Raw genomic sequence first — 104,334 nt, 5'->3', positions numbered from 1 at the left:
ATTCAGTGAGGGCAGCATAAAGGGAGCCAGATATAGCATAAAGCAAAACTTTCTAGTAATTGGACGTGTGTGACAGCGGTTGGTGCTTTATGAAGTACGGGCCTTCTTGCCATTGGGAAAATTCAAGTGGGGGATGGACAGAAATAAGCAAAAGGTACAAAACCAAGCTCCTGCAGAGGATAGAGGTGGATTTTCATGGCTTTTTCCTCTTGTAAGTTTCTAAGGCCTCTTTGGCTGCTGTCCTGTGGATGGGTCATTAAAGCCACCTATACTAAATATCATGAGCTTAGATCGAGGCCAAGGCTGAGATAGCTTTTTATATGTGCTATGCATGCAGTTCTGGAGGCCATGAACAAACCACACCGTTGCACAGAAAGGCCAGGCAGGCACTCAGCCAGCGGACACCAAACAACAGAAAGCAAGGAGGCTTAAGATTCCCTCCCAGGTCCAAGGCCACCTCTGCAGTTAGGGCAGTTACCAGGAGAAGCTTACTGGGACACTGCTCCAGGGTTCCGGGGTCTGGGTGGTGGGTGGTCAAGGTTGTGTTGATGCTGTTCCTTGCTTCTGGAAGAAAAGATAGAAGATGGTCTCAGGTGGTAGGAAAAGTCATTCCCAGGTATAGAGTTTGAAATCTGTTTTGTGAATCAGTAGTGATACTATGAGATTATTATACATGTTCCACTCTAGGTACGTTACGACTTCATGCAACAAAGCCAACTCTCTGTTATGGACTGAACTGTCTCCTCTCCCATGAAGTTCATTGAAGTCCTAACCCACAGGAGTGACTGTATTTGAAAAAAGCGCCTTTAAAGAGGCAGTCAAGGTTAAACAGAGTCATATGGGTGGGTCCTCATCCAATATGACTGGTGTCCTTGTGGGAAGAGGAGGACACATCAGGGAGGCACCTGCACAGAGAAAAGACCTAGTGAGGTCACAGGAGATGGTCATCTGCAAACCAAGGAGAGGGGACCCAGGAGCAAACAAACCTGGTGGTGACACCTGAAGTCTTCAGAACTGTCAGAGAATAGATTTCACTTGTGGAAGCCACCCAGTCTGTGGTATGTTGTTATGACAGCAAATGAATACACTCCCCTTTTCCTTTCACCGTTATCATTCAGAGATGCTTTATCTGCATATCTCATTGACTCATTCCTTCACACCTCATATCCTCCAAATCTCATCTCTTCAGTGGCCAAGGGCCTGTTGTATACAGCTTTCCAAACACTGTTTTAGCTGCTTTCTATACAAAGAGCTACATCCATAAGTGGTTTTTCTAGTATATATTAAAACAATCACTTAAAAATCTAGAATGTCTTTCCATAATTCTTCAATTCCCTTTAAAAACTTGAGCAAATAAATGTTGAAACCTGACTTTGATTCTGTACTTCTGATGATTATGTTGGTATTACTCAGGCAGATGGTTATCACAAAAATGAAACCCTGTACAAACAAGTCCACAGGTTGCTAGAATATGCAGCCTTTAGAATTGGCTCTCAAGGAGCACAAAGATAAAACGAGCTCTAGCAGGAATTCCCAAAGTTCTATCATTTTGGGGGTGAGGTGGGGCTATGGACATGAACATAAAGATCCCAAGCCAGAGAAGCCATTGTCCATGTTCCCTCTCAAACTGACAATGAGCAGATGGCTGATCTAAGTCCATTTTGTCCAATATGGCAGTGACTTGTGGCTATAAAAAATTCAGCTTCCTGGTCATATTGGCCACATTTAAAGTGCTCAATTACCACAATGGATCACCACATTCCAACATACTACCATATTGGAAGCACAGCCTGGATCTGGAACATTTCTGTAGAGGCCACTTTTAGGCAATGGGCTTGAGCCCTGGAAACTTGAGGACGACAAAAGGGCCCACAGTGACCGCGGAGCTGAATGCCAACAGGCTGATCAAGTGACCCACCTTGAAATAGCTATAGGCCCCAACTGACCAATTATAACCAGGCACAGTTCCTAAGATTACCAAAAAAGAGGAAAAATTCCATACATTCCCCACACTCCTCCGTTCCGCCCTGTAACTACAGCCCCTCACCACCACCGTGTGGCAGACAGTATCTCCTTTGCTGTCCTGCCTGCTGCTCCCTTGCAAAACTTCTATCTCATTTGTTCCGCCTTGGGTGAATTCTTTCACTGCCTGTACTGCTGGCCCCCACCCAGCAACTTGCATCATCAAGAAAATGTTTATTAGATAGTGTTAATCTAGGTAGATCAAAACCAAAGATCAATTTTAAAGATTTTTTTCTGGACGTTATGTGGATGTTCTGCTTCCTTGAGGATGCCAAAAACAAAAAGCAAAAACACAAAAAAACGTGTGGCTTGGAAACTTTCAAGGCCCCACTGACTCCAGGTCAGCGTGTCCTTCAAAGAAGCTTGTTGTCACGTAGCAGGACAAGTCAGGAGGAAACTTCTTGTTTAGCCAAAGCCATGAAATTGCTGCCCACTAATTTTATGCCACCCACCCACCCAGGCCACTCCAATGTCCTGCCTAAAGTCTAGTAATTACTTTGATGCAATCTGATTGTTACTGTAAATTATTTACAACTAAATGACTTAGAACTCAGTCTTTATTTGTTTTGGAGAGATTGATTCAACATTTAATTTCCCTTTTAACCCAGATGACTTCCTTGGCCTTGACTTTCATCTCCCCTCCGCCCTAGAATGGAAGTGGTCTACATCTAGAGCAAGTGAGTGGAAAAAACCTACTTAATCAGATGCTGGTATTAGGTTAAACCATTTGAAATTGCCATTTCAATAAGTCAAAAAATTGCTCAATATCAGTAATTTTATATGGTTCAAACTGAATAGCTTAGTTATTAATTTCTAACAATTTAAATCTCATCCTTCTCCCTTATAAGCACAGCTGGTCAGGGACTGGTCCTAGTTGGGGTCACTTCCAAAGTACAGGGTGCTGGGAGGACCCAACAATTCAGTGTAGTTAGTTTTGGCAAGTTTCTTGAGAGCCTATCATAAGCAAGTCTCTGTGAAGGTAAATAAAAGGAGTAAAACAGTCTTACTTGGGGAGGGGTATTGGAAAATAAAACAAATATGCTAACAGTCATTGAATGTTTACCATGTGCTAATTTATTGAAAGTTCTTTACTTGCAGTACTCTCATTTCATCTTTATGACAACCCTATATATAAGCACTGCAATTATCCCCATGGTATAAGAGAGAGAACTGGGGCACAGAGAGGTTATGTAATTTGCTAAAGTTCACACAGCTGGTAAGTTGTGGAAGCCAGAATTAACTTGAGGTTGAGTGGCTAGAGCTCACACTCCGAACCTTCAAAGAAGAGGTGGTGAGGCTGAGAGAGACAGATACTGCCCTGAGGGGGACGTTGATGGGTTGGCTTTGGGAGGGGAAAATCTCAAGGAGCTGTGGAGCAAGATCAAAGCTGGAGGGCAAAGCCAGGAGCTTAAGAGTGTAAGGGAGGTCTCTCTGCGTGAGTTGCAGAGCCCAGCCTGAGAAAGCAAGACAGGGGCTGCCACTCAACCCCTCCAGCCTCTGTGAGAAGACAAGACAATAACTCAACATCTCCCACGCCCGGAGAAGGTAGGAGAATGGTAGGCAGGCTTTGGCAGCTTTCATACCTTAAGGTTTTGTGAAAGTTGCAGAGGAAGTGCAGGATCAAGGGAAGGAGGGAGGACCTTAGGTGAGGATCAGGAGTACAAAGAGGGGATTGCAAACCACAATAGCCAGGGGCACTGAGAAGGAGCCATTGAGAAACAGCAACCAAAAAAATTTTAGGACAGTTTGGTCCCTTGCTGGGAGAGACTGTCAGTACATTGCTTTCTCCTCTTTGTGGCAAAGGCCAATTGAGATGGTTGCTCCTGTCCTAGCTAAGGAGTTGATTATTTGATCATGGTCTTAGGTAAACGTAAGATACCCCCACCCCAACCCACCACCTCCTGCCTAATCCTTTAGATGAAAAAGAACTGTTTGCTCTTTCCTTTGTGCAGGACCAACCCTAGCCAAGGAATCCTCCTCCCTCCTTCTCTCCCTTCCACCCTCCCTCCTTCCTTCCCTCCCTTCTTCCCTCCTCTCCCTCCCCCTTCCCAGGGTGGCCAAGAATAAAGTTCACAGTTCTACCTGCCAAGCAAGCCAAGTGGAAGGAGGCAAAGACCAGGCTGAGGGCCAGAGTGGCCCGGGGTGCAGGGGTGAGGTGCTTCATGCTGAGAGGAAGACGTCTGTCTGCACTATCTCCACAGAGGAGTGCTGCGTGCCATGGGTCCTGTATGCACCGTGTCCGCAGGAGCTTGAAAGCAGTGTTGTCAGAGGTGAATTTCTGCTCTGTGTTTGGGGGAAAAGAGAGGGGGTGGAGCAAAAGAAACCAGCTGTCACTCCTTGCTCTTACCTCTCTAGAAGGGAAGCTGAACTGTGTTGGCTGGGGAGGGGTGGGGGTAAGGTGGGGGGAGGAAGGGAGGGGCGATTTATGCAATTCTTCCTTGAGTTCACATTTTATCCCTGCTGATAAAAAAGAGGACAGGAGGGAAGTTTTGTGCTCTCCTGGTTCCTTGAAATTGAGCTGGCTGCCTCTTCCATTTGAGGTGGAGCACTGGGTTCCTTCTTCTCTTTAGTCCAGTTTTTACTGAAACCTACTGTGTGCACCACACTATGCTAAAGTCTGGGACACCTGCCCTCAAAGTGCTTTTATTACAAACACACCTCTTTGAAACACAGTAATGTTTCAGGAATGACTCCAGAAGGACAAAGTACTTTGGTTCTTAGCAACAAGAAGCCACATTTACTGATAGGATGCTTCATGAAAAACATGGCATTGGCATTGGGCCTTAAAGGATGAGTGGAATTTTGACAGGCAAAGAGAAGAGGAGGGCACTGTAGGCAGGAGGAACAGAGGAGTAAAGGTCCAGAGAGAAGGGGTGCTCGAGAGTCCACTGTGGCTAGAGTGCAGATAGGGGAGGAGACCAGAGGAAGGTGATATGGGTATGTGAATGGATAGCCATGAGGCTAGCAGATTGGAGTGCCAGGCTGGGGAGTTTGAAAGAATCAGGAGGCAAAAAAAGGCTTTGTAAAGATTTTGAACCAAGTAATAACATTGATTGAATACCCACCATTTATATGAAAGGCATCATTCTAGGTATTTGGGATTCAATACCTTGAATTCAATGATGCCTGACATGATCCTACTCTTGATCCTACTCATGGGCCAGCAGTGAGACCAAGTAGTAAAGAAAGACTTGTGATGCTGTATGGTAAGACTCCAATATAGTATCCTCGGCAGTTGTGGAAATACACAAGAGAGAGTGGTTAAATCTGCCTGAGAGGTATGGGGGAAGCATTCACAGGGGAGGTGACATTTGGGCTGGGTATTAAAGTCTGTATACACAGATGGGAGTGGATGGCCTTTCAAATAAAAGGAATAGGATGCACAAGGGCAAGAGAATTGTCTGTGTGCATGCAGGCCTGCCATGTATAGATATATGCACTGTTTTCTTGTACAAAAATTTGTTCAGTCAAGAGAGTGAGAGAGAAAGTCTAGCTCATTCAAAGCTATGCGGAAGGACATGTAAGCCATGTGTAAGCTCAGAGGAAAGGTGTCTTTGTATTGGACTGTGTATTGGAATACATCAGCTCAGAGCAGGCATTGTTTTCTAATTTGCCCTAAGGTACAAACTTTAGTGGTGGCCCTGTGTTCTTGGGCTTGAGAGCTGGGGGCGGAAGTGCTTTAAGAAGGCTAATCTGCAGGTACACAAATCTAATTTAGACCTACCACTTGGTTGAACATTCAGTTATTGAGTAGTAGCCACTATGTGCTGGGCCTTTGGTGTGGCAGAGGGATCTGAAGTGGGTAAGGCAACACAGCTCCTGTCTTCAAGGAGTTCAGGGTCCAGTAAGGGAGATGGACAAACAAATGATGACAACACAATGAAATAAGTATGGTGAGGAAGTCTCTACAAAGAATGGGAAAATCGTGGAGGAGAGTTGGGGATTAGGGGACTCAGTGAACATTTCACAATAAAGATGGCGTGCTGACCTGAAACTTGAAAGCTGTATAGTCCACTAGGTACAGGAGAAGGGAACAGTGTGTGCAGGACCTCCGAGACATGAACGAACGTATGCCCCTTGTCCGGGGAGTAATTACCATCTTGGAAGCACGGAGCGGGGTCACAATGTGTTTGGTTTGACTAAGTACACACTAAATGGTCTTGAATGCCAGACGAAGCAAACTGGACTCTGTCTTACAACTGGGGCACCTTGTAAGGAACTTGTACATGTGGATACCATTATATTTCAGAAACATGGAGGACAATCCACCGAGGGCAGGCCTGGATTCAGAAGATCCTCTCAGAAGCTGTTGCAAAAATCCCAGCCAGATGGGGTGTCTGGCTGGCTCAGTTGGTAAAGCATGGAGCTCGTGATCTCGGCATCTTGAGTTTCAGCCCCGTGTTGAGTGTAGAGCTTACTTAAAAAAAAAAAAAAAAAAAATCCCAGCCAGAGATGGAAAGAGCCCTGAATTTAAAAGTTGGACTAAGGATAGAGAAGAGGGGAACAGAGTCAAGAGGCATCTAGCTGGCTAATTCAACAGAAGGGAACCCGGGGAGTGGCATCTTGAGTGAAGACACGGTTTCCAGCTGGGGTTCCTGGGTGGCCATGAGGCCAGCCTCGGGTGGAATTCTAGCCTGGCTCTTCTTGACCAAGTGGCCCTGGCAAGTTACTTTATACATCCAAACCTCAGGTTCTTTATCTGAGAAGGAAGAGGGTCTATCTCATGACTTGCTTTGATGACTTAATGAAGTAATCCATGTGAAGTGCTTCACACAGTGCTCCTGGCCGACGGTAGTAAGTACTCAGTGAATGTTAACTACCCTTTTGACGGAAGGGTCCTTGCACTTAGAAAATATGGGACAAAGGCAGTTTTAGGGGAAAAAAGAATGTTATTTACGTATTGGCTTATTTATATCCTGCCTTGGTCTAAAAAGGGCTTAAGGAAGCTTACATAGGATTAATTAAACTAGATAAAATGAATTTGAAATGAGTGGGAAGAAATGAGGCGAAGAGAAAGTTAGGGTAGGAAATATATAAATGAGTTTAGAGCACAAAATGGCATGCATGTTTTCTAAGCTTTGCGGCAGTCAGTGGGAAGAGGGTAACATGGTCACGTGCATGATTCATGGGCTCACAAGATGAAAAAAAAAAAAAACCAAAACAGCGTGAATACAACAGTTCCTGATACCAGACTAGAGAGACATTTTCTCCTCGGGTTCTCACAGAGGTGACATTCCTTAATGGGACGGACACTCTTCTCGACATTTTCCTCACGGTAAACCCCACACTAAGCTTCATAGACGAGGGCTGATTTATCCAGTGGGCCCTAGAGATGACAGTGTGTGGGGTCAACGAGACTTTCAAGGATCTCAAAAATGTTGGAGACCTTCACGAAAGGAGGTTCTCAGCCAAAATATGAACAACAACAACAGCAGCCTGTGCATTCGAGAAGAAAAGATTTGTTTCTCAAAAGCAAATTTTATATAATTCATTTTAAATATGGAAACAGAAACAATTGAGTGTAGGAGGTTGGGTGCATGTTCATATGTTTGATGTGAGCGGGGCGTGTCCCTCCAAAATGATGACAGCCTGGGACATGGAAAGGTTTGAAACAGCCCGGCCTAGGGTGGTAGTGACAGTGGTTTGAGTGACACCCCTGATCTAAGCTGACGGCATCGTATCAATTGTGCCAATGAAAATAATTCTGGATCTAGTAGATGGAGAGGGCAAGAACAGTAATCTGTCCCCTCTCTCCTTTTTAACCCACTGTTGTTTGACTGGGACTGTTTTAGATGTTTCGAGCCAATTGAAAGAGAAACATTCTCTTAGCAGATGAAAGGATTTTATTATCCTAAAATAGGAAGGGCTTGACTGGTGTCTGCTAACTCATTAATTCCCAAAGGAAGGGCTGCATAGCAACTATTTTCAGAAATGTCACCACTATTAGCTGTTTTTTGTTTTTTTTTTTTTAAACAGATCTGTAATAACTCCATGCAGCTGGTTGCCTCACCTAGCAACTTCTCCCATACATTTTATATCAGGTTTGCTTTGGAGAGCGTATGGGGAAGTTGATTGCTTAAAGCTAGACGTTCTGCAGGAACTTCAAGATTTTTTTTTTTTAAATAGTTAAGATAGGTGTTTGGTTACACACACTTTTAAAAAAGTCCAGGCTAAAATATTTGTGGCCAGGCTCCATGGTGGTGATTGGGATGGAATTGGCCAGAGGGGTGGGGATTCCATGGCCCTCAGTGCCTCCGATTTTATCTGCTTTCCCTGATAACATTGCATGTAAAAAAAGAGAAGAAGGGGGCACAGTGTTCCCTGTGCCAAAAGACTGAAACCCAGCATTCTGTGGCCTGAAGTGGCCTCCTATGGGTAGAATATTTTATGTTAAGGAAGCTTCCCTTGTGATTCTGATAGGCCCCTTTCCCATCCCTTCCATCTCTGGGAAGAGACTACTGTCTTTGAATTTGGGGCTTTGAACTGAGCCTGGGTGGCTCAGTTGGTTGGGTGTTGGGCGTCCGACTTCGGCTCAGATCATGATCTCACGGTTTGTGGGTTCAAGCCCCTAGTCGGGCTCCGTGCTGACAGCTTGGAGCCTGCTTGAGATTCTGTGTCTCCCTCTCTCTCTGTCCCTCCCCTGCTTGCACACTGTCTCTCTCTCTCTCTCTCTCTCTCTCAAAAATAAATAAACGTTAAAAAAATTTAAATGAACTTGGGGCTTTCGTTTCCAATTAACCTGTCCTAAAGAGAATCTTGGCCCCAAATACAACTATGCCTGCTATATTCTAACTTGTGACCAGAGATAGGTCCATAGCTCTTCCTGCAGAGGGCTTTGTCAGAATGTGTTTTCACAAAATAATTGCCAATCTCCAGCTGCTCACAGGACTGAAACATGTAGTTTCACCTGAGCAGGATCTAGTTAACCACACTCACTGCTGTTCCATTATGGCTCTATAATTTGGAGAGATTGAGGAGTACACTTTTAAGAAAAATGAAGTCCAATCTGGAGATCATGCCATAGAGTTGATCAAAGTAACAAGGTAAACAAGGTCTAGAGCCCTCCATTTGGAACCATTTCTGAACAGTTCCCAGGATAATTCATTCATCTGCACTAATGCTTCTGTTTGTACCAGACAGAAGTGGGGTTAACAGAAGGATGGGATTTCCTCTTGGCTAAAGCCATCTTCCATGTGGGTCCTGGATCTCATCCCCTCCCTGCCCCCATTTTCTTGGATTGCCCTGCAATCTGTGAACATACTTTGATGATTTCTATGTTTTGCTATTCATTAACAACCATCGTATGGCCATTTTTTTGGTAAATATTTGGCAGTGATTGAAAAGAATGTGTCATGTAGTTGTGGGGTTCAGTGTTCCGTTTAAGTCCATCAGATCAGGAGTGCTAATTGTGTGGTTCACATCTCCTGTATTTTTCCTGTTTTTAAAAGTCTGGTCTGCTTATTCAGTTGAGTACTGAGACAGATGATTGTGGGTTTGTCTCTTTGCTTTGTAGTTTTGTCTGTTTTTGTACTAAATATTGGAGGCTGTAATTAGGCCTCATGCAAATATAGAATTGACACCCCAGTGAACTGAACCTTCCTTAAAAAGTCATTTTGAAATACCCCTCTCTATCCCTAGTAATACTTTGTGCCATCAAGTTTACTTTGTCTGATGTTACTATACCACCTTTCTTTTGCTTAGTTTTGCATGCTGAATCTTTTCCCATCATGTCTTTGAATTTTTGCAAATTCTTATTATGTTTTAGGAGTATACCTTATAAAAACATAGTGTAGGACTTAAAAAAAAAACAACAACAACCCAGTCTTACAATCTTCGTCTTTAATTTGGCCGCATAATCTGTTTACCTTGGCATGTGTTTACTGATCAGTTTAGATTTGAAGTTCTGTCTTACAAGTGCTCTTTGGTTTTCCCATCTGTTTTATATCTCTTTTCTCTTTTTGCTCACCACTTTTGGGTTGAGTCTTTTATTCCCTTTTTTTAGAGATTACTACATGTTTTCTTGTCTTTATCAAAGTCTAATATTAATTGATACTTTTACCATCTTCCCAAATAATGGGAAGAGCTTGGAACTTTAATTCTACCTGTCCATTCCTGATTGTTCTATCATTACAGTCATGTATTTTAACTATATACATATCTTTTTAACTTGGTAACTCATTATTACTTTTTTTTTTTTTTACATTTATTTATTTTTGAGAGACAGAGACAGAGCACAAGTTGGGGAGAGACAGGGAGAGAAGGAGACACAGAATCCTAAGGAGACTCTAGGCTCTGAGCCATCAGCACAGAGCCTGACGCGGGGCCTGAACTCACAAACTGTGAGATCATGACCTAAGCTGAAGCTTAACCCCTGAGCCACCCAGGCGCCCCTCATTATTACTTTTTTATTCAGTGAATGTTTACTTAAATTTATCCACATATTTACCAATTTATTGTTCCTTGAGTCATTTCTGCATGTCTGGTCTTCCATTTATGATGCTTCTTCTTAAGTATTCCCTCAGTGGAGTGAGTAATGCTGTCAGTTTTTGTTCGTCACGATATGTTCTCGTCTTCCTTTATTCTTGAAAGTTATTTTCACTGAGTGTAGAATTCTAGGTTGACAGATATTTTCTTTCAGTGCTTTAAAAATATGATTCTATTTCTTTTGACTCCCACTGTTTATGTTGAGAACTGTTCATCTAACTGCCCTCCCTTATAAGTAATTTGTCTCTTTTATCTTTGGTTATTTGTAAAATTCTTGTGTTGTCTTTGGTTTTCAGAAATTTTATTACAGTGTGTTCAAGCATGGATTTCTTTTTAATTGTCTTGCTTGAGGTTTGTAGACAAGTGAATATGGAGCTTGAGGTTTTTCATCAGTACTGAGACATTGTCGGCCATCAAATACTACCGTCCCATTCTTTTCTCTCCACTGCAGACTCTAATTCTCTTACTATTTCCTTTATTCTCTATCCTTTTGTTTTCATGGGCTTTATTCTGAATATTTTCTTCAGCCCTGTATATTTAAAAAAATTTTTAACGTATTCATGTTTGACAGAGACAGAGTGGGAGCAGGGAGGGGCAGAGAGAGAGACACAGAATCCAAAGCAGGCTCCAGGCTCTGAGCTGTCAACACAGAGCCCAACGTGGGGCTCGAGCCCATGAACTGTGAGATTGTGACCTGAGCCAAAGTTGGATGCTCAACCAACTGAGCCACCTATCTTTTATTAGAACTCTTATCATCTGTGTCTAATTTATTTTTATAACTACCCATTGGGTTCTTAATTTCAGTTATGTTAGTTTTAGAATTTCCATTTTGTCCACTATGAAATAACTTTTTGTTATACAGTCTCATTTTTCATATTTGTGAACAGAGTAACCATAATTTTTAAAAATCTGTTTTATAACTTTAATATTTGTTCACCCCCATTGATCTGTTTCTTTTGTCTATTATTTCTGCTGGTTTTCATCCATGTTGCTGTGTTTCCTTATGTACCTGGTTATTTTTATTGTGTGCATAATTGCAATTACACATATTGTAAAAATAAGTAGGATGAGTCATGGGGTTTTTTGTTTGTTGTTTTTTGTTGTTTTTTTGTTTTTTGTTTTTGTTTTGGTTGGGTTGCCTTAGTCAGGTACTTGGGGCCAACAACATTGTGTTACCATATGTCTAGTCTCCGATATTGGCCTATTTGTAGCTAAGTTGTAGACTTTGTAAGGGTCAATTTATTTTAGTCACCTTTCTTTCTATGTGAGGCTCATTGGAAATTTTTTTTCCCCAGGGAAATAGAGATGAGCATAAAAACGTATATCCAAGATTCTCTACCTCAACATTATAATATTTGTGAAAATGAAAGCCTAGAAGCACCTTATAGCGGAATAAAAGATAGATTCTATCTGTTAAAAAAATTTTTTTTAACATTTATTTATTTTTGAGAGGCAGAGTGTGAGCAAGTGAGGGGAAGAGAGAGGGAGACACAGGATCCGAAGCAGGCTTCAGGCTCTGAGCTGTCAGCCCAGAGCCTGACACAGAGCTTGAACCCATGAACCATGAGATCATGACCTGAGCCAAAGTCAGATGCTTGACCGACTGAGCCACCCAGGTACCCAAAGAGAGCTTTTAAAATGATGTTTTAGAATGATATATTTTTTTCCTTTGATATTTAATGATTTGGAAAAACACTTGCTATGTAATACAAAGCAGAAAGAGCAGGATGTGAAACTATATATTCAGTGGGATTCCAGCTATTTATTACACATGCATAGGCAAAGAAAAAGCTTGGGAAGCATCCTATCAAGATGTCAGCAGTAGCCATATCTAGAATTAACACTTTGAGACAATTTTTATTTTCTTCTTTACACTTTTATGTGTCTTTCAAATTTTCTGCAGTGAACACATATTACTCTTATAATCAGGCAATAAAATCAAATTAATACATTTTATTTAATTATTCATTTATTTTAAAGATTTTATTTTTAAGTAATCTCTACCACCTATGTGGGGGCTTGAACTCACAACCTTAAGATCGAGAGTTGCATGCTCTACCGACTGAGCCAGTCAGGTGCCCCTCAAATTAATATATTTTAAAAAAGGATATTTCACAGGAAAGCAATACAGTCACAACAGAGCAGATAGACTACATTTAACAGTACCTATCTGGTTGTGTGGGAAAATTTTCAATGTCAGGAAATCCTTGGTTGCATTAAAGAAAAATCTTAATCAAATTTCAAGTTGTATTGGGGCACCTGGGTGGCTCAGTCCATTAAGTGTCCGACTTCAGCTCAGGTCATGATCTCAGTCTGTGAGTTTGAGCCCCATATCGGGCTCTGTGCTGACAGCTCAGAGCCTGGAGTCTGCTTTGGATTCTGTGTCCCCCTCTTTCTCTCTGCCCCTCCCTTGCTCATGCTCTGTCTCTCTCTCTGTCAAAAATAAGTAAACATTAAAAAAAAAAATTAAAAAAAACCCCATAGACTCTCAATGTTGGAAAGGGATCTAGAAGCCGTCTGGCCCAATCCTTAACCTAGTAAGGATCCTCTCCTGCAATGAAAGGAGAAGTTAGAGAGTTTGGTATGGCTGCATTTGACTTCTCCTGGCTCTCAAGGTTGTGACTTGGACTTCTGCTAAAATGCCTCAAGTAGCAGGCTTCTTACCAATTGTTAAGGCAGCCAGTTCCACTGTGGGATAGCTCTACCTGTTAGAAAAGTTAGTGAGTTACTAGCATCAAACAGGTAAGGGCATTTTAAGGTGAAGTTAATAAACAGTAGGAGGGCAGATCCTGTTCAGCTCTGCAGCCCTATGAGTGGCTATTTCTGGCTCCTTCATTCCCAGCCTTACCATTTGTACAAAATATTTCTGTTGGCACAACACTGCGTGTGGTCAGATTCATTTTGTGTTTAATAAACAGAGATGCGTGTTCTCAAAGAGTAATTTTAAGCTAAGGTTTTGGGGAAATAAACTACACGTTTGTGGTAAACACTCAGCCAGTTTTTCTTTTCCAGTTTGTCCATGTGAAAAGTAAAAAGGACCAGAGAGCCGAGTCAGAGATTGTTGGCCTTCCTTCCTGGCATCCACCTTCTTCTCTCCGGCCATGTCTTCTGGTCTCTTCTGTAACCTTCCTTCACCATCTGTCTCTTGTCCAGGCTGCCTGTGGCTTGGACAACCAGCCCTGAGTCAGGAGTCCTGGGTTCCCTTTTCACGTTGTCACCCTCTGTGTGACCTTGGGGGAAGTCATGTAACCTTGGTGATGATGCTTCCCAAGAGATGTGGTGGGGGTTCTCTGGGAGGGAGTCACTTGGGGAAAAATCCAGGGAAATGTTGCCTTCAATCCTCGGTGAGAAAATCTTTGTCTGGGATCCCCAGGACTCTCCAGAGGGGACAAACTGGTTCTGCTACATATAGTACCTGATACAAAGGGATGTTATGTCCTTTGAGAAACAAACAGGAAAGCTATGAAGAGAGCATGAGAATCAGGGGCACATATTCTGCGTCAGGCTCTGCCACTAATTTGCTGCAGGACTAGGCACATCCCTTCACCCCCTGGGGTCGTTTACTCATCCCTAAAGCAAGGGGATTGGACTAGAGGATCTCAAAGTTTTCCTCCAGGGGTACAATTCTGTGACCCTGCTCAACACAGTATATTAAATGGAGAAGAAACTAGAGGTGGGAATTGTGCTGAAAAGAGCCTCACCAGTGGATTTGGGGGAAAGTATTATTACAGAAAAATAACTGGGGAGGCTCCCGAGTGACAAATTTGGAGATCTGATGGGTAAAACGCATCCATGACAAACGTTGAGGCATTCTCTTCTCTTCATGATGAAATTTTACTTTCCTATATCTCACTTCCAGTCAGTCTATGACTTGGCAAGTGAAGACAGGAATGAAAGGGGTGTAAAGTGGGTTTGCTTGCTCTGGAGAGGAGAGGCAGAGAGACCAGGTCAGGAAACGTGGAGGTGGAGAAAAAGGATGCGGGAGGGTTCCATGATGGAGGGTCTTCTCCTAAGGAATGAGACTCAGCCTTGTACTGAGGGGAAGGAGGTGAGATGAGATGGAGGGGAGAAGAGAGTGTGCCAGTCAGTGAGAGACGTTGGAGGGCTCTTTCTTTTTTAGGGCATGATCTGGGGGACAGAAAGGTGTAGAACATCCGTGAGGACCCACCTGATGTTGGATGTGCGCCATTGTTCCCTCTGACACTCACTGGAGGGAGTCCACGGCCAGGAGGGAAAGGGAATGTACGCGGCAGGAGATGATTCTGGTTTCAGCACAGAGAACACTGACTTCAGTGTGCTGATGACGTGAATCTTGGACATTACTGTCAACAAATTGCATTTGTGTGTGTGTGTGTGTGTGTGTGTGTGTGTGTGTGTGTGTGAGTTGAATGTCATTCCCTCTCTTTTTAGCAACCTCAAGCCATTCTCTGTCTCTAGTACTTTGTCTCCATTAACGCATATTGTGAAGGTTTGTGGATGTTGGGGTCAGTGCCTGGCCAGTGATGGGAACTGCTAGGTAAGTGGATGTTAAAATCAATTACGTGAAGGAAGGTCATCTGGCCGGAATTCAGTTCAGAAAAATCAGACACTGTTTGTGGAGAATCAGGTTGTTACTTCTGCAGCTACAATTTTATTTTTGGATTAAATTCCTTGCAAGCATTTTAGCTTGCTCTCCACTTACCCCTTTTCATTTTTTAAATTATAATGATCTCCTGAAAGTTGATCCTGTACCGCTGAACATGTGGTCGTACACAGTATCTTCCTAATCCCCGGTAGAGGGATACAGGAACAAAGGGGGCCCTTTGTTTAAAGGAATGTCCACTTTGAAGAGATGTACGGGGAGTGCTCGCCTCTCTAGCTGGTCAAGAGCCACCTTATAGAATGTCCTCGGGCACAAAAGTGCCTCGCCTGAGACCTGCCCAGACAAGTGTAAAGTGGCCCAAACTGGCATTGTGCCCCAGACTTGCCTAAAGAACAGGAGTAGTGGTACGAAACCACTAAATGTCCAAAACAGTACTCTTACAGGTGGCCTTAGGGGATTGATTCTGTTCTAAGGGGGTTGTTTCCCTCAAGACCTCGTGCCAACTGTAAGTGTCACTTTCCTTTAAAGCATTGGGTTGAGAGGTGCCTGGGTTCCTCAGTTGGTTAAGTATCCTATTCTTGATCAGGGCTGAAGTCATGATCTCACGGTTCGTGAGTTTCAGCCCTGTGTGGGGATCTGCACTTGGAGTGCGGAGGCTGCTTGGGATTCTCTCTCTCCCTCTCTCTCCGCGCCTCCCCTGCTGGCCCTCTCTCTCAAAGTAAATAAATAAACTTAAAAAAGAAAATAAAATCTTTAAATGAATAAATAAGGAAGGATGCTTTCAGGCCAGTGAGTGGTCAGGACTCAGTCTTTGGCTCTTTTCTGCCCATCGCCGGAAACCCTCTTGAGGCTCATCACTGTGAAGGGCTCTCCTCTCCCCTTTTCTCTCCTTCCTCCACTGTTGAGATCACAGGAGAGAATCTGGGAAGTTTACTTTGGTCCTAGACCACCTGGACTGTGGGTGCTCGCACTTGAATCGTTCCGACCTTGCGTGAGTCAGCGATGCTATGAAATGCTGCGTGTAAGATACCGAGCTCAGTCGGGACACTTGCAGAGAGATGTAAAAGATACCTTTATGGGATTCAAGGTGATTGTGCCACAAGCACCTAAAAGATCAGGAAAAGTAGAAGTTGCCAGTTTCTACACGTGCTGGGCCCCTAGAGCTCACAGAATTGTCTTGGATTATTAACTGTCTCTTCCTTGAAAAAAATAGAGGAAATCTTCCCACAAGGCTAATTTTCTCCTCAGTTCCTTCCCTGCTCCCTCCTTCCTTTTCACAGCCTGGTATTTTGGAAGAGTTGTTGGTATTGTCTTTCTTCACCGGCCAGTGACTTCCCAGTTCCCCAGTCTCTGAATTCTGCCTCCTTCATGCCCCTGAAGGAGGTCCATAAGTGTCACCAGGCACCTCCAGATGCTTCTCAGCTCTCCTGTTGTGTGAGCCCTCCACGATTCTTGAGACACTTCTCTCGAATTCTCTTTCTTCTGACTGTTCTCCTCGATCTCCATTCCTGGTCCGTCTCCTCTGTCCTGCCTTGGAACCTTTCAGGTCTCCCACACTCAGCCCTGATTTCACTGCTTCCCCCTTGTCACAGACCGAATTGTGTCCTCCACCCCCCCCCCCCCCATTCATATGTCGAAGTCCTAACCCCGCACCTGAGAATGTGACCTTATTTGGAAATAGGGTCTTTGTAGAGGTAATTAGTTAAGATGAAGTCATACTCTTACTGGAGTAGTCTGGTCCCCTGCCCCCAACCAACATGTCCTTATTAAAAGGGGAGATTTGGACACAGACACACACACATGTGAAGATGAAGTCAGATCCCAGAGGCTTCTGTAGCTAAGGAACCCCAGAGATGGCCAGCGAATCACCAGCAGCCAGGTCAGAGGCATAGAACAGATTCGTCCCCATAGTCTCAGAAGGAATCATAACGCCCCACCCCCATCACCTTGATCTTAGACGTCCACCTCCAGGACTCCTAGACGATGAGTTCTGTTGTTTACGCTACCCAGTTTGTGGTGTCCCCTGTCGAGGCAGTTCTAGTGAGCTGATAAACCCCAGGCCAGTGGCGGACCAATGTGTTGGTCTAGAAGCCTCTTCACTGTTAAACATTATTGAGAACCCCAAAGAGCTTTGGCTTATGTGGATCCTATCTACTAATATTTCCCACACTAGGAATTAAAACTGAGAAATTTAAAAATGCTTGTGTATGAACTCATTTAAATTCATATGAACCTGTTTATTATGTTAGTATAAACACCTCTTTTTATGAAAGTACTGTATTTTCCAAAACAGTTTCGTGAAGAGTAGCACTGATTGCTTTCTTTTGCAAATCTCTTTAATGTGTGACCAATAGAAGACAGCTGGGTGTCTTTTGCATATCTATTTTTACATTCAGCTCATTGCTCTATGTTATTTTTTTTTGAAATATACAATGAAAATCTGGTCTCACGTAACTAAGTAGTTTTTGGAAAGGGAAAAAAAATTTTTTTTTAATTTTATTTAAATTCAAGTTAGTTACCATATAGTGTAATAACTAACACTACTACAGTAGTAGAATTCACTACTAATTCTAGAGTAGAATTTAGTGATTCATCCCAGGAAAAATGTTTTACTAGACTTTTCAGTAGTTGTGGACATTTTTCTTTGATACTATAGGCCTTTTAAAAAAATTTTTGTTAATGTTTATTTTTGAGAGAGAGAGACAGAGTGTGAGCCAGGGGAAGGTAGAGAGCGAGAGAGGGAGATACAGAATCCGAAGCAGGCTCCAGGCTCTGAGCTGTCAGCACAGAGCCCCACGCAGGTCTGGAACCCAGGAACTGTGAGATCATGACCTGAGCAGAAGTCAGACGCTTAACTGACTGAGCCACCCACGTGCCCCAACAAGTAGTACTTTTTAAAAGCTTAGTTGCAGTGTGGACTCTGAAACCAAATCAATGACCTTTTCATTAAAATCCCTTGGTTAAGCATGTACTTTTCAATGGATCGTTTGCCCAAGCATGACTTTATAACATCATGCACTGGGCATTTGGGAAATAATGGTTCATTGAGTTTTGCAGATCTCCCAAATGCTGTGCCGTTTCATTATACAATAACTTTTAAAACTCACATTTATAAATATCCCCACAGAAATATCCTCATCAGAAAAGTTGTTTGCATTGAGAAGCTGTCACGTTCATGTGGGCGCATAAAAGTTTTCCAAAATGTTAATTGTTGTTTGAGAGTTAGAATTTCATCACTGGCAACAAACAATGTCAGTTGTTTGCCTTTGAAGTGACAGAATCATTTGGATCATTTCTGAGAAAATGCCTGCCAAATGCCTATGTCTGAATAACCACAGTGTGTCAGCTGTTCTTTTCAAGTAAGAATGGTGTTCTGTCAAAATAGCTAATTCAGCTGGCAAGTCAAACCATCACTCTTCTTACTTCGTTATGCCACAAAAGGGCTTTATGTGTGCTTTCCATTTTGTCACACGGGATATTAACGATGAAACAATATTTCGTCTTTTGCCTGGGCCACAGTGCTGGTCTCAGAACTGCTCTGTCTGCTGCGGGGATTGCCTCTCCTTGCGTCCACTCTGCAGTTAGTAACGTGTTTTCTGGGGCGCCTGGGTGGCTCAGTCAGTTAAGCATCAGACTCTTGATTTCAGCTCGGGTCGTGATCTCCTGGATTGTGGGTTCGAGCCCCTTGTCAGGCTCTGCAGGCAGCTCAGAGTCTGCTTGGGATTCTCTCTCTCCCTCTGCCCCTTCTTCACTCTCTCAAGATAAATAACGTTAAAAAAAATAAATATGTTTTCCAAGTTGTGCCATTTACTCCTACCCTACCTGCTTCAGAGCCGTCAAGGGCCCCAGATGCTCTTGTGATAAAGGCACAGTCCTTAATACAGCCTGCAGATCATGTCCTCATCCTGCCCGCTTTGTCCCCACCCCCTCATTCTCTCTGCCCTGTGTATACTGCCTTCTTTCCCCAAGAAGGAGTCAAGTTACACGACTTAAAGAGCTGTGTTCTCTCCTTCAGTGTACCCATCTTCATTCTGACACATTTGTCCCCGTGGTTATTTAATAATTTGATTACTGAGACTAGACTATCTCAGCTCTGGGGCCACACTACCTGGGTTCAAGTCCCCTCTCTACCACTTGCTAGTGAGCAACCTTGAATGTGTTACCCATCTCGGATTGCTAATCTGCAAACCAGACAAACAATAACAACGAGGGTTTTAATAATACCTATCTCTTAGGGTTTTGTCTTAAATTTGCCCGTAGTGGGCATCATCTGTTTGCCATTGATATTAGGATTATTACTTTTGCCTGCCCTGCTAGAGTTTACCACAACAGGCACTGTTTTGCCCAATTCGTACCTTAAGTGCCTAGTGCCTTGCCTGGCACTTCATAGTTGCTCAGTCAATATTTTTGAGATTATTTTATTTTATTGTCGTTTTAATTAAATGTTTGATTTTCTTCAAATTAGCTGATAGATACAAACTGTAAAAATCAAGTCGTACAAAGGGTTTGAAAGAGCAATGCTCAAATCTCCTCCCTCTCCATTCCATCTGCAGCCTTGTTCTTACTCTTGACTAATTTTTTCCTTTTGTGGTTACTTTCAAAATCTCCAGGGACGCCTGGGTGGCTCAGTCGGTTGAGCGACCGCCTTCGGCTCAGGTCATGATCTCACGGTTCATGGGTTCGAGGGTTTGAGCCCCACATCAGGTTCTGTCTGTGCTGTTAGATCAGAGCCTGGAGCCTGCTTCGGATTCTGTGTCTCCCTCTCTCTCTGCACCTCCCCTGCTCATGCTCTGTCTCTCTGTGTCTCAAAAATAATATAAACATTAAAAAAAATTTTTTTTTTAATCTCCAGATAATATGCTCACGCTGCTCTTCTCAGTTTATCGGCGTTTGACATTATCTTTTGAATTGAATACTTGTTTCTTTTTGGTCTCTCCCATCTCCACTAAAACATAAGCTCCATAAAAGCTGTGACTTTGGGGCGCTTGGGTGGCTCAGTCAGTTGAGTGTCCGAATTCAGCTCAGGTCATGATCTCACAGCTCGTGGCTTCAAGCCCCGCTTTGGGCTCTGTGCTGACAGCTAGGAGCCTGGAGCCTGCTTCGGATTCTGTGCCTCCCTCTCTGCCCCAACCCGCTCGCATTCTGTCTCTGTCTCTCTCAGAAATACATAAACATTAAAAATAAATAAATAAATAAAAAAAGCAGCGACTTGGTTGTATTTCCTGCTGTGTCTGCAGAGCCTAAAACAGGGCCTGCCGCACTGGGGGTGCCCCATAAATAAGCCCTGGATGAGTAAGCATCAAGACATGCTTCATGAGCATCTGTAGATGCTTAGCGTTGTGCTGGCCTCTGAGAGGCACTCAGCGAGCACCAGTAATGCTCCATGGAAATGAAATCGGTGCCGTTTCTATCCTTACTCTCGTACAACTGTTACCTTCCCTCTCTTCTTTTGTCTGATCAGTCTCTAGGTCCAGGTCCATTTTATTACTTATACAGCTGTGAATATGAGGCCCGCTCAAGTTGACATTTTGTTTTGTAACATTGCATCACCAAGGGCTTAAAGTTTCCCCTCAAAGCAGTTTCTTGTACTGTTTTTGTCTTTATGGTCCATAATCTGTGATCTGCTCTCCAGAAATCCATAAAGCTCTGAAAACAAAGATGTTTTTATGCACGTGGCAGCACAGTCTGACCTGATTTAACGTGAGGCATGTGTAATTTTTATTGATTCTTCATAGTGAGGATGTATATATTTAAGTACAGAAGGATTAACATGCTTTGATTACAGCGTGCTGCCCCCAGGGCCCATGTGGTGTTATATAACATATAGTATATACCTGGCTTAACTTTCTAAAATAGACGACATTCTGAAATCCAAAAGCCTTCTGGCCCCAAAGTTGAAGACCTGTAATATACGAGCTTTATGTGTTTGTTACAGAAATATCAGGGAATAAAGAAAAGGACAAAACACATAAATCTAAATCCAAATCCTATCCACCACGATGATTTCAGTATAGTTCCTTCCACATCTTTCCTGTATTGATTATACATGTTGAAGAAAGTTCAATGATACTGTTTCATAAAATACTGTTTATCAACAGCGTTCCAAGAACCTGCTTCCTTGTCTATAGAATGCTTTTCATGCTATTTTAATAGCTGCACTATATTCTATCACAGAGATGTGTCAGAGTTCGCTTAACCGTCTTGATCTTTTACTTCTTCCTCAAAGCGGCCCCTGAAGAGGGTTCTGCAAAATCTCCAGGGTTCTGTGCACCAGTTTGAAAACCACCAATCTGGCTTAGGATCCTTTTCCAGTGAAGGAACTGAGTCTCCTGATGGGTAGCTGCCTTCCCTGGGGCCACTCAAACCTCCCGGGCTACTTTGATTTAGAACACACATCTCCAGAGATTTGTCTCTGTCCTCTCTCCACTGTATAACGCCAGCTAAGCACAATTCTTCTTTGCTCTTTCTGAAATCTTTTTTTTTTAACCTTTTATTTTGAAATAATTACAGATTTTACAGAAAGCTGCAAATAGTACAGGGAGGTCTTGTGTGCCTTTCAAGCAGTTTTCCCCATTGGTTATTTACGTGGGGAAACTGACAATGATAGAAAGCTTGTATATGGTTCTGTGTCATTTTATCACGTGTATAGATTCACATCTCCGGCACCGTAGTCAAGCTATAGAACTGTTCTGTCACCATGAAGATTTTCCTCATGTTGCTCCCTCATAGACACACACATACACCACCACCATGACCATTCCTAATGCCTAACAACCAGTAATTTCTTCTCCATCTCTATAATTTTTGTCATTTAGAGAATGTTGTCTAACTGGAATCATATACTGCATGACTTTTTCAGATTGGTTTTTTTTTTTTTTTTCACTTAATCACCTTGAGATCTATCCAGGTTGTTGTGTTTATCAATAGTTATTGCTTTTAGTGCTGAGTGGTGTTCTCAGGTATGAATATACCATAAGCAGGATATTTTGGTTGTTTCCAGTTCTGGGCTATTACGAATGAAACTGCTATGATTGATGTATAGATTTTTTAGGGGTGAACATAAGTTCCATTCTCTGGGATAAATAGCATGAGTGTGATTGCTGGGTCCTAAGGAGAGTGCATATTTAGTTTTTTTTAAAAAGCTGCCAAACAGGGGCTCCTGGGTGGCTCAGTCGGTTAAGCATCTGACTTTGGCTCAGGTCATGATCTTGTGGCTTGTGGGTTTGAGCCCCGCGTCGGGCTCTGTGCTGGCAGCTCGGAGCCTGGAGCCTGCTTCAGATTGTGTCTCCCTCTCCCTCTCCTGATCTCACACTCTGTCTCAGTCTCGCAAAAATAAATAAACATTAAAAACAAATATTTTTTTTAAAAACTGCCAAACAGTTTCTCAGAGTGTACCATTTTACATTTCCACTGGCAACGCATGACACATCCAGTCTGTCCACATTTTTGCCAGTGTTTGGAATTGTCACTATTTATTATTTGTCATTGTTCTGATAGGTATATATTGATATTTCATCGTGGTTTTAATTTGTATTTCCCTAATGGCTAATAATGTTGAACGTCTCTTCCTGTGCTTAGTGGCCATCTGTACATCTTTTTAGGTAAAATGTCGTATGGCTTTGGCCCATTTTTCCAGTTGGATTGCTTGATATTTTGTTGAAGTTTGAAAACTTGATAAATTCTAGGTATGAGTCCTTTATCAGATACGTGACTTGCGTATATTTTCTTCCAGTCTTGAGCTTGTCTTTTTATCCTTTTTTCTAGAATCTTTTGCACAGCAAATTTTTGAATTAATTTTTTTTTATTTCTCTTGTGGATAGCAATTTATGTGTCTTGTTATAGGAACTCTTCACCAAACCCTCGGTTCTGAAAATGCTCTACTATGTTTCTGCTCAAAATTTTATAGTTTTACATTTGAAATTTATCCCTGATCCATTTTGAGTTAATTTTTGTCAAGGGTGTGAGGGTTGTTAGGTCTTTGTTCCATTTTTGGCCTGTGGATGTCCGTTTGCTCTAGCACCATTTGCTGAGAAGGTGATCTTTCCTCTACTGAAATGCTTTCCACTTGTGTCAAAAATCAGTTGGCCTGACTTGTGTTGGTCTGTTTCTGGGTTCTCTATTTTCCTGCATTCACCTGTTTGTCTGTCTTTCCCCCAGCACCACAATCTTGATTACTGTAGCTGTATGGTAAGTCTTGAAATTAACTAGAGTGGTTTCTCCTACTTTATTTTTCTATTCATTATACCTGTGCTGATAAGACCCTGGCTAGGAGGAGAGGAGTGCCTGGTTACTGCTCCCCACATGACCTCAATGAGGGGGTGGCCTCATTGCCAGTGGCAATCGGGAAAGTTCCCATTAGATCTCCTCTGACATCACCCAGTGAGGTTAACAAAGGGTGTCTTATTACCACAGGGTGGGTCTGGGAGTTCAGACTCCGCACTTGGCCTTCTCTGACACGATACTGGAAGGTGTTGCTTTGGTGCACGTGGGGGAGGGTAGAAGACTGGGCTCTCCCCACTTGGGCTTTGCTGACATGGGTGGGCATAGAATCACAGTTTTTTCTGTGGTGTTTGGCTGGATTAGAGTGATTACTATCTGAAAGTCTTCTTTCTTACTAGGCTGCCTCTTTCCTGATGCCTTGGGTAGAGAGAGCAGGCTGTATTGGGGATTTTTTTTCTATCTGCCTATCTTGCTGGCTTCTGCAGCACCATGCCTAGAACACAACAGGCAAAAGAAACCCCAGAGAACTTGCCTCTGTCATTCCTTACACCCTCAGGTTCCTAGAAGGTCTGTCTTCTCTCTACCTTTCAGAGTCTTCTAATATTTCTTGTACGTATAATGTTCCGGGTTTTCAGTTTTAGTTATTGGGAAGAAAAAGTGTTTCCACTCCATCTTTCCAGAAGCAGAATCAAAGTAATTTTTCAAAAATGTCAATCAGTTGGGGCGCCTGGGTAGCTCCGTTGGTTAAATGGCTGACTTGATTTCGGCCGAGGTCACGATTTTACAGTTCATGAGTTTGAGCCCACATTGGGCTGTATGCTCACATACAGATCCTCTGTCTCCCTCTCTCTGCCCCTCCCACGTGCATGCACTTGCACGTGCGCTCTCTCTCTCTTGCACTCTGTCTCTCAAAAAGAAATAAATGTTAAAAAAAAAAAATTTTTTTTAATGTGAATCAGTTAAGTAATGTCATTTCTCTGCTTCACAATTTCCAAGGGCTTCCTGGTATGATTATAAAAAATAAAATATATATAAATCATAATCAAAATATATAAAATCAAAATTTCCTAATCATAATCAAAATATATAAAATCAAAATTTCCTAAAAAAAGTGAAAGGACAAAATCCAAATTTCCTATCGGCCCATCAGAACTTCCGTGGCTCCCTGTTTCCACTCTGACGTGCTTTATACTCCCTCTCCCCACCCCTCTCATGCCCCAGCCACATTGGCCTCCTTTCTGTTTCTTGAACGTGTTGCGCCTTCTTGGACTATGAAACAATATCACGCATAGTTGTAAACAGGGACTCTGGTGTTAGATGACCTGTCCGGAGTGACTGTGTGATCTTGGGCCACTTTCTCGGCCTTTTTGCGCCTCTATTTCCTCATATGTGACTTGAGAATAAGAATACTGTCCGCCTCCTAGGGTTATTGAAACGATTAAATGGATTGGCCCATGTGATGTAATTTGAGGAACTCTAAAGTGCAGGAACGATACCCAGCGCAGAGGAAGCATTCAACAGATAAATCAGCTGTGGGGATGAAGTTACTTACACCTCCCTGCTCTTGAATGGCTGTTTCTGTTGCCTGGAATACCTCCTGCCACCCCCTGACTCCCATGCCCCCCAACCCCACTTTTTTTTTTGCAAGACTGACTCATTTAAATCTTCCACACCTCAGCCTAAATGGCCTTCTCTGCTTATGTAAAGTAGTCTCTCTTCCTTTCTCTAAAGCCTATCTTTCTATAATAGCACTTTTTATAATCTGTGATATCTGGCTAACTTATTACTCGTTTACTGTTTGTCTCTTGCCCCGTGGACAAGAAGCTTCATGAGGGCAGGCACTCTTGTCTCTTACTCACTGCCCTACCCCCGCCCCGCCCCCCCCCCCCAGCCCCTAACAGAAGGAGCCACATAGTAGACTCTTAATAAAGATTTATTGAATGGATGAAAGAATTCAGGTCATTTATGGTTACACACCTATTACACATAATGCTGCAATAGACATTATTGTGGTTACATTTCCGTATACAACTTCCAAATTTTTTCGTAGGATGAACTTCCTAGAGTGGGGTTGCTGGGTCAAAGGATATACACGTGGCCTTTCAGACAGATTGTATTAATTTACTGTCCTGCCAGTGTCCTGTGAGTGTGTTGTCCTTCTGCATTTTCCACTCAGGGCTTTAGGAGGGAAAAAAAGAAGCAAACCTTGAAATGCATTCTCCCTCCTCTCCTTCTCCATTCAAAATAATTAATATTCTGTTATACTTTGCAGATGAGGATACTGGGAACCTGGGGTTAAATAAGCTTCCCCAGGGTCAATGGCAGAGCTGGGATCGTGGCTCGGGTCGTTTGGTTGTAAACTCTGGTCTTAACCATCGAGGTGTGCTTTTTGTCTATATTCTTCCTCAGTGATTCCTGGGCACCGGGACATTTGAGGACGTCTGCACCACCCACTGACCGGGGGACCCAGCAAACCCCAGGGGGGCTGAAGAGCAGAATGAGAGGTAGGCAGCGGAAGGGACATGAGGAGGGAGGCACCAGTCGAGGCAGGGGCTCCTCTTGCCTCGAGTTCGTCTGGCAAGAGAGACGGAATCAGTGTCGGGCATTCTCTTTGCAGTTGCCAGTTCGAATCCTTCTGCTCTGCGCTGTGGGTCCTGAGTTCAGCCTTCAGAAGTCTGACCAGGTGAGGCTGGACTCGAGTGATTCCGCCACGTTGGGGTGGGCGGCTCTGGCCAACCTCTGTGTCTGAAGCAACCCGAGCATTGCTTTTCCTACAGGCCACCTGCTCCCCCCAGGGGCCCTGGCCTCCGCTCCCCCAGGTTCAAGCTGCCCCTTCTCAGCTGATCTTCCCAAACTGCCTGCATTCACCCTGCTGCCTCCCAAGGTAAAGTTAGATTGTCCACCCTGTGCTCTCAAAAGCAGTAGTTCTAATTTGATGACGCACAAGCATCACCTGAGGCGCTTACTAAAAAGACCTCAGACAACCTGGGCCATTTGAATATTGACGGGATATTTGATTACTGTTGAATTACTGTTGAATTTTAAGTGTGACCATGGTATTACATATGTGTGTATTATATATGTAATATATATGAATATGTATCTTTTAGGTTACATATATATTATATATATTATATGAAATGTATCTTTTAGGTTACATATGTATTATGTATATTATATAATATATATATTATAATATATAATATAATATATGTATATGAAAATGTATCTTTTAGGTTACATATGTATTATGCATATTATATAATATATAATATATATAATATAATATAATATATGTATATGAAAATGTATCTTTTAGAGATACATACTGAAATATTTTGAAAGAAGAAATATGTGTGTGATTAGCTTCAACGTAGCCTGGGGTGGGTGGGAGAAGTGGGTAAAAGAACTGATGATACAAAATTCACCAGTTGACGCTAAGCGGTGTGAATATGGGGGTGCCTTATATTGGTCTCTGTACTTTTGCGGTTGCTTTAATTTTTCCACTCTAAAAAGTAACAACAACAACAAAACACCCTTCTTGTTCTAGGGTACATGTGCCACTCACCCCAGGTGGGTGCATGAAGGGATCTGCACCCCCCCACCCCCTTGAGGAAAGCTGCTTTGCCAAGCTCATTAGTGTGAACGAAGGTGGCCACTGCAGAGGACCCCCAACCAGGAGACACGGTGTAATTGCTTTACTCCTCTGTTCCTCGCCCCTCTCCACCAAATAAGTTGATCAGGGCAGTAATTCTCGGTCAAAGGGTAAATAGTCATGTCTGGCCCTGTCTCTTTTTTTTTTTTTTTTAATTTTTTTTTTTCAACGTTTATTTATTTTTGGGACAGAGAGAGACAGAGCATGAACGGGGGAGGGACAGAGAGAGAGGGAGACACAGAATCGGAAACAGGCTCCAGGCTCTGAGCCATCAGCCCAGAGCCTGACGCGGGGCTCGAACTCACGGACCGCGAGATCGTGACCTGGCTGAAGTCGGACGCTTAACCGACTGCGCCACCCAGGCGCCCCTGGCCCTGTCTCTTTACCTGGGCCACATTGGAAGCTGAATCGTAGCTATTGAGTGTTTATCTGTCTGTTTTGTGTTGCCAGTGAAGTGTTTTTGAAGATAGTTGTTGATAAGATAGTGGGCATGATTTGTTTTTCATGTCCCAAACGATTTCATTTTACAGTGACAAGAAGGAGTGTTTGATGTGCTTAGTAGATGCACTGGAAGGTTGTCTCTAGGGCCCTTCTAAGTCCTCTAGAAACCTTTCCCAAAACTGCTCACCGAGGGGTGAGTTACTTTTCTTACAGGAGAAATTCACTGCTTCCTGGTGGGGCTCCAAGGTCGTGGCCCTGGGCTCAGGTGGCTGGGGGAGGGAGGGGGTTTGAGCAGGGCTGGCCGGTGAGGCAGGTTCTCCTCACTCCCAGGCAGGTGTTGATACAACAGAGCTGCCTCTGGGCTCTGTAGGCACCTAGGGAGGAGAAGCACCGGGAGGGGCTCTTTGCCTTAGGGAAGCCACCCGAGGAATCCTGGTCCCAGGCCTGCCACTCACAGGCCCTGACCAAACACAGCTGCCTCTGGGGGCTCCCTGCTAGGGGGGTTGGGCCGAGGGAGTACCAGAGAGCTGCAGCCCCCGCCCTGCTGCAGATCCCTGTCTAGAGCCTGCTGGGACAAAGCCCGGGTAAGAAGGCCCTTTACACTGTGTTCTTGGTCTGCTTGATGCTAATGTCTTGGGTCTCTCTTCTACGGAAACATTCCTTTATTTATCAGAGAGGGTAGTATGAAAAGTTTTGATTCATCTAGGTGTCAAAAGGCAAAAAATGCAGCATCAGGCGATGCATTCTGGAGGGAGGGATGATGTTTGGTCTCTAGTCAATAAATTGGGCAGTAACTTTTGAGAACCTGCTTTGTGGCTGAGCTATACTGGTGATAGAATGGAAAACATGACATAGTTCTCACCTCATGGAATTTACTGGTTAGTGGGCAACACAAACGTGAAACAAGTAGTTGCTGATGATTTATCTTCTGGGAGTACTGGTTTCACGTGGTGGTGGTGGTCTGAAAGGGCTTAGGGTAGAAGAGGATCTTTGCACTGAGGCTCCAATGACAGGATTGTGTTGGGTGCATGGAAACCAAGGGGACTTGGGGAGGAAGAAAGTGAGGTTCCAAATCTAGGGGAATGCATGGACAAAGGTCCTGAGGTAGGAGGGAGCTCCGGGAGACATTGTGTGTCCAGAGAGCAGTGTGAAGGGCAATGAAGCTGGAGGGGAAGGCAAAGGCCAGATACACAGCCTTTTTGTTGGCCAAATCAAGGGTTTTAGACTTGATTCTATGAGAAATAGAGATACAAGAATAATTAAAGCAGAGAAGGGATAACCCCAGTGTCTGTCAAACAGCAGCTACTGTATATATTATAAAATGAAATGAGAAAAAGGGGCCCGTTCTGGAGGTGTGATAGTTATTCCAGAAGGTTGGTCTTTGGGGAAATTGATTTGGCTTGGCAGTGGTAGATCAGTCCAGAGGGCCTTTGGTGGGAGTGGGTTCTACATGAATACCCTTTTTCCATACAGAGGACATGCATACAGATTTATTTCGTTCTGGCTGACTGCACAGGGTTCTGTGAGTCAGCTTAATCACTGTCCTGTTGATGGATATCTGGGTTAGATCCATTTATTATAATTATGATATACAATGTTATCAGGAACATCGTTGTGCATACATTTTCCCATACATCTCCAAGTTTGTCCAGATGAATAGCAGTGGAAATCCTGGGTCACAGATATGAGTGCTATAAAATTTGATAGGCACTGACAAATTGCTCTCTGAAAAAAACTGTCCAAATGTACACTTCCAAGACTAAAGTACAGTGTATGAAGATGCCTGCTCTCTCATACCGTCCACAACATGGGTCTTTACTCATATTTTTTAATCTCTTGCCAGTCCGATAGGTGGTGAAAAGTGCTATCTTGTTTTTGTTTATATTTTTAGAATTAAGAGTCATTCCTGTTGGATTTTTTTCCCCTGTCGGATATTAATATAATGCAACTAAAGCCAGTTTTCATCCTAAGGCTTCTATACTCTTATTCCCCCCGATGTCTTTGTCTCTTGCAGACCAAGGTTGTGTCAAGATGGCGTCCGTGTTTCGCAGTGAGGAGATGTGTTTGTCCCAGCTGTTTCTCCAGGTGGAGGCTGCATATTGCTGTGTGGCTGAGCTTGGGGAGCTTGGACTGGTTCAGTTCAAAGATGTAGGTGCCACATTCTTGGGAGACCAGAGGAAGGTGGGGTGGGTGTAGACTACTCTTTCACACCAACTTCTTGGTAGTGAACTAAGTTCAGGGAGTAGAGCCTGGAGCTGGGATAGACGGAGTTCCACGTGGTTCTAGTTGTTCTTGCTAAGGTTTGTGATAACGTTGAGAAGTGACTTGCAAACATGTTCTCCTTTCCTCTAGATGTATCTCTTCTATAGGAATGTTTTGAGGCTCTAATGCAGTCACTACATGTTAGATGGCATTATACTTTATTTCCTACATAGTACCTTCAAAGAATTGGAGGTCTCCACTGGGCATGTGGACTACCAAACCTTGTTCTGAAGACAGAAACCAATTGTTCCTAACTAGCTGGTCTGAGGACAAAGTGCACAGTCTCCCTAGAGTGACATTCTAGGGCTAGACAGTCTTGAGTGTGATGTTGGGGTATCATTTCTCAGAGGTGGTTTGGATCCTTACCAAGCTTTTTTGAACAACGTTCTTTACTCCTTTACTTCCTCACCAAGATCACAATCAAAACTAAGCTCCTGCAGGAAGGATCTTGTCTTGTCCTGTGTGTTCTTAGTTTCTAGTACAGGACCTGATGTGAGGCAGTTCCTTAATAACATTTATTGGGCTGAGCTGAGGGTCACCATCACTAGGACACTGAATTTTTGTTGTGATAACATTGCATGGAGCTATGCAATTTCAAGATTCTGTCATATTCATGACTCCACTGAGGATTTCAAGGCTCATTTGGATGTAAATCCAACTAAAAGCAAGGAAACCTTAACTGTGGGAGGACTTTCTAAGTGTAGGAAGACCAGAGCTGAGGCATTTGGGAGATTGTGTATAAGAACATCAAGGTGTGTTTTGCCTGTAACTTACCTGTCTCATGCATGGAAGTATCTATTCCGAAGATGGTTCCAGCAACCTTCCCCAGCATTAATAATAATAATAATAATAATAATAATAATTCCCCAGCATTAATAATAATAATAACCAAAGGGAATACATTGACATCTGTTGCTACTAATGTGTGGCTTCTGGTTTCCCCCCACTCTAGTTAAATGTGAATGTGAACAGCTTCCAAAGAAAATTTGTGAATGAAGTCAGAAGGTGTGAGTCGCTGGAGAGAATTCTCCGTAAGCCAGTTTTCTGTTTACTGTCTAAGTGTCACCTGGTTGGGAGGTAAATGGTTTGCAGAACTAGATTATAACAAACATGTACCTGTTTGTATACTTTTTGAGGTGATTCTAGAGACAGAGTGGGGAAATTAGGGTTGGGTTGCTGGTGCCATGGCAGTCCTGGGGGGGCGGGGGCGGGGGGTGGCGGGGAACTCAGGTAGCTGGGCTGGCTGAAAGGTACCTGTCTGCTTGGGCCCACTTCTTAGGTGAGAAAACACAGTCACCTTGGGCTCTCTCGTGGGGTTTCATCCCACAGGTTTTCTGGAAGATGAGATGCAAAATGAGATCGCAGTTCAATTGCCAGAGAAAGCCCCACCAACCCCTCTCCCACGGGAAATGATTACCCTGGAGGTAGGTTCTTTTCTACTTTGCTAAAGACAGTCACGAAGCCTGTCTCCTGAGGAGCTCAAAAAAAACCACTCACGGATCTTTACCCAGTTGCAGAAGGTGTAGGGGCGGATTTATGTGACTGTCCACTTTTCAGTATTAATCCCCCAGGAAAATCCCACTGTAAAATTTTTATTTTCATTTTAAATGTTTATTTACTTTGAGAGAGAGAGTGGGTGTGTGCATGTGAGTTGGGGAGGGACAGAGGAGAGGGAGAGACAGAATGCCAAGCAGGCTGCATGCTGTCAGTGCAGAGCCCGAGATGGGGCTCAATCCTGCCAACCATGAGATCATGACCTGAGCTGAAACCAAGAGTTGGAAGCTTAACCCACTGAGCCACCCAGGCACCCCACCCCCACTGTACAATTTTTAGAGTCACTTCTGATCATGGGGAGAGCTCTTTTTTTCTCCTACTGCAGCCCGAAGGGAGCTCACCCCACTTTGAGAAGTGGTTTCATTGATGGACATAAATTCTCTCTCTCTCTTTTTTAATGTTGTATCTATCTATCTGTCTATCTATCTATCTACCTATCTATCTATTTGAGAGATATAATTTTTATTGAGTATTCCCTAGGTCCAAAATACTGCTCAAAACATATTGTATGTTTTACATGTAATTGTATTTGGTCAATGATTGTCCCTATTTACAGGTCAAATATTTGAATCAGACGTCAAGTAACATTTCTGTCATCATAGAGTTAATAAATGAAGGAGCCAGGAACTTATCCCATTGGTATTCAGAACCCATATACTTTTTGTGGGGGAGATACATTTTATTGTGAAATAATTACAAATTTATAAAAAAAATTGAAAGAATAGGCCAGGAAACTCCTGTTTATACTTGTCTCAAATACCTTAACTGTTAATATTTTGCATATTTTTCTCTCTTATTTTCTCTTTCACTCCCTTTCGCTCTCTTTTTCTTTCTTTTTCTTCTCCTTATACACACTACACACAGATAAATGTGCATACAAGTTTTTTCTAAACTATTTGAGAGTAAGCTGTAGATACGTCCTTAACCCCTAAATACTTTAGAGTACTTTTCATGAGAAAAAGGACATCCTTTTGCATAAACACACTACAGTGATCAAAATCAATACATTAACATTGAGACAATACTATTATATATCTCATTTACAGACCTTGTTCAAATGTGACCAACTGTCTCAACAATGTCATTTACAGAAAATTTGACAAATTTTGTAGTCTGTTTATTCTCCTCTCCAGTCTAGTATCATGCATTGTATTTAATTGTTATTGCACTTTATTCTTATCTCTCTGCCACAAGTCGTCAGTCTTACTGTCTTACTCAACCATAACAATTTTGAGAAGTCTTAACCATTTACTAGAGTGTCCCTCAACTTGGGTTTACCTGATTTTCTATGCTTATGATTAGATTCAACTTATGCATTTCTGCTGGGAATACCACACAGTGATACTACATCCTTCTCAGTGCATTATGTACGTTGGCACATGATATCCATTTGTCCCAGAATTGTTGACATTAAATTTGATCTCTTGGTTAAGGTTGTATTCATCAGATTGCACTCATGTAAAGTTAATATTTTCCCATTGTTCACTTAAATATTTTGTGTGGGGATACTTGGAGGCTATGGAAATTTTCTGTTCTATGATCCATTGATGATTTTTTTTTTTACTTTATATTTCTTTTTGTTTTAAATAATTTATTTATTTTTTAATTTACATCCAAGTTAGTTAGCATGTAGTGCAATAATGATTTCAGGAGTAGATTCCTTAATGCCCCTTAACCCATTTGGCCCATCCCCCCTCCCACAATCCCTCCAGCAAGCCTCTGTTCTCTATATTTAAGAGTCTCTTATGTTTTGTTCCCCTCCCTGTTTTTATATTATTTTTGCTTCTCTTCCCTTATGTTCATCTGTTTTGTATCTTAAAGTGTCATATGAGTGAAGTCATATGATATTTGTCTTTCTCTGACTAATTTCACTTAGCATAATACCCTCTAGTTCCATCCAGGTAGTTGCAAATGTAATGTTTTATTTATTTTTGAGAGAGCGCAAGCAGGGGAGGAGGAGAAAGAGGGGGACAGAGGATCGGAAGTGGGCCCAGCTCTGAAAGCAGTGAACCTGATGTGGGGCTTGAACTCACCGACTGCAAGATCATGACCTGAGCCAAAGTCGGATGCTTAACTGAATGAGCCACCCAGGACACAAAGTTCTTAGAAGCAGTGAAGTCTTGCCTTTTTGATGCTACTGAACAAGACTTTTGCTGGCACGATGGGATCTTCTTTTTCTTGTCTTGTCTTCCTTCTTTTCTTAACTATTGTCACTGTACTATACATTATAGCCTAAGGATTTATTTATCTTATAGCTGGAAGACCACCTTCACCCATTTCACACCCCGAAGCCCCCATAACCACCAGTCTGTTCTCTGTATCTATGAGTTCAACTTTTTGTTTTTTTTCTTTTCTTTTGTTTCTTTTTTTTTAAGATTCCCTATTTAAGTGAGATCATAAAGTATTTGTCTTTCTCTGCCTGATTTATCTTACTTAGTATACCCTCAAGGTCCATCCATGCCATTGTTATGGCAGGATTTCCTTCTTATTATGGCTGAGTAATATTTCCCTGTGCACATATACCCCATCTTTATACGTTCATCTGTTGATGAACAGTTAGGTTGTCTTCACTCTTGTAAATGATGCTGCAATGAACACGGGACTGCAGGCATCTTTTCGAGACAGTGATTTTGTTTCCTTCGGATAAATACCCAGAAGTGAAATTGCTGGATCCAATGTGTTGTTAACTAATCATCTTTCTGGTGGGAAATGACTCATGCTTTATATCTACTCTAGACTGAGGCCTCTCCTCGATTGGCTTCTGGGATCAGCTGTGCCTCAGCCAGCTGTTTTCTTTAGCCAAGGACATTATAACTGAGGGGACTACCCCTTTCTTTCCCTCTCTCCTTCCTTTTATAAAACTTTGAGTGCCCACCATGCACAAGGTAGCTTAGAGAGAAACAAAACATGGCCATGTCCATTAGGAGCTTCTAGAGCAGATGGTGGTGAAAGGAGGGAGGGGTGAGGCAGTGAGATAGAATGTCAAAAGGTAGGCAGAGCCAGATCCTGGAAGGCCCTGTAGATCTTGATTTAAAAAATTGGATATTTTATGCTAAGAAAAGGAAGGGCCCATTAAAGGAGGCAGGAAGGGAGGGGAGCTTCACTGAGCTGAGCCTTATCTCTGGCTGGGTTTGTTTGTTTGTTTTCTTTAAAGATAATGTAAAGTTCTTGAAATTTTTGAAGCCTTTAGTAGTATAAATAAAGATACTCTAACAGAGATACGAGACTGGCAACTCCCCTGGAAAATATTTTGGACCTGGCCATACTAAAACCTGGATATTTTGGAAGATATTGAGTTGGTTATACGTTTCAGATAGTACTTAAAAAAAACAAAAATCATTGCCTCCAAAGGAGGTAGGCATTGGCCCACTGGTTGGTTTTGAAACTCTACACTTTCATACATTTATACTGGTAACCAGTTAGATTACAGTCCAATGTGTACCAACAGCCCTTCCTCAGTATTTTCCTCCTGGGTATTATTTGTTGTAAAGATGAAATTAGAATGGCATGAGCTTGTACGTAGCAATATTTGTCTAACCATTGACCAAGGGAACAGACTGATTCAACGGTCTGGCAGTTAGTTGAGTGTTCCTCCAGCATTCCTATGAAGGGGAATCCTTCAAGATTGTGCAAGAGTACACAAGTGGCTTTGGGCCCTTGACTTGCAAATTTTCTAAAGAGGCTTTCATAACAATCCTAGAGGAAATATTAATTCAGAAAAAAAAAAACTACCCACAAATCCACCATCTCAGCAGAAACTGCCATAACTTCTCAGTTTTTAGGTTTTATCCTTATCAGCTATATTTTTATGTAACCCCATGTCCATTGTCTACATTATAATTTTCTACTTTTTGCATTTAACTATCACTTTGTAAACTATGTTTTAAATAATGGGCTGTTGTCCAAAATATTTTTAAAGGCAGAATTATTTTTAAAAAAAGGTTTTTTTTTTAATGTTTATTACTTATTGAGAGAGAGAGAGAGAGAGAGAGAGAGATGGAGTGTGAGTGGGGAGAGTTAGAGAGGAAGACACAGAATCTGAAGCAGGCTCCAGGCTCCGAGCTGTGAGCACAGAGCCTGATACAGGGCTCGAACTCATGAACCGTGAGATCATGATCCGAACTGAAGTTGGATGCCCAAGTGACTGAGCACTATTTTTTTCTTTTTAATATATGAAATTTATTGTCAAATTGGTTTCCATACAACACCCAGTGCTCATCCCAAAAGGTGCCCTCCTCAATGCCCATCACCTACCCTTCCCTCCCTCCCCCCCCCCCCATCAACCCTCAGTTTGTTCTCAGTTTTTAAGAGTCTCTTATGCTTTGGCTCTCTCCCACTTTAACCTCATTTTTTTTTCTTTCCCCTCCCCCATGGGTTCCTGTTAAGTTTCTCAGGATCCACATAAGAGTGAACACATATGGTATCTGTCTTTCTCTGTATGGCTTATTTCACATAGCATCACACTCTCCAGTTCCATCCACGTTGCTACAAAGGGCCATATTTCATTCTTTCTCATTGCCACGTAGTATTCCACTGTGTATTTAAACCACAATTTCTTTATCCATTCATCAGTTGATGGACATTTAGTCTCTTTCCATAATTTGGCTATTGTTGAGAGTGCTGCTATAAACATTAGGGTACAAGTGCCCCTATGCATCAATACTCCTGTATCCCTTGGGTAAATTCCTAGCAGGCCCCAGCACTATTTTTAATAGAATCATTGAGCGTGTAGAGCAAATGGTTAAGAAGCAGTTAAGAAAAAACTTCGTTTTCTCCCCCAACTTTCTGCCACTATAGTTAGTGTTCAAAATTTAGGGTAGTGATTATCACTGGGTGATGTGCATGGTGGAGTTCTCTCTGCAACGTGTATGAAATTTTCCATCATAAAAAATACCAAAAATTCAATTTTTTTCTGATATTAATATGCTTTTTTTGGGAGGGAGGGGAACTAACATTTGCAGGAATATTTTTGTTTTATTGTTTATTTTCTAATAATTAGAAAATTTATTAGACCGTTGGTAAAGGTGTCTCTTGGGTAGATTAAAAAAATATCTAGCATGATCTTCTCCGTCTTTTAACAGGTGACCTTAATCCACTTTCATCTATTATGGTTGCTGATTCACTGACCATTGTTTTTGTTAAATGTTGAACTGATACAGTAGAATTTTTAGAAATTGTGTGTAAGGTATAAAGAATAATGATACAGTAAACACTGAGTGCCATCACTCCGAATGAGATAAAGGTGACCACAGTGATGGTGTTAAAGCCCTCTGTGTGCCCTCCCCTCCCCCCTCTCCCCTCCACTCTCCTCCCCACTCCCCTCTGCACTCCTCCCCCCTTGGAGATAATCACTGTCCTGAATTTTGTATTTTTCTTTTCTTTGTTTCTGTAGAGTTTTATCGCATATTTAGTCTTCTAAATAGCATATGATTTAGCTTTGCACATTTTAGTTTTATGTAAATGAAATCATGTTTATTCTTTTGCAACTTTCTGTTTTCTTACATCGTTTTATTTTTAAGACACCATATTGTTTCATGTTTCTGAAATTAATTCATTTTCACTGCTGGGTAGTGTTTCTTGTATTGAATGTACCACACTTTATCCATTCTATTGTTGTTGGACATTTGACTAAGTGAGAAATGAGCTTTCATATGTGTGTGTGTGTGTGTGTATGTGTGTGTGTGTGTGTTTAGAGAGTCAGGGAGAGGGGCAGAGGGAGAGGGAGAGAGAGAGAGAGAGAGAGAGAGGGAGAGGGAGAGGGAGAGAATCTTAAGCAGGCTCCATGGTCAGTGCAGAGCCTGATGTGTGGCTCGATCCTACCACTCTGGGATCATGACCTGGGCTGAAATCAAGTTGGGCCCTTAACCAGCTGAGTCAACCAGGCACCCTGAGCTTTCAAATTTTTTAATTATTTGCCAAATCTCAGTAGTGCATTCACAAATTGTGCCCAACAGAGAGATCCTCACCTATTACATTTTGAATTTCAATACCTATATTTTACATTTCCAAGATTTCTTGTTTTTAAAGTTTATTTATTTTGAGACAGAGAGAGTGAGCACAAGCTGGGGAGGGGCAGAGAGAGTGGGAGAGAGAGAATCTCTCCCCCACTGACAGTGCAGACCTGTCAGAACAGAGCCCAACTCAGGGCTTGAACCCATGAACTGTGAAATCATGACCTGAACCGAAATCAAGAGTTGGATGTTTAACTGACTCAGCCACCCAGGCGCCCCACATGTCCAATGGTTCCCTGTTTATATTTACCTGTTTTTTCATTTTAGGACATGCTTATTTAATAATTTAGTGGTGTGTGTGTGTGTGTGTAGGTGTGTGTGTGTGTGTGTGTGTGTGTGTGTGTGTGTACGTGGTGCTCTTTGAGCATTCTAAAAAAAACCTTAAACTCTTTTTCAGACTATTCCATAAAAATAATTGCACCCAGTGTGAGTTTGTGTTCTGAATGTTGATTTTGTTGGTGATTTTTCTTATCGTAAGATTTCTTCTTGAGACTTACTCATTTTGTATGCTCATTTTGGAAGGAAGATTGTTTCTTATTTTTTGATTTTGTCTTCTTGCCTATCTTGCCGTTTCTCTATGTAGCCTTTTTCTCTTGCCCGTACCTGGTTCTCCAGACTCCAACCCAGAACTAGTGATTTCTCTTTTTGTATTTTATCAGTACAGTGTGTTTGAGGCGGAAGGAATTCTCAACATGTAAATTCACTTTAGCTTCCCTTTTAAGTGTTTGAAATGGGGAAGAGACACATACTTTGCTGAAATGCCTTGGCTTCCCGAAGCTAATTTCCATCCCCCCAAAGTGTTTTCTAATCCTCCCCATTTGGTGAAAACGGATCTAGCTTGTAGCTCTGCGGTCATACTGTGTTGCACTGAATGGGCCACTCAACTCCAGGCTACCTTATGATGCACTGAATTCTTTTTGATATTTAGTTATTTGTAGTGGTGAAGGTAGGGCAAATGTCATAGGACTTTCTGCCTGCTTTACCTTCTTTTTCCATTCTGCATAGACTCTTCTAGAAAAACTGGAAGGAGAATTACAGGAAGCCAACCAGAACCAGCAGGCTTTAAAGAAAAGCTTCCTAGAACTGACTGAACTCAAACATCTCCTGAAGAAAACCCAGGACTTCTTCGAGGTTGTTATCTGGGGATTATTTATTAAAGGGACCTTTCCCCCAGGGCCTCAAGTTTCCATTTTGAAAACTGACTGGTTTTGGAATATGCATAAATCACTGTGTTTCTGTCCCATGGCTAGGTCATTAGTGAGGGGGAGGGTATTCTGGGTGAAACATGTTGCCATTGTGAATTAAAGGCAGAAATATTATGGCACTCATTAAGTAGTACGTGCCCTAAACACGCAGAACAAAGTCAGAACAAAGCATGAGATTGGACAGGTTTGGGCTTTAGGTAGTAAAAGACTGGGGAAGGTTTTGATCTGGCAAGGAGCACTCCACTTTTTGAATTCTACTAACTCTTTGTGGAAAATTAAAGTTTCATTAAACATGGACAAACCCTTGAGACGCAGGGAGATTTTAAGGTAGTCCAAATGCATGTAAAAGAAAATAAATGGTTCTTTGACTTTCAGACCGAAACCAGCCTAGCTGATGATTTCTTTACGGAGGATACCTCTGGCCTCCTGGAATTGAGAGCCACGCCTGCGTATGTGACCGGAAAGCTGGGGTTAGTGTCTCTCTGCTCTGAAAGTTACATGTAGATGGGTTTCTGGTCCACAGCTCAGTGCCTGGTTGGTGTTGGATTTCCCTGAGTGTTTGAGTGAGTGAGTGAGTGAATGAATGAATGAATGAATGAATGAATGAATGAATGAACTAGCCCCTGGAATGATGACTATTTCAATAAATATAAGGCCTCCACACAGTCATAAACCCGAGAGTAACCTTTTCAGATTGGTGGAGTGATAACTTCGTGTTAGTGGTGAAACCAACATGCTGGAGCCTGAAGAGTACAATGTTTGTGTTGTCCCCACACGCAAGGGCAAGACTATGGCAAGAATTGTTTAGATGGATTTTCGCAACTGTTCCCTGCTTCCTTATCTTTGGAATACTGCTTTGATAATAAAATAGATTTGGAGTTTGCCATTGGAAGTGCAATTAGAAATGAGGTAATTATGTGAGCAGCTCATCCATAAGGAGCAGTAATGTGATATGATGATACCCACCAAAATGTGTGGTGATTCAAAATGGAGGGATTTCATTCAGTGTCCAAGTCAAATTGATGAATCCGTATAGAAAATATTTGATCAGAAGGTAATATGGGATCAGCGTAGGTTTAAACTAATAGATCGCCGAAAGTAACCATTTTGAAATGAGTATAAAGTTTCTGTCAGAAATTATCTAGACACCTGGATGGTTTTAAAAGTAGAGATGAATGGAAATTAGTATGTATGTTACACTTCTATTTTTTAAATTAAAGTTTATTTATTTAGAGAGAGGAGAGAGAGAACGGGTAGGGGAGGGGGGCAGAGAGAGAGAGGGAGAGGGGGAGAGAGAGAGAGAAAGAGCGCATGAGCGAGCGCATCCTAAGCAAGCACCACATTCAGCACGGAGCCTGATCTGGGGCTCTGTCTCACCACCGGAGGGGCAGGACCTGAGCAGAAATCAAGAGTCAGAGGCTTAACTCACTGAGCCACCCAGGCGCCCTGTATATTTCATTCTTAGTACATTATTTGTAAAAATACCCAGAGCCCATTGTTGAGCAGTTGGGATAGTTCCTTTCTTTAGTTCTGATGCCATAACAAATGGTCTACTGTATTTCTAATCGCAAATAAGTGAATACGTAGTATCGGGGTGAGTAGGGAAACCTCAACACATGAGAGGAAACACGACTTGGTGGGGTTGGGGCTCTGATGCAGGGTGGCCTCCCTACGCCTGCCACCAAGGGCCGAGTCGTTGCCTCCTGCTCAGGGAGAAGCGGGCCTCTGTCTCCTGGTGGCATAACCTCACGTCCTACGGGGCCTTCTCCCTACCTCCCGCTCTCCGTGCTTCAGCAGTGCCTCTGTCTGACTGCCCAGGTTCACGGCCGGTGTGATCAACAGGGAGAGGATGGCTTCCTTTGAGAGGCTGCTGTGGAGAGTCTGCCGAGGGAACATCTACCTGAAGTTCAGTGAGATGGACGTGACTCTGGAGGATCCCGTCACGGTGGGTGTCACGGGCTACAGAGAACTCTCTCCTTGGCTTCCTGGGGCCTTGGGCCTGCAGGGGTGGGGGTGGGGCTTATCTGAAACAGTGAGTCTGTAGTTCTTTGAAGCTAATATCTGCTTCCTTTCTTTTCTCTGCCCCCCCCTTTTTTCCTCGTTTCTTTTATTTTTAAAAATTTAAATCCAAGTTACTTAACATATAGTGTAGTAATGGTTTCAGGAGTAGAATTTAACGACTGATCACTTACATGTAACACCCAGTGCTCATCCCAACAAGTGCCCTCCTTAATGCCCATCACCCATTTAGCCCATCCCCTGCCCAAGTCCCCTCCGGCTACCCTCAGTTTGTTCTCTGTATTTCAGAGTCTCTTCTGGTTTGCTCCCCTCTCTGTTTTTATATTATTTTCCCTTCCTTTTCCCTATGTTCATCTGTTTTGTTTCTTAAATTCCACGTATGAGTGAAATCATATATTTGTCTTTCTCTGACTTATTTTGCTTAGCGTAATACATTTACTTCCATTCACATTGTTGCGAATGGCAAGATTCCATTCTTTTGATCACCGAGTAATATTCTATTGTATATATATTCATGGTATATTTTATTAAAAACTTTTTTTTAATTAATTGATTATTTTTTACATTTATTCATTTTTGAGAGACAGAGAGAGACAGAGCACGAGCAGGGGAGGGGCAGAGAGAGAGAGAGACACAGAATCCGAAGCAGGCTCCAGGCTCCGAGCTGTCAGCACAGAGCCTGACACGCGGCTTGAACTCACAAACTGCGAGATCATGACCTGAGCTGAAGTCAGATGCTTAACCAGCTGAGGCGCCTCTATTTTTAAAATTTTTTAACGTGTATTTATTTTTTTTAACATTTCTTTCTTTCTTTTTTATATTTATTTTTTAGTTTACATCCAAGTTAGTTAGCATATAGTGCAACAATGATTTCAGGAGTAGATTCCTTAATGGCCCTTAACCCATTTAGTGCATCCTCCCTCCCACAACCCCTCCAGCAACCCTCTGTTTGTTCTCTAAATTTAAGAGTCTCTTGTGTTTTGTTCCCCTCCCTGTTTTTATATTATTTTTGCTTCTCTTCCCTTATGTTCATCTGTTTTGTCCCATGAAGCCCTCATATGAGTGAAGTCATGTGATATTTGTCTTTCTCTGACTGACTACTTTCACTTAGCATAATACCCTCCAGTTCCATCCTTGTGGTTGCAAATGGCAAGATTTCATTCTTTTTGATTGCCAAGTAATACTCCATTGTATATGTGTATACCACATCTTCTTTATCCATCCATCTGTTGATGGACATTTGGGCTCTTTCCATACTTTGGCTATTGTTGATAGTGCTTCTATAAACATGGGGGTGCATGTGTCCCTTCAAAACAGCACACCTGTATCCCTTGGATAAATACCTAGTAGTGCAATTACTGGGTCATAGGGTAGTTCTATTTTGAATTTTTTGAGGAACCTCCATTCTGTTTTCCAGAGTGGCTGCACCAGCTTGCATTCCCACCAACAATGCAAAAGAGATCCTCTTTCTCCGCGTCCTCGCCAACATCTGTTGTTGCCTGAGTTGTTAATGTTAGCCATTCTGACAGGTGTGAGGTGATATCTCATTGTGGCTTTGATTTGTATCTCCCTGATGATGAGTGATGTTGAGCATTTTTTCATGTGTTGGTTGGCCATCTGGTTGTCGTCTTTGGAGAAGTGTCTATTCATGTCTTTTGTCCATTTCTTCACTGGATTATTTGTTTTTTAGGTGTTGAGTTTGATAAATTCTTTATAGATTTTGGATACTAACCCTTCATCTGATATGTTATTTGCAAATATCTTCTCCTAGTCTGTTGGTTGCCTTTTAGTTTTGCTGATTGTTTCCTTCACTGTGCAGAAGCTTTTTATTCTGATGAGGCCCCAATAGTTCATTTCTGCTTTTGTTTTCCTTGCCTCTGGAGGCCTGTTGAGTAAGAAGTTGCTGCAGCCAAGGTCAAAGAGGTTGTTGCCTGCTTCCTCCTCTAGGATTTTGATGGCTTCCTGTCTTACATTGAGGTCTTTCATCCATTTTGAGTTTATTTTTGTGTCTGGTGTAAGAAAGTGGTCCAGGTTCATTCTTCTGCGTGTTGCTGTCCAGTTTCCCCAGCACCACTTGCTGAAGAGATTGTCTTTATCCCATTGGATATTCTTTCCTGCTTTGTCAAAGATTGGTTGGCCATACGTTTGTGGGTCCATTTCTGGGTTCTCTATTCTTTTCCATTGGTCTGAGTGTCTGTTTTTGTGCCAGTATCTGCCCCCTTTTCTAAAAAAAAAAAAACCTACAAAAGTTCAGTTCAAGGTCTGATTGTTGGTAACACCTCCAAGACACAGCTCTACCAGTTCCTGGAAGTTTAGCTAAGAACTGAGTTCAGTCAGTGCAATCCAAGCTTCAGTGTGCACAGGCACATGAGTGACCCTGGTACCTAGTTAAATGCAGATTCTGATACAGTGGGGTGGGGGTGGGGCCTCAGATTCTGCCCTGTTTTTTTTTTAGAGGGTTTATTTTATTTTTTTTTAAAGTTTATTTATTTATTTTGAGGGCGAGGTGCAAGTGGAGGAGGGGCAGAGAGAGAGAGAAGGAGGGAGAGAATCCGAAGCAGGCTCCGCACTGTCACTGAGGAGCCATGAATTGTGAGATCATGACCTGAGCCAAGATCAAGAGTCAGATGCTTAACTGACTGAGCCACCCAGGTGCCCCCAGATTCTGCATTTTTAACAAGCATACTGATATTGGTAGTCAGTGGACGGGATGCTTCAAACAAGGCTGCTGAGAGGGCTCTTCGCCGAGTGCCACGCACTTCCTGTTATTAATTCCGTAGGGTTTACTTCCTCTGCCCTTCCAGTTAGTATTTCAATTCCCTTACTTAAAAAAAAAATTTGTTTTAATGTTTATTTTTGAGAGAGAGAGAGAGACAGAGCATGGTCAAGGGAGGGGCAGAGAGAGGGAGACACGGAACTTGAACCAGGCTCCAGGCTCTGAGCTGTCAGTGTAGAGCCAGACTTGGAGCTCGAACCCATAGACTGTGAGAGCATGACCTGAGTTGAAGTCCGGTACTTAACCAACTGAGCCACCCAGGCGCCCCTAAGTCGCCCTACTTTTTAATTCCAAGTTGGGCTTATTTCTGAGTGTCATCATCTTTTCCAGGATAGAGGGGAAAAAAATTAACTTAGGTTTTATTTCATGGAAAACAATTTCATAGTTAAATGAAATTTAAAATAGGAAGAAAGCTTACTTTTCTCTAGTGCTATTTTTCTCTTGTTCATAAGCCATAGGCAGGTCGTAGTAATAAACATGGAATCATGTTTTTGGCCTTCTCTTGATCTGAGCTAATACAAAATTCCTCTATATCACTATGTGTCCCTTATAGATATTATTTCAAAAATTGACTTTAAATCCTCACTTTGACAACCATGTTTTGGCATGTAATAGTCATGGTGGTAGAGACAGTATTTATAAAGTCAGCATCTGGAAAAGGATGACCTTAGCCTGTTAATATTGAAGATCACTGAGCAGATCAGATGAGATCAGAGCAGATTCCTGGTTCTGGTGGATTAAGGGACAAGTGGAATTGAAGGATTCAGAAAAGGACCAGTGTTTCTTGGACAAAGGAACCTTTGGAAATAACGTAAACCAAGCAGCTCCCCAAATCTTAAATACCCCTCACCTGCTGCCAAAGAGACGTTTCAATTTATCTTCTTTTTAATTGATGCCTAGGATTTCCAGTGAGTTGATGTGACATTAACTATCTATTTATGGACTTTATTTCCTGTGTTTCTCCAGAATATAGACACTATGATGAACATCTTCGTGCATGTGGATTATTTTCTTTTGAATTATTTCCATGATATAAATTCAAGGAAATAGGATTGCTGGTTTAAAGGGTATGGGCATTTTCATGACACTTGATGGGTCCTGACAAATGACTTTTCAGTGGGGCCATACCTGATTCCAGTGCCCTGAATGGTGTGTGGTTATAACTTTTCCAACAATGGATTTCATAACTTTACCTTTACCCCCATCCACCCCGAACTAAATAAGAGCAAAATAGCTCATTTCTTTGCTTGAACATTTTCATATATATTTGTGAAATATATATTTTCTCTTTCTTGTGAACTGTCAAACTTGAACTTTCGATTTGCATTTTAATCAGTGTTCTTATGGGCATACAGTGAGTCAAAAATTAGACATGGCTTTATCTTTGTTAAACATCGAACACCCACTCACCCCTGAAATATAGAAGTTGTGTATGAGTTGGGGCACCTAGGGGACTCAGTTGGTTAAGCATTCGACTTTGGCCTAGGTCATGATCTCGCCGTTCCCGAGTTTGAGCCCCGTGTTGGGTTCTGTGCTGACAGCTTGGAGCCTGGAGCCTGTTTCAGATTCTGTGTCTCCCTTCCCCCACTCATGCCCTGTCTCTGTCTCTCTCTCAAAAATAAATAAACATTAAAAGTGGTGTGTGAGTTAACTTTAGCAAGCTAGGTCAGCTATTTTCATTTTAAGCTTTATAATATCCTGGTTCCTGTCTTCTGCATGGTTTCTTGTTTATCAACCCGTCTCTTAAGTGTAGGGTTAGAGCTGAAAACAGGCCCAGCTGTAGTCCAGCTAGTGTAGCCAGTTGTTGGTTGTTGTTTTAAGGCTGCCTTGACCTGTTTCAGGGGCCTTGCCTTCAACCATAAGGAATAACGGATTAGATTAACTGGGAGAGAGTGAAGTTTTCTTCTTTTTCTTTCTTTCTTTCTTTCTTTCTTTGTCTTTCTTTCTTTCTTTCTTTCTTTCTTTCTTTCTTTCTTTCTTTCTTTTTCTTTCTTTCTTTCTTTCTTTCTTTCTTTCTTTGTCTTTCTTTCTTTCTTTGTCTTTCTTTCTTTCTTTCTTTCTTTCATTTGGATGCTTAGCCGACTGAACCACCCAGGTGCCCCAAATTTATAATTTTTTTAAAATATGAAAACAAGATTTTACATGTCTGTTACATTATAACCACAAAGAAAACATTATATATATATAAATATAATTCTGATTTTTGATTTTCCAGAAAGAAGAAATTAAAAAGAATATTTTCATCATATTTTATCAAGGAGAGCAACTCAGACAGAAAATCAAGAAGATCTGTGATGGGTAAGAGACTGTTCATGGCTCTTTCATCAGGGATTGGGTCATGATTAGGTGAAGAGGGATGGGAGACAGAGTACTCTTGACTGGGCCTTCTTTGAGATCCCTTAGGATTTTAGAACAACTTTCTGACGTTTGACCAGATAATGTTAAACATGAGACTGATTTTTATGGGGCACCTGGGTAGCTCAGTCAGTTAAGCATCTGACTTCAGCTCAGGTCATGATCTTGTGGTGAGTTCGAGCCCTGCGTTGGTCTCTGTGCTGACAGCTCAGAGCCTGAAGCCTGCTTTGGATTCTGGTCTCCCTTTCTATCTGCCCCTCCTCCATTCGCATTCTGTCTCTCTCTCTCTCTCTCTCTCTCTCAAAAAAAAAACAACATTAAACAAATTAAAAAAAATTTTTTTAATGTTTATTTATTTTTGAGACAGAGACAGAGCATGAAGGGGGGAGGGTCAGAGAGACAGGGAGACACAGAATCGGAAGCAGGCTCCAGGCTGAGCTGTCGGCACAGAGCCCGACACGGGGCTCGATCTCACAGACTGTGAGATCATGACCTGAGCCGGAAGTCGGAAGCTCAACTGACTGAGCCACCCGGGCGCCCCTAAATTTTTTAAAATGCAAATAATTTTTAAGAGCTGTGGGACTAGGAGCAGAGAGGACTTGAATCAGCAAAACTCAAGGTAACTAAAAGTAGACATTGTAATCAAATAAGTGTATTCCCTCTCACACCCTTTATCAGCCACTAATGAGTAGGCAAACTGCATGCTGAATTGTTTCTGATTTTACAGAATCGTTTTATTCCAGCAGAAATTATTCAGTAGGAAGGACGTTATTGCATTAATATATTCTGGGGAGAAGAAGAGACAAGTCACGCCCACAGTTTCTTTGGTTTGAACGAAGCTCATTCATATAATAGAACCATAGCTTTAATTCAAATAGTGCGAGCGATGCGTTGGGAACCCTCAGAACTGGGATTCGCTTTCCGAGTGCCAAAGAGACAGTTATTCTAGAAAAGGATGGTCATCCAACCGAAGCCAGTGATGGCTAGCAGAAGAGGACATGTGGAATGCTTTTCCGCAGTAACCCCCCGCCTTGTGACCTTTGGAATGTATGAAACACAGGTTTCGAGCCATCATATATCCCTGCCCGGAGCCTGCAGCGGAGCGCAGAGAGATGCTGGCCGGCATCAATGTGAAGCTGGAAGATTTAATCACCGTGAGTGAGGCGTTGAGGCGTGTGACCTACCTCCCCCACTTCCAGAGAAGTCCTGTGTCCCAGGGCCCTCGCTTCCAGCCTGGCTGGAATGGTAGCTGTGCTCTCCCAGCTACCACTGCAGGAGATTTCGTAATCAGAAAGCAGTGTTCACGGGGGTGCAGGGGGTGATTGGGGATGTCAGTCCTGCTCTTCCTGGGCTGAGAACTGACCGCAGCCCCGGTCGGCTTTTGGGTGGCCAGCCCAGTCTGATATTATCGCTGAGGCCACATCTATGGTACAGCTAACTAGCTAACTAGCCAGTTAGCTAGCTAGCTAGCTAGTACAGCTAACTAGCCAATTCAGTTGACCAACCAGTCTGACAGATTCTTTTTCCATGGACTCACACACTTCTTTGAGCTGACTAATTACTTCTGTAAAAACAGTGAGTGAGTCCTGTTTCACCGAGGGCACACACCTCAAATTCAGATCCTTTTGTAAAGTTAGTCGTCCCCCAGGGTGACACTCAGCACTTCTGTGATTAGAACACTTGCTTCAGTAAACTTTCAAAGTAGTCTCTGAATGCTGCTGGGCCTAGGTCAGGTTGTTTATTGTAGATGAACGCGTTCCACCGGAACTTTCTGTGGACCTGTCGTCTGACTTGCAATGCCGTGGCCATGAGCTCCACGTAACCACTGAGCACTTGACACGTGGCTAGGGCAGCTGAGGAACTGAATGTTTTTTTCACTTTTTTTAAATTTGTTTTTTAAATTTTTTAACATTTATTCATTTTTTTTCTTTTTTTTAAATTTTCTTTTTTCTTTTTTAAAATTTACATCCAAATTAGTTAGCATACAGTGCAACGATGATTTCAGGAGTAGATTCCTTAATGCCCCTTACGCATTTAGCCCATCCCCCCTCCCCCCACCCCTCCAGCAACCCTCAGTTTGTTCTTCATATTTATGAATCTCTTCTTTTTGTCCCCCTCCCTGTTTTTATATTATTTTTGTTTCCCTTCCCTTATGTTCATCTCTTTTGTCTCTTAAAGTCCTCATGTGAGTGAAGGCATAGGATTTTTGTCTTTCTTTGACTGACCAGGAACTGAATTTTTATTTTCAATTCATCTTAATTAAGTTTAAAATTTTAATGGCCACATGTGTCTACCGTGTTGGTTGTTAGCACAGTTCTGGATCCTCCGTGAGTATCTTCAGGAATTAGGTGTGCGAATGTGTGTGTGTTTCAAAACTCTTAGGATAACAAACGTCTTTGCCTTCCCAGAAAAATCTTTGCTTAATTTCTTTAATCCCTTCTCCTTCTTCTTTCTCACTTGTCAAAGAGACTGTGCTTCCCTAAAGCAATTACCCTTGAACTCCTTTCCCCGAACGCTCCCTACTAGATTTTAGGAAAACCTCATGGGGAAAAGAAGTTATGCCAAACTTACGCTCCTGGGGAGCCACCTGAGAACGTTGCTGAGAAGGGTATTCTCTTATAGCCCTGAACAAAAATGAATCCCATTAAATAAATAAACTCTGTGGGCAAAATTGTCCATTCCCTCCTTCATTAATTCACTTGTCGTTTATTGAAGACATTAGGTACGAAAAGCATTTTGATAGATGTATTAATTTCCTCGGGCTGCTATAACAAATTAGCACAAACTGGGTGGCTTAAAACAACAGAAATTTATTCTCTCACGGTTCTAGAGGCTGGAAATCTGAGATCTAGGTGTCAGCAGGGCCGTGCTTCCTCTTACAGCTCTAGGAAGGGGTCCTTTTCTGTGTTGCCCCCACCTCCAAACTCCTGGGTTGAAAACCTAATGCCCAAGGCGATGGTATTAGGAGGTGGGGCTTTTGGGAAGTGATTGGGTTATGAGGAGGGCGCCCCCATGAATGGGATTAGTGCCCTTATGAAGGAGGCCCCGGAGAGCTCGCTTGCCCCTTCTACCATGTGAGGATAGCCCAGAAGAGGATCCTCACCTGACCGTGATGGTGAGTGCGTTGATATCAGACCGCCAGCTTCCAGGACTGCAATCTATAAGTTTTTGTTGTTTGTAAGCCACCCTCTATGGTATTGTATTATAGCAGCCCGAAGAGACATAGACATCTCCTTAGCCCCTGGTCGTTGTCTGCAATCTTTGGTGTTCCTTGGTTTGTAGTTACCTCACTCCAGTCTCTGCCTGAATCGCACAGGGCATTCTTCCCTGTGTGCCTAGATGTCCAAAGCCCTTATAAGGACACCAGTCATATTAGTTAGGGCCCACCCCACTCCAGTATGACCTTAACTTAATTCCATTTGCAAAGACCTTGTTTCCAAATAAGGTCACATTCATAGGTACGAGCGGTTAGGACTCAGCCTATCTTTTTTGGAGACACAATTCAACGTATGACAATAGTACTGTAAGGAATTTAGAAGAAAAGGAAGATACGATCTTTGCCCAAGGGTTTTAACCTCTACAAGGGAAGATACTCTGCTCATGAGGGTTGAGGGTGGGGAAGGGCCACAGGCCAGGGGAGGGAGCCCCGAGCGGAAGAAGCCTTTATGACTGACGAGCTTCCATTTTGCCACATTGCGGGGCTCCCTGTGTGTTCCCTGTTTCTCTGTGTGTCTGTCTCGCCCAGGTCATCACACAAACAGAGTCTCACCGTCAGCGCCTCCTCCAAGAAGCAGCTGCCAACTGGCACTCCTGGGTCATTAAAGTGCAGAAGATGAAAGCTATTTACCACATCCTGAACATGTGCAACATTGACGTCACCCAGCAGTGCGTCATTGCTGAAATCTGGTTCCCGGTGGCAGACACCGGGCGCATCAAGAGGGCATTAGAGCAAGGCATGGTGAGTGGCAGATGGAGCAGGGGAGGGGGAGGAGGAGTCGCGTCCAGCCTCTGCAGCCCCTCTGTCAGGCGCTAAGGTTGTCATCCTCCTACGTCACATGAACTTCATAAGTGACTTGCTGGTGACAAATGGCAAGTCTCCTTCATCTTTGTGTCTTCAGTTCTTCTTTTTTTCTTTAATTTTTAATGTTTATGTATTTCTGAGAGAGAGCAAGCACGTGCACACAGGTGGGGGAGGGGCAGACAGAGAGAGAGAGGGAGGGGGCCGAGGATCTGAAGCAGGCTCTGTGCTGTCCGCAGAGAGCCCGATGTGGGGCTCGAACTCACGAACTGCAAGATCATGACCTGAGCCGAAGTTGGACGTGTAACTGACTGAGCCACCCAGGCGCCCCTGTATCTTCAGTTCTTAATCTAGTGCTGGGCATGTATCAGAAAATTCCTTTTCTTGTCGATGTTTGACAGATATCCACCATCTCTCTGATTTACTGCAAGCGCATGTTGAGCACTGATGTGCTAGTCACTCTGCTAGATGAGACTGTAGGTCCCACATGCGGTGTGACCGTAGGTATGTCCGTTCCCTCATGAAGGTCACCGTCTGGCCAGAAAGACAAACAGCCAGACCCCTGTGCTCACTCTGTGCCCACAGCTATGCTCTGCACTCTGTACCTTGGTTAATCTTACAGCCTTCGTCGTTCACCTCTCCAGATGGTCACTGTGCACCAGGAACAGATCCAGGGCTATGCAGGCAGAACGAAGCCCTGGTCTGACAGACTTTCTAGAAAGGAAGACAGATAGTAGGCATGTCCATAACTAATGTGACTTCAGGTGGTGATGGTGGTGAGCAGGAGGGCGGCAGATGGTGGAGGATGGGGTGGGGGGAGACGGGCTTTGTTCTGATCACCTGTTTACCCCGTTGGTGAAGAAAGGAAACTCTGCCCTAAATGGTACGAGATGGCCAAACACACAACACTGGCCGTCGGACACATGAAACTGGCAGCGGTTGATTAGTCACATATGCTTATAGCCCAGGGTAGGAGGACACCACTCCCCACACAGGGCCGCATGGAGGTTGTACTTGGGGCTTGCACTTGGGGGCACAATGAGCCAGCCGGGCTATGGGAGGCAGCCTCCCACAAGAGGAGGGGGTCTGGTTTCCATGGGAGGACGTGAGTAGCTTGTTAGAATACCTTTCTGGGGTGGCAGGGGGGTGAAGCCCATTGGGTCGAAGACTAGGCAGTGTGCAAATGGTCTGGCCTATGGGAGAGCTAGCTGGGTGGGGACCCCTTCCCCCTCCATGGGAGGCAAATCTGATGAAAACAGAGGAACTCATGGCTTGGACTTTGGGGCCCTGTGAGACTCAAAGACATCAAGGTGACACCTGGAATTTTAGGTCTTACAATACTGTGATAGGGCTGTTGCCCTCAGAAGGCCCCTCTGAGCGGGTGGCTTGGAGCAGGAGCAGGTGACAGGCTAGGAGGGAGAACTTTCAAGCTGAAGGATCTGGAAGTAAAGGCCTTGACATGGAATTGGCCTAGGAGGCAGGAGCTATCTTTATCCCCTTTGTACATATGAGGAAACTGAGTCACACAAAGTACAAGTGACCTGACTGTGATCCTGAAGCCAGAAGGCTGGATTTAAATGTCCCCATATGGTAGTCCAACAATGCACCTAGAAAGAGCATTTCACCCAGCTTGGGAAGGGCAGGGGTGCTCCCTGGAGGAAGTGATGCCTGAGCTGAACCATGGAAGGGTCATCAGTGAGCAGGTGGATGGAGGTGGGGAGGAGCGTGGAGTGCAGGCCCACCTGGCTGGAGTGAAGGTGTGGCAAGTTTCAAGAATGGGAAGAAGGTCAGGGAGAGGCTGCAGGGCAGGTCCTGAAGGACTTAACAGTGGTATAAGGGATCTGATTTTATGCCCATGCTAGAGCTGCACAATCCAGTTTGCATTTTAGAAACATTTCCGTGCGATATGGACAAGACAGCAGGGCCACCGGGGAGGTGTCCTGACGCACGTATGTGAACGAGACAGGGTCATCCTGTAATCACAGAGGGGCCAAACTTCTACAAGTCTGCTTCGGACTGTTTCTTCAGTGTCTTCAGCCCTCTGAAATAACAAGTCTTTCCCAGATAGGAGTAGAAGGCTCTACGTGGGTAGGAGGTGAGGAGAGAAGTGTAATAGGCTAACTTTCGTTGTCAGCATCACAAACAAGCAAAATATACTTACTCTATGCCAGGGGTTATGTCAGCTGCTGGGGCACATGTTAAGAAAAATGAAGCACCATAATTCTTGCTCTTAGGGAGATCATAATCTCACACATGAAAAGATATATCACAAGAGAGTAAAGAACTCCACCGCTTGCGGTGGGACCTAGGGGAAGTTACTTAACCTCTCTGGACCTTTGTTCCCTCACCTGTCAAGTGGGGCTGGGTAGGAAGGTGATACGGACCTCATGGCATTTTAGGAGGATTGATGGGCAGTCATTTAGCCAGTGCTAAGTCCCACTGAGTACGCAGACTTTGGACTGACTGAAAGGTTCCTAGGGAGTGAGCCTGGGGAACGGTTCATACCTGGGTAAGTGAAGAAGAGAGATGGCTGGTGTAAAGTCACCTGTTTCTGTGCAGAAGTAGTGGGGGTGAAGGTGTGAAGGGAGTAATAGTCAATATTGGAAGGAAGTCTTGATGACCAAATGGAAGAATTTTGATTCCATTCTCTAGGTAATAGGAAGCCTTTGAAGATTTTTGAGTAGGGGAGTAACATGACGGAAGCAGTACTTGTTTGTTCTATTTTATGAAAGAAGGATTGCACCATCTGCAGCATAGACTAAATGGGGAGGCTCAGGGCTAGGCTAGTGGTTATGGGAGCAAGAAAAAGAAGGACTTTAAAGGGACAATCAGCAGGATTTGGCGATCGATTGATTGAACTAGGAGAAGAGACGCGTCTGTTGATTCCCAAGGTTCAGGGATCTGGAGATCGGAGTCTGCTGAAGGAGCAGGGAGGCCAAGGGAGAACCTGGCTTTGGGGCAAGTTGATGAGTTTGATTTTAGGCTCCTGGATATTGTGGGGTTGCTGAGACATGAAAGTTTGAAAGCCCAGACAGGAAATTAAAACAGAATCGAAACTGGGGAGGGAGTAGGACCATTTGGAAGAAAAGGGCAGAATCAAGAAAGTGGGTTAACTCTTGAGGGTGTGAGTAGAGAGAAAGGAAGAGGAGAGGACCCAGAACTGGGCATAACAGGTGAATTGGCAGGAGCAGGAGAATGGAAATGGCCAGAACTCCACTCTCTTGATGACTCTCCTGTAAGATAAATTAGATATTAGGAAGGTATTTTACAGAGTGGTCATGGATGTCAGAGAGGTCAAGAAATTGTCCCAAGTTCACCTATAAGGGATGGCAGGAATTGGACATCCATGGGCTCACACTCTTCCTTACGTTTTTGTCAATTTTTTTTTGTTTGTTTTTTTGTAGGAACTAAGTGGCTCCTCCATGGTCCCCATCCTGACTGCAGTGCAGTCTAAAACATCTCCTCCCACATTTAACAGGACCAATAAATTCACAGCTGGCTTCCAGAATATTGTAGATGCATATGGTGTGGGCAGTTACCGGGAAATAAACCCAGGTAAAGTGTCTGATGCATTGTATAATGGGGCAACTTGAAAATGAAAACTGGTTAAGATTTACCCCTTGGGTGGCCTAGGAGGTGAATTGCTTAAAACTGAATCATTCCTAAAATTTTGTTTGGCTTCCTAATGCTCTGCATTGGTTGCCTAAATGGTGATTAGTGAAAGATTTGTTCTTTGTCAAGATTTCACCTGTTCTCCCTTGAACCATCGCCTTATTAGGCAGTCACATTCAGTTCTTGTTTCCTTAACGATTCAGTGGGGTCATCTCTCAACATTTTCACAGAGCTGTAGCTGTTTTGTGGGTGAGATGGGAACACACAGCTGGCTTCCAGGACTTGGAGTCAGAAGACTGGATTCTAAGTGACATAAGCTGTGTGATATTGGTAGTCTGGTTTGTAAAATAAAAGGGGTAGACCAGGTGCCCTTCAGCCACGTAGTCTATAGTGCTCTTTTTCTCCAAGCAGAGTCCTAATCTTGTGACCTGTAATGCAGCGACCCCATAGGCTGGGTATCCTGTGAGTAGAGGTGTGTGATACGTGTGGAGTATACGAAACGCTCAGAGATGGGAAACTGGTTTTAAGACCCGATACATTTTGTGATCTTGGGCAAGTCACCAAACTGCTTCAAAACTCAGGTCATCTGTAAACAGGGACTTCTAATGCTTACTTATTGATAAGCTAATGTGTGTGCGAGCTCAGCAAATGTTGGGGATGGGGAGGGAAGACAGAATCAGAAAGATACGAGGGAAGCAGCTTGTGGGTCACGGATCACGTTAGACAGGTCTTTGATGGGGCCACTGGCTGTGGGAAGGACTCAGGCTGTTGTGGGTCTCCCCTCTATAGCTCCCTACACCATCATCACATTCCCCTTCCTCTTCGCTGTGATGTTTGGAGACTGTGGTCATGGGATTATCATGCTCCTGGCAGCCCTTTGGATGGTCCTTAATGAGAGACGCTTGCTCTCCCAGAAGACCAACAACGAGGTGGGTGTCCGTCGAATACCTTGCCTCAGTTCTCCGAGGTTATAAGTAGAATCTGAAAAATGTGTATGTTGTTTTCACCAAAGAAACAAACCTGTTTTATGAAAAGCAAAGGATAGAAAGGATAAAGGGGCCAAAATTCAGCCTAGAAATTCCTGTCCAAAGGTCAGTGCTTTGGATGGTGTGGTGCAATTTCTTTCAGCATTTTTGTTTTTTGTACATTGCTTGACAAGGCATTGATCTCTCTTTATTTTTAAGTTTTTTCCCTCCTAACATGAATTTTTTTCTTTGATTATAAAAAACAATATATGTTTATTTTTAAAATTGGGAAAATACAACAATTTAACTACCTAGAGAAAATCACAACTAATGTTTTTATCTATCTTCCTGTATTTTTTCTGGGCTTATACACAAATTTTTCAACATTTTTAAAAATAGGGATCACATATTGCATATTAATTTGTGGCCTTTTTTTTTCACTTAAAATATCACAAATAGTTTTTCTCATGGCAGAGCCCTTCTCCCACAATCAGTCCATGCTCAGTGTTCTTATGAGCTCTGTGTTCACTGGAATACATCTTGTAAGCTGGAAACATGCCTTTAGCTGTGTTCTGAATTTTAAGAATATCTGCAAACTTTTATTACAAGTTGTCTTAACTAGAGCTAGTTCGGTGATGTCACAGCAGCTTAATCATAAGCGCGGTTAGTGGGAAACTCCACCTCTGGTCAATATAGTTTTGTGTGACCAACACTGTAAGAGACGTAGCTTCCTAGAATAAAGAATTGAAATCTCAGAGCTACACTTTGGCAGGTCTGTGAATGATTGACACCCATCATCCAGTATTATAGAAAGCACTTGACTCTTCTTAGTGGACGTGCTTAGACAAGACTTGATTTTATGACAGAATGAGTGGAGCTTTGACTTGCCATGAAATTTAGCTGCCATATGCATCCAGCTCGGAGCTTGTCTCCTAGAAGTACTTGAAAGAGTGGCTGCACACTTTCATGTCCCTCCATAACGTGTGAGGCCTCAGCCTCCGCTTCAGTTATGTTTTCTTTTTCTTTTTCTTTTTTCTTTTTTAATGTTTATTTATTTTTGAGAGAGAGACAGAGCTCAAGAGGGGAAGGGCCAGAGAGAGAGGGAGACACAGAATCTGAAGCAGGTTCCAGGCTCTGAGCTGTGAGCACAGAGCCCGATGCGGGGCTCGAACTCATGAACCGTGAGATCATGACCTGAGCCGAAGTCAGACGCTTAACTGACTGAGCCACTCAGGCGCCCCTTCAGTTATGTTTTCTAACCAGTGATGACTTAAAGATTATGAGGCTTATATGGTTTTTCTTCCACAGTAACAACCACCGGTCTAGGACTTTTCTGACTGATGTATGTAGGCTCGGGGAAATCACGGTGTGTGTGCTCTCTTTGGATCGCTTTGATGTTGCCCCGTGCTGTGGCCCCTCTGTGTGGGGCCTGTGTGCCTTGCCGTGGATGTTCCACTGGCGCTGGAGACATCCCATAACACATTCCCCCCCACCCCGGGCTCTGGTGCCAAGCCCCCTGACGGCCATCTTCTCTGTCTCCCTGAGACCAGGTCTGGAACACCTTCTTCCACGGACGCTATCTGATTCTCCTTATGGGCATCTTCTCCATCTACACGGGCTTGATTTACAATGACTGCTTCTCCAAGTCTTTCAACATCTTTGGCTCTTCTTGGAGTGTCCGACCGATGTTCAGAAATGGCACGTGGAAGTAAGTTTACAGACAGAGGTGGGTCACTCGCTTGGCTGTCCAGGTGGCTTCAGGGGCACTTTTCATGGTCAAGAAGTCTATGCCTGGCTCTGCTCAGAGGCGTGCCCACAAATTCAATGAATGATTCCATTTTATTTACCGAGTGAACAACCTCCAACCAGTCCCTCAGTAACTGTGCTGGTCATTCTATTGTGTGGAGATAGTTTGTAACATTTCAATTAAGTGTATATCATGGCGTCTGTAGCATGTGCCAACACTACTGTGAAAACAAATAGGCAGGTACAAACTGGGCATCTTGGTGTCAGTCACAGAAGCTAAGTTCCCCGGAGGAGAAGGTGGCATTTGAAGCAGACCTAGTTCCAGCAGGGGACTGGACGCAGTGAGCACTTAGGACAGAAGCCTGATGTGGTGTTGAATTATATAAATCACTGGTTTCCAGTGCTCGAGGCCCCAGACTCACCTGAAGGGCATTTTCTTTGATGGTTCAGAGTGACTCCATTCAATGTCAAAAGCAAAGGAGGGGGTGGCTAGTTTTCATAAGCAGCTCCCTGTGTTTGTCTTTTGGGTGATGGAGTGAGGAGGGCAGGTAGGATAGAGTAGCTGGCGAGGAGTGGCTGCGTGGGTGGCTGTGTCATGGGGGGGTGAATGCATCCCCCTAGTTTCTTTGCTGGCCCAGCTTCCTTGCAGTAGAGTACAGGACTATTAAACAATAAGGAAGGGAAGGAAGGAAGGAAGGAAGGGAAGGGAAGGGAAGAAGGAAAGGAAGAAGGAACAGAAGAAGGAAGGAAGGAAATGAAGGATAGGACATTTTCCAGAATACAGATGGCTATATTGACAAGTACTTTTGTTTTTGTACTTGCTTTACGATTAAGTACCCTGAAGAGATGCCTAGGAGAACAAAGCTTTCATAAATTTAAAGACAAATTACTTAGTTCTGCTCTTTAGATGTAAACTCGCAAGCATAGCGATGGGCTTTGAAGCATGTTAAATCAGCACAATTTCACCAAACTACCTCCATGAAATCTCATTTACCCAGGAGCGTGATTGGGAAAGGTCCGAGTCACCTGGCTTTTTGTCATTCTGCTAATGTGGGCTCGAGTACTCTTTTATGCACCTGTGAATGGAATGACCCCTGCCCCAATTCAAGGCTCTCGGAGGCCAAGCCCAGTCTGAGGGACACTCAGCCACATGCCAGGCATCCCTTGTATGAAGTGGGACCTTATTAACAGGGAGACAAAAGAAAATTGCAGTCATCCATCAGAGTGGCAAAGGACACAGCAAGCTGGTTTTGGTCACCAGTCACAAGCTAGGTCTTGGGCTTGCTTTCCCTGAGAATTGACTAGGGACACTGTCACAACGTTCTTCAGCCAAGGACCACCAGAAGCATGCCTGGCATCACCCAGAACTGGATTTACTAACTCAGGGAGCTGGTGTACCAGTGGGGGAGCATGGGCATCTCAGCAAGAGGACGTAGGGAAAGGGCCTACAGGGTCTGGCTTCTAGGCAGATGAGGGCAATGTTTGGCCATTTTTGTGGTTCAGGCATTGCCCTTATTTTGATATGTCCATATTTTAATATCAGATATGATGTGGATCGGTCTTGTTTTTGTCTGGATCCACCAAGGTCAGAGGGTGGCTTTGTCTGATGTTGGTGTTCTATGAACTTGTTTATGTCAACAGCAGAGATCATGCCTTAGCTGTGGGTGCCGGTTCCCTCTTATCGGGAGCGGCTTTGTCCACACACAAACAAACCTCTTCTAGTGCAGTGTAACCGTACGCACTGAGGCATGCATTAGGGTCTGAGTCTGAGACGGCCAGTGAGGCCACCTGTTCCCACTGTGTCCTGAGGGTCTGGTCATTGAGATCAGGCTTCCTGATCCCCCCTGTTGCTCCCTAACACCTTCGAGCACCTCAGTTGTAGGAGGGAGGGAGTATATTTCTAGGTAGCCAACCAAAGTTGCCAGCACTCTTTTCTTCATCATTTCAGTATTCCTTCTTGGCCCTTCTATAGATGTGGGCTCTGTTAAACAAACAAACAAACAAACAAACACACACCCCTAATATTCTCATCCCCTTGGGGCTTGCAGAGATAGTAAGAAATTCCTACCCACTGACGTTCATGCTTCTGAGCAAAACTGGGACACTGATTTAAAGACATTCAATGATTTAAACAAACTGTCAGTTAAAAAGTTATGAGTAATTTGGGAAAATTTGAGCAATGATTGCATGTTTGATGATTTTAAGTGATTGCTGGTAATTTTTAAGGTATGATACTAGACTATGTTAATTTTCCTTAAGTCTGTATCATTTAAAATACCTACTAAAATATGTGTGGATAAAAGTAGCGGTCTGTTAATCGGAAATGATTCATTTGGTGGGAGGCAGCACTGGGTAGAGGGTCAGATGGAAAAGACTGGCCATATATTGACACCTGGGGAATGGGTAGCTATATGGAAGTTTAGTATATTATGCTCTCTACTATTATGTAGTTTTGAAATTTTCTGTTCTAAAATTTCTTTGTTGCACATAAAATAAAAACTAAGATTTAAAAAACTTACCTGAGCAAAAAAATAAATAAATAAAGACATTCAATGGACTGCAACTTTTGAGAGCTAAGTTTCATGAAGATTAGGGTCTGTGGGTGAAAGCCAAATTATACCTCCAGATGAGCCCATGTGTACGCAGGGATGATTTCCCAGGCTTGTCCCCGGGCTGAGATTTCTTTCTTATATGTTCCTTCATCCCTGACCGACTTTTTTTCTGACGTAGTATAACTGCTTTTCTTTACAATACTCCACCAGGCTGAGAGCCTTTGGAGACTCAGACTGTGAGCGTCTTGGGGCCAGATGGTAATGTGCATAGTCTCAGCACCTAGGACAATACTTGGCACATAGTAGGTATTCAGTACCCATTCTTGGAATGATTGAATGAGCCAAATGATGAGTTGCACCAACAGTGAGGCTTTGATTGGCTTACAAGTTCATGACCAACGGCACTATAGTGTTTTTTTCTACCTCTGGTTAATCATTGGTTTTGTTTTTATTTTTCCTTTTCCCCTCTCTAGTGCACATGTAATGGAAACAAATCCATATTTACAGCTGGACCCAGCCATTCCAGGAGTGTACTCTGGAAATCCATACCCATTTGGGATTGATCCGGTAATAAAGTCTTCTTGGGTTAGATATTTATTACGTAAAATGTCTTGCTGAGGAGATCTCTATGTAGAGGGGAGGAAAGTGCCAGAACCTTTGAAATCAACAAACTTACACACTGAGCTAGAATTACATATACTGGAGGTTTTGTGGCACTGTGTAGGACTCAAGTAAATGTCCTACCTGTACCCTTTACCTAGCCCCTGGGTCATTTTCCATATAGTTGCTCAAACATCTGCTTCCTTCTCCAATAATTTATACCCCTGGTGGTTAATGATTGCTTCTTTAAAAGGCCCTTGGTTGCCTGGAAAGTATGCATGTTAGAGAAGTTATTAGCATCCGGATCAAGTTCCTTACCTTGGCATTTTCTTGCAGTGAGTAACATCTCCCTTATCCTAGCAAAGTATGGATTTGCTCTTAGCTTTACTTAATTTTACCGCCTAGAATTGACACAAGTTTTTTTTTTAAAAAATGGTACGAGTTAACTTTTGTGTTCGTTATATCTATCTCAACTGGATTTGAGCCAAGCGAAACAAAGGTGCTTGCTTGCACAGCCTTTCAGATCTAAAGGGATTTCCAGAAGGCTCACATGCCTATTGGCTTATACGTGATGGCCCAACACATAACTGCCACTAGATGGCAGCCTTGTGCTCCAAATGAGCTTGACCGAGCTAGACCGAAACTTGGCAAATGTTGTCAATAAATGTTTCTTCTAAGCTCTTTTTGTGGGAGAGATCCTAAGACCTTAGTTTTAGTTGCTGCCATTTGAGAATAAACAGTACGGGCCCTAAAACTGTACTCTCCTATATTACGGGTTGTCTCCTCTTCGGTTAGCCCGAGTCCTCCCATTGCTTGCCTGTCTCCCCTCCCTTACAAAGGCAGAAGACATCACCCGGGATTTGTTTATACTTGGCCACTCAGGGACACTCGTATTCTAAATTTTATCACACGAGGTAAAGTCCTTGAAAGTTGAGCTGTAAGCCGCAAAGTGCTGAAAACAAACGCAAGTTGATATTTTTGTGGCTTGATAGGCTTTTTCTGTGGTCCGAGGAATTTCATGATTAGCACGCGGGCTGCGGAGGAGGACAGACAGAGGGTCTGGTTGACCTTCCTTTGCTTTGAATGTCTTTGCTGCCACTGTCCTCTTTTCACCTTCCCAGCCCACCCCTGAATCATCAGCATATCCTGTCTGCCCGGGTCTGCTCCTCAAAGGCCGGTGTAGCCCAGAACCCACGGAGCCAGAGTATCTACTCTGGCAATTTTATCATCTTCCCAATAGACAAGAAAGGAAAAATGTGAGGGGTAGAGGAGAAGTGCAATGTTGAGAAGAATTAACTTTTTCCCTAGTAACATTTACGTTTTTGAACATTCCTGGTCTTTTTGTGAAAAAATAAGAGTTATATGAGCTTAAAAATCCACAAAATAGTATAAACTAGAAAAGAAAGAGTCTCCTTCCCTATCTCTGCTTTCTGGCAATTCTGTTCCCCAGAGAAACCCCCTTTAACAGAACGTTTCTGTGCCTGTATTAGACCCTATATATATTAATGAAGGGTTGGATTTTTACATAATGTAAATTTCTACAGCAGCATTTATTGACCATGTGCAGCCTTTTTTGTGAATCAAATCATAAGATATTCGGTTATCAGAGCTGACAGGTCTTTCTAAAAGTGTTCGTAGAGGGGCTCCTACGTGGCTCAGTTGGTTGAGCGTCAGACCCTTGATTTTGATTCAGGTCATGATCTGAGCCCTGTGTGGGGGTCTGTGCTGACAGCACGGAGCCTGCTTGGTTTTCTCTGTCTCCCTTTCCCCCGTCTCTCTCTCTCACCAAAAAAAAAAAAAAAAAGAAAAAAAAAGAAAAAGTGTATGTATTTTTAAATAAATGAACGTAACACAATGGTTAAAAGCCTATGCTTTTGGCTCAGATAGCTGTGTATAGATCTTGCCTTTTCTATTTCCTCACTATGTGGTTTTGAGCAAGTTAATACCTCTGTGTCTCTGTTTCCTCATCTGCAAAATGGATATAACAGCAGCCCTAACTCACTGGGTTGCTCAGAAGATTAAATGATTTTTATGTGTCAAACACCTGGAACAGAGTCTGGAAAATAAGTAGGTCAAATAACCTATTTGCTATAGTATTATTTCTTCCTAGGTGTGTAGAGAACTTAATCACCCCGAGATTGAGATAAATTTACCTTCTCTGTAAAATGCGAATATTTACATCCGTCTCGTAGGGTTGTTAGAATTAAATGAGATAGTACATTTAAAGAGCTTAGTTTGTGCCTGGTACTTAATTTATAGTTCATCAGATTTGACTGGGCCTAAACCGTGCTGGGGACCCTGCCCTAACCATGTTCGGTGATCCCGTAGGGCTGGCCAAGCAGGCGGGCAAAGGGAAGAGCAGAGGGTACAGGGCAAGCCCGGTGCAGCTTAAATGCCAAGGCAGATGGCGAAGGGAGAGGAGACGTCTCCGGTGTCTGGGCACCTGTTACTGGAGACCCTTTGCCTACCTTGCCAGCAGCCCCCTTAGTGATGGTCCAGCTGGCAGCTGCTCAGGACATTGTAAAGGACGTGTCGGTGAGGTGTGGTTCCTGCCTGCTTGTGTGCCTGGGGTGGGTGCAGGGTGACCTTGCATTGAGGCCGTGCCTAGCAGAGCTTCGAGCTCTTACCCAAAGCAAAGTAGTTTGGAGGAGGAAGTCATGTTAGGTGGGAAGATGTGGCTTTGTTACCTTTGAGATGTGGTATAGCGAACCCTTAAGACATATGTATAATCTTTTTTAAAAATTTTTACATTTGGGGCGCCTGGGTGGCGCAGTCGGTTAAGCGTCCGACTTCAGCCAGGTCACGATCTCGCGGTCCGTGAGTTCGAGCCCCGCGTCAGGCTCTGGGCTGATGGCTCGGAGCCTGGAGCCTGTTTCCGATTCTGTGTCTCCCTCTCTCTCTGCCCCTCCCCCGTTCATGCTCTGTCTCTCTCTGTCCCAAAAATAAATAAAAACGTTGAAAAAAAAAAAAAATTTAAAAAAAAAAAATTTTTACATTTATTTATTTTAGAGAGAGAGTGAGCGGGTGTGTGAGCGCCCAAGTGGAGGAGGGGCAGAGAGGGAGAGGGAGACACAGAATCCGAAGCAGGTTCCAGGCTCTGAGCTTTCGGCACAGAGCCCAACACAGGGCTCGAACCCACGAACCATGAGATCATGAGCTGAGCCGAAGTAGGATGCTTAAGCACCTGAGCCACCCAGGTGCCCCACCCTTAAGACATATCTAGCAGGCAGTTTGGGATGTGTCTAAAGTTGAAGAGGGCTGAGAGGTAAGAGCAAAGACTGAACCATTTACATAGGGGTGGGAGTGGAGACCATGGGGATATTGGAGATGTCTTTGGGGAAGAAGAATGCCAGTGAGTGGGGCCATTAACTAGCATGGGACCCTACCTAGCCCCCTAGCCACTCTGAGTGCTTGCTCTGTGTGTCAGTCTTGGTGGGAGGGCCGGGACACGTGCCCCTCACTTTTCAAGCCTGGCAGTTCTGTTAAAACAGGGACTGCGTAGGGGCGCCTGGGTGGCTCAGTCAGTTGAGCGTCCGGCTTCGGCTCAGGTCATGATCTCACGGTTTATGAATTCGAGCCCCATGTCAGGCTCTGTGCTGACAGCTCAGAGCCTGGAGCCCGCTTCCGATTCTGTGTCTCCCTCTCTCTCTGCCCCTGCCCCCACTCATGCTCTGTCTCTCTCCCTGTTAAAAATAAATAAACATTCAAAAAAATTAAATTAAAAAAAAAAAACAGGGACTGTGTGGAAGGCAGGGAGCATGTCTTGCCCATAGCGCTAACAAATATTGGCTCTAAGTGTGGTTTCTTGCGATGGGCCCTGGAAAATGCTTTGTGACGTGAAGCATTTTAGAAATGCCAAGTCAAAGGTGGTATTCTCAAGAAGGGATTGGAAAAATTCATGGGCCAGAGCTCTACGTCACTACCAAGTGGAAGTGAGGCCAGTTTGAGATCTCTCCACGATGTTTCAGAATGTCTTTTCCCTTAGAACAGAGGAGAAATCGTGTAGGATTTTTTTTCTTCTAGCCACGTAATATCTTCCTAATGGCACTAATAACTCTGCCAAACTTGTCATTAGAATCGCATTTATTTATTTTTTTTTTAATTTTTTTTTTCAACGTTTATTTATTTTTGGGACAGAGAGAGACAGAGCATGAACGGGGGAGGGGCAGAGAGAGAGGGAGACACAGAATCGGAAACAGGCTCCAGGCTCTGAGCCATCAGCCCAGAGCCTGACGCGGGGCTCGAACCCCCGGACCGCGAGATCGTGACCTGGCTGAAGTCGGACGCTTAACCGACTGCGCCACCCAGGCGCCCCTAGAATCGCATTTAAAAGGGGTTTGGTCCCCTTCCTTTCCTGAACCTAAAATGTCCGCATTGAACTGGATCAGAATGTGAAAATATGGATGGTCCCCAGAGTGACTTCCTCAGGAGGAGTCCTGCTATTTCCCCCGATGCCGGGAGAACTTCTCGACTCTGATCTCACGTATTCCTTGTCATGTCTCCCATCCAGATTTGGAACTTGGCTTCAAACAAACTAACGTTTTTGAACTCCTACAAGATGAAGATGTCAGTTATCCTGGGAATTGTCCAGATGGTTTTCGGTGTTGTTCTCAGCCTTTTCAATCATGTGTGAGTTTCACGATGAACTTTCTGCCCGTTGATCTGACCGCGTCATTGATGAGCGGTGACTGAGCCGCCACATTGGTCCTGTGTCTCCTTGTGCGAGGGTTTCTTCCTTGCCACGGGGAGGAGCGCTTGGCCGGGTCTCTTGGCTTGAGCCAGGGCGGGCAGGTTTGGCAGAAGTGGGACCTCTGTTTCTCCTGAGCTGGGTCACTGAAATATGAGTGACCTTTCGCCTCAGGCATATTTGAGGGTTCAGAAAGAGACTGGCAAGCACATAGCATCTTCTGTCCCCCCAACCTGAAAGACTTGGGGTCACTGCTATATCCAGGATTAGCTCCCACCAGTGGGCAAATGGAGACATAAGTGCATTTGGGCCACCGTGCCCTCAGAGTCCTAGAATCCTGATGTAGTGTCTTCCAAATGGCTGCACCCTCTCTCTCACTTGGACTGTTAATGTTGTCTTATCTTTCCTTTCCTTCTATCAACCTGCCTCTCTAAACATCTCAAACCTATTCTCTAAGGATGTAAATATACGAAAACATGGAAACTGGTCAATTACACATTGATTCTTAAGCTTCCACCCCAAAGTGACACATACCCCTTCCGTTCCCACCGGCCAGAGCCAGTCCCATGGTGACCGCCGACCTGAAAGCTCACAGAAGTACAGTTCTGCTTGAAAAATAAGATCTATTTAGTGAGCAAACTAGTCACGACTAGTGACTAGGGACCCCTGGTACTCCTGCTTACCTGAAAGGGCCGTGGGGGTTAAATGGGAGGTAATCCCAGAATGTATTTTCTGGAGCAGATTATCATTGGTATCACTGCATGTCAGGCAGGCCTCTGTCTGGCAGTCATGTTTTGTTGCGGGATCTCCCCTTTCCCTCAGATAACTCTTAGAATTAGCAATGGGCCTGGGGCCCTTTCTGACATTTTAACTTGGTGGCCCCCAACTCAGCCTTCTGAGCCTCTGTCTGTATCTTAGAGCAGGAGTTGGCAAACTTTCTCTGTAAAGGGCCAGAGGGTAGATATTTTAAGCTTTGCAGGCTCGATGGCCTTTGTCACAACTACTCAGTCCTGGCATTGTAGCATGAAAGCTGCCATAGACAATTTGTAAATGGAATGTGACTGTGTTCTGATAAAACTTTATCAATGAACCCTGAAATTTGAATTACGTATAATTTTCATGTGTCATAGACTAGTCTTCTCCTTCTTCTGATTTTTTGGCCAACCGTTTAAAAATATAAAACCTATTTTTATTTAACTTTGGGCTGTTTAAAAACAGGTGATGGGCTCAGTTTGGCCCGTGAACCTTAGCTTGCCGACCCCTGTCTTAGGAGAAGCGCTTCCTAGTCGCTCCTCAAGGGCACACACTCTTTGTGCCCTTGAATGTTTTCGTATAAGCTAGATGTGCAGGTGAAGCTGTGGCCGGATCCCCAGCTCTCCCTACAGGCATGCCCTTTGCTTCTGACGCTACCTTCCAGACTCTGGCTCTCTTGAATCCTTCCTTTCTCTTCTTCTCCATCCATGCATAACTGCTGCTTGCCAGGAGAGTGGATGCGGTGTGGGGGGGGGGGGGGGAGAACATTTCGTGCTTTGGGGGAGAATAATGGGTGTGTTTCCCACCCCCAGATACTTCGGAAGAACTCTCAACATCGTTCTGCAGTTTATTCCTGAGATGATTTTCATCCTGTGTCTGTTTGGATACTTGGTCTTCATGGTCGTTTTCAAGTGGTGCCACTTTGATGTGCACATGTCCTGGCACGCCCCAAGCATCCTCATCCACTTCATCAACATGTTTCTGTTTAACTATGACGACCCTTCCAACGCACCCCTGTACAGACATCAGGTATCTGTGGCGTTTCCTTCTTTGATGCGCTGGGGCGGGGCGGGGTCACGTCTGTCTCATGCTCCCAAGTGTCGCAGAGCGTAGTCATTTGCAAGACTGCTCCAGGTTAGCACCCCGCCGGGGTTGTTAGGTCCTTTCAATTTCCGAAGGTGTTTATTAGACTTGGATGAGTGCACAGGTGCTGGGGGCGGTATGCCGCTGCCGCTCTGCCCGCTCCTGTTGGGGTGATGCCCGACGTGGGTATCGCTGTGCAGTTGAAAATCGGCTTGTGCGTCGTCTATGAAGAAAGGAAAAAAAAAACCAAGTCCTTCAGATGGATTGGCCTGAAACCGCACATGGTCTGCATAGCACCTTAAAATGTCATCATCTTTGATTCTAAACATAAGCTGAGGTGTACGAGAAAGAAACTGGCAAGAGACAAGAAGAGGAGTCCCTCTGTTGACATGGGCAGGGGGCCCCTGGAAAACTAGAATCCAAATCCCCGCTCTTCCTGCTCAGAGCTTCCATGGCTAGTTAGAGATGACTTCTCTCTGGCTCTCTTTTTCTTTTGATTCTTCTTCCGGGGACAGTACCTCCCAGCACCTGGACCGTGCGGCCGTTCTGATTTCTTCCACTACTGGCACTTCATTATCAACTTAGCAATTCAGCCTCATTGTCGACTTAACGTTTTTGTTTTTGTTTTTGTTTTTAAAAAAAGCATAAATGTTCCACGGGAGCTGGATATAAAAACAACTCAGTGAGTGACTCTCGGTTAACGCAAATAGTTTTCCTCTGGCCTCTCCCCGTGATGATACCGTGTGAAGGTAGATTTTCGCTCAGGGAGGCTGTGCTTACGTAACTTGTGACTGCTCTGTAGCAAGTACCAGGGCTGTTTGCCCAGTGCCAGGTGACCCTCTGTTGCTCGTGTAACTTACCCGTGGTTGCTCACCCTGCATGTCCGCATTAAACACATGCTCCGCTCCTCCCGTGCACGGCCTCATGAGTTTGATTCCTAGATGTGGCCCCCTCCTCTGTGGGAGCAGCAAACAGTAAGAAGAGAAAATGCTTTGTGACAGGGCATTTTTTTATGCAAAATAAGGAATAATTTTGTTTTTAATTTTTAAAGTTTATTTATTTTGAGAGAGAGAGAGAGAGCGTGAGTGAGCTAGGGGCAGAGAGAGAGAGACGGAGAGACAATTCCAAGTAGGTTCCGTGCTGTCAACGCACAGCTTGACGTGAGGCTCGATCTCATGAATGGTAAAATCATGACTTGAGCCAGGATCACGAGTCGGACACTTAACCGACTGAGCCACCCAGGCACCCTGAAAAATCAGGCAGGATTTTAGATGATAGTGAAAGAAGACACGTGCCTCTGAAAGCTCTTTTGAGGTATCCCTACTTTACTGTGGTAGCACGTTTTGTTATACATCAATGAATGGTTGTATGGACCACCCATAGATTGTAAGCACTAAGTAAATATATTTGGAAGGTTCATTGACTCAATGCTGGAGTCCGAATGAAAGTTTACTTGTATTTCCCAAACAAGTCTTCTCTTTGAGGCAAAGGACTCAGACTCATCAATTATTTCATGTGCTAACTCCTTCCCTAGAGACTAAAGTCCTCACCTGGTCTGACATATACACTGAACGTTGCACAGTGAGTGACTTTTCCAGCTTTTTTCCCATTCAAAAGCCTTACTGGGAGTTGGCTGGTTTCCCCACGCCCTAGTATGAAGATGAATTATCCTGACATAGTTTCAGGTTTCCATGACGTCATTTTGGGGTCACGCAGCTGGAAGAGACGATGTCAGTTGATAAATTCAGCCCCTTCCCGACACTGCCCTGGCCGACTTGGTGCCTTGTCTGGATATCAAAGGACAAGAGCAACAGATAAATATAAATATCTGGTTGCTATGTACATCACGAGGTGGGAAAGCCTCACATAAAGATGGACAAACTGCAGGGAGGTAGCTTTGTGTGCAGGGAGTCAGAGCTGGCAAGCACAGTGTGTGTTTCTGTGGCTTCCCTCCCTCTCCTGAGCCTTCCAGAGTGGAGAAGCATAGAAGATTGGGTAGATAAGATGTCCCCACCGTTAGCAGGGCAAATCTTGTTACAACTGGGCTAAAAATCATCCCCTGGCGTTCAGTGAGAACTTGGCCAGAACAGTTGAAGAAAAGGGAAGGCTCAAGGAACGTTTTTCCTTTCCTCCAAGCACCCAGTGTCCATTCCTTTCCAATAGCTCTGGCCAAGCCTCCCTGGGCTGCCTGGTTCTTTTGACAGCTCTAGGTCACTCCTCAAAACTGGTGACTAGAAGGTGTATCACAAGTGAGGTGGGGACACGAGGGCGTGATAGGAAGCGTGTAGCAGGATGATAAGGGGGGATCACTCCCGAGTTTCAGCAGAAGCATAAAGACTATGGGTGCCTCATCCCAGAGGGAACCGTGAGGGAGACAGCCGGGGAGAGTTCAACATGGCTACCCCAGAGCCCCATGTCAGGTGACTCACCCACAGCGAGAGCGTGCTGGTCAGGGGAGAGCGTAAGGAAGCTTTGTTTTTTTATTTTGAAAGAGCAAGAGAGCTCAGATAATTATCTAGCACTGGAAAGATAAAATTACTAATTGAGATAAATGCTTGTGACTTAAAGTGACCCAAGGACTTCTGGCTACAGCAGAGTGACCAGTGAAGTCATGGGGCCTGTCACACTTTTCATGCAGGGCCAGGGGCTATTCCCATGGGGCAAGGGATACATAAAGCTGCCCTTATGTGCCTCATGAATACTTGTTCACATATGGTATGGGTAGATAGCAAGGGGGTACTCGGTAAAGAATAAGAGAGTGTGTTTCCAGTGACTACCCTGGATTGACACAGGGCACCACTGGTCCGAAATAGGAGTACTCCAAGATGTAAAAGTGAGTGGATTCATTGAAATGCTTTAGATCTCTTAAAATAGGTACAACTAAAATGATCCATGTTTACCATTTTTATCATATGAAGTATGTTGTGTGATCACCTTAAAATGACGGGATCTTACCATTTTAATCTTACAGCAAGAAGTCCAAAGTTTCTTTGTTATCATGGCTTTGATTTCTGTGCCCTGGATGCTTCTGATTAAGCCGTTTATTCTTAGAGCCAATCATCAAAAATCCCTGGTAAGAGTCGTTCATTTAAATTCACTCACTGTGGGTAAGAACGTGGGCTCCTTGAAAATAGAAGTCTGGGCTTTAGACAGATTGCTGGGCTTCCCGAGACCCAAAGGACCTAAAGAAACTGCCCCCCCCCACCCCCCCACGGCATGTTTCCTTCTACAGAGCTCCACATTTCCCTGGGGTCTTATTTTATTTTATTTTATTTTATTTTATTTTATTTTATTTTATTTTATTTTATTTCATTTTATTTTATTTCATTTTTATTTATTTTTTAAATATGAAATTCATTATCATATTGGTTTCCATACAACACCCAGTGCTCATCCCAACAGGTGCCCTCCTCAATGCCTATCACCCACTTCCCCCTCCCTCCCACCCCCATCAACCCTCAGTTTATTCTCAGGTTTTAAGAGTCTCTTATGGTTTGCCTCCCTCCCTGTCTAACTTTTTTTTCCCCCTTATCCTCCCCCATGGTCTTCTGTTAAGTTTCTCAGGATCCACATGAGAGTGAAAACATATGGTATCTTTCTTTGTATGACTTATTTCACTTAGCATAACACTCTCCAGTTCCATCCACATTGCTACAAAAGGCCATATTTCATCCTTTCCCATTGGGGGGGGTCTTATTTTAGAATAATGTTGTACTAAGGGCAAGCATGTTTAAATCTTATATTTTGCAAACTTTGCTCAGGGTGTGTGTGTGTGTGTGTGTGTGTGTGTGTGTGTGCATCCGTGTATGTGTGTGTATGCACGTGTGTGTGCAGCAAGTCTACGGGTAGCTAATGACTTACAACAGTCTGAACACGGTTGTTTCATTAGTTGGAAATAAAAGTACTTTACTACAGTTTTAGTTTATTAATGAATATTGAAAGTTGTTTTTACTAGATTTTAAAGTTGTGAGGTTTCACTGTTCATCTATCATGTCATAGATTGTTTGAGTGAAGTTGTAAACACATACAAGTAAGCCAGCTTCTATTTATTTGTGATTTTTCCCCATTGCCAAACACCAATTTCAGTCCATTCCCTCCTTTTGTCTGAACTGCTTCTGAGCCCCAGATTTACTCAGGGAGCGAAGAAGAGTTTACTATCAGTTTAAATCAAATGGGATTTGGGAAGATTGACCTCCTAGGGCACGTCAAAGTCTAGAAATCCACACGAGCACTGTTTCAGATTATCACTCTCTGCTTTCTCTGTCTACATCAGTACAAAAGAGTAAGTGGAACTTGCTGAGATCACATATGTTTTAAGTTGTTGTAAATATTTTCAGATAAATTCTACCCCCCCCCCCCCCCCCCCCCCCCGCCCAATATCTGTTGAGTATTGACCTGGCTGAGTTCTGGACCTGGAGATGATGAAACTGGAGTTCCAGAGGTTCGTCCCTAGGTGGCGCCCTCTCTCCACATCACCTGCTTCTCTCCCTATTGTGTCCTGCCCGCCTTGTTTAGTTATGAAATTGTCTGATAAATACAATTTATATGGGAGATAAATAAATAGAAAGGCGAAGCAAAGAAGAATACTTGTTTATTGTTTAGTCCATTTGTAAGAGACCCAGATGGTAAAGCGTGGCTGAGGTGGAAGGCTGTCTAGAGGTGACCGAGTACTTCAAAGGAACATGGCAAAGCTCTTTATAGACATAGATGCAACTCTCTTTTCTACCTGTCCGTAAATTTAATGAGCTTAAGTCCATGAGTCCCACCTGAGTCCCCAGACTCTAAAACAATAGCTTCCCTTGCTCTTTGCTCCGCAAAAAGTGTAAACATTTGCTGATCTCAACCTGGTTGATTTCTCTCTTTACCCCATGGTAACTTACACAACAGGGAAGGAAATATAGAGGGTTTTCTTAGTCTGCCATCTTGGATGATACCCCCTAAACCAACTCTGGGTAGTAGGAGCTCCCTAAGACTGCATGGAGGGCTGTCTCCTTGGGATTCCTTGGAATACATAGCTGTTGATCGGTTTTATAGGCTGCTGATTAGGGTCTTGGTGATCCTTTTTCATGTTTCGTTAGAAATATTTCTACCCCCTCCATCCAAGAGATGATCCCACTAGGGCGTTATTTGCCCCCCATCCAGTTCCCTCTGTGAAACCTTAAGGAGGCCCAGTATATTGAGATTATAAACATATTTGTTCTGATGGACCTCAGGGGTATGAGCAGAAGTCCCATGTATTCAGGCTCCTCTATACGCTATAACCTGCGGCCCCTGCAGAAAGTGGTTTGGAAACCTCTGCACTAGAGGGCCACCGAGTAGTATTCCATTGTGTACATATATGTATATACACCACATTTTCTTTTTTTTTTTTTTTTACATCACATTTTCTTAATCCATTCATCAGTTGATGGACTCCTTCCATAAATTGGCTATTGTTGATAGTGCCGCTATAAACATTGGGGTGCATGTGCACCTTCAAATCAGCATTCCTGTATCCTTTGGATAAATTCCAAGTAGTGCAATTTCTCAGTTGTCGGTTGTAATTCTATTTTTAATTTTTTGAGGAACCTCCGCACTTTTCCAGAGTGGCTGAACCAGTTTAGTTTGCATTCCCACCAACAGTGCAAGAGGGTTCCCCTTTTTCCACATCCTCGCCAACATCTGTTTTTCTGAGTTGTTAACTTTAGCCAGTCTGACTTGCGTGAGGTGGTATCTCAATGTGGTTTTGATTTGTATTTCCCTGGTGATGAGTGATGTTGAGCATCTTTTCACGTGTCTGTTTGCCATTTGGATGTCTCCTTTGGAGAAATGTCTGTTCATGTCTTCTGCCCATTTCTTCACTGGATTATTTGTTTTTTGGGTGTTGAATTTGATAAGTTCTTTATAGATTTTGTATACTAACCCTTTATCTGATACGTCATTTGCAAATATCTTCTCCCATTCCATTGGTTGCCTTTTAGTTTTGTTGATCGTTTCCTTTGTTGTGCAGAAGCTCTTTATCTTGATGAGGTCTCAGTAGTTCATTTTTGCTTTTATTTCCCTTGCCTTCAGAGACGTGTCAAGTAAGAAGTTGCTGTGGCCAAGGTCAAAGAGGTTACTGCCTGTTTTCTCCTGTAGGATTTTGATGGTTTCCTGCCTCACATTTAGGTCTTTCATCCATTTTGAATTTATTTTTGTGTATGGTATGAGAAGGTGGTCTAGTTTCATTTTTCTGCATGGTTACTGTCCAGTTCTTCTAGCATCATTTGCTAAAGAGACTGTCTTTTTTTCCTATTGGATACCCTTTCCTGCTTTCTCAATGATTAGTTGGCCATATATTTGTGGGTCCATTTCTGGGTTCTCTATTCGATTCCATTGATCTACGTGTCTGTTTTTGTGCCAATAGCATACTATCTTGATTACAGCTTTGTAATACATCTTAAAAAAATTTTTTTTAACGTTTATTTATTTTTTGAGAGAGGCAGACAGAATGCAAGTGTGTTAGGGACAGAGAGAGAGGAAGACACAGAATTCGAAGCACGCTCCAGGCTCTGAGCTGGCAGCACAGAGCCCAACACAGGGCTCGAACTCATGATCTATGAGATCATGACCTGAGCTGAAGTCGGACGCTCAAGTGACTGAGCCACCCAGGTGCCCTGTAATACATCTTGAAGTCTGGAATTGTGATGCCTCCAGCTTTGGTTTCTTTTTCAACATTACTTTGGCTAGTCAGGGACTTTTGTGGTTCTGTACAAATTTTAGAATTCTTTGTTCTTTCTCTGAGAAGAATTCTGGTGCTATTTTAATGGCATTGCATTGAATGTGTAGATAGCTTTGGGTGATATGAACATTTTAACAATGTTTGTTCTTCCAATCCATAAGCATGGAATGTTTTTCCATTTCTTTGTGTCTTCTTCAATTTCTTTCATAAGTTTTCTTTAGTTTTCGGCATATAGATCTTTTACCTCGTTGGTTATGTTTATTCCTAGGTATTTTCTGGGTTTTGGTACAATTGTAAATAGGATCAATTCCTTGATTTCTCTTTCTGTGGCTTCGTTATTGGTGTATAGAAATGCAGCCGATTTCTGTACATTGATTTTATATCCTGCAACTTTGCTGAATTCTTCTATCAGTTGTAGCAATTTTTTGGGTGGAGTTTTTTGGGTTTTCCTTGTAGAGTATCATGTCATCTGTGAAGAGTGAAAGTTTGACTTCTTCTTTGCCAATTTGGATGCCTTTGATTTCCTTTTGTTGCCTGATTGCTGAGGCTAGCACTTCCAACACTATGTTAAAACAACAGTGGTGAGACTGGACCGCTGTCATGTTCCTCATCTTAGGGGGAAAGCTCTCAGTTTTCCCCACTGAGAATAATAGTTGTGGGCCTTTCATATATGGCTTTTATAATGTTAAGGTATGTTCCTTCTCTCCCGACTTTCTTGAGGGTTTTTATTAAGGATGCTGTATTTTGTCAAATGCTTCTTCTGCATCTGTTGACAGGATCATGTGTTTCTTCTTTCTTCTATAAATGTGACCTATCACATTGATTGATTTGCAAATATTGAACCAGCCCTGCAGCCCAGGAATGAATCCCATTTGATCATGGTGAATAATTCTTTTAATTTACTGTTGAATTCGATTTGCTAGTATCTTGTTGAGAATTTTTGCATCCATGTTCATCAGGGATATTAGCCTGTAATTCTCCTTTTTAGTGGGATTTTTGTCTGGTTTGGGAATCAAGGTAATGCTGACTATGTCATAGAATGAGTCTGGAAGCTTTCCTTCAGTTTCTATCTTTTGGAACAGCTTGAGAAGAATAGATATTAACTCTGCTTTAACTGTATGGCAGAATTCCCCTCGGAAGCCATCTGGCCCAGGACTCTTATTTGTTGGGAGATTTTTTAATAATCAATTCAATTTCTTTGCTGTTTATGGGTCAAATTTTCTATTCTCTTTCAGTTTTGGTAGTGTGTATGTATCTAGGAATTTGTCTATTTCTTCCAGATTGTCCAGTTTGTTGGCATATAATTTTTCATAGTGTTCTGTAATAATTGTTTGTATTTCTGTGGTATTGGCTGTGATCTGTCCTCTTTTATATGTGATTTTATCTATTTGGGTCCTCTTTCTTTTCTTTTTGAGAAGTCTGGCTAGGGGTTTATCAATTTTGTTTATTTTTTTAATTTCATTTTTTATTTTTTAAAATTTACATCCAAGTTAGTTAGCATATAGTGCAACAATGATTTCAGGAGTAGATTCCTTAGTGCCCCTTACCCATTTAGCCCATCTCCCCTCCCATGCCCCCTCTAGTAACCCTCTGATGTTCTCCATATTTATGAGTCTCTTCTGTTTTGTCCCCCTCCCTGTTTTTATATTATTTTTGTTTCCCTTCCCTTATGTTCATCTGTTGTCTCTCTTAAAGTCCTCATATGAATGAAGTTATATGATTTTTGTCTGACTAATTTCACTTAGCATAATACCCTCCAGTTCCATCCACGTAGTTGCAAATGGCAAGATTTCATTCTTTTTGATTGCTGAGTAATACTCCATTGTATATATACACCACATCTTCTTTATCCATCCATCCACCGATGGACATTTGGGCTCTTGCCATACTTTGGCTATTGTTGACAGTGGTGCTATAAACTTTGGGGTGCATGTGTCCCTTCGAAACAGCACACCTGTATCCCATGGATAAATGCCTAGTAGTGCAATTGCTGGGTCGTAGGGTAGTTCTATTGTTAGTTTTTTGAGGAACCTCCATACTGTTTTCCAGAGTGACTGCACCAGCTTGCATTCCCATCAATTTTGTTTATTCTTAAAAAAAAAAAAAAAAACAACAACCCAGCTCGTCGATTCATTGATCTGTTCTACTGTTTTGTTTTGTTTTGTTTTGTTTTGGATTCTATATTGTTTATTTCTGCTATCATCTTTATTATTTCCCTTCTTCTGCTTCCTTTGGGCTTTTTTGCTGCTGCCTCTCTAGCTCCTTTAGGTGTAAGGTTAGGTTATGTATTTGGGACCTTTCTTGCTTCTTAAGATAGGCATGAATTGCAATGTATTTTCCTCTTAGGACTGCCTTTGCTGCATCCCAAAGGGTTTGGACTATTGTGTTTTTATTTTAATTTGCTTCCATATATTTTAAAATTTCTTCTTTAATTTCCTGGTTTACCTGTTAATTATTTAGTAGGATGTTCTTTAGCCTACATGTATTTGGGAGCTTTCCAAATTTTTTCTTGTGGTTGATTTCAAGTTTCATAGCATTATAATCTGAAAATATGCATGGTATGATCTCAATCCATTTATAATTATTGAAGGCTGCTTTGTGACCCAGTATGTGATTTATTTTGGATAATGTTGCATATGCAATCAAAAAGTGTGTATTCTGCTGCTTTTGGATGAAAAGTTCTGAATATATCTGTTAATGTGTCATTAACATCTGGTCCAGTGTGTCATTGACTGCTGTTGTTTCCTTATTGATTTGCTGCCTAGATGATCTGTCCATTGTTATAAGTGGAGTGTTAAAGTCCCCTACAATCATGGTATTATTATCTATACATGTGTTTATGTTTGTGATTAATTGATTTATATATTTGGGTGTTTCACATTGGGGACATAAACATTTATAATTGCTAGCTCTTCTTGAGGGATAGACCCCTTAATTTTGATGTAATGCACTTCTTTATCTCTTGTTACAGTCTTTGTTTTAAAATCTAGTTTGTCTGATGTAAGTATGACTACTCTGGCTTTCTTGTGCCATCCAGTAACCTGATAGATGGTTCTCCATCCCCTCACTTTCAATCTGCAGGTGTTGTCAGGTCTAAAATGAGTCTCTTGTAGGCACTATATAGATGGATCTTTTTTTGTTTTTTTTCATCTATTCTGACACCCTGTGTCTTTTGACTGGGGCATTTAGTTCATTTACACTCAGAGTGATTATTAAAAGATAAGGATTTAGTGTCATTGTTTTATCTGTAGGTTTCATGTTTGTGGTGATGTCTCTGGTCCTTTGTAGTCTTTGTTGCTTTCCACTCACAAAGTCCCCCTTAGGATCTTCTGCAGGGCTGGTTTAGTGGTCATGAACACCTTCAGTTTTTGTTTTTCTGGGAAAGCAAAGCCTTTATCTCTCCTTCTATTCTGAATGACAGCCTTGATGGATAAAGGATTCTTGGCTGCATATTTTTCCTATTCAGCCCATTGAATATGTCCTGCCGCTCCCTGCTGGCCTGCCAAATTTCAGTGGACAGGTATGCTACCATCCTTATGTGTCAACCCTTGTAGGTTAAAGCCTGTTCGTCCCTAACTGCTTTCAGAATTCTCTCTTTATCTTTGTATTTTGCTAGTTTCACTATGCTATGTTGTGGTGTTGACCTGTTTTTGTTGACTTAAGGGATTTTTCTGTGCCTCTTGTACTTGGATGTCTGTTTTCCTCTCCAGATTAGGGAATTTCTCAGCTAATTCGTTCAAATAAGCTTTCTGGCCCATTCTACCTTCTTCTTCTGGAACTCGTATAATATGGATATTATTTCATGTCATGGAATCACTTAGGTATCTAATTCTCCCCTCGTGTTCTAATAATTTCCTTTCCCTCTTTTTTTTCAGCTTCATCATTTTCCATAACTTTATCTTTTATTTCACTTATTCTCTCCTCTGCTTCTTCCATCCTCACTGTCACTGTATCTAGTTTAGCTTGCATCCCATTTATAACATTTCTTAATTCACTGTGACCATTTCTTAAGTCTTTGATCTCTGCATAAATAGATTCTCTGCTGTCTTATATGCTTTTTTTTTCAAGCTCAGCTATTAGTCTTATGACTGTTCTTGTAAATTCTTGTTCAGATATATTGTTTATATCTGTTTGGAGCAATTCTCTGGCTGTCATTCCTTCCTGGATTTTCTTTTGAGGAGAATTCTTCTGTTTTGTCATTTTGGCTAGGTTTCTGTCTTTTACGTGTTTTAATAACTTGTTATGTGCCCTGCACTGCAAGTACTACTATATTAAAAAGGAGCCATACACTGTCCAGGGCCCGGCACTTCAGGAGATGTTTCTGGAGTGTGCTGCGTGCACTCTGTGGTTGTGTATTTGGCTGTTCTGTCCCACTAGTCAGTCCTCTGCCGAGCTCCTCCTTACTCATCGTGGTGGAGTGTTGGGACTTTCCTCCAGGTGTGCTTTGATTTGTTCGTTGAAGTAACCCTGGAAAAAAGGAAAGGGCTGGGAACCTGATCCCATACAAAGAGAAAAATGAAAGGGGTGAAGAAGAAAAAAAAAGACCAAGCAGAGAATCAAAGAAACGATAAGGTTAATCCAGAGAGAGAAAAAGGAAAAGAAAGGAGATCTAGAAAAGGTGTAAAAGAATAGAGTTGAAATGCCTGATGAAACAAACAAAACTGAAAAAACATATATATAGAGAGAATAAGGATTGACCAAAAATGAAATCAGAAGCCATGAACCAGATTCCAAAAGAAAAAACAAGGTAGAAAGAAAAAAGAGAAGAGAAAAGAAGAAAAGAGAAGAGAAGAGAAGGGGAGAGAGAGAGAGAGAGAAAGAGAGAGAAACAGACTAACATACAAAACTGCAGGACAGTTGTCTGTTGGTGCCTAGACCAGTGGCTGTGCTGGTCTAGAGGAGAGACTGGTTTTATCAGTGTCAGTCCCGCTCAGGTAGGTAAGCAGTTGCCAGGAGGGGTGGGGTTTGGTATAAGTGGGTTCTGCCTCCACTGGGGGCTGTGTGCTGCTCCCTGAAGCCCCACCGTGTAGGTGATGGGGAGAAAAATGGTGACACCCCAATCTTCCTTCCCCTGACTAGGTGTCCCAGACCACACTGTTCAAGCAGCCTTCACAGGGTAGCACAGGCAGGCAGCTTGCCCTGCTCCACAGTCTCCCTCGCCTCCTAGGTGCTCGGCTGGGATTCAAAACCCAATGTCTTAAAGGGTCCTGCACTGTGTGGACCCTATTCTAGTGTAGCACCCCTCCACCCTGCCCTGTAAAGGCCTCTGACTGGTGCCTGCAGGGTCTTTTGTCCTTGGGGGAGGCAATAAACCCTCTTCCCACAGTACTCGAGGAAGGAGACTGTTCTCTCCCAGTGTGCCCCTGAGATCACTACTGCCCCCCAAGGCTGGCCCCCCGAGACACGTGCACACTGCCACTCAGGTCCAGAGAAAGTTGTCCCTTTTGGAAACTCCAGTCTTCAGCTCCTGAGGCTGTTTGCAAATAGAAATGGACACTATATTTCTTGTTCCCCAGTCCATGGTCTGGAGAGGTTTTGCTCTTGTACTAACACAACATCCCAGTACCACAGCCTCTCTATCTTTCTCCTTTGTCTCTCTGCATAGGGGGTTCCCTCCCCTCAATGCCTACATTGTTTTATCTCCCCCAGTTCCCATACATGCACCTCTGTCCTGCCACGCTGTCTCCCTCAACCTGTGGATATCCCTCTGCCACTCTGCACGTTGATTTCCTGTGTGTTTCAAGTGTTCTGACCTCAATACAGCTGTGTTTGAGAGACTAGGGAAATCCCAGTCTCCGTACTTCTCCGCCATTTTAACTCCTCTCCTACTCATTTCTGGTCATTTAAGTTTTACTGCTTCCTCACCAATTCAGATCCCATCTATTTCCTTTTGTCGTCTGATTGTTGTGGCTAGGACTTCCAGTAATATGTTGAATAAAAGTGTCAAGAGTTTACATCCTTGTCTTGTTCCTGATCTTGGGGTGGGGGAAAGCTCTCAGTTTTTCACCAGAGAGTGTGATGTTAACTGTGGATTTTTCATATATAGCTTTTATTATGTTGAAGTATGTTCCCTCTAAACCTACATTGTTGTGGGTTTTTAAAATCATGAGTGGATGTTATACTCTGTCAAATTTTTAATGTATCTGTTGAAATGATCGTACGATTTTTATCCTTTCTCTTGCTGATGTGATATATAACATTGATATTTCTTCCTGCTTCAGTTTTGGTAGGCTATATATTTCTAAGAATTTATCTGTTTTTTTTAGGTTGTTCAGTTTGTTGGCATATACTCTTTATACTATTATAATTCTTTGTATTTTGGTGCTGTTGGTTATTATTTCTCCTTTTTCGTTTCTGATTTTGAGTCTCCTTCCTTCCTTCCTTCCTCCCTCCTTTCCTTCCTTCCTTCCTTCCTTCCTTCCCTCCTTTCTGATGAGTCTAGCTAAAGGTTTATCAATTTTTGTTGATCCTTTCAGAGAACCAGCTCCTGGTTTCATTGATCTGTTCTCTTTTTGTTTTTGTTTTTTAAGTTTCTGTTTTGTTTATTTCTGCTCTAATCTTTATTATTTCCTTCCTTTTAATAGTTTGGGTTTTGTTTTTTGTTCTTTGTCTAGCTCCTTTAGGTGTAAGTTTAGGTTGCTTGATAGTTTTCTTGTTTTTTGATGTAGGCCTGTATTGCTATAAACTTCTCTCTTTTTTTAATGTTTTATTTATTCTTGAGAGAGAGAGCGAGCATGAGCAAGGGAGGGGCAGAGCGAGAAAGGGACACAGAATCTGAAGCTGACTCCAGGCTCTGAGCTGGTAGCACAGAGCTGGACGTAGGCTTGAACTCACGAGCTGTGAGATTATGACCTGAGCCGAAGTCAGATGCTCAACTGACTGAGCCACCCAGGTGCCCCTAAACTTCTCTCTTAGACCAGCTTTTGCTGCATCCCAAAGATCTTGGATCATTTGTCTTTTCATTTTCATTTTAATTTGTCTACATGTGTTTTTTGATTTCCCCTTTGATTTCATGGTTGCCCCATTCATTGTTGAGTAGCCTGTTAATTAACCTCCATGTATTTGTGTTCCTTCCAGATTTTTTTCTTGTGGTTTATTTCTAGTTTTATAGCCTTATTGTTGGAAAAGATGTATGCTATAACTTTAGTGTTTTTGAATTTGTTAACACTTGTTTTCTAGCCTAACAGGTGATCTGTTCTGGAGAGTGTTCCATGTGTACTTGAAAGTAATGTGGATTTTGCTGTTTGAAAAAGGAATGTTCTGAATATATTTGTTAAAGCCATCTGGCCCAGTGTGTCATCCAAAGTCAGTGTTTTGGGGGCATCTGGGTGGCTCAGTTGGTTCAGCATTCACCTCAGGTCATGATTTCATGGTTTGTGGGATTGAGCCCCACCTTGGGCTCTGCCTTAAGAGTGTGGAGCCTGCTTGGGATTTTTTCTCTCACCCTCTGTCTCTCTTTGTCCCATGCCTCCTCTCACTGCTATCTCTCTCTTAAAATAAATAAATAAACTTTTTAAAAAAGTCTATTTTGAGGGGTGTCTGGGTGGCTCAGTCAGTTGAATGTCAGACTTCAGCTCAGGTTATGATCTCCTGGTTCATCAGTTTGAGCCCCACATCAGCCTGTCTGCTGTCAGCATGGAGACTGCTTCAGATCCTCCTTCCCCCCCCTGCACCTTCCTTGCTTGCACTCTCTTTCAAAAATAAACATGCATGGAGTTCCTGTCACCGAACTTGCTTGCACCACGCAAACGCCCAATGTGGTGGATCCATCCCTCTGATGGGCCTGCCTCCCTCCTGGTGCTGCAGGGCCCCTCCCACAGGGGACCACAGACAGCAAAGCTAGCTAAGTCTGCCCCTCTAACCCCTGTGCACCTTGCAGATCCACCCCGTCTAATATGCCCTTGGCCAGATCCCATTGAGGCAGCACCACAAGCCTGGCAGTGCAAGCAGCCCAGACGGGGCCACACCACTCCACAGTGAGTCCTGGCCCTGGGAGAGGGGAAGATAAGGTACACACCAGTCTGACTGTGGCCCCAGCGGTGGGCTGGGGGCAGACATTGGGTCTGACTGTGGCCCCACCCACCAACACAAGTTTCTCCAGATAGCACAGGGGAAGTGCCCTGCAGTTTGGAGCTACCGCAGGGACTACCCAAAATGATGAAACGGAAGAATTCTCCTCAAAAGAAACTCCAGGAAGTAGCGACAGCTAGCGAATTGATCAAAACCGGTTTAAGCAATATAATGGAACAAGCATTTAGAATAATAGTCATAAAGTAATTGTTGGGCTTGAAAAAAAGAATAGAGGACAGCAGAGAATCTATTGCTACAGAGATCAAGGGACTAATAAATAGTCATGAGGAACTAAAAAATGCTATAAATGAGGTGCAAAATAAAATGGAGGCGGCCATAGCATGGATTGAAGAGGCAGAGGAGAGAATATGTGAATTAGAAGATAAAATTATGGAAAAAGAGGAAGCTGAGAAAAAGAGAGATAAAAAAAATCCAGCAGTATGAGGGGAGAATTAGAGAACTAAGTGATGCAATCAAACGGAACAATATCTGTATCATAGGAATTCCAGAAGAAGAGAGAGACAAATGGGCTGAAGGTGTACTTCAACAAATCATAGCTGAGAACTTCCCTGATCTGGGGAAGGAAACAGGCATTGAAATCCAAGAGGCACAGAGAACTCCCTTCAGACGTAACTTGAATCTATCCTCTGCATGACATATCATAGTGAAACTGGCAAAATACAAGGATAAAGAGAGAATTCTGAAAGCAGCTAGGGATAAACAAGCCCTAACTTACACAGGTAGACACATAAGGGTAGTAGCAGACCTATCTACTGAAACTTGGCAGGCCAGAAAGGAATGGCAGGAAATCTTCAATGTGATGAACAGAAAAAATATGCATCCAAGAAGGAGAGATAAAGGTCTTCCCAAACAAACAAAAACTGAAGGAATTCGTCACCACTAAACCAGGCCTACAAGAGATCCTAAGGGGGACTCTGTGAGTGAAATGTTGCAAGGACCACAAAGTACTAGAGACATCACTACAAGCATGAAACCTATGGCCATCACAATGACTCTAAATACATATCTTTCAATAATAACACTGAATGTAAATGGACTAAATGCTCCAACCAAAAGACATAGGGTATCATTATGGATAAAAAAAGAAGACCCATCTATTTTCTGTCTACAAGAGACCCATTTTAGACCTGAGGACACCTTCAGATTGAAAGTGAGGGGATGGAGAACTATCAATCATGCTACTGGAAGTCAAAAGAAAGCTGGAGTAGCCATACTTCTAGCAGACAAACTAGACTTTAAATTAAAGGCTGTAACAAGAGATGAAGAAGGGCATTATATAATAATTAAAGGATCTATCTATCAGGAAGAGCTAACAAATATAAATGTCTATGCACCGAATGCTGCAGCCCCAAATATATAAAACAATTTATCACAAACATAAACAACCTTATTGATAAGAATGTGGTAATTGCAGGGGACTTTAATACCCCACTTACAACAATGGATAGGTCATCTAGACACAGGATCAAAAAAGAAACAAGGGCCCTGAATGATACATTGGATCAGATGGACTTGACAGATATATTTATAACTCTGCATCCCAAAGCAACAGAATATGCTTTCTTCTCCAGTGCACATGGAACACTCTCCAAGATAGATCACACACTGGGTCACAAAACAGCCCTTCATAAGTATACAAGAATTGAGATCATACCATGCACACTTTCAGACCACAATGCTATGAAGCTTGAAATCAACCACAGGAAAAAGTCTGGAAAACCTCCAAAGGCATGGAGGTTAATGAACACCCTACTAAAGAATGAATGGGTCAACCAGGCAATTAGGGAAGAAATTTAAAAATATGTAGAAACAAATGAAAATACAACAATCCAAATGCTTTGGGATGCAGCGAAGGCAGTCCTGAGAGGAGAATACATTGCAATCCAGGCTTATCTCAAGAAACAAGAAAAATCCCAAATACAAAATCTAATAGCACACCACAAGGAACTAGAAGCAGACCAGGAAAGGCACCCCAAAGCCAGCAGAAGAAGAGAAATAATAGAGATCAGAGCAGAAATAAACAATATAGGATCTAAAAAAATGGTAGAGCAGATCAATGAAACCATGAGTTGGCTTTTTGAAAAAATAAATACAATTGATTAAACCTCTAGCCAGGCTTCTCAAAAAGAAAAGGGAGATGACCCAAATAGATCAAATCATGAATGAAATGCAATTATTACAACCAGTCCCTCAGAAACACAAGCAATTATCAGGGAATACTATGAAAAATTATATGCCAACAAACTGGACAACCTGGAAGAAATGGACAAATTCCTAAGCACCCACACACTTCCAAAACTCAAACAGGAAGAAATAGAAAATTTTAACAGACCCATAACCAGAGAAGAAATTGAATCAGTTATCAAAAATCTCCCGACAAATGAGAGTCCAGGACCAGATGGCTTCCCTGGAGGATTCTACCAGACATTTAAAGCAGAGATAATACCTATCCTTCTCAAGCTGTTCCAAAAAATAGAAAGGGAAGGAAAACTTCCAGGCTCATTCTATGAAGCCAGCACTACTTTGATTCCCAAACCAGACAGAGACCCAGTAAAAAAAGACAACAACAGGCCAATATCCCTGATGAATATGGATGCAAAACTTCTCAATAAGATACGAGCAAATCGAATTCAACAGCATATAAAAGAATTATTCACCATGATCAAGTGGGATTCATTCCTGGGCTGCAGGGCTGGTTCACCATTCGCAAATCAATCAACGTGATACATCACATTAATAAAAGAAAGAAAAGAACCATATGATCCTGTCAATCAATGCAGAAAAAGCATTTGACAAAATTCAGCATTCTTTCCTAATGAAAACCCTCGAGAAAGTCAGGATAGAAGGAACATACTTAAACATCATAAAAGCCATTTATGAAAAGCCCACAGCTAACATCATCCTCAATGGGGAAAAACTGAGAGCTTTTCCCCTGAGATCAGGAACACAGCAGGGATGTCCACTCTCACCACTGTTGTTTAACATAGTGTTGGAAGTTCTAGCATCAGCAATCAGACAACAAAAGGAAATCAAAGTCATCAAAATTGGCAAAGATGAAGTCAAGCTTTCACTTTTTGCAGATGACATGATATTATACATGGAAAACCCGACAGACTCCACCAAAAGTCTGCTAGACCTGATACATGAATTCAGCAAAGTCGCAGGATACAAAATCAATGTACAGAAATCAGTTGCATTCTATACACTAGTAATGAAGCAACAGAAAAACAAGTAAAGAAACTGATCCCATTCTCAATTGCACCAAGAATCATGAAATACCTAGGAATAAACCTAGCCAAAGATGTAAAAGATCTGTATGCTGAAAACTATAGAAAGCTTATGAAGGAAATTGAAGAAGATACAAAGAAATGGAAAAACATTCCGTGCTCATGGATTGGAAGAATAAATATTGTTAAAATGTCAATACCACCCAAAGCAATCTACACATTCAGTGCCATCCCAATCAAAATTGCACCAGCATTCTTCTCGAAGCTCAAAGAAGCAATCCTAAAATTTGTATGGAACCACAAAAGACTCCGAATAGCCAAAGTAATTTTGAAGAAGAAGACCAAAGCAGGAGGCATCACAATCCCAGACTTTAGCCTCTACTACAAAGCTGTAAGCACCGAGACAGCATGGTATTGGCACAAAAACAGACACACAGACCAATGGAATAGAATAGAGACTCCAGAAGTGGACCCACAAACGTATGGCCAACTAATCTTTGACAAAGCAGGAAAGAATATCCAATGGAAAAAAGACAGTCTCTTTAACAAATGGTTCTGGGAGAACTGGACAGCAACATGTGGAAGAATGAAAGTAGAGCACTTTCTTACACCATTCACAAAAATAAACTCAAAATGGATAAAGGACCTGAACGTGAGACAAGAAACCATCAAGACTCTAGAGGAGAAAGCAGGAAAAAGCCTCTCTGACCTCAGCCGCAGCAATTTCTTACTTGACACATCCCCAATAGTTCATTGGGACCTCATGAACATAAAAATCTTCTGCACTGCAAAGGAAACAATCAGCAAAACTAAAAGGCAACCAACGGAATGGGAAAAGATATTTGCAAATGACATATCGGACAAAGGGCTAGTATCCAAAATCTATAAAGAACTCACCAAACTCCATGCCCAAAAAACAAATAATCCATGAAGAAATGGGCAGAAGACATGAATAGACACTTCTCTAAAGAAGACATCCAGATGGCCAACAGGCACTTGAAAAGATGCTCAACGTAACTCCTCATCAGGGAAATACAAATCGAAACCACACTGAAATATCACCTCACGCCAGTCAGAGTGGCTAAAATGAACAAATCAGGAGGCTGTAGATACTGTAGATACTGGAGAGGATGTGGAGAAATGGGAACCCTGTTGCGCTGCTGGTGGGAATGCAAACTGGTGCAGCCGCTCTGGAAAACAGTGTGGAGGTTCCTCAAAAAATTAAAAATAGATCTACCCTATGACCCAGCAATAGCACTGCCAGGAATTTCCCCTAGGGATATAAGAGTGCTGATGCATAGGGGCACTTGCACCCCAATGTTTATAGCAGCAATTTCAACAATAGCCACATTATGGAAAGAGCCTAAATGTCCATCAACTGATGAATGGATAAAGAATTGTGGTTTATATACACAATGGAATACTAGTTGGCAATGAGAACGAATGAAATATGGCCTTTTGTAGCAACGTGGATGGAACTGGAGAGTGTTATGTTAAGTGAAATAAGTCATATAGATAAAGACAGATACCATATGTTTTCACTCTTATGTGGATCCTGAGAAATTTAACAGAAGACCATGGGGGAGGGGAAGGGGGAAAAAAGTTAGGGAGGGAGGCAAACCGTAAAAGACTCTTAAATACTAAGAATAAACTGAGGGTTGACGGGGGGTGCAAGGGAGGGGAATGTGGGTGATGGGCATTGAGGAGGGTACCTGTTGGGATGAGCACTGGGTGTTGTATGGAAACCAATTTGACAATGAATTTCATAATAAAAAAATAAACATAAACAAGCCTATTTTGTTTAATATAAGTATTGTTACCTTGGCTTTCTTTTCACTTCCATTTGCGTGATAAATATTTTTCACTCTTCACTTTCAATCTGCATGTGGCTTTAGGTCTGAAGTGGGTCTCTTCTAGGCAGCATGGAGATGGGTCTTGTTTTTTTATCCATTCTGTCACTCTATATCTCTTGGTTGGAGTGTTTAGTCCATTTACATTCGATAGGTACGTACTTATTGCCATTTTGTTAGTTGTTTTGTGGTTGTTTTTTTAATTCTCTGTTCCTTTCTTCTCTTGCTCTCTTCTCTCACAATTTGGTGGGTTTCTTTAGTGATATAACTGGATTCCCCTTTCTTTATATTTTGCATATGTGTTACCAGTTTTTGGTGTGTGGTTACCCTTACATTTATATATAACATCTTATGTATATAGGTCCATATGAAATTGATGGTCACTTAAGTTTGAATCCATTCATAAAGCACTAAACTTTTACTCTTCTCCGTTCCTCATGTTTTAGTTATGTGGTGTCTTACTTTACCTCCTTTTACTTACTGAACATCTTGACTCGTTTTTTTTTTTTATTTTCTTTTTGATAATGTTGATAATTATTAATTTTATTTTTTTTTATTTTTTTTTTTTTGGTGCATCATTTAAGCTCTAAATTTTTTTTTTATATATGAAATTTATTGACAAATTGGTTTCCATACAACACCCAGTGCTCATCCCAAAAGGTGCCCTCCTCAATACCCATCACCCACCCTCCCCTCCCTCCCACCCCCCATCAACCCTCAGTTTGTTCTCAGTTTTTAACAGTCTCTTATGTTTTGGCTCTCTCCCACTCTAACGTCCTTTTTTTTTTTTTTTCCTTCCCCTCCCCCATGGGTTCCTGTTAAGTTTCTCAGGATCCACATAAGAGTGAAACCATATGGTATCTGTCTTTCTCTGTATGGCTTATTTCACTTAGCATCACACTCTCCAGTTCCATCCACGTTGCTACAAAAGGCCATATTTCATTTTTTCTCATTGCCACGTAGTATTCCATTGTGTATATAAACCACAATTTCTTTATCCATTCATCAGTTGATGGACATTTAGGCTCTTTCCATAATTTGGCTATTGTTGAGAGTGCTGCTATGAACATTGGGGTACAAGTGCCCCTATGCATCAGTACTCCTGTATCCCTTGGGTAAATTCCTAGCAGTGCTATTGCTGGGTCATAGGGTAGGTCTATTTTTAATTTTCTGAGGAACCTCCACACTGCTTTCCAGAGCGGCTGCACCAATTTGCATTCCCACCAACAGTGCAAGAGGGTTCCCGTTTCTCTACATCCTCCCCAGAATCTATAGTCTCCTGATTTGTTCATTTTGGCCACTCTGACTGGCGTGAGGTGATACCTGAGTGTGGTTTTGATTTGTATTTCCCTGATAAGGAGCGACGCTGAACATCTTTTCATGTGCCTGTTGGCCATCTGGATGTCTTCTTTAGAGAAGTGTCTATTCATGTTTTCTGCCCATTTCTTCACTGGGTTATTTGTTTTTCGGGTGTGGAGTTTGGTGAGCTCTTTATAGATTTTAGATACTAGCCCTTTGTCCAATATGTCATTTGCAAATATCTTTTCCCATTCCGTTGGTTGCCTTTTAGTTTTGTTGGTTGTTTCCTTTGCTGTGCTTGACTCGTTTTTATAGATGTACTTAATTTTACTGCTTTTATGCTTCTTTTCTTACTCTTTATTACAATCTTTCATTTCTACTCAAAGAGCCCCTTTTAACATTTTTGTAGGGCTGTTTGAGTAGTGGTGAATGTCTTTAACTTTCATTTGTCTGGGAAACTTTTTATCTCTTCTATTCTGAATGATAGACTTGCTGGACAGAGTATTCTTGGTTGCAGGTTTTTTTTCTTTCAGCATTTTGAATATATCATGTCACTCCCTTCTGGCCTGCAAAGTTTATTCTAAAAAGTCCACTGATAACCCTATGGGGTTTTCCTTGTATATAACTGGTTTTTTTCTCTTGCTTCTTTTAAAATTCTCTCTTGATCACTACTGTTTGCCATTTTAATTACCATTTGTGATGTGAACCTCCTTGGGTTGATTTTGTTGGGGGATCTCTGTGCCTTCTGGATCTGGATTCCTGTTTCCTTCCCCAGATTCAGGAAGTTCTCAGCTATTATATCTTCAAGTAAAATTTCTGCCTCCATTTTTTTTTTCTTTCTTCTTCTTTTGGGACCCTTACAATGCAAATGTTATTACACTCGATGGTGTCACTGAGTTCCCTTAATCTATTCTCATTTATTATTATTATTCTTTTTTCTTTCTTTTTTCCGCTTGATTGCTTCCCATCACTCTGTCCTCCAGGTCATTGACTTATTCTTAGGCTTCCACTAGCCTACTATGTATTCCTTCTAGTGTATTTTTAATCTCAGTGATTGAGTTATTCATCTCTGATTGGTTCTTTTTCATGTTTTCTGTTTCCTTGTTGAGAGTCTCACTGAGGTCCTCCCCTCTTTTCCCAAGTCCAGTGAGTATCTTTATGACCATTACTTTAAATTCTCTATCAGTCATATTACTTACCTCTCTTTTGCTTAGCTGTCTTGATGTGGTTTTGTTCTATTTCATTTGGGACATATTATTCTGTCTCCTCGTTTTGTCTCACTCTCTGTGTCTATGTGTTAGGAATGTCAGCCATGTCTTCTGCTCTTGAAAGTAGTGCAATGTCCCCTGTTCTCTAGGATCTTGTGCTTCAGGGATGTTTCCTATGCGTATTGTGTTTGCCCTACTTTTGTGGCTGAGCTTCTTCAGTCCAGTTCTTCTGCAAGTCCAGTCATCTGCAATGACTCTCTTTACCTGTTGTGGGCAGGGTTTGGTCCCTGTGGCCAGTCTGGGGCCACCTTGGGCTTGAGGTGGTTCACACCAGGCGTTTGCCAGAGATGCAGTGGCACTGAACTTCAGGACACTTTCCCTGTGTTGTCCCTTGGAAGCTTTTGTTGGTGGGCAGGGCCTGCAGTTAGGCCCGATATCTGCCCCCAGCCCACTGCTGGGGCCACACTTGAACAGGTTTGTGTGATTATCTCCCCCTTTACCCAGGGCAAGAATCACTTTGGGATGGTGCTTTGCACACTGCCATGCTTGTGGTGCTGCTTTAGATGGACTTCTGCCAGGGGTGGGTTGGAGTTGTGGTCCGCAGAAAAGCATGCAGAGGCATTGGTGGGGTGGGGTTGCTGTTAACAAGGTAGATGGAGAGTGTTCGCTGGCTGGACTGGTTCCTGCAGGTGTCTGTGTACCTAGGCTAGGGGATGGGGAGGGAAATGGCTATGCCAGCTTTTTGTTCATGGAGAAGTCTCTTAAAGGTCTCTGCCCCTCCAGCACAAGTTCTGAGTTTAATAAGTAAATCTCCTTCCCTTATATCCCTATTTTTCAAACTGCGACTTCTATGTTGTATCTCAGCAGGTCTGTTTATTATGCTGTTTCTTTCAGGGTGGGGACTCAGTTTGCTGTCACCTCCTGACTTTCCTTGGGAGCCTGTTGAGTTTTACAGTTCTAGGTGTCAAGCCCCACTGATTATAAGAACTTGTTTCGTTATGCCCCTCTGTTTTTCAGAGCCAAATGATATGAGGATTTGTCCTCCCAGTGTGGGTCCCCCAGGCGTGGGGCGCCTGGTGTGGGGTCTGCTCCTCTCCCTTCTCCATGCCTGTGTGTCCCTCCCTCCTGTAGACAGTATCATAGGTCAGTTTGTTTCCCAACCTCATCTTTGTCCTTCCTACCTTTTTCTGATGCGGCCTCTTCTCTACTTTTAGCTGTGGAGGGTCTATTGTTCTGCCAGTCTTTGGGTTGTTTTCTGGGTTCTTTACACTGATGTGGGTGTTATTTAGGAGTGTCCATGGGATGAGGTGAGCTTAGGACCCTCCTATTCTGCCATCTTCCCTGAAAGTCCTCGACCTGTTTCTAGTTTTAGTGACTACAGATAATCTGTAAATATCCTTGTGCATATCTTTGGGCACATGTGTTTTTAGAAAGTTGTCAGTAACTAAATTTAAAATTGAGTTGTGCATTTTATTTCACTGGGAACTCTGCTCAAACATAGTGGGGTATTTAGTAAAGTGGGGAAGATGGGCACTAGGATTCACAAAGTCCAGTATCATGTTTCTATAAAATTATTCATCTTCATTTTAATCAATTCTAGGATAATGACCAGAAAGGGCTAGAGTTTAGGGATGGATATGTTTAGGAGTCTGTTGGCTTGATTTATAACTCTTAAATATTTAAATATATGGCATATGGACTTCCATTTTTACCTTTGCCCATGGCTCTGTAAATAGTAAGTGCAGAACCACTAAAGAAAGAAAGGCAAAGACATCTTAATGCCTAATTTGCAATACCCCCCTCCCCCCATGAAATCATTCTAGGAAACACTTTGGACATGGGACATTAAGTTTCACAGTGACTTGAAAGAGATCTTCTATTCAGACCTAGGGATAAAACTAGGCCAAATTACATGCTAACTATACCTAGATTTTCTTTCTTTGAATTTTTTTCTTAGCTATTTTTATAAAGTGATGTTTTTATTTTTAAAACTTATATTAGTATTGAAAAAGTCATTGTCTTAGTCCTTTTGGGCTGCTAGAACAAAGTACCGCAGACTGGGTAGCTTATAAACAACAAATTTATTGCTTAGTGCTGGAGGCTGTGAAGTCTAAGATGAAAGGCTGCAGCATATTCACTGTGGTGAGCACCCCCCCCCCCCCACCTTCCTGGTCCTTAGCCACATTCTCACTGTGTCCTGACACAGTGGAAGGGGTGAGAATTGTGTAGGGACTCCTTTCTAACGGCACTAGTCTCGTTCATGAGGGCTCCATCCTCGTGACCTAAGTACCTCCCAAGGGCCTCACCTTTGACTACTATCATCTGTGGGGTTTAGGATTTCAACATATGAATTAGGGAGGGAATACAAAATATTCAGACCATAGCAGTCACTAATCTCCCCTAATTTTGCCTGTAGAAATCTGGCTGTTCAGGTCGGTCACAAGATTATGTCAAAGGTACCAACGGAAAATTTTGTAACAATGCATATTATTTTTTAACAATAAAAGGTACTCTTGTACGTGCACCGGTTTACTGTAAAGACGGATTCATTTGGCACATTCTGGAGCACCATGGAGAAGAGGGCATACTCAGGAATCAGATTGCCTGAGTTTGAGTCCTAGCTCTGCCACTAACTAGCCTTACAAGCTGTATGATCTTGAGTACATTTCTTAACCTTCCTGTGCTGTCATCTCCTTCTCAGAAGAGTAAGGTGATAATTGTGTGTATCTGAAAACATTGTTACAAAGGCTAAACGAAGTGATATAGAGAGAGTTTAGAACAGTGTCTGGTGCATAGTTAATATTTGGCAACAGCCTTTATTTTATGTAGAATTGTTGTAATTCTAGTTCTAAGGGTGAATTTAGTGCTTCACTTCCTTCCTTGCTGACAGCTGCAGGCATCCATGATCCAAGAAGATGCCACCGAGGACATTGAAGGTGACAACTCCAGCCCTTCCATGAGCACAGGTCAGAGGGCTTCTGCAGGTGGCCACGGGGCTCAGGATGACCATGAAGAAGAGGTATGTGGGATTCAACACCCAACAAAGATTTCCCAGTTTGTACAGATTCTAGATGTGGGATCTCACCAAGGGTGATGGTCAAATATTTAACAGCCAGTAAGTAGGGCATGGGCACCAGCTCACCTGAAAGCACTTAGGCAGTAGATCTGGGAGGGTCAGGGAGACCCTGCTGGTGGCAGTCCTGTAGTTGCAAAGTCATGGGAAGTTGGGGTGGTCCCAAAGGAGGGGGAGTGCATATAGGATCAGAACAACAGCTACTCACCAGCCAATCTAGGAGTGTTTTAATATTTTAACCCAGTTACTGCTGTATCTGTGAGTGTGGGGTGAATATCAGCCTTCAGATTTACTGACAGAGAAGGTCCTCAGTGCTAGTCGGTCCTCCTTTTTTTTTTTTTTTAAAAGTATATTCATTTATTTTGAGAGCGAGCGAGCAAGTGTGAGTTGCAGGAGAGGGTCAGAGAAAGTGGAAGAGAGAGAATCCCAGGCAGGTTCCACGCTGTCAGTACAGAGGCTGAGGAGGGGCTCGATCCCACGAACTGTGAGATCATGATCTGAGCCGAAATCAAAGAGTCAGACGCTTAACCAACTGAGCTGCCCAGGCGCCCTGCTAGTGAGGCCTCCTTGACTCAGAATTGTACCCCTGGGAGTCAGCTATGTTTATTACGAGGTGCCCAGTCAGTACCCCTCACACCATGAGAGCAGAGACCGAATCTAGCCCGACTGAAGAAGTCAAAGGCAGGCTGTTTATTCTCAGCCCGCCTCCCCAGCAGAAGCACGCCCAGCTGCTGTCCCCTTTTTGTTCTCCTGTCTCAACCCAACCCTGGCTCTGCTGAGACTTTGCTGACCTATCTTTGTAACGTTATCTGCCTCTCCTGTGAATTCAGGAATTGCTTTGTTCCCTCCTCCCTCCCTGCGCCTTTCTGTCCAAGAGCAGCCACTCCCCCTCAGGAATGTGCCACGTTTTCCCAGCTGAAGGCAGGTGGCTGTTTTTATATTACCACCGAAGTATCCCATAAGCCTGGACGGGCTGGGGGCTTTAACTGGAGCTCTGTTCTAATCCTGGAGTGGGGACGGAGCTCTGTTCTAATCCTGGAGTGGGGACGGGGTTCCTGTGAAGCCTGAGAGATGCTATAAGAAGTTCCATTTGTGGTGTTAATTACTTAAAAAAAAATTCATTTAAACTAATGGATAGTCAATTAGAAATAATGAAAAATCTGGATCAAGTTTTTCCGACAAGATTCCAGGTACAGAAAGTAACCCATATTAGTGGCTATTAATATTACTAAGCCTGCCAGACCTACGGGGATGTTTTAGAATCCAGCCCACACATCGTCTGACTCATCCAGTCCCAGCCCGTCCAGTACAACCTCTCTCGTCTGTTCTTCCCATGCCCTCAATATTTACCCTCTCGGTGTTCATCTTCTGCCTCTGCCATGTACTGGCTGCCCTTGTTTGGGCAACTTGAGGCTCCATTTGTAGGTCCCTTCCCCCAAGTACAATCATGTGTGGATCGTCCATTGCCAAGCATATATACAGGCTTGGCTCTTTTGTCCCCTCAGGGTCCTCTCTGACCTCTGTCTACACCAGGTGTTGGCCAAATTCTGGGTCAAGTTCTGCAGACTGCCAAGTCTACCCAAGACTTCCGACACTAGCCACAGGTTTGGGGGCCCCCAGGACCACCCTGTCTTCAGACCAGTCAGTTACAAATTCAGGGTCCCCTCAGATTCCCTCAGGGCTGGTGATTTATAGAACGACTTACAGAATTCAATGAAGTTTAACCCTTACTTACAGTTAGGCTTTTACTGTAGCTCAAATATACAGATCAGAAGCAGCCGGAGGAAGAGGCACGTAGACAGAATCTGACGCTGGGAGGGTTCCAAATTCCAGAATTCTGTGTCCTTAGAGAGACATTAGTCTCCCGGCCTCAACATGTGGCGGTGTACACACAGCATTGCCAGCCCAGGAAGCTCACCGGAGCTCCAGCATCCAAAGCTCTATTGGGGTTTCATTACGTAGGCGTGCAACTCAGTGGTTGTGCTCACTCTCCAACTCCATCCTCTCCCTGGAGGCTGGGCTGGTAACACATGGCTCCAAGTCTCAACCCTCCAACCACAGGAACCGTCCGATGTGGTCCCAGGGGCTCACCGTGAAGAACACAGACAGTTCTTTCAGGTGGGAGACGTCAGGAGTTTAGAGGTTGCCTCCCTGGAGCCAGGACAAAGCCAGCCCTCTCCTTGGGTGGGGTTCGTTCTTCACCACTCATTCCTCCATTCCCTTGCCTCTCTCCCCTCTCTGCCCTTCCCTGCCCTTCACCTCCTCCCAGCTGTTTTCATTGCTGAGTCAGAGGCATTGACTCCTGTCTCCTCTCCAGAGCTCCTGACATGGTTGACTGCACCCTCCATGCCTTCCTCGGTATTTCTCTATCCTTGGCCGCAGACCTGTGACTCCTTCTGGGACTCTGACCTCTTCTTTCCATCATCCATGTCTTTCTTTCTCACCTCCAGATGAACTTTTCCCAGGCTGGGAGCTCTGTGATCTTTCCCTCGTGTGTCTTCCTGGTCCCCTTACCTCCCACAGGTGAGTCCTAGGTATTCACTTCCAGCCCGGACTGTTCTTCTGAACCTGTTCTTCCTCTGTCACTGTGTGCTGAGAGATTCTACTTGTGTGGCCAGCTGTCACCTGAGACACAACACACCTGAACCTATCACTAATGTCCTTCTCCAATTTATCCATTTCTGTCAATGCCATTCTTTTAGCCCCTCGGACTCAAGACCCTCAGAGCCCTGTATGACCCTGGCCCCTGCTGGGTCAGAGGCCCTTTTTCTGCATTCCCACAGTACTGCTGAGTCTTGATTATTGCACTTTTCCATGCATCCTGTCCCCACCACGCTGCGAGCCACCCGAGGGCCAGGATGGTGCCAGTCACACTGTTCCCCCGACAGCATCAGAGTGCGTGAAGGGAACAGCATGCTCTTGCTGTGTGTGTGCTGTTTCTTCCCCCTTCATCTCTAGATTAGTGAGCTAGTCAACAAACAGGCTTTTTTGCTCATAAGGCTCTGCCTTTGCTAGTCCATTTTGTCACCAGATTAATCATCCCCCCAAGACTTCTTTATTCCCCCTCCCCACCCCGGCCACTTTTCATTCAGATGCTGTTTATGGTTGCTCATTGACTCCAACTTATTTTCCCAACTCTGTTCTTTACTGAAACTTCAGCACCTGGGGGCTCCTTTCTAGTCCTCACCAAACAAGCACCTACTTCCAGCCAAATTGTTTCCCGCCCAGAACTTGCCTTCCTGATGTTCCCAAGCACCCACCTTTTCCTTACTGCGAGTCATTTTCTTCACCAGGAATGATCTTGCTTATCTTTTACTTCCAGATGCCTCCCCAGCCTTCCCGGCCCGGCACAGACCTCACCTCCTGTGACACCTTACCGACCGGTCTCTCTTCTACTTTGAACTTCTTTCAGCTACTTCTGTGAAATGTTCCTGCACACACACTGTACCCTTCTTTGCGCTGCTAACTCTCTCTCTATGAGCATATTAATATTTGTTTTCCCCTAGTTCGACTGGAAGTGCCTTAAGAGCGGAGCACATGTTTTATTCATCGGTGTATCATTAGTAAGACCTTTCATGGAGGAAATCCTTAAGGAAATAGAATAAAAAATTCTCTCTTTCAGTTCAACTTTGGAGACATCTTTGTGCATCAAGCCATCCACACGATCGAGTACTGCCTGGGCTGCATTTCAAACACAGCCTCTTACCTCCGGCTCTGGGCCCTCAGCCTGGCTCATGCACGTGAGTGAGCTGCCCTCGGGGTCACAATCAGATCTCCCCTGGGAAACAGAAGCAAAGCGCTTGTTTGGAGAAGTGCCTTCTCTGGGTTATTTACGGCATGTTTGCCCAAAGAATGGTCGGTTTTTCTTAGGAAGAAGTGACTTTTTCTGTAGGTCTGACTTTGTTACTGGAGTAGTTAGCCTCTGTGTCAATTTCCTGTTGCTGCTATAACAAATTGCCCCCGTTTAGCAGCTCAAAACAAATGCAAATATACTGTCTTACAGTTCTGGAGTTGTAGAACCAAGATGTCAGCAGGGCTGGGTTCTTTCTAGAAGCTCTAGGGGGGAATCCATTTCCCTGCCATTTCTATTTTTAGAGGCCGCCTGCATTTCTTGGCTCTTGGGCTCATCAGTCTGATTCCTGCTTCATTCATCATGTCCCTATTTTCTCTGGCTCTGACTCCTTTGGTTTCTTCTTCTAAGGACCATGTGGTTACCTTGGGCCTACCTGGATAATCCAGGATGATCTCCTTATCTCAGCACCCCTTCACTTTAATCCTGTCTGCTTAATCCATTCCTTTTTTTTTTTTTTAAGTTTATTTATTTATTTAGAGAGAGAAAGAGAGGGCACATAAGAGCATGAGTTGAGGTGGGGGGCAGAGAGAGAGGGGGAGAGAGGATCCCAAGCAGTCTCCACGCTGTCAGTGCAGAGCCCAATTTGGGGCTCGAACTCATGAACTGTCAGATCATGACCTGAGCCGAAATCAAGAGTCAGGTGCTTACCTGGCTGAGCCATCCAAGTGCCCCCTGCTTAATGCATTCTTAATCCCTTTTTGCCATATAGCTTTTTCTTAAGATTAGAACATGGCCATCTTTGGGGGGTTCACTTTGAGAGAAGGCCTGCCTTGATTGTGAGCATTGGTGGGAAGTAGGCCAGTTGGCTGACCCTTGACCTGCACCCACCCCCCCACCAGGGGTACTCACCACCTCACAGGGTCATGCTAAGCCCAATTTTGGTCATGATTCCATCCCCAGGGGTTACTTAAGTCTGGAATCCTAACTCATCAAGTTACTTTGTAAGATCCTTCTTGATCCCTGCCTGATTTTCCAGTCTCGTCCCTTGGTATTGCCCTTAATGCCCCACCAGCCCCTGGTACCTACCCATTTCATAGGCAGTGGCCACCAGGACCTGCACTGAGGCTCCTGAGGCTGCCACGTGCTCTGGGCCTCTCTTTGTTGGCCCTGCAGCCCCCTTTCCTGAAATCTTCCTTTCTTCCTTAGCTTTCTCCTCACTTGATTTCTAATTCCTCCTTCAGAGCTCACGCAAACGGCACCTCTCCTGGGAATCTTCCTCCCTGATCCCCAGTCTGGCAGGTGCCCTTTCCCTGGGTTCTGGGAGTGCCCCCTCCTAACACTGATTGCGGTTCAGTCCTGATTGGCCTGTGTCCCTACTGGACTGTGAGCTCCTGAAAGGCATCGACCCTGATTTCCACCCCTGCATTCCCAGCTCTGAGCACAATGTGTGAGAGATCAGGCCAAAGTGTGTGCTAGATGGGTAGAAACCAAAGCAAGGAAAGTGAGCCTGCTTCTTGATTTTTAGCAGAAATGCAAGTACTCACTGTTAGCCTTCGCGGCTTGGGCTGTGTTCATTTCCTTACATCAACTCCCACACATACACTTTACCTGTGTGCACACAGGTGTTTGGATGCATACATCCACAAGCACCTGCCTGTGTTTGCTTGTGCATTGACATGCACTCATGTGAGGTGGTTTCCCAGGGCCCTGAAGTGGATCTCTGAGCTTCATGTGGTCAAGTGGTGTTTAATGTCAGCCTTTAGCTCTGATCCCAGATGTGGTTAGGAAGCGTCACGTCACAAGAGGGCTGAGCCCAGATGGGACAGGAGGGTGCTCTCTGACCAGTCCGTGCCCATTGAAGATGTAATTTGACATCAGAAAATCCATATGGCTTATAGCTGCCCTGCACAGTCTACCCATTGGATCTTTCTAGAACTTCCTGAGACATATAGTTCCCACGGAATATCTTCAACCCATGCTAACAAACTTGCTTGAAGAGGTGGTTTGGCAGAAAACAGATGCTGATTTAAGTCCTAGTTTCTCTTCTGCCACTTTTAGCTCAGTAACTCAGGCAAGCAGGCTAACCTGTGTGTGCCTTGGCTTTCCTGTGTGGTTCCGGTAGTGAGCCTGCTGTGTTAGTCAACCAAGGCTAGAACGTGTTGCAGTCACTACCAGCCCCAGATCTCAGCAGCTTAAACAATGGAAATGTACTTACTCTATCACATCTGTTCATCAGTGCCATGCTGAGACCTAAGTTGAGGGAGGCTGTATTTGGATACATGCTTCAAAAATCACCCAGATGGGGGTACAAGGAGGAGGTGAGAGTGAAACACTGGAAATTAACACACTTTCCCATTGTGTTACTCCAGCAGAAAGCCAGGGCTGGGGGGCAGGGCACAGCACAGGTGCAGATACTCCCCCTTGTGCCCTCACATGTCTCTCTTCTCATCGTGTCCAAATATCCACTTGCAAGTGACAGGTCTTTATCTCTCTGGGCCGTGCCACTTTGACCTTTTGGCTGGGTGACCTCCAGTCTCAACCCAACAATGTAATGGTAGTATCTCCCCGAAAGGGAGAGTGTGAGCAAGCTCTCTGGTGTCTCTTCTTATAAAGGCACTAATCCCATCATGAGGGCCCCACCTTTATGACCTCATCAACCCTTAATCACCTCCCAAAGGCCCCTTCTCCAAATACCCTCACTTTGGTGGGTAGGGATTCAACATAGGAATTGGAGGGTGGGCGGGACACAAACATGCAGTCCATATCAAATCATATTCTACGCATTCTGTTGTGTTTCGCTTCTCTGGTGTAACATTTTGTTGCTCAGATTTATTCATGTTGCTGCTGGTAACTGTAGTTTGCTCACTTTCACTGGTGAATACTGTGCCTCCGTATGTTTGTTGTCATGACAGAAACTCCTCTATTGTGAGCACTGCCCTAGACAGTCTCATACAGGTGCCCCAGGGCACATATGCCTGAGTTTTCTACCTGAAGAGCACAGTGTTGGGATTCTAGGGTGTGCAGACCCAGGTATATGGCATGAAAAAACCCTGCACTTGCCACATAAACTCTGTGGTTGAGAAGGTTTCTCTTGCTCTTACAGAATTGTCTGAAGTGCTCTGGACCATGGTGATGAACATTGGCCTTCGCGTGCGAGGCTGGGGAGGACTCATTGGAGTCTTTATCATTTTTGCCATATTTGCTGTTCTGACGGTAGCCATCCTTCTGATCATGGAGGGTCTCTCTGCGTTCCTGCACGCCCTGCGACTACACTGGTGAGCGTGGCTGCACTGGGGAGGCTCTGTGTGCTCTAGAGAGAGATGATGGGCCATAGGACCAGCCAGCTGAGGTCACATCCTGACCCAGTTTGAGTCCCCTGTTGGCTTAATATTACATGATGAGGTGTGTGTGTGTGTGTGCCTGTGTGTATGTGTATACACATATGATGGCTGCCCTAGGATTAATGTTAGTTCCCATTTACTCATTCTCTTTTATTTTTATTATTACTTTTTAAATGTTTATTTATTTTTGAGAGAGAGAGAGAGTAGAGGAGGGGCAGAGAGAGAGAGAGGGATAGAGGGTCCAAAGCAGGCTCTGTGCTGACAGCAGAGAGCCCGATTCAAACTCACGAACTGTGGGATCATGACTAGAGCCAAAGTTAGATGCTTAACTGACTGAGCCACCCAGGCGCCCCTTACTTGTTCTCTTTTAAGAGTTCGTTTGTTATATCATAACTAGCTTCAAGATAAGGAACACTTCAAGTATTGGTAAGATGACAGATCTGAGATAGTCTCACAGCGGCATACTTAGTGAATCTGGGACATTAGGCCCTTGGTGCTGAGTGCAGGAACTATACCAGAAGTACAGGCTACTAACCTCTGCAAAGTGGGAACAGAAGAAGGGTACCTGGAAGGAGGAAGGCACTCACAGGAGGCCCTTGACATCCGCAGATGTGTCCGGAGACTATGAGCCCTCACTAGGCTTACAAATATGAAAACATTTGTTGAAGCTCCTGTTTTTCTAACAAGTCATAGGTTGGCCAAGAATTTTGAGTGTGTGCTCATACCCTTAAACTGCAGAGACTGTCTTCAGCTCTCACCGATGCTTTCTACCTCCCTCTGTGTGCGCTGTTCATAAAGAAAAGTTTTTACACTCCGTGTATGGAGTGGAGGGAATCACAGTGCCCCTGCCTCAGGTTATGACATTGGCTCTCCCCATGTCCTTAAGGAAATGAACCCTGTAACATAATCAAGCGTGAATGATCATGCGTGATGTCTGCGATGTAAGTTACGAGAACGTTAAGTCAGGGTCCTGGGTATTGTGAAATAGCATAAGTCCCATGGTTAAGATGAGGATGGAGAAGAAAAACCACGTGGAACCTCGTGAAACATTCTCTCATCACTAGCTCGTGAGATAAGACTTCACAGTGAACGCTTCCCTGCTTGTGGGAGCCGGGGGGAGGGTGGCTCTGCCGTGGTCTGAGAGGCTGGTGGCAGGGGCCTGGAGGAAGTGGGGTGGGATAGGAAAGGAAAAGTGTGACTGGGAGGCAAGAGAAGGATTTTTATAAGCCTCAGAGGATCCCTGTAGTGGCCACCAACCTGAGTGTCTTCCCTGGCACACCTTCCTGACCCTGTGCTGGATTTTACAAATGCCCCGCTTCTTCCCTTCCCGGCCAGCCTCTAGCTTACATGTTTTTATCTCGCTTTTTTCTTTTTGGTTTTGTCCTCCCCCGTCCCCCAAGGGTGGAGTTCCAGAACAAGTTCTATGTCGGGGCCGGTTACAAGTTTTCTCCTTTCTCCTTTAAATACATCCTGGAAGGGACATCGGAGGAATAGCGGCAGGTCCCGTGGCTACTGCATCTTCTGCCTCAGTCTCTGTGCCTGTGAAAGAAGTTCAGCTTTGTCTTCGATGTCAGCCTGTGCTAGGCGGTCAATGGATGATTGTTCTTAGCTACCTGGAGACAGGAAGCCGTGTATATTTTACTTATAAGCCTTGGAATTTGATACGACTTAACCATGTCACAGAGGAACCGACCTCATGTGGGGTCGTCATTGTCAAAAACTAAAATGACTGAGAAATGGGGAGCGCTACACTGATGTTTTCCTGCAATATTGTAAGTATTATATGCAAGAAAATAAACTTCTGGGCCATTTCCTTGTTCTTTAAGATGTCTTTGTCCAAAATTATTCTGTAATATTTAGTATTGATAGTTACAGGCCAAAGCTAAACAATAGAGTTACACAAACTAATTTAAGAGGATTATGTTTATTTTATTCTTTCATTTCCTGGTTCCTCAGACGTGTTTTTTCCTTGGCCGGGGCTAAGCTTTATAAGATTAGGAACTTTCTCATGAATCTCCACTCCAGGTGGGAAAGAAAGGGTAATGTTCCCTGGACGGAGGGCTGGCCCCATGTGGCTCTATGTGTTGTTAAACCCTGTGGAATGAAGTGTGGCAACATATCATCAGCGACTGTTTGCTGGATGCACATTGTGCTGCAGGAACTGGAGAAAGAGATTTGAAGACTCGAGAAAGTTCTGGAAAACAGCCTGCCAGACAGGAGTCTGCCAGACAGGTCTTCCCTGATACTCTCTGGGTCTGTCAGCCCTGAAGTCATTTCTAAGCCTCCTGGATTGTCAAACTCTTAAGAGCCAGTTTTGTAGAGTAAAATATGTGTCATCAACTATTTAGATAACTATTTAGTTATCCAGGTTAATCATAATCTTCAAGGTAACTAGACCAGTGGAATTAAGCATTGTTACCATTGGTACAGTGCTTTACAGTTTACGAGGCACTTTTTAAAAAAATGGTTTTAATGTTTATTTATTTTTGAGAAAGAGAGAGAGAGAGAGAGAGGAAGGGGCAGAGAAAGAGACACACACAGAATCTGAAGCAGGCTCCAGGCTCTGAGCCGTCAGCACAGAGCAGGATGTGAGGCTTGAACTCATAAATTGTGAGATCGTGGCCTGAGACAAGTCAGACGCTTAACCAACTGAACCATCTAGGCGCCCCTCATTTTTTTTTTAAGTAAACTCTACCTCCAACGTGAGACTCACACTCACAACCCCAGGATCCAGAGTCGCATGCTCTTGTGACTGAGCCAGCCAGGTGCCTCAAGGCACTTGCTACATAGCATCTAGTTCTTAAGATTTCAGAGTATTTGACCAAATCCAAAATTGCCTTTTGGACATATCTCTGGGTTCTTCAGCTCCCTCCTGCCCTGCTTGGTAGTGGGGTTGATGGGTGCGCATGGAAGTGTCATGGCTCAGACCCGAGGAAGGTTCCATGTCACCTTCTGTATCAGTGTCATGACTTGTCTAGCACAACTTAAGGCACAATTAGCTGCTCGAAAATTTTCAGAGATTAAAGCAGGTTGAGCCTAAGAATGATAGTTGACATCTTTGACTTCGAATTCTGATACTTTATCATGTGTGTCCCCAGGCAGGAGACCGAGTTGTTCTGCTCATTGCCAAAATGGGGATTAGTGATCTCCATTCTCTGGGTTGTGGAAAGGAAGTGTAAAGCATGGGGCATGGACCTGCTACTTATCTGGTAACATTGCCTGAAGGAAAGAACAGACAAAAGCCATATGTAAATGTTAGTTTAAATCCATAAAAGCCAAGGTCACTGGATAATTTCAAGTTTCTCAGGACATCACTGCCCTTCTCAACTATCTAAAAATATGCTACGTGTACATGGATCACCAGGCTTTACCTCTTTACTTCTAAGCAGTGATGGCTGTGAGAAAAGGTTTGAAAGGACAAAGCTTCCTCCTGCCCCTCACCTAGAGCCCTGCTTTTCCAGAAGTTCCCATAGCCTCCCTGAAAACTGTTATTTTCCTCCAAGATTTGGCAGCCTTCTTTAATCTCAATGAGAGACATAATTTCCCCTTTAAAAAAGGATTGGGTGAAGGGCTACAGAAAAGGGGGTGTAACCTGGATGTCACTCACTTGCCCACACCACAAGGTTGCTCCTTAAAGAATTCCACTCACAGAACTGAGCCAAAAGAGGAGGAGAAGACGAGGGGGCCGGGCTTCTTAGGCAGGTAAGTCCAGAAGCCCCTCCTGGGGCCACCAATGGTCTAACTGCTGCGTGACACTTGGCTGTGTTAAGAGTGAGCGAAAGAGCCTGAAACTGGAAAGCTTTCCAAGGACTATACAGAGGTAAGAAACTCCGACGGGCAGCATAGATCTGGATGTACTTTTCCTGCTTTGGAGTGGGGGTTGGGGAGGTAGGAGTTTGACCATTTGTACTTGACTGAAGGCACATGGAATATGAAAAGTTCCCTCTTCATACTGATGATATTGCAAAATCAATTACATCATACACACATACAAGCACGTTCAGTGTTAAAAAGCTCTAACATGGCTCAATTATTTCTGGCTAAAAAATTCAGTATAGCAAAATGCAATGGAATAAAAAGTCCATCAGTGCCCTGGAATTTATTTTAATGAAGCTTGAATGCCACGTGAGCCTTTTGAATTTCAGAGTAGACCCTCAGCGTGTCAGTTCTTACAGATATTTTGTTTGTTTATTTATTTATTTAAAGGTTTTATTTAAAAAAAAATTTTTTTTTCAACGTTTATTTATTTTTGGGACAGAGAGAGACACAGCATGAATGGGGGAGGGGCAGAGAGAGAGGGAGACACAGAATCTGAAACAGGCTCCAGGCTCCGAGCCATCAGCCCAGAGCCTGACGCGGGGCTCGAACTCACGGACCGCGAGATCGTGACCTGGCTGAAGTCGGACGCTTAACCGACTGCGCCACCCAGGCGCCCCTAAAGGTTTTATTTTTTAAGTAAAATAAAGCCCCAACATGGGGCTCAACATCACAACCCTGAGATCAAGAGTCGTAAGCTCCTGGAGTGAGCCAGGCAGGCACCCCTTTTACAGATTTTTTGAAGCTAGGTCATGGGTTACTTTCCCATAGTAGTTTTTAAGGAGCTGATGGTAAGGGGTGGGAAACATTCTTCACCATGTTATTCCTTCTCTTCTTGAGTTGGTCCAAATGATTATCCCTCCTCTTCCTAGGTTAGAATGGATTCAGAATGATTTAGGGAAACAATAGAAGATGCCAACTCAGCTTTTCCAACACTCCATTTCAGACTTGAGATTACAAGCTCTATCTGTAATGTACCTCATATCTATCTCTATGGAACATTCTGTCCTCTTTTTTAGGAAAACTTTTCCTTATGAAACTTGGCTGAAACCCTAGAGAATACAAGGAGAATATCTGTGATCTATTAAATTTGAGTTAATGTTGGGTGTCCTCTTAATAACGTGTACTGTAAGCCCATTTATAGCATGCAGATGTGAATGCCCAAATCCTAATAATCTGTCTACACTGCTGTACTCCCCTCCCCACCACCCAACACGGTACCCAACACCCAAATAGTCAATCTATTTCAGAAAACAAGTAATTTTTTTTCCCATCTGGGTGGTTTTTCATCTGAGGCCAAGGTGTTTTAATGTTAGTGGAATATTAAGCAGTAAATGCTTTTGCACACATTTGATAACTCTGAAAATACTAAAGAACTTACTCTGTGTGTATTTAATTTGTGATTATGGAGAAATTTTAGACATTTAGTTGATACCCTTATTCAGGGATAAGAAATAGTACTCCCATGGGTGCTTAGGTTGCAGCGGGCACTGTGCCATATTATACAAACCTCATCACATCTGATCCTTGTAACAAACTGAAGAGGAAGCTTCTCAGTTAAGAATTATACACAACTGGCTGGTCTGAGTGCAGTGGTGTTTACCATCCGTTGATCACGGCCATCTACATATTTCTTTGTTCCTTCTTCCCTCCCACTGCTACACTCAGCTAGCCTAAAAATAAAATAATTGCACACAACTTCAAGAAACAGAGACTAGAAATAACAGTGTCTTCAACAGAGAGCGCTTAATTTTTTTCCCATGTAGATGTCTGGAGGTAAGTGGTCCGCAGCCGTAGGAGAGGTTTCCAGGCTCTTTCTAGCTTATGCTCTGCCAGACTTGGCCTGAAGTTTCCATATTTCCATCTTCACATTTGCATCATGACCCAAGATGCCTGATGAAGCATCAGCCATCATGCAGGGGGGAGGGGCAGAAGGGCCTTCACCTGCCTCCCGGTGACCACCTTCAGCGAGGTGCAAGGGAGGAACTTATTGGGAAGACAGCAAGCTACTTCTCCCACAGGTAGCTGGGTATTATTTCCATTTTCAGAGAAGGAAACTGAGGAAGAAGAAACAGAATCCATTCAATCTCAGTCTCACCGTGGCTACTGATTGCCTTCCTTTTCCTCCCTCCCTTTCTCCCTCCTTTCCTCCTCTAATTCTTCTTCCCTTCTTCCTTCCCTCCTCCTTCCTTCTTTCTGTCCTTTCTTCCTTCTTAGGTTAATTTAGTAGGTATAAAATGATACCTAAGGATTTTTTTGTGACTGCCGTTTTGTCAGTTACTACAGAAGGTGAACAATTTTCCAGTTTTGCTTCCAGTTTTTATATATTCTTGT

The 104,334-nt window shown here is 43.4% G+C and overlaps 2 protein-coding genes across 2 annotated transcripts in view; one reads left to right on the top strand and one right to left on the bottom strand.

Moving 5' to 3' along the window:
- Positions 1-4,186, bottom strand: part of TMEM213 (transmembrane protein 213) — a 4,713-nt gene extending 527 nt beyond the window's left edge. Inside the window, exons 1-2 of the mRNA XM_047095518.1 lie at positions 4,105-4,186; positions 493-564 (exon numbers count right to left, since the gene is read on the bottom strand). Coding sequence (XP_046951474.1) covers positions 493-564; positions 4,105-4,186 — 154 coding nt within the window. The remainder of the gene's footprint in view (positions 1-492; positions 565-4,104) is intronic.
- A 25,249-nt stretch (positions 4,187-29,435) lies between these two features.
- Positions 29,436-99,678, top strand: ATP6V0A4 (ATPase H+ transporting V0 subunit a4). The gene is made up of 20 exons (XM_047096020.1): positions 29,436-29,552; positions 30,619-30,697; positions 30,996-31,090; positions 38,237-38,362; positions 38,812-38,906; positions 40,255-40,381; positions 45,447-45,529; positions 46,647-46,740; positions 49,332-49,544; positions 53,009-53,159; positions 54,006-54,145; positions 55,732-55,889; positions 58,953-59,046; positions 63,590-63,708; positions 65,332-65,548; positions 68,574-68,675; positions 90,868-90,996; positions 94,673-94,790; positions 97,947-98,118; positions 99,585-99,678. Exons 1-20 carry the CDS (start codon positions 29,436-29,438, stop codon positions 99,676-99,678), a joined length of 2,523 nt encoding a protein of 840 aa, XP_046951976.1.
- The last annotated feature ends 4,656 nt before the right edge of the window (positions 99,679-104,334 follow it).

Source organism: Lynx rufus, unplaced genomic scaffold, assembly GCF_022079265.1.
Source record: "Lynx rufus isolate CCGP_SWC_20201006 ecotype Redwood Valley unplaced genomic scaffold, mLynRuf1.p SCAF_4, whole genome shotgun sequence".
NCBI classification, from domain to species: Eukaryota; Metazoa; Chordata; class Mammalia; order Carnivora; family Felidae; genus Lynx; species Lynx rufus.
Note: the sequence above shows the minus strand (reverse complement) of the source record. Positions and strands in the feature narration are given on the sequence as shown.

Coding starts and splice junctions, on each gene's coding strand:
- ATP6V0A4 (XM_047096020.1), top strand. CDS start 29,436: ATGGCGTCCGTGTTTCGCAGTGAGGAGATGTGTTTGTCCCAGCTGTTT. Junction 63,709..65,331: donor CTCAGCCTTTTCAATCATGT/GTGAGTTTCACG, acceptor TCCCACCCCCAG/ATACTTCGGAAGAACTCTCA. Junction 94,791..97,946: donor CCTCAGCCTGGCTCATGCAC/GTGAGTGAGCTG, acceptor TTGCTCTTACAG/AATTGTCTGAAGTGCTCTGG.